At 40.6% G+C, this 144179-nt stretch overlaps 4 protein-coding genes across 23 annotated transcripts in view; 1 reads left to right on the top strand and 3 right to left on the bottom strand.

Annotated features, from left to right (window-relative positions):
• Positions 1-6295, bottom strand: part of camk2d1 (calcium/calmodulin-dependent protein kinase (CaM kinase) II delta 1) — a 92966-nt gene extending 86671 nt beyond the window's left edge. For 10 of the 15 annotated variants that reach the window (XM_051673861.1, XM_051674556.1, XM_051673948.1 and 7 more), the window contains exons 1-2: positions 6010-6293; positions 5366-5460 (exon numbers count right to left, since the gene is read on the bottom strand). In XM_051673861.1, the coding sequence (XP_051529821.1) occupies positions 5366-5460; positions 6010-6071 (157 nt within the window). In that variant the 5' untranslated portion in view covers positions 6072-6293. Of the gene's footprint in view, positions 1-5365; positions 5461-6009 lie in introns of all 15 variants that reach the window. The other 5 variants (XM_051674469.1, XM_051673729.1, XM_051674389.1 and 2 more) reach the window with 3 other exon arrangements.
• An 8882-nt stretch (positions 6296-15177) lies between these two features.
• Positions 15178-41831, bottom strand: arsj (arylsulfatase family, member J). Its single transcript, XM_051700773.1, has 2 exons — positions 41288-41831; positions 15178-18267 (listed from the first exon to the last, which is right to left on the bottom strand). The coding sequence occupies exons 1-2, from the start codon at positions 41608-41610 to the stop codon at positions 16890-16892; spliced, it is 1701 nt and encodes a 566-aa protein (XP_051556733.1). The 5' UTR covers positions 41611-41831; the 3' UTR covers positions 15178-16889.
• Positions 41832-67599: 25768 nt separating this feature from the next.
• mad2l1 (MAD2 mitotic arrest deficient-like 1 (yeast)) lies at positions 67600-74358 on the top strand. The gene is made up of 5 exons (XM_051705409.1): positions 67600-67758; positions 69190-69336; positions 71885-72005; positions 72155-72258; positions 74044-74358. Exons 1-5 carry the CDS (start codon positions 67695-67697, stop codon positions 74214-74216), a joined length of 609 nt encoding a protein of 202 aa, XP_051561369.1. The 5' UTR covers positions 67600-67694; the 3' UTR covers positions 74217-74358.
• A 1309-nt stretch (positions 74359-75667) lies between these two features.
• Positions 75668-134911, bottom strand: pde5ab (phosphodiesterase 5A, cGMP-specific, b). 6 transcript variants are annotated; one of them, XM_051705397.1, is made up of 22 exons: positions 134767-134911; positions 130824-130913; positions 123482-124130; positions 117183-117272; positions 117008-117079; positions 116836-116925; positions 116496-116633; positions 112904-112971; positions 110439-110547; positions 109697-109781; positions 108182-108357; positions 104961-105020; positions 103557-103703; positions 94738-94863; positions 87371-87465; positions 87179-87266; positions 81289-81389; positions 79745-79822; positions 79592-79655; positions 79006-79080; positions 78793-78876; positions 75668-78674 (listed from the first exon to the last, which is right to left on the bottom strand). In XM_051705397.1, exons 3-22 carry the CDS (start codon positions 124124-124126, stop codon positions 78552-78554), a joined length of 2514 nt encoding a protein of 837 aa, XP_051561357.1. In that variant the 5' UTR covers positions 124127-124130; positions 130824-130913; positions 134767-134911; the 3' UTR covers positions 75668-78551. The 6 variants fall into 6 exon arrangements, 5 of the variants coding, with proteins under 5 accessions (XP_051561357.1, XP_051561352.1, XP_051561321.1 ...); XM_051705392.1 differs by lacking the exon at positions 130824-130913 and having other exon boundaries at positions 134767-134909; XM_051705361.1 differs by lacking the exons at positions 130824-130913; positions 134767-134911 and adding an exon at positions 126823-127006.
• Between the last annotated feature and the right edge of the window lie 9268 nt (positions 134912-144179).

Genomic DNA, 144179 nt, shown 5'->3' with positions numbered 1-144179 from the left:
ACAGTAGATTCAAAAGAACCGGCTCAAATGAGTCATTTGTTCGAGAATCAGACTACACTGGTCACGCTGTATGATTTGCGCTGTAGATTCAAAATAACTGGCTCAAAAGAGTCATACATTCAGGAAAAAGAACCATCTCAAAAGAGTCATTCGTTCGAGAATCAGACTGTAGTGTTCACGCTGTATAATTTATGCAGTAGATTCAAAAGAACCGGCTAAAAAGAGTCATACGTTCAGGAAAAAGGACTGGCTCAAAAGAGTCATATGTTCAGGAAAAAGAACCGGCTCAAAAGAGTCATTCATTCAGGAATCAGACTACACTGGTCACACTGTATGTGTTTTGCACAGTAGATTCAAAAGAACCAGCTCAAAAGAGTCATTCGTTCAGGAATCAGACTACACTGGTCATGCTGTAAGTGTTTTGCACTGTAGATTCAAAAGAACTGTCTCAAATGAATCATTCGTTCGAGAATCAGACTACACTGGTCACGTTGTATGTTTTGCACAGTAGATTCAAAAGAACCGGCTCAAAAGAGTTATTCGTTCAGGAATCAGACTACACTGGTCATGCTGTAAGTGTTTAACACTGTAGATTCAAAAGAACCAGCTCAAAAGAGTCATTCATTCGAGAATCAGACTACACTGGTCACGCTGTATGTTTTGCACAGTAGATTCAAAAGAACCGGCTCAAAAGAGTCATACATTCAGAAAAAAGAACCAGCTCAAAAGAGTAATTTGTTCAGGAATCAGACTACACTGGTCACGCTGAAACTCATAGAATCAATAATTGCTCAAGCTACTAAATGTGTTTGCCATTAATTTCATCAGCTTTTTACTCTAATCCCTGTTAACAGTTCACTTACAGTAAATAAAAAAGCACTAGATATTTATTCATTTATCAGTACCATTGTAAATTGATCCAAAATATTACAACCGCAACAAAAGTACCTAAAGTTTCTGCTTCCTGTTTGACTATAACTCTGTTTTTCTCATTTTGTTTTTACCAATCACTTTTAGTTTCCTTGCTCTATCTTTTAGTCACCGTGGCTACAGACACATCCATTAAGTATGTCAAAGCCTTAGAAGGATTAATGAAATCAAAGCAGCTCACTGCTGTTTCTTCTAGCACTCAGTCACTCTGGGCATCTAGCTGTGCTGAGAAAATAAAAGAATGTGGACAAATTGATTTCAAATCAGCTCAGCCGTACACTCCCAATAAATCCATGTGATGAGAGATTTCTGACTGGAGATCCTTTAATATTCAGAGCACAAACACAGTGTGCAGAAGAGGGAATCCCTATTCGGAAGTGACCTTCAATGGATGATAGAAATAAGATGGGCTTTTCTTGCTCGTTGTTCCCCTCTCTGACACACATTCAAATATGTAATAGTAGGGATGAGCAAAACTAGATATTTTCATATGCATTTTTCATCTCTGATTTGCTGTTTCTGACATTATCGGTTAGCTTTAGGTTTAAGGTTTAGGGTAGGGAGGTAGGTAGGTTTCGTTGATTTAAAACTCGATAAAGTATTCATCTTAAAAACCTCATCTGTATGGAAGAACATTTATCTCACTTTAGCGCCACACAGTGGCTATTTCACCTCGGAACTGCTGCGATGCGTATAAGGAACCGCGTAATGTCATTTTGCAAAAATGTCACCACAGTCACATAATTTTCATGAGCTTAGGCTCCAAGTTGACCCAAAAGGGAATAGAGTGAAAAACTACCCAGTTCTCTCCGCATTCACACTGTCCCTGACCCTGAAAGTGGATTCAGATCTCTTTCTGGTCCACCTAGATTGTGACCAGATCTCAGGCTACCAAAACAGCAGGGTAATACCACCGTACATTTTGGTGCATTTTTGTTAAGTTTATAATATGTTTCTAATTGCCTAACAATACCGCAATGCTTTCTCCTACAAGTCAACTTAAGCTTTCTCTCCACCCCTCACAGAAACCAGGAGGTGAGGGGTCTCTCTCGTACACAAAAGACCCATCTCTTCCACTCGCCCTTAGTCTATTATTACAGACTCAGTATGAGTCAATACAGGGCAACCAGAGCATCCCACGCTCGCACTCAGCAAACAGCTGCCTGTGAAAGCTCAGCCAGACGTGAAACACAAGGCTCCCACAACACCCAATTCCTTTTATGCTATTGACAGACTGATCCATGAAGGACCAAAAAGGTGAGCAATGGGTGATGTCACCAACCTCTAAAGGTGGATTTTAAGATTTCGATCTATTTCAATTCTGACCTTTTCACACAAAGTCACTTTCTAGACATGGTGAAGTTCTGGGGCTTTCTTCAAATGCCATCTTGTCTGTAAGCAAGCTAGAACTATAGCAAGTCAAATCCTTTTCATTCTGCCTAACATCTCCTTTTGTGTTCCACGGAAAGAAAGAACATGATACTGGTTTGGAACTAAATGAGGATGAGTAAATGATGACAAATAGTGCTTCTGCTGGCATTACGAGTGGTCCTTCTTACTTCGACTTTTACATGAACTCTTTTTGCCTTAATCAAAAGCTTGACTCATCCGTGACGCACGGCTGCACTTACATGTGCAAACTTCTTTCTGAGCTAAATGTTAGTGATGGATGCCCATGCAAAGCTCACTGGCAAGATGCAAGGGTTTTGTGGGTGACTGCCAGGTGTTGTCATGCAGCTGCTAATGTATTCCAAGTGCACTCTGATGGGATTTCTAGCAGCATGATCACCTGGGAAGTTGGCGTGTTGTTTCTGTTAGTTCCAGTACCCCAGGATCGGCCACATTATGCCGACTCACCAACAAGCAGAATCTCCTATCAGACATTTTTGCATTGGCTCCAGCATGTTTACCATGTTGACCGGAAGCGTATTGTGTCAGCAGCATGGGAGACCTGGGTTCAGATCCCACGCTGAAACCAGGAAGTAATCACGTTAACATAATCAGTGATGAGTGCGATTCGGATGTTGCATTTTCCCCTCTAATTTTACATTTTTACTCCACTGATGGTTAGGTTTAGGTTTGGGGTTTGGGGTTTGGGTTGGGGGTACAGTTTATAAAATATGCATTCCTCTTCAGCCATACAGCTGAAAACAGCTTGCTTCACAACTCACTTTTGGCACCCCCAGCGACACTTACCGCTTTGGCCACTGGAAGGCAGTGTTTCACATTTTGGTAAGTACAGACCGATGTCAGCTAAAGAAAAGTCAATACACTGTTTCTGATTTCACTGTGAGATCAGCCAGTTGCTAAGGTGTTCTGGGTGGCTGCTAGGGTGATGCTAAAATGTTCTGGGAGGTTAATTACAGGCCCAAGTCAAAACAAAGGCCCAGGTCTGGTCTCTAGATAAGGCTCGGGTCCCTCCTTCAATGTAAATCTATGTGATTTTTCACCTGTTTTATAATCCAACGTGTGAAAATCATACGTCACATTGCTTAGAAGAGTAATAGCACATCGCTTCTCAACAAGTCACATGATTTGAAGTATCACTCATGTCTGTAGCACAAACATTGTGAGATGAGTTGTGCAAAAAGTTTAAAGAAATAGCTCACCCCAAAATTTAAATTCTCTCATCATTTACTCATTACATCATTTAGCCATCACAGATGTATATGACTTTCTTTCTTCTGCTGAACACTAACAAAGATTTTTAGAAGAATAGCTCAGCTCTGTTGGTCCTTACAATGCAAGTGAATGGTGACCAGAACTCAGAAGGTCCAAAAAGGACATAAAGGCAGCATAAAAGTAATCCATACGGCTCCAGTTGTTAAAATTGTCTTCAGAAGCGATATGATAGGTGTGGGTGATAAACAGATCAATATTTAAGTCATTTTTTACTAAAAATCTCCACCTTTGACCAGCCCCAACCAGTTGGTGACAGAATGTGAAAGTCACTTCCACACCAGAATGTTGAAGTGAAAGTGAAAGTGTAGCTTTACAGTCAAAAACAACTTAAATATTGGTCTGTTTCTCACCCACACCTATCATAACACTTCTGAAGATATGGATTTAACCACTGGAGTCTCATGTATTACTTTTACTACGACTGTCTGTCCTTTTTGGACTTTCTGAGTTCTGGCCACCTTTCACTTGCATTGTGAGGACCAACAGAGGTGAAATATTCTTCCAAAAACCTTCATTTGAGCTCAGCAGAAGAAAGAAAGTCATAAACATCTGGGTTGGCATGAGGGTAGGGCTGCCCCTAATAGTCGACCAAACGTTTCTCGATGAGAAGAGTCTTGGTCGACCAAGATTTAATTGGTAGGTTGGTCGCTGAAAAGAAAAAACTTCACAGGAAGTGGCGAAGTCACGCAGTCAGTGGCGGACAGACATGATCATTTACACGGCTGGTCCATGTGGTAGTTAATTATGTCGGGCAGGAAATCCAAAGTGTGGGATCATTTCGAGAGGGTAATTCTCAGGGGTAGGCGTAAGAATGAGCATTAGAAAATAGTTCTGCTTGCCTTAGAAGGTGAAATGCAAACTCTGCAGGCAAACTCAAATAATTTTCTGATGCCCCCCAAAAATACATATATTTAAGTAATTAAATTAATATCATAAACGTGCGACAACTAGTTGACTAATGGCTTAAACTATCGACTACTAGTCGACTAGGAAAATCTTTGTTCGGTGGCAGCCCTATATGAGGGTGAGTAAATGATGAGAGAATTTTCATTTTCAGGGTGAACTATCCCTTTAATTCTCAGGGGTAGGCGTAAGAATGAGCATTAGAAAATAGTTCTGCTTGCCTTAGCAAATAATACTAATAAAACCACCATAAATGTTTATATGATACCAGAGACAGAAGTTTATATAGTGGTATCAGTATTGACATTACATAGTACAGTTGTAATAGGGAAAGTAAGTTGTGGTTTTGCGGATGTAACCTAAAACAGTGCGACGAATGGTCGGACTGTGGTTACTATACAGCAAAAACGTGAATGCATACTGGGAACATGTGCATCGACAAACAAACGCTCTGATGCATTGAGAGCACAATAGCATAGTTGAACCATCCATCTTCTATAGCCGCTTATCCTACGTAGGGTCACGGGTAGTGCTGGAGCCTATCCCAGCTGTCTTGGGCTGATGGCAGGGAAACACCCTAGATAGGTGGCCAGTCCACACACACACACACACACATAAACATTCACACTCTCACTCCAGTTCACTTAACCTGCATGTTTTTGGACTGGAGCCACCCAGTGACACCCACACGAACACGGGAAGAACATGCAAACCACACAGAAATGCCCTGGGTGAGCCGGGACTTGAACCGGGGACCTTTTTGATGTGAGGCAATATTGCTACCCACTAACACAGTTATGTTGAAATAAGTTCTTTTCAGCATATTATATATTCAACATAGTGAACTCACCCCTGGCAGACAACTTCTTTGTGTTGATGATTTTGGCAGCATATTCCTGACCAGTAGAGTTTTTCATACATCTTTTCACCACAGAAAAAGCTCCTCTGGAAGTCAAAAGAGAAACCAGTTTTGTTTGATTTGGATTTTTTAGGATATTTTTTCATTATTATTTCACATTTACATTACATTTGTATCTATGTTGGTGAGGATGCAAAATCTGAAATAAGCTCTTCTGGAAATACCCTTGCCTAGTTTAAAGGAAGCTGTTTAAACTTATCTAGAACAAATAAAGAGCTTTGTCATAAACAGAATAGAATTCTAACTAAAACTGGGGAAGGGGAAATGTCGTTAACCACCTATGTCAAAATTCTAGAATGATTTGAAAATAAATAAATAAATTACCATAAGGGTTTGAACTGGGGGAATTCCACTGTTTGCAATTCCCTTCAAAACGCGCGAAAAGAATAATATCAGTACTTGCATATTTACTCGAAACTCGACGTCACTGCACATCAAAGAACACCAAAATAAGACGCGCTTCCATACATCAGGTAGGAACGAACAGGTATAGGCATCCATGCAATTAAATCGACTTGATCCAGACAACGTGTTTAACATTTTTGTTTTAAGGTTTGTTCATAACTGATACTTACTTTCCCAGTTCTTCGTACAGCTGATATTCGTCGGTAAACCTGGTGCAGGTTGTTGAAGCCATGCCGAGAGAGACGGGAAGAACAATCTGAGCGCAAAAGTGAAATCTGCGGTCGTCCTTCCCTGTATATCCCCAGTGCAGACTCAAAGTAAACGATTCAATTGGGAAAAGAAAAGAAAGCGTCCAAGTCTTTCGCTTCAGATTCTCTCGCAGGTGTCAGATAGTGACAGGCACTGCTTTGACACAACCTATTTTAAGTTGAAGAGCCGCACCTCTGCTGATCAGCGACGTCCGATTCGCGAGTGAATCGTTCGTTTTTAGAATGATTCGACTGAACCGATTCGCAAAGCGCTGGAGAATCCATCTGCTGTTAGAAAGCGCTATATACAGGTGCATCTCAATAAATTAGAATGTCGTGGAAAAGTTCATTTATTTCAGTAATTCAACTCAAATTGTGAAACTCGTGTATTAAATAAATTCAATGCACACAGACTGAAGTAGTTTAAGTCTTTGGTTCTTTTAATTGTGATGATTTTGCCTCACATTTAACAAAAACCCACCAATTCACTCTCTCAAAAAATTAGAATATGGTGACATGCCAATCAGCTAATCAACTCAAAACACCTGCAAAGGTTTCCTGAGCCTTCAAAATGGTCTCTCAGTTTGGTTCACTAGGCTACACAATCATGGGGAAGACTGCTGATCTGACAGTTGTCCAGAAGACAATCATTGACACCCTTCACAAGGAGGGTAAGCCACAAACATCCATTGCCAAAGAAGCTGGCTGTTCACAGAGTGCTGTATCCAAGCATGTTAACACCAAGTTGAGTGGAAGGAAAAAGTGTGGAAGAAAAAGATGCACAACCAACCGAGAGAACCACAGCCTTATGAGGATTGTCAAGCAAAATCGATTCAAGAATTTGGGTGAACTTCACAAGGAATGGACTGAGGCTGGGGTCAAGGCATCAAGAGCCACCACACACAGACGTGTCAAGGAATTTGGCTACAGTTGTCGTATTCCTCTTGTTAAGCCACTCCTGAACCACAGACAACGTCAGAGGTGTCTTACCTGGACTAAGGAGAAGAAGAACTGGACTGTTGCCCAGTGGTCCAAAGTCCTCTTTTCAGATGAGAGCAAGTTTTGTATTTCGTTTGGAAACCAAGGTCCTAGAGTCTGGAGGAAGGGTGGAGAAGCTCATAGCCTAAGTTGCTTGAAGTCCAGTGTTAAGTTTCCACAGTCTGTGATGATTTGGGGTGCAATGTCATCTGCTGGTGTTGGTCCATTGTGTTTTTTGAAAACCAAAGTCACTGCACCCGTTTACCAAGAAATTTTGGAGCACTTCATGCTTCCTTCTGCTGACCAGCTTTTTAAAGATGCTGATTTCATTTTCCAGCAGGATTTGGCACCTGCCCACACTGCCAAAAGCACCAAAAGTTGGTTAAATGACCATGGTGTTGGTGTGCTTGACTGGCCAGCAAACTCACCAGACCTGAACCCCATAGAGAATCTATGGGGTATTGTCAAGAGGAAAATGAGAAACAAGAGACCAAAAAATGCAGGTGAGCTGAAGGCCACTGTCAAAGAAACCTGGGCTTCCATACCACCTCAGCAGTGCCACAAACTGATCACCTATAATAATAATTAATTTTCTTTATTCATCACACATTATATATTTGCACATATACAGTGAAATTCTTCTTTTTCACATATCCCAGCTAGGCTGGGGTCAGAGTGCAGGGTCAGCCATGATATGGCACCCCTGGAGCAGATAGGGTCAAGGGCCTTGCTCAAGGGCCCAACAGTGGCATCTTAGCAGTGCTGGGGCTTGAACCCCTGACCTTCTGATCAGTAACCCAGAGCCTTAACCGCTGAGCTACCACTGCCCCGTGCCATGCTGAATTGAGGCAGTAATTAAAGCAAAAGGAGCCCCTACCAAGTATTGAGTACATATACAGTAAATGAACATACTTTCCAGAAGGCCAACAATTCACTAAAAATGTTTTTTTTATTAGTCTTATGATGTATTCTAATTTTTTGAGATAGTGAATTGGTGGGTTTTTGTTAAATGTGAGCCAAAATCATCACAATTAAAAGAACCAGAGACTTAAACTACTTCAGTCTGTGTGCACTGAATTTATTTAATACACGAGTTTCACAATTTGAGTTGAATTACTGAAATAAATGAACTTTTCCACGACATTCTAATTTATTGAGATGCACCTGTATATTTTTTTTATTTTTTATTTTTTTATTTATTTTTTTTTTGTCTTAATTTCCAGTAAAAATATCTAAACATTCTTAAAAAGTGATTTACTTACTTGACAAGCAAACTGGCTTAAGATTTTAAGTCTTGTTTTGAGAGAAATCTAATCAAATTGAGTGAACTTTAGACTTAAAACAAGAAAACAAATCTGCCAATGGGGTAAGCAAAATAAACTTGTTTTCCCTTTGAATTAAGTTTATTTTGCTTACCCCATTGGCAGATTTTTTTTTTCTTGTTTTAAGTCTAAAGTTCACAAATTTTGACAGATTTATCTTAAAACAAGACTTAATATCTTATCCCATTTTGCTTGACAAGTAAATAAATCACGTTTCGAGAATGTTGAAATAATTTTTACAGGAAAACAAGACAAAAATACTTAATTTTTTGCAGTGTAGACGTATTGCAGACGAGCAAAAAACCTAAAAATACGTCTTCTAGATGTAAATCAAATCACTTCTGGTTATGTAGGCTAATGAACTACTGTATTAACACTCGGGACGCTGTAAGTGACGAATCGGTTCTTTCGACCAGTTCATTGAAACGAACCGATTCTCTAAAATGAATCGATTTCCCAAACAGTACTTCGGACCAGCTCCGCGACGGGAGAAAGGTGCCTCATGTTGTTCCTGGCAGTGTGCTCAGCCTTACAGGCTCCATATAGTTAGGATTAGGGTGGGGGCGGGGTTAAGGTGTGTGCTGCCTGCCAGGAACCAACAGAGGCACCTTTGTACAATGGGCGGATCGCTCGTATCTCGCTTCCTACTTTTCCGACGGCCGTTGAATGAAGTGTTACAACTCTCCCTGGCGGCAAAAACACGCTCGGTTGCTTAAAAACCTCTCATGTATTTATTATTGAGGAAATCAGTGAGGAGAGACTTGTTGATGGACTGTTACTCCTCCAGTCGTTCAGTAGGCTATTTCTCAAGTTGAGGCGCTGTCACCTTGAATGAACTGAATGTAACCAATTATCCTCTTAAACCACTAATCGTCTGCAAATCCGCTGCAGTATTCCCCTCACATATACTGCAGTCTTAAAAAAAATTCACGTTAGATCATAATTTGTTTTTTCTAGTAAGACCTTTGATATTAGGGCAAAAATCGTATTCTTGATAATAATTTTTGTATTGTTTTCCTGTAAAAATATCTAAAAATCCTTAAAACAAGATCAGTTTGATTTATCTTGTTTTAGAAACAACACTGCATAAGATATTTAGGTTTTTCAGAGAATGTATTTTTAACTTACTGTACTGACAGAGTTTTTATAGTCAAAACAAGTGAAAAAATCTACCAGTACTGAAGAAGTAATCCAAAGTATTTAGAATATGTTACTGACCTTGAGTAATCTAACGGAATACGTTACAAATTACATTTTACAGCATGTATTCTGTAATCTGTAGTGGAGTACATTTCAAAAGTAACCCTCCCAACCCTGCATATATATATATATATATATATATATATATATATATATATATCCACCGTTATTGCCCACATTGTGTGGCACGTTGTCACATTATATGGGGTAAGTTGTCACAATGAAACCTGCTTTTATTGACACTGATCTTAAAAGAATCAGTACTTAAAAAAAAACATCTTTCACAACAACATATCTGTATTTTCAATTTATTGTAGACTAATGTATTTTCAGTGATATATTGGACTGTATAACAATTATGAATCAAACAATTTTTAAAACTGCCAAAATGCAAAAAGTAACGTCCAAAAAATATCAAACCATTCTTTTAGCCAACATGACCTGAAATGAATGAACTGAATAAAATACTAACATATAAAACAGACACACACACAAAAAAAAACTTTCACTATCGTCAGTTTTACTTAATCCTCCTATGTTCAGATTACTCAAATAAAAAAAATGCATGTAAACCAAGTGAACTTAAATTTACTGAGTTGTTTCAACGAGGGACAACATTAATATGTTTTGTTTGGTTAACTGAGCAGAGGATTTCTAGTTCTCACCATATGGGACTCAATAAGGAAAGTAAATGATAAAATAAAGTGTTATTTTATGTGTCGCTGTGCAAGATGAATATAAAAGGGGAGACTCTTTAGTGCTTAATGTTTTTGTTACGCTGAGATTTAGAAGAGTTTCTGTAATGTTGGTGTTTTGGGGGTTACCATTATGGTGAAGAGTGGAGCTTGAGCTTAGGTTGAGGACCGATACACATTATAAATCTTACTTATTGCTTGTGCAATAGCAAATCATTTCATAGTGACCACATTGCACTTAATAGTGCTTCCCACCAGCCTGTGTTTTTCATGTTAACATTCACTGTCACTAGCTAGCATGTAACTGAAAGAGATTCATGTGAGTTCCTTTAAACATGTCTAGTTTTATTGGGTGTCCTTGATTAAATTAGGTTCCCTGTACTTTAAGTATTTAAATTGAGATGACATGGTAATTTTAATTTAAGAAAACTAATTTCTAACATGGGGAACCACTGTTGTTGTTGTTTTTGAGTGTGACAATTTGCCCCAACCTGACATTTATAAAATGTAGTCTTGTCCTGAGAACACGGTTAGATCTACCTTTATTATAGTTAATCCTTCAAAGCATCATATTTACAGCTGATTTACTAAGATACAGACCTTGTGACAACTAGCCCCAGTGTTGTTGTTGATATTAATAAATACATGGCATTTCAAACAAATGCTAAGATTTTTCAATAAGCTGATATATATATATATATATATATATATAAAGGGAGTGAGCAATAAACTTTCTCCTCTCTACAGTGTGTGAAATTAAGCTTGTTTTCATTAAGCCCATCTTTGTTGCTCTTTCTCTTCAGAAGCACATATGGACTTATACATTAAGCATCTGAGATTTTTACATCTGTTTCAGTGAGAAAGAGAAGCTGTGTCAGTCCTACCACAATATTAATACAACAATCTATTCTTCCTTGGTAATCCCACACTCATTTTTGCTGTCCAGGTATTCGTCTTTTTGTTCACATTTGGTCTTGAATCATATTTTTTCTTTTTTCTTCAATCACCTTTTCCTGTCCTCCCCTCCAAGAGCTAGTGTCTCTTGTTCTCTCTGTTCCCACACTTGCTCATCTCCCTCTGTGACATAATGCGGTTTTGTTTATGCACCCATCTTACCTACAGTATTAGCAAGCTGCCAACTTTTGACAGATCTACTGAAAACCTTGTCATTTTGTTTTTAGATATCTTAAAAGTGCATTTTGTGTAAATTGTGTGTAGGTTAAGTGTACATTTAACATGACCAGTTGAATACTACTCACTATCTCAGTAATTCCCTCATTATCAGACACTTTTGATTGCAGACTTAATAAATTGTGGGTGATAAATATGCCTGCGAACAGGGAATTTCTACAATGACATCAGAAACAAAAAACGTTTGCCATTCGGTAATGTGGCATCCACACAGATTATTGGTATGAAGCCCAAGAAAACTGCCTGCAAGACATACAAAAACTCACTTGATGTTAAAAATCTCTATAATCTTTTTCTGCATCTTTGAAAAATATACCCACAGGCGTCATTGCACTTTATGATACCAGCAGGAGACAATCCCAAGTCGTCTTTCTTTGCATTGTGGGCAGATTGTGCAGAATTGCTTTCCATGGTGTCCAATTTTGTGACTTCTCTCTGCCATTGCCACCTCTGAGTCCTGTTTCAAGACAGATTATAATACAATTACATATTTTAGCAGTTTTTGCTAAAATACAGCTTTGAAATATATTTAGCACTGTTCACATGTGTTTTCAAAGTAACGTGAAACAAATAACCACTAACAGCTATTAAAGGTGCACTCATACATTTTTTTTCTCATTAAAAAGTTTTACTCCTGAAGAAATGAATTATAATTTTGAAACATATGTATAAAATTATGACCACTCACATGACATGAGGACTCTAGTCATATTAGTACACTTATAAAAGATTTTTTTATTCTACATGGAGAGGGTCCCCCTCATGGGGGCTGCCATGTTGGGATCACATGGTCTGTTGAATGCTGCTCGCTTAATCTCAGTAACCGTCTTTTTATTGGAGACTTTCATGTTTGAATTAAATTAATCATGGCTGACTGTGAATAGTTAATTTCTACAATGGCATCTGTAACTATTGATTTTGAATGGTGCTGCATCTACACCACTAAGTGTCACTGTAAGTCCAAGATGACACAAACAAAAAAGTTACTGAGTGCACCTTTAAAATTTTAAACAGTAAGTGCCAGAATTTCAACTTTGGGACCCAGATTCAAAACTCCCAGTTATTATTATAACATGATTTTGAAGTCATGTAATTGTTCTTTTTTCCATCAGATATCAGCAATCTGCCCCAATACATGACACATTCTCATCTTTTCTTCATGTCTGAACATATAGAAGCGAAGGTTTTTACTGAAGTGAACATAAATCTGCTTATTTGCATATGCAATTGTGTATTGAGAAGTTTACAGGTAAATAAGATCTAAATAGCATAAAATTACAATAACTCAAGTTAAGAAGTGTATAATTTTATGTTATTACTTAAAGGAAGAAGAAATGTTATTATTTTTTTTATTATTTTTTTTTTTAAGAAGTTACACCCGTACAGTTTCCAGTCAAAAATAACTGCGAACAGCCAAGGTGTCGACCTTAATTAAACAGCCTAGGAGGGTTAAAGGATAGTTCACGCACAAATGAACATTTTGTCCTCATTTATTAAACCCCATCTTGTTCCAACCCTGTAGACTTTCTTTCTTCTGTTAAACACAAAAGGAGATAGAAGGCAAAATGTCCAAGCTTTTCTAAGGAATGCGGAGGGTGATTTATTCTGCCAAACTGCAAAAAAAAAAAAAAAAAAAAAATTAACATAAAAGTGATCCTTACGATTTGTGTGCTATATTTCAAGTCTTCTAAAGCAACTGCTTTATATGAGGGGCTCGCTGCCGGCTGCCTGGAGCGGTGGAGCCGCTGCCAGGGGTGGAGGGGCTCGCTACCGACCGCCAGAATGCGGAGGGGCATTCCATGCACCAGGGGTTGGAGGACTCACTCCGGTCCGCCCAGGGAGGAGCGGCTGTCATAGGGTGGAGGAGTGGTCGAGGACCAGACGACGGCGTCTCTCCCTCCTCTCTCTCTCTCACTGTCGCTCTGCCTTGCCCTTTCCCTCTCCTCTTTTCCCTCCCCTTGTCTCCCTCCCAGGTCTCGAAAGGCGGGGAAAGCCAGGCGCGGCCGGAAAAGGGGCATGTCATGCCAGGGGTTCCCCGGACTGAGGCAAAGGAGGGAGGAGTGTGATGAGGAGGAGGGCGGGGCCGGGCCATGAGTCTGCACGGCTGGCCCCAATTGGGCTAATCAGCCGAGGAGAGGGATAAGGCCGAGCCGGATGCGGCAGTTCGGAAGAGAGGGAGCCACACGCAGCTGCCATGTGTGTGTTTGTTTTGGTTTTTTACCTTGTTACAGACTACTCTTATGGTGCTTTTGTGTCCTTTTTGGAGCTTGGCAGTACACGCTCTGACATTATGCCTCACCTCTCATTCTGTGTAAATAATGACCAAAAGTTCACTATTCCTTTAAGAGGAGACTAACAATTTAGCTGGCAACGTCTGGTGGTGAAAGTGTTTCAGCAGGATGGGATTTCAGAGTGGCACAAAATGACACTAGCAAAAAAAGAGATTGTGTTGTTTAGAACAGGTAGGAATATAAGTGGGATAAACCAAAAAAGAGATAGCATTGAAAATGCACTATAAACCTATTAATCAACATGACTGTTTGCAATATTAAAAGCCTGCTGTTGGAGTTCCGAAGCTACTGACTGTAGCTTACCTACTGCTGTGCAGCATGAAACAAGACATACTGTAAGAGAGAAAAGGCAGTAAGTAGCACAAGAGGGAAAATATGAACTGGGGTATTAGCTGGTTGCCAAAAGGAGTTCTAGTCACACTTGGCTGAAACTGGCCATTGCTAGAAACAGGAGCTGATCCAAATGTGCTAGCCAACAAACTACATCAAAAGGCTCATTATAAAGAGGCATTTCATACACACAAAAATAAACACATACATGCTCTTTACATCCAAGCGTAGAAGTTTATAAATGTCAATATTAATGGATGAGAACTAAGCACGGTTGCAAGAGGCAAAATGAAGAGAGTGTAGCAGTTTGACTCTTAAGTCATCCAATGATGACAAATGTGAAACTACCAACAGCATACTTAAAAAAAAGATGCAATAACTCAGCCTCAAGGAATGCACAGCACTGCCAAGAGATCCAGCCCTGCCGACAAGCTTAATACCTCTGGTTGACATACTTGCTTGTAGGGTGTCGTTCTGCTAGTTATTTGGTACTTAACGTACTTACAGTAAGAGGCACTCTTATACGTTCCAGCTTTGTATGAGTGTTCTGAAGACAGCTGTGCTGTATTAGTCAAAGATCATTGGACAGTTTTGCAATAAATGGTCTAGAATACATCAGACCAGCTGTGTCATTTTTGTTGTGCCCTAGGGTAGCTTAGAACAATAAAACTATGGAGGAATGGTTCATATGCATCTGGCTTGTTCAATGCGTGACATAACTGCACAGCTGAAAGTTAAGTCAATAAACAAAGCCAGAAAAAGATGAACTGCCATAAAGTACTGCATTTTTAGCTAAGAAATTGACCACAAAACAATGAACTACCATATTAGCAAGGAATAATTGCATATTAGCATTAGGGGTTGCAATTCAACCAAGGAGGTCTTTAATACCTTGAGAGAGCTATCCATGACTATTCTCGATCATCTCAATCTTTGTTGTTTGGATGCCATTCCGAATCCCAAATTCTGACACCCTCGAAGAAATAAGGAAACTTTGCATATCATCATTGCTTTTGAAAAGCAGCTGTTGATTTTAAACAATGATTTTAATGCAATTCAAATGGTTGTTTGTGCTGTTAAATGTAAAAAAAACAAAAATAAAAAAAACATGAAATAATACTTTATGGATGCAGAGTATTGGCACAGCTACTGTATGTTTACAGCATTATACCTTAAAAATCGTTAAAAGGGTACTTCCATAAATATATCTGTAATAATCAATTCTTTGTTGAATTACTTGAGCCTATACCCAAACCATTTTTTTCCTTTAAAATTTCTAAACAAATAAGAGACTAAGTCACTGCCGAGAACAATAAATTTGGCATCACAAAGTAAGAGTGAGATGAACTTTGGCTCAGATGTCAGAAATGCTTCATAGAATTTTCCTTCTTAATGGAAACAAGACTATTAAATTCAAACTATTGCAAAAGAGGACAGAAATTACTCCCAACTGGTATTTTAGTGTGTATACTTGGATATGAGTGAATATACTGCCATGTAATTATTAGTAGTTGGTAACAATATTTAACTTAAAGCAAAATGAAGTGAAAAAAGGGAGTTTGTATGAGAAGTGTATTGATCTTACAGTACATTCAAGTTTAACTGGTGCCAGACCAGGCAAAACAAAAACAGACGAAACACTGACATAACATTTTAAATGAGTAAGATCGCAAAAATTATAAAAAACTATCCTTCATTATAAAATGCTTCTTATTGTGTTGTTCCTATTTTCTGAGGTTCTAAATTGCTTTTTATTATAATAGAAATTTTCTTTCATTTAAAATGTTTGCTAAAAAATAAAGCACCATCAAAACTTAAGCCACTAGTTGAGCCAGAAGTTGGCATGTTGAATCGCTCAAACAAACAGAGAAATATTTTGAAAGCGGTACAGGGTCACAGTGTTTTCATTTTCAAATGGCTTACTTACAGTTGTCACAGCACATTAAACTGGGATGATACTTGAACATTGATAAAAAGTACCGTACACAATTCACCTTTAAATTGCTTTTTTGAAATTGGAGGTAAATCTATACATTCTTCTTGGTCTCATAGAAACATGTTACCATTCCTAAATTGTTTCAATATTACTTTCACGTGGCTCATTGTACGTATCGCGCAGTTCCCTGGTGAAATGAACACTAGAGGCACTTTAACAACAATGACTTTCATTTCCTTTCACACAGATAATGAGTAAAACAGCAGATTAACGGTCCATCAACACTTACTGTACTTTTCGCCCTATTCCTCAAACAATGCTATCTTATGACATCAAAACACTTTTACTATAGTGCATGACTTGTAAGGTGATACATTTTAATGTTTGCATTAAATAACCAACTACATTAAAAGCTTGTCCGAGTGTGATCAAATTATGAGGTAGCTCAACTGACAGAGCATTGCACTAGCAATGCAAAGGACCAAGGTATGAGTCCTGGAGAGCACGTGAGCCAAAAGTGAAACAGAAGCACCACAAAATGATGTGGTTGCTTCAACAATTTTGTTTAATCTCACATTTGCTTTTTATGACACTATCGTTATGGTTTAACCTTAAAACCTCATCTGTTTAGGAGAAAATGTAACTCGCTTTTGGCGCCAAACAGTTGATATTTCACCCCGGAACTGCCGCTATATTTTTCAAGGAGCCACGCAATATAATTTTGCAAATATGCAACCACAGTTCTGTTATTTTTCATGAGTTCAGGTTCGATACATCAGTGAAAAAGACTCAATAGTTCACGAAAGTTTAAGTCTGCATCCATCCCTGAGTTCACGAAAGTCAAAATGGAAGTCACACCTTAGGCCTTTCTTTTAAATTTCCCTCTCCGTTTTGCTTTCTTCCAACTCTTCATCTTGTTTAAATCATATGAGAGAAGATTATCATCCTCATCCTCATCATCATCCATGTGCCAGGGTCCCCAGACCCCCCCATTGTACTGAGGATTGGAGCGATAGTCTTTGGGAGGGTAGCGGCATGGCACAGCTGTCTTGTTGTACTGCAGAAGCCTGAACAGCATCTTCTTCACCACATGTGGGTAGCGTCGGGACAGGTCTACTCGCTCATACGGATCGGCTGTAATGTTGAAGAGCCATATAGACTTGCCTCGATCCCAGCTCACTCGCTCCTTGTGCCAACGGTTGGCCAACAAAAGTGTGGAAAAAGTCTGGGGTGGAATCCAGTCGCTGTATCCTGGCACCCCCGTCAAGAGTTTCCAATCACCCACCCGGAGAGCTGCCTGGATGGCCGTGTTCCAGATTCCATATCCTGCCTTCCAGGATCCATTCTTGGCTTTGGTGTAGATGGGGTCAATGTTGTGTAGAATATCCAGTCGAGGCGAGGGACGCCCCTCACTGATGGCTTCCCAGACATCGTAACCATCCAGACTCTGGTTTTCATCCAGCGTACCTTCACCAAGTGTGACCAGTGTTGGGTACCAGTCCGTGATATGGATAAGAGCTCGGCTTCTGGTGCCTTTCTTGACCAGTAATGGGCTATGCACAAACCCAACGGCTCTTATTCCTCCTTCCCAGTAAGTCCCTTTACTCCCTCTCAATGGCCAATTGCTGCCTCCTGCCATTGGCTGACCTCCATTGTCTGAGGAATAAACCAGAACCGTGTTGTCATAATAGCCATAGTGCTTGAGAGCAAGAGTTACATTGCGTACCGCCTCGTCCAAACAACTGACCATGGCAGCATACTTGCGGCGATGCAAATTTGAGATGGACTTATAGCGCTCGAGGTAGCGGGAAGGAACCTGCAGGGGTGAGTGCACAGCCTGGTAGGCCAAGTAAAGGAAGATGGGACGTTTAGGACTGTGAGACGCCAGAATTTTTAAAGCCTTCTGAGTGTACATGAGGGTGGAATAGATCCCATGGTCCTGCTCCCAAGCAGCTTCTTCACCTTCATGAAGGTCATATCCACACATTCCTGGACTGTCACACTTGTAATGGGTGTAGTAGTCACCACTACCCAACAAAGAGCCAAAGAAGGTGTCAAAGCCCCGTTGCGTGGGCATACAGCCACGTTTATAGAAACCAAGGTGCCACTTCCCCACCATATGAGTGGAGTATCCAGCATTCTTCAGCTTCTGAGGAAGAGTAATGTTCTCCAGAGGGAGGCAGTTGGGTTGGGTGGGTCGGATGATGGAGTGCTGGAGGCCAGTGTGGATCTGATATCTAGGACATAAACATACACAAAATTAGTACCAACAAATAATATGGACATATGCTTAAAACAGACCTTTGTTCCTCACTTCAGACCAACCTACTCTATTGGTTAACTCTAAAACTATCCTCCAAATCCAACAAAGGGATGGTACAACAGTTCCCCTTAAAAATCATGACAAAAGTCTTGTGTTTGAGTGGGAAACTTATTCTAATCACGTTTCTAATCACTCATAAAACTAAAATGGATCTGGCCTGGTAAAAACTAAATTGATCTAATGGACGTATGTTGCACCTTTGAAGAAAACGCTCATCTTTGATTTCACAAGTCCATTGACTGAATATCACAGGTTGTGGTGGATGTGACTACACAGTGTTGAGTTGAAAAAATCTGACCACAACGAGTCTAAGAGATTGAGGAAATTACCATAAACCCTTATGGAAGCAAATTACCAAATGGGGAGTGTTGAGGCATAGCGGTTAAATATCTTAGTTTCCACCTCAAATGTTGTAGGTTTGAATCAATCCATGAGTTACCACCATTGTGCCCATGAGTAAGGTACTTCACTCCAGGTTTTTCCATGGGAATTAACCCTGAAATTATTAATCACTATTACTTGAACTAATACTTGGGGTTAGGGAATTGAAATTGTCTGGCTTATGCGACTTACTATATCTAAAAATATATAAAATGAAATTACTATGTAAAGAGATGGTTACAGGGATTGTGTTGAAAAATGATGCAATAAAAATGAATAATGACTGAGCCTGACATTTCAATGAAAAAGCATAAGTCATACAGGTTTGGAACAAAATAAGGGTGTGAATAATGACATAATTTTCATTTTTTGGGGTGAATTATCCCTTTATGTGATGACTTGTAAAGTAATTTAATACAATGATGTAAGTTTAATGCAATGACTGGATACATGCCTTAATATGGGTGGGAAAAATTGAAGAAAAGCTGCAAATCTGTCTCTATAAGAGATGGAATTTGGCTCAATGTTTCTGCCATGAGGACAAAAGCCTTAAAATAGAAGCAAGAAATCAAAGCTGTTTTTTTCAGTACATCAAGCTGACACCTGCGCCAGACTCAACATTACATCTAGTTTTTCTATGCGCTCATTTGAAGAGGAATGAGAAACATGAACAAGTGTCAATGTCACTGACTTCATAGCACCCAAAAAACCAGGCGCACCTCACTGCACAAAATGTCCTTAATCAGTATTTTTGTCTTGTTTTCATAGAAATCTAACAAAATGTAGATCCTCTTGAGACCCGAGCGTGATTGTTGTGTGCATTTTTCATTTCCCTTTTTGATTTGTAACTAGTAGCCCCTAATAAACATGCACACACAAAAAAACTTTTTAGACCAAATAGTTTTCCTTAAAATCGATGTCCTCATATGGGGACAGCTGGACTACATTTGTGAAATTTTAAATAATACCAAGCTAAAGAAAGTCAGATTTTTTAAATCAAATTATTAGATTATTATGTTAGATTAACAAACAAATTAGATTATTATGTTTCCAGGAGTGTTTGTTATTCATGTTTTTGAGATGTTTCATACATTACAGCTGTATGATTAGGAGTGAATCCACTTGGTTGCATAGGAAAGCTATAGGATGCTCCCTTGCTCTCTATTTAATGAATGAATTAACCTCGAGTGTCTCAATGTGATAATGCACAGTAAATATATGATTTCTAAGGGAAAAATAGCACTATAGTCTACTGTAGAGGACATTGTGTTTAACAGCGTGCCGTTTCACGAAAAATCGCTAAATTTGTTAAAATGGCATATTGGATGAAAGTAGAGATGTCCTCATTGCGAAAACATGACCATGGCAACGTTGCGGTCGCGGCTTGCTTTCGTAAGCGGCTCCCCGCACCGGTCCTTCTACCTACGGGTTTGAGGCCGCGTCGGTTAGCACTGGGGACATCAATGGGACCACCTCCGCCGGGTATCCCCCACAGACCTCCCATTCCCCAGCACGCTCGCTTTCCCCAGTCGGGCGCTCGGACGAGACCGCCGGCTCATCTCAGAGCGAGTTCGACCTCTTGTTCGGAGCCCGGGAAGATGATGAGTTATCGAGCGCAACATCGGAGAGCGGGCTCGTCCAGTCGGACACAAAGGCTTCGGCTGGGCTTCCTCCTTCGGGAATGGTCACCCAGTCTCAGGCCAACGCGGAAATGACGGATATGCTTTTCCGGGTGGCCGCGAGCGTTGGGTTAGAGTGGAACCCTCCACTCTCCCCTGAACCCTCACAGGTCGACGATTGGTTCCTGGGCTCGGGGCGCCACCCACGACCACGCCCCGCCCCGGTTACTTTCTTTCCGGAAGTGCATGAGGAGCTGACAAGATCGTGGGAGGTACCTTTTACTGCCTGGTCCCGGTCTTTCAGCTCCCCCGCTCTCAGAACCCTCGATGGTGGAGCGGCCAGGGGGTATTCGGTGATCCCCTAGGTGGATAAGGCAATCGCGGTGCACTTGTGTCCGCAGAGAGCTGCCACCTGGCGCGGGCACCCGAAGCTCCCGTCCAGGGCCTGTAGGTTTATGTCGTCCTTGACGACTAGGGCCAACGGTGCTGCTGTACAAGCCGCCTCAGCCCTGCATGCCATGGCTCTCCTGCAATTACACCAAGCCAAGGCGCTAAAAGAGCTGCACAATAGTTCTGACCCAGGATTGATACAGGAACTGCACTCAGCGACCGATCTCACTCCCCGGGCAAAGAAGCTCATGGCGCGGTCTATCGGGCAGGCGATGTCCACCCTGGTGGTCCAGGAGTGCCATCTTTGGCTCAACTTGGTTGAGATGACAGAGGCGGATAAAGCAAGGTTCCTTGACGCTCCCATCTCCCAGGTTGGCCTGTTCGGCGACACCATTGAGGACTTTGCCCAGCAGTTCTCGGCGGTGAAGAAGCAGACGGAGGCCATACAACACATCCTGCCCCGGCACGGCTCAAAACCCCGCACCCCGTCTGCTCATTGCCAAGGGCATCCTCCTGCAGCAACAACACCGGCTCCGCCGCAGCCCAACCCCATGGTCCGGCCCCGGCATGGAGCCCAACGCAGGAAGCAGACACCATCCGTATTACGGCGGCCGCCGAGAACCCGAGGAAGGCTTCGAAGCGCCACTGAGAAGGGCGACCCAGGGTCGAGGAGACCTGCTTCTCTGGAGCTGGTGAACAGACCACTCCATCCCCCGGTGCAGGGCCGGGAGGAGAATCTTTTGTTTCATTTTTTGCCACATGCCCAAGAGGCTGCAGTACCCAAAAGTTCGACAAAAGAGTGGTTTTCTTATTTCCTGGGTCACATGTCCGGTGAGCACGGCCATCGTCATGACCACTGTCCACTGTCCCATTTTTGCAGTTATTGAGCTGTGGCACAAACACGCCCACACAGGATTGGTTCCGGTGGACTACGGGGACTAGACTCCTCCTCCCCCCTCCTCAGCCAATCTTATGGTGGGCAGCAGGAGCCAGGTAAGTGCTTCGATGTCCCTGGACTCAGCACGGCCACGGGGCTTGAGTCCCCTCGACGTGGCACCTCGAGCTCCGCCCTGCCGCGAGGCCCCACCTGCCAGTACGTCCGACGTGATCATTCCCTAGGTCCCCCTCGCCCTGAGTTTGGGCGCGTGGCTCGCGCTTTCCAACCTGTCGCGATGGCTGACCCGGACTGTCCGACTCGGCTATGCGATTCAGTTCACCAGGCGCCTGCCCTTGGTGAAGGGCGAGAAAACTGCTACCTTGCGTGTGGAGATCGCGACCCATCTGCGCAAGGGCGCGATAGAGACTGTCCCTCCAGCCGAAATGAAGAAAGGGTTCTATACAGCCCTTACTTCATCGTACCGAAGAAAGGCGGTGGGTTGCGACCAATCCTGGACCTGCGAGTACTGAACTGGGCTTTGCACAGACTCCCGTTCAAGTTGCTGATGCAAAAACGCATTCTAGCGAGCATCCGGCATCAAGATTGGTTCATGGCGGTAGACCTGAAGGACGCGTACTTCCACGTCTTGGTCTTACCTCGACACAGATCCTTCCTGCGGTTTGCCTTCGAAGGCCAGGCGTACCAGTACAATGTCCTCCCCTTCGGCCTGTCCTTGTCCCCTCGCGTCTTCACGAAGGTCGCAGAGGCAGCCCTTGCCCTGCTAAGGGAAGTGGGCGTCCGCATCCTCAACTATCTCGATGACTGGCTAATCCTATCTCACTCTCGAGAGTTGCTGTGCGCACACAGGGACCTCATGCTCCAGCACCTCAGCCGACTGGAGCTTCGGGTCAACTGGGAAAAGAGCAAGCTCTCCCCGGTTCAGAGCATCTCTTTTCTCAGTTTGGAGTTGGACTCGATGACAGCGCGCCTCACAAACGAGCGTGCACTGTCGGTGCTGAACTGTCTGAAGGCGTTCAGATGGAGAACAGCAGTTCCACTGAAACTTTTTCAGAGGCTCCTCGGGCATATGGCATCCTCAGCGGCGGCCACAACACTTGGGTTGATGCATATGACACCGCTTCAGCACTGGCTTCAGACTCGAGTCCCGAGATGGACATGGTGCCACGGGACACATCGTGTGGCCATCACACCGATCTGTTGCCGCCTCTTCAGTCCTTGGACCGACCTTGCATTTATATGGGCAGGGGTTCCCCTAGAGCAGGTCTCCAGGCACGTCGTGGTTACAACAGACGCCTCCAAGATGGGCTGGGCGCCGTATGCAATGGGCACACAGCCACCAGCTCCTGGACTGGCCCGCGGCTGCATTGGCACATCAACTGCCTAGAGTTGTTGGCAGTACTGCTCGCCCTGCGGAGGTTCCGGCCATTGATCCAGGGCAAGCACGTGTTGGTCCGGACGGACAACACAGCAACAGTAGCGTACATCAACCATCAAGGCGGTCTACACTCCCGTTGCATGTCACAACTCGCCCGCCGTCTCCTCCTCTGGAGTCAGCAGCGCCTCAAGTCGCTACGAGCCACTCACATCCCGGGTGACCTCAACACCGCAGCGGACATGCTGTCATGACAGGTTACACTCAGGGGAGAGTGGAGACTCCACCCCCAGGTGGTTCAGCTGATTTGGAGTCGATTCGGTCGAGCACAGGTAGACCTGTTTGCTTCTCGGGAATCCTCCCACTGCCCGATTTGGTATGCCCTGACCGAGGCACCCCTAGACGCGCTGGCACACAGCTGGCCCCCTGGACTACGCAAATACATGTTTCCCCCAGTGAGCCTACTTGCACACCCTGTACAAGGTCAGCGAGGACGAGGAGCAGATCGTCCTAGTAACACCCTACTGGCCCATCCAGACGTGGTTCTCGGATCTCACACTCCTCGCGACAGCCCCCCCCCGGGGAATTCCCCTGAGGAAGGACCTTCTTTCCTACCATCTGGTACCCGTGACCAGACCTCTGGAATCTCCACGTCTGGCCCTTGGACGGGACATGGAAGACCTAAGTGGCCTACCACCCGTGGTGGTAGACACGATCATTCAGGCTAGGGCTCCCTCAACGAGGCGCCTGTATGCCTTGAAGTGGCATCTGTTCGCTAAGTGGTGTTCTTCCCAACACGAAGACCCCCAGAGATGCGCAGTCGGATCAGTGCTTTCCTTTCTGCAGGAGAGGCTGGAGGGGTGGCTGTCTCCCTCCACCTTGAAGGTGTATGTAGCCGCTATTTCAGCTCATCACGATGCAGTAGATGGTAAGTACTTAGGGAAGCACGACTTGATCATCAGGTTCCTGAGAGGTGCTAGGAGGTTGAATCCCTCCAGACCGTGCCTCGTTCTCTCGTGGGACCTCTCTGTAGTACTTCGGGTTCTACGGGGAGTTCCCTTTGAGCCCTTGGAGTCAGCTGAGCTTAAGGCACTCTCTTTAAAGACTGCCCTCCTGACTGTGCTCACTTCCATCAAGAGGGTAGGGGACCTGCAGGCGTTCTCTGTCAGCGAATCCTGCCTGGAGTTTGGTACGGGTTACTCTCATGTGATCTTGAGACCCCAACCGGGCTATGTGCCCAAGGTTCCCACGACCCCTTTTAGGGATCAGGTGGTGAACCTGCAAGCGCTGCCCCAGGAGGAGGCAGACCCAGCATTGGTGTTGCTGTGTCCAGTGCGAGCTTTACGCATCTATTTGGATCGCACGCAGGGCTTTAGAAGCTCCGAGCAGCTCCTTGTCTACTTTGGTGGACAGCGGAAAGGAAGCGCTGTCTCCAAACAGAGGATCGCCCACTGGGTCATTGACGACATCACGATGGCATATCAGGCTCAGGATGTGCCACCCCCTGCGGGATTACGAACCCACTCTACCAGGAGTGTGGCGGCCTCCTGGGCCCTGGCCAGTGGCGCCTCCTTGGCAGACATCTGCAGAGCAGTGGGCTGGGCAGCACAAAACACCTTTGTGAGGTTCTACAATCTCCGGGTTGAGCCGGTTTCGTCCCGTGTATTGGCAGGCACGAGCAGGTAAGTTCCGGGACAGCTGGCCGGGTGTACCACTTGCGCATAGCGCCTTTCCCTTCCCTTGAGGTGAAGACGTGCGCTCTTGACTCCCAGTCATGTTCACAGAGTGTGTTCCCTGGATGACATTCCTCCTTAGCCCTCTGGCAGTTGAGTTTGTGGAAAAACTCACTGCCGGCCCAGTACGTGCGCTAATGAGGCCCTGTATTGAGGTAGGTGCTCCACATGTGCTGGTTCCCCGAAGGCGACCCCATGTGATATCTTCCGCAAAATCGTTTCCCTGTCGGTAACTGCGCCTTCCTTGGGCAGAGGCTCCTCTGCCCCCGGTCGCCATGCTTTGTAGAAACTCCTCCCCTTTCGGGTAGGACCTACCATGGGACCTCTCCACATGACATACTTCTGACAAGACTCGGTAAGACCATGTGATATATTCACTCAAAATACCCCCCTCTTTTTGGGTAGGGTGTGGTCTCCGTGGTGTCTTCCCCTTGGGAGGGACACCCCCTGATGTAGACACTTATGGCTCCCAGTCGGTTATCAAATTCCACTCTTTTTGGGGAGAAAAAAGAGGAAAAGAGGCCTCGGCTGGGCTTGCCTGTCCCTATTGTTGGGCAGTCGACTTGTTCCTGAAAGAACGTTCGACGCTCATAAGAGCGTTGGGGGAGGTTACGTGACGGCCTGGTGCGCTGGCTATGAGGCACACAATGGTCTGCCCGTCACGCACCGCCAGTTCACGTAACACAGTTCAGATAGTTGTGGCGTTTTGTATAGGGACCCCTAGTGTCACTACATCGACACAATTTCGAGTGAGTGACAGATAGGGAACGTCATGGTTACTTTTGTAACCTCCGTTCCCTGATGGAGGGAACGAGACATTATGTCCCTCTTGCCACAACACTGAACTACCCGCTGAAATGGCCGGGACCTGGTCTCGGCTCCTCAGCACAAAACCCGAATGAGTGGTTGCATACCAGCTCCTTTTATACCCGTATGTCCAGGGTAGTGGCATGCAAATTCCACTCGCCAATTCCCATTGGCCTTTTTACAAAAAAGCAGAGGTGTTTGGGGCTCCCAAGAGTGACCCCTAGTGTCACTACATCGACACAACTTCTCGTTCCCTCCATCAGGGAATGGAGGTTACGAAAGTAACCATGACGTTTTGTCACATGACTCAGTGCATCAAAAGTTTAACACTTTACTGACAGCCCAGAGTGTCCTGAACTGATTTCAGTCAGTTTAAATGAAATTGAATTATGCACAGCGTATAGCGAAGAAAAAACACACAGTCCACGCAGAAGGACGTGGTGTTGCACAAGGTTAAAACAAGAAAAATAAAATTAAGCCTGTTTTCTGTTTTAATCTAGTTTATTTCTGCTTACCTATGTCAAATAGTTTTTTTTCAGCATAAACCTCATAAAAGAAATGTAATTTCTCTAAAAAATAAGACAGTCACTTATGTTATGTAATTTTGCTTCTCAAGTAAATTTATCGTGTCTTAAAGATGTTTGGATTCTTTTTACTGGAAAACAAGGCAAAAATACTGATGGCAGCACCGTTTAACAAGCGCTCCTTCACTAGCCAGAGAGAGGAATAAAACCTGTGTTTGTTCTTTCAGAAATAGTTTTGCAGCTGCGTGCAGCTTGAGAAGTAACACTGGGCAAATCATCACACGTCTACAGAGTTCTGCTGTTCATGACATACATACAGGTCAACACTGCTGTATGAACACACATACAGTACTTGCAAACAGAAACTCAGACACAAACATACAAAAACTGCACAGACATGTACACACACACACAAAACATATCACACTAACACAAACTTGCTGTTTCTTCACTCACTGAAGTGGGAAAACCTAGTGGGCTGACTAACTAAGACAACATTTTACAGCATTAAAGGCTGTTCCAAACAGTAGGCAGCTCCTAAGATCCCTTCTCTTGGCCAAATTCTGAGGCACATTACATGTACAGTGGTGTGAAAAAGTGTTTGCCCCCTTCCTGATTTCTTATTTTTTTGCATGTTTGTCACACTTAAATGTTTCAGATCATCAAACAAGTTTAAATATTAGTCAAAGATAACACAAGTAAACACAAAATGCAGTTTTTAAATGAAGGTTGTTATTATTAAGGGAAAACAAAATCCAAACCTACATGGCCCTGTGTGAAAAAGTGTTTGCCCCACCTGTTAAAACATAACTTAACTGTGGTTTATCACACCTGAGTTCAATTTCTCTAGCCACACCCAGGCCTGATTACTGCCACACCTGTTCTCAATCAAGAAATCACTTAAATAGGACCTGCCTGACAAAGTGAAGTAGACCAAAAGATCTTCAAAAGCTAGACATCATGCCGAGATCCAAAGAAATTCAGGAACAAATGAGAAAGAAAGTAATTGAGATCTATCAGTCTGGAAAAGGTTATAAAGCCATTTCTAAAGCTTTGGGACTCCAGAGAACCACAGTGAGAGCCATTATCCACAAATGGCGAAAACATGGAACAGTGGTGAACCTTCCCAGGAGTGGCCGGCTGACCAAAATTACCCCAAGAGCGCAGCGACGACTCATCCAAGAGGTCACAAAAGACCCCACAACAACATCCAAAGAACTGCAGGCCTCACTTGCCTCAGTTAAGGTCAGTGTTCATGACTCCACCATAAGAAAGTGACTGGGCAAAAATGGCCTGCATGGCAGAGTTCCAAGACGAAAACCACTGCTGAGCAAAAAGAACATTAAGGCTCGTCTCATTTTTGCCAGAAAACATCTTGATGATCCCCAAGACTTTTGGGAAAATACTCTGTGGACTGACGAGACAAAAGTTGAACTTTTTGGAAGGTGTGTATCCCATTACATCTGGCGTAAAAGTAACACTGCATTTCAGAAAAAGAACATCATACCAACAGTAAAATATGGTGGTGGTAGTGTGATGGTCTGGGGCTGTTTTGCTGCTTCAGGACCTGGAAGACTTGCTGTGATAAATGGAACCATGAATTCTGCTGTCTACCAAAAAATCCTGAAGGAGAATGTTCGTGACCTCAAGCTGAAGCGAACTTGGGTTCTGCAGCAGGACAATGATCCAAAACACACCAACAAGTCCACCTCTGAATGGCTGAAGAAAAACAAAATGAAGACTTTGGAGTGGCCTAGTCAAAGTCCTGACCTGAATCCTATTGAGATGCTGTGGCATGACCTTAAAAAGGCAGTTCATGCTTGAAAACCCTCCAATGTGGCTGAATTACAACAATTCTGCAAAGATGAGTGGGCCAAAATTCCTCCACAGCGCTGTAAATGTTGATTGATTAACATCACTTACATCTAAAAATACAACTTTGTTTTGGGGCACTTTTTTTTGGACATTTCACCCAGAAACTGGAGCTCACGCATGCCCATACGTTTACCAACACTTTCAGTTTTGGCCACTAGGGGGCAGTGGTTCAAATTTCGGTAAGCACAGACAGATTTCAGCGGCATATCTTTCAACCAGCTGTTGCCGAATTGGGGTGGAAAGTCCAAATTTATACACTGTGATACACAGTTCTATAGTAAATGTTGACTTCAATTCATATCCTATAGGAATTTGCTTTTAGAAGATACTTTAAATTACATAACAATTCTACATCTGCTGAAATGTGCTGATATTACCAAGAGCAACATGAACAGCTGGAAGAGCCTCTGCTGTGGTGGTCCCTTGCAAAAAAAAAAAAAAAAACCCCACAGCAATATATAATAGAGTTAAACTGATCCTCCCACAACATAATCGGAGACTGTGAAACAAAGACAATCATTATGGGGATTTACCTCCATTCATTTTGCTGAGCTATATGCATGTGAAATAATAGTAATATGGAGGTCGCTTCCATGATATTACTAAAAAACTTTTGCAGTTTAAAGTTTGAGAGAGTTTGTTAAATGCTCTATTCGGCGTATATGACAACTGGTGTTTCAGTTTCGTGGTGGCTCCATCCATGTTTTTCATCCATTATTTCTCACTCACGTGAGGATTGCAGGGACCCCCAAACTAAGGTACTGTGATTATTATCTGTTTCTGAGGAGTAAAGTTGTAGTATGTGGCCTAAACTTGGCCGAGTTGTATCATGGTATGTGTCTCAAGCCTCCTGATTTCTATCTATCTCAAATGCATCTTCAAGAGCATTTACACTTGGTCTTTTCATGATCAGATAGCTATCCAATCAGTATAAACGCATGACGTGACCAAGTGTAAATATCCCTGAAGCGACTTTAACAACACATGGTGCAGACTGGTACTATAGAATTTCCACAATGTTCAGCTTTCTGTCAGGCAGACTCTGGAGAGATCAGTTCATCAATGTCAACAGTGAGAGTCATGTATGTTACTGATGTAAGAGAGCTGAGTAGATACTATATGGACTCTAAAGTTATGGTTGAAAGAACAACCTTTGATCCCCCTATCTCTATCCTGTATCCAAAGTTTTCTCTGACATTAGCAACTCCATAAAGCCCATTTCAAGTGTAGCTATGAATCAAGGGTTGCACAGGTCGACCAATAGTGGATTTTGCAGAGACCGATGAAATGTGGTGGAAGAGGCAGATAACAGATTAATGTTCGATAGTTTTAAAAATTGATTTATAGAATGTAAAAAAATTAATAAATCTTAATCTTTTGTTAATGTGACGGGAAAAGACATAGAGGCTATAAAAGTAAAAAATGAATAAAATCCAAGACGCAGTTTAATGTTAAACTAAAATTCCAAGAATATGATATGGAGCATAACGTGGTACTTTTTACTATAAACAAGCCCAAAACACACAAGGGACTCTTATTTTATATTCACCAAACGAGGTTAATTGAGGAATTATTATTCAAAAGATATGAAGTTGGAGACATGATATATGTGCTGATGGGGGCTATATATATATATATATATATATATGTATATTTTTTTTTTTTTCACCCAATTTGGAATGCCCAATCCCCAGTGCGCTTTTTAAGTCCTCGTGGTCGCGTAGTGATTCGCCTCAATCCGGGTGGCGGAGGATGAATCCCAGTTGCCTCCGCGTCTGAGACCAGCAACCCGCGCATCTTATCACGTGGCTTGTTGAGTGCGTTGCCACGGAGACATAGCGTGTGTGGAGGCTTCATGCCATCCACCATTATAGCGACCACGAGGAGGTTACCCCATGTGACTCTACCCTCCCTAGCAACCGGGCCAATTTGGTTGCTTAGGAGACCTGGCTGGAGTCACTCAGCATGCAAACTGGTGAACTAGCGAACTCCAGGGGTGGTAGCCAGCGTCTTTTACCACTGAGCTACCCAGGCCCCGATAGGGGCTATATTTTAATATAGTCACATGTTTCTTTGTATGCCCTTGCTTCAATTTACAACACTTGATTATCTAATCAAAATAACAAAATATGCATTAAAGTGAGGGTAAAATATGAATGAATATTGTATTTATTTCACATGGAAAGGCCGCTGTTATATTGCAGTGCCATGCTGTCCTAACAGTAGAATCCTCCAACACCGTCCACAGTGAAACATGAAGGAATAAAAAAAACTATCGGAAACTATCGGCACTGATTAATAGTAAAACCGATATACTGTATTGGTGTACCTCTAATGTAAACACCCTTACCGGCATTCTTGTGGGCTTATCCAATGTTTGAAAGTGTTACGCGCATGACTGTTTACATTTTCACATCTACAGCAGAGAATAATCTGATGATTTCACGTCTCATGTAAACACGATTTTCTGCGATGGCAGATTTTTTGAATAAGCTGATTTTTGGTAGTTATCAGAGGTTTGGTGTGCATGTAAATGAACACATTGTTGACATGGCTTGTAGTACATAACTGAGAATAACATTCTGAAATGTCAAGTGTGATTCTATGGAAAATGTGACAGTATAAGTTCTGAAAAAAGCAACAGTTGGCACCAATTAATCGATAAAACCGATATATTGGTCTACCTCTAATGTAAACACCCTTACCGGCGTTCTTGTGTGCTTATCCAGTGTGTAAAAGTGTTATGCGCGTTACTGTTTATATTTTGATGTCAAAAGCAAAGAATAATCTGATGATTTCACATCTCATGTAAACACGATTTTCTTGCGATTGCAGATTTTTTGAATAAGATAATTTTTGGTAGTTATCAGGATTGTTGTGCATGTAAATGCACACATTGTTGACAAGGTTTGTAGTACAAAACTGAGAATAACATTCTAAAAATAAATGTCAAGTGTGATTCCATGGAAAATGTAATAGTATAAACAACTCTTATTTCGAAGCAATACAATAACTTGATCTTATTTATCACTTGAATGTTTTCCCAGTCAATTGTTATATTTAATTAAGGTATTTACATATGTCTTCATTAAGCAGGACAGCTCTGTTCCAAAACATAGCGAGCTGCCTTCTTAGGCAGCATTATAAGGCATCATAGGTGCGCTACCAATACAAATGCTACTCCTACATTATGCTGCCTTCAATGATTATTTCTGTCCAAATTCTTAGGCAGCGTTGAATGCCTTATATTGATAAAATAGAATGCATTATAATATTGCTTTCTCTGACCACAAGAGTCTTTTGAATTTGCCTTTTTGTGTGCTACTTTTAATGTAGCCTATAACACACAGAATTAAACACTATGAAAACACTACTTAACACAATCCAAACGTCCCACATGACATATGTTTTTTGGCCACCAAAGCCACCAGCTCTGCTGGAAGCCATGCTGACCCATGATCTGCAGTAACTCCAACATCCCACATCTGTTTTAAATAAGTGGGACACACTCCTCTCTACAGCTAATAAGTTTCAAAGCATGCTGCATTAAAACTTGTTTCCTTTCTTCAACAGCTCTCTTTCTCTTCTTTTTGGTTAAATCCTCATTCTAACAGACGCAAGGCCCTTTATTTTGACACCAACAACAGCTTTGTCCCATGATTTAGGATTCTGTTAATTTAATTCCTTAATCCTGCTGATTAAGGTTAATGTCATCCATCCTGCTCCAGGCTAAATTTTGTGACACCAATTCTGTAGCCCATAGACAAAAAGGGATAGTTTTTTTCCCTTTTTCACCCAATTTGGAATGCCCAATTCCCAGTGTGCTTTTAAGTCCTCGTGGTCACATAGTGATTTGCCTCAATCCGGGTGGTGGAGGATGAATCCCAGTTGCCTCCGTGTCTGAGACCATCAACCTGCGCATCTTATCACATGGCTTGTTGAGCACGTTGCCACGGAGACATAGCGTGTGTGGAGGCTTCACGCCATTCACCGCGGCATCCGCACTCAACTCACCACACGCCCCACCGAGAACGGATCACATTATAGCGACCACGAGGAGGTTACCCCATGTGACTCTACCCTCCCTAGCAACCGGGCCAATTTGGTTGCTTAGGAGACCTGGCTGGAGTCACTCAGAACGCCCTGGGATTTGAACTAGCGAACTCCAGGGGTGGTAGCCAGCGTCTTTTACCACTGAGCTACCCAGGCCCGACAAAAAGGGATAATTAACCCAAAACTGAAAATTCTGTCATCAATCGTGATGTTCCAAGCCCGTATTACTTTCTTTCTTCTGTGGAACACAAAAGCTTATCGTTTATGGAATCTACACCACAAACCCAAGGAACCGTAGGGCACATTCCTATTTCCGTGTAACCTTGTGTTGACAGCAGGCTGGTTGATGAAGAGCTTTGATAGCAAATTTAATTAGTCTTAACCTGACTTTCTGTGCTTGGCAGATTTTTGGCTAGGCTGGACTGTCCCATAGAGATTTGGCCTACATAAAGGAAGGGGTACTTTGAAGATTATGAGAAGTTCAGTACTTTTATAAGCTGGTTGTGAATACCTTAAGAGGCAAAACAGAAGCAAGAGGCAGTGAGCTTGGTGATGATGTGGGCAGATGTGATGCTTTTGGTCCTCTCCAAATGTTTATCACTGGAGCATCAGATTTAGGTTCCCTCTAGACAAGCATGAAACTGTTTTCTTGTCAACAAAAAAAGTGGCAAATAGTTAAGTTTTCATCCAGGTTACAAATTTGATTTATGCGCAAAGAGAACAGAATCATCACTTTTGGGGAAACTGCCACAAAATAGAAATGAGAATGGAAGTTGAAGACACTGAGGCTCTTTTATTAAATGTAATGAATTACTTGGAACATGCAGACACAATGCTCTGACCAGGGGCATAGCAACCATTATAACTGTGGAGGGACATGTTCACCTCAGAATAATTAAATTTGAGATTTAGAAAGTGTTCCCCCAGTTTTCCGATTGTTCTTATGCCCCTGGCTCTGACAAACTTCATGTTTGCTACCGTTCATTGGCAGATGCCTTATAACTGGGTCACACAATTCTAGAAGGTAATTGTAGGCAATCCTTTTGATGACAGGTTTGGCATTTCAGAATAACCACAGCAACATTTCAGACGCTATGCAATGATATTCTCTTAGCAAATCATGTATTCAAATGGCTCGATGAGGCAAAGTCACAAGAACGTTTTGATGTGCATCTATATTCCTATATAAATTCTATCGGAATATATTCAGTAAATGTGTTTCCATTTTAATTTCATTGTCATCTAATTGAATACAAAACGTATCCAATGTATATTTATGCGCATTTTGCAGATTTTTTTTGCATCGTGGTGTTTCCATCCAGCATTTTTTATGCAATATCCCAAAATGTCTATCCCTCTCAATCACATTATTACTGACTGAATGATATAGACTGCTGTTTCTTCTTTAAAAGTTGTCTTAGCAGCTGGAAAAATACAGCTCATCCTCTTTTTCTGTAGTGATCTCTTTGGGCTGAAGCAATTCACAGGCTGAAAAAGATGATCATTTAGGATATTGTCAAGGCTTACTTCAAGCATTTCCATGTGCAGCACTGTCTTCAAGCAGAAATATTTTGCCTTCTAATTAATTGAGGTACATTTAAAAAAATATATTAAACAAATATTAAAACTAGTTTGACTGATGTATGTTTTTCAAGAGCAATACTGATATTTTGTTTGCAGAGTTGCTGATGCCTGATACAATGCTTATTGATACATAATACATTTCAATAATGGCAACTGAGACATCCAAAATAACAAACATTTAAAATGAACAAAATAAACTTTTTTAATGCTGTATATTGGTCAGCCTGGTCTCATTAATATTTTGTGACCGTGGAAACAAGTTGGTTCATTACACATTTCACTGCAGTTTCCCAGTAAAATGTCCAGCGAGGGGCGCCAAAAGCGAGTGAAATGGTGTTGTAATTAGATGGCATTTTAGAGTAAATATTAGATGGAGGTTTTAATGAGTAAAACATACCTCCCTAACTTAAAAGTTTAACCTAAACCTAACAAATAGTGTTCTAAATGCAAATGAGAGGTCAAGAAAACAGACATCCTTACCCTTGATCAACACCCAAATCTAACTGATAGTGTTGAAAAAGCAAATGTGACATGAAAAGCACATTTTCTGAGGTAACCACATCATTTTGTGTTGCTTCTATGATACTTTTGTTTCATCTGTCAGCTTGTGCGTTTGGCTGGACTTGAACTGTGGTTTTACAAGTCCAAAGCCCAAAACTCTGTTAGGTGAGCTACCACGAAATCTAATCATGTTGGAATAAGTGTGTCTGTAATTCGAGCATTAGTATGTGTCGTTTTTTAAATTATGCCTTAGAGTAAAAGTGTTTAAGATTTCATAACACAGCACTGTGAGTAATAGTGTTTATAAAGTCATAATCAGCCAATGTAGTTATGATTTGTGTGGAAGTGAATAAAATGTACAGTTGTTGTCACACCTCTGGTGTTCATTTCAATAGGAAACTGCGGCGAAACATTGAACACGGCACGTAAAAGTCAGTTTGCAAAAATGTAGTTCCCTATCTGTCACTCACTCGACATTGTGTCGATGTAGTGACACTAGGGGTCACTCTTGGGAGCCCGAGACACCTCTGGTCTTTGATAAAAGGCCAATGAAAATTGGCGAGTGGTATTTGCATGCCACTCCCCTGGACATACGGGTATAAAAGGAGCTGGTATGCAACCACTCATTCAGATTTTCTCTTCGGAGCCAAACGGTCTTGCTCATTGAGCTGAATTCTACTGTTCATTCACCTCTGCTGGATCTGACGGCGCATTTCAGCGGCTTCTCCCTCCTCTGCACTGGTGCACTGCAGAGAACGCCCCTGGGCACTTCGGCAGAAAACAAAGAGAGTATATTTTCTGAAAGAACTTTTTCCTCTAAAAGAGTATATTTCTCTAAAAGAGCGGCACACACGGAACGTCTTTTTAAAGACGTGTCTTTTTAAAGATGCCTTTCCGATTGTGTGTTATTCCTGGTTGCGGTCGTTATCTCTCAACTTCGGATGGTCATGATCGCTGTCTTTCGTGTCTGGGTGCGACCCACACGGAGGCAGCATTTGTGGAGAACATGACAATGGTAACATTGGGGTCGTGGCTCGCTTTTGTAAGAAAGCAAGCCAGCCCAGTGGCTCCCCGCCTCGGTCCTTCTACCTACGGGTATGAGGCCAGTGCGGCTAGCACTGGGGGCGATTTGGGGACCCCAATGGGATCGCCTCCGCCGGATATCCCCCCGTGGACCTCCCATTCCCCAACACGCTTGTCTGCCCCAGTCGGGCTTCTGGATGAGTTCGCCGGCTCGTCTCACGGTGAGTCTGGCTTCTTGTTCGGAGCCCGCAAAGATGATGAGCTCTCGAGCGCAGCAATCGGAGAGCAGGCTTGTCCAGTTGGACGCAGAAGCCTCAGCTGGGCTCCCCCCCTCCTACGGAAGGGCCCGATAGAACCTGTCCCTCCAGCCGAGATGAAGAAGGGGTTTTGCAGCCCCTACTTCATTGTACCGAAAAAAGGTGGTGGGTTGTGGCCAATCTTGGACCTGCGATTACTGAACCGGGCCTTACACAGACTCCCGTCCAAGATGCTGACGCAAAAATGCATTCTGGCGAGCATCCGAAATCAAGATTGGTTCGCGTTCGCAGACCCTTCCTGCAGTTTGCATTCGAGGGGCAGGCGTATCAGTACAAAGTCCTCCCTTTCGGCCTGTCCCTGTCTCCTCATGTCTTCACGAAGGTCGCAGAGGCTGCCCTTGCCCTGTTAAGGGAGGTGGGTATTCGCATTCTCGACTATCTTGACGACTGGCTAATCTTAGCTCACTCTCGAGACATGTTGTGCGCTCACAGGGACTTGGTGCTTTCACACCTCAGCTGACTAGGGCTTCGGGTCAACTGGGAAAAGAACAAGTTCCTCCCGGTTCAGAGCATCTCTTTTCTCGGTTTGGAGCTGGACTCAGTCTCTTTGACGGGGCGCCATATGAACGAGCGTGCCCAGTCGGTGCTGGCCTGTTTGAAGGCGTTCAAACAGAAAACAGCGGTTCCACTGAAACATTTTCAGAGGCTCCTGGGGCATTTGGCATCCTCGGCGGTGGCCACCCTGCTCGGGTTGATGCATATGAGACCACTTCAGCACTGGCTCCAGACTCGAGTCCCAAGATGGGCATGGCACCACAGGACACATCGTGTGGTCATCACGCCAGTCTGTCACCGTCTTTTCAGCCCTTGGACCGACCTCTCATTTCTACGGGCAGGTGTTCCTCTAGAACTGGTCTCCAGGCGTGTCATGGTCATGACAGATGCCTCCAAAATGGGCTGGGGCGCTGTTTGCAATGGGCACGCAGCCGCCGGCCTGTGAACGGGCACGCAACTTCATTGGCACATCAACTGCCTCAAGTTGTTGGCAATTCTGCTCGCCCTGCGGAGGTTTCGGCCGTTGATCCAGGGCAAGCACGTGTTAGTTAGGACTGACAACACGGCAATGGTACCATATGCCAACCACCAAGGCGGTCTGCGCTCTAGTTGTATGTCACAACTCGCCCGCCGTCTCCTCCTCTGGAGTCAGCAGCACCTCAAGTCGCTGCGAGCCACTCACATCCCAGGCAACCTCAACACTACAGCGGACGCGCTGTCACAGCAGGTTACCCTCAGGGGAGAGTGGAGACTCCACCCTCAGGTGGTCCAGCTGATTTGGAGTCGATTCGGACAGGCACAGGTGGACCTGTTCGCCTCCCAAGAATCCTCCCACTGCCCGCTCTGGTACGCCCTCACCGAAGCTCCCCTCGGCATAGATGCGCTGGCACACAGCTGGCCCCCTGGCCTACGCAAATATGCGTTTCCCCCGGTGCGCACTTTACACATCTATTTGGTAGGATTTAGGATCTCTGAGCAGCTCTTTGTCTGCTTTGGTGCACAGCGGAAAGGAAGCGCTGTCTCCAAGCAGAGGATCACCCACTGGCTCATTGATGCAATAACTATGGCATATCACACCCAGGACATGCCGCCCCCGGTAGGGCTACGAGCCCATTCTACCAGGGGTGTAGAGGCTTCCTGGGCCCTGGCCATGGGTGCCTCTCTAACAGACATTTGCAGAGCAACAGGCTGGGCAACACCCAACACCTTTGCAAGGTTCTACAACCTCCGGGTGGAACCGGTTTCGTCCCAGGTAGTGGCACGCAATACAAGCGGATAAACCCGGGATAGCTGGCCGGGTGTATCGCTTACACATAGCGCCATCCACCTCCTTTTGAGCTGAAGACGTGCGCCATTAATTCCCAGTAGTGCTCACAAGCTTTGTTCCCTGGTTGACTTCCTCCGAGCTGTGGCAGTCGAGTTTTCGGAGAGACTCGCTGCCGGCCCAGTACACGTGCTAACTAAGAGTCCTGTTCTGGGGTAGGTGCTCCGCATGTGGCGGTTCCCTGTAAGGCTAACCCCATGCGATGTATATCTTCCACTAATTCGTTTCCCTGTTGGCAAACTGCGTCTTCCTTGGGCAGAGCCTCTCTGCCCCAGTCTCCATGTTCGTAGTAACTCCTCCCCCATTGGGCAGGATCTACCTTGAAGACTCTCCACATGGTTGGAAAGACCATGTGACGTATTCTTCCACTTAAATATCCCCCCCTCTCTTTGGGCGAGGTGTGGTCTCCGCAGTGTCTTCCCCTTGGGAGGGACACCCCCCAACTAGACCTGGCGGCCCAGTCGGATAATCCCCCTTCTTTTTTAGGGAGTGGAAAAAAGAGAAGGGGAAAAGAGGCTATGACTGGGTTAGCCTGTCTCTATCTTTTGGGTAGTTGACTTGTCCCCAAAGGGCCGTTCGACACTCATAACTATGTTGGGGGAGGTTACATGTCGACCTGGTGTGCTGGCTATGAGGCACACAGTGGTCTGCCCACCACACACCGCCAGTTCACGTAACACAGTTCAGCCAGTTGTGGCATTTCATATAGGGACCCCTAGTGTCACTACATCGACACAACGTCGAGTGAGTGACAGACAGGGAACGTCATGGTTACTTGTGTAACCTCCGTTCCCTGATGGAGGGAACGAGACGTGTCCCTCCCGCCACAACGCTGAACTACCCGCTGAAATGGCCGGACCTTATATCGGCTCCTCAGCATAAAACCCGAATGAGTGGTTGCATACCAGCTCCTTTTATACCCGTATGTCCGGGGGAAGTGGCATGCAAATAACACTCACCAATTTTCATTGGCCTTTTATCAAAGACCAGAGGTGTCTCGGGCTCCCAAGAGTGACCCCTAGTGTCACTACATCGACACAACATCTCGTTCCCTCCATCAGGGAACGGAGGTTACACAAGTAACCATGACATTATACTAAGGTTCATTCTATGAGACTAGGTTGATACTGACCAAAAATTCACTAAAGAAAAAACTTGATTATCCATTGGCAAAGTCGTCAGCGGATGTTTTAACTTAATCAGTCGGGCAGGCAAAGTTATTGTTGTTTAACATACAAAAAAAAAAAACACCTTGATGTTAATTGATGAAGTAATTTAAAATAAATAGTGCAAAGAAAGTTAGTGTAACTCCAAAAATATAATAAGTGTCTAAATGTAAAAAAAAAAGTGTCATAAGACATCACCTAATTTAATTGGAAGCTTTAAATGCTCAATGTATGCAAAATATGTATCACAGTGGACACTGTCCAGAGGAAACAAGACCAAAAAAACAAACCCCAAAATCCATAAGCAGTGTACTCAAGACCTTGAAATTTTACATCCAGAAAAGGTCATTATAGAACTAGGATTATTAAGAGGTAAAGCTATGAATCAATTCATCCACTTGGATTATAGTTGAAGGATCTCTGCAAGCTTTGAAATATATGATGCAATATAACAGTCCTGTCACCATGTGTCAGTGCTTTAAACATTTCTAGGCAAACCACACCACACAGTATGAAGTGATCTAACATTGTATATTAGCCAAAATCCCCACTGTGCTCAGCATTGTGCAGCACATTCATCGTAAATGATTCATTCATCAATTCCAAAGTGCACTGCCAAAAGGGATTCCTAGCAACCTTCCTGTTTCCCGAGGCGTGGACCAGATGTTTCACAACTATGGGAACGTTGGTGTTGGGCTGGGCCTTCAACACTTAACAACTATACAATATACAATCTAGGGATATGCCTGAAGCCGAATACCTTGTTCGGAAAGGCATGAATAATGACTTCAAAACGAATAACGGATTCATCCGAATAATATAAAAAAATATTTGTATGACTGATTATCCAAAAAGCACAAGGATAAAGAAACATTTTAAATAAAGATATCCAAAATTACAACAAATTTATGAATCTGTGCAGCCAATATTTCTAAAGTGTAAACCTTATGAATGGAAATGCGCATGGTGTGATTTCAGATCGGATGGATGCAGTCTCGGCTACGTTTGCGGTCTCTGTAAATTGTGCGCGTCTGGAGCTGGTCAAGTGTAACATTAAGATACAACATCATATACGCTTTCCACTTCTTGAAATGTCTATGTTAATGTATCACACGATTCACAAGTGATTCTCATGTATTTATTTATAGCCTAAACCTGAGCGTGATGTTAAATTCCCGACCTGAAGTGATGATTTCACGTCGGAGCTCGTCTATCTGTCTCTTAAAGTTGAACACATTTATATCCACATCAGTGATTAAGGTAATTATCTGGTTAAAATGCTCAATAGATTATTCATCTTTTGGGAATATTCCTCCTCATGTAAAACAAAAAAACTGAAACATGCTCAATCTTTTTTTCTTCTTCTTCTTTAAACTGCTAAATTTGAAAATGTTAAGTGTTCTTGAACTCTGGTAAGGCGCTATATAAATGTAACATTATTATTATTATTATTATTATTATTATTATTTAACTAAATAAAGGTGTCCTATCGTAAAATAGACTTCACCTGTTTCTAGGCTATATTGATTTTATTTTAATTTCTTTTAAAGTTTGAATTTGTGTTTATTATTCACTGAAAAATATGTGCTTGACATTTCACATTTTGCTTGACACCTCCTGCCTCCAGAATAATGTTGTTATACATGCACAGATGAACGAAAATACTGTTTCATGCAGATATTAATATCAGAAATACCAGGAGAAACCACAGTTAACAACATATTCCACAGTTAATGTACCCTACAAATTCAGCTTCACCTGGTAAGGAAAAAATAAAAAAATAAAAAAAAAATAAATATATATAATAATAATAATTGTATAATAATAATAATAATAATAATGATTATTGTTATTATTATTATTAGGCTATTTTTATGAAAAGGCATATACAAGGCATATTTCATTAATAGAAACTATAAATTTAAGAGCAACACTTAAAAATGGGCGTTTCATTCAGTTTTGACGCACTTCGGGTTAAGCCACGCCCACACCCGGTTCTGTCCGAATAAAGAGACAGATACAGATATTTTTGTCATATGAACAGATACAGATACAAATACAGATAATGGCTTCGATGCACACCCCTAATACAAACTATACAAAATGCAATCTGTTACTGGCTGCAAGAATGTTTGGACACACTGGACTTAATATATTTCTCATAAAGGTGCCTACATAGAAATGTATTTTTTATTATTATTATATATATTTTTATTATTATTATTATTTTATGCATGAATTTGTTGCATTATACTACCACCCCTGGGTAGTGAAAAAAAAAGCAGCCAACAACAGTCGAACATACATGGAAACTGTCAATGGACACTACATACATCCCACACAGCATGGAAATACTGTTTAAAAGCATCCCAGGAAGCATCAATCTAAAAAGGGTGGCTACTTTGAAAATGCAAAAATATAGTTTTGATTGGTTTAACATCTTTTAGTCACTAGACCTACATAATTCCCATATTTGTGTTATTTCATAGTTTTACTGAAGTGTGATTTTACTATTGTTCTACAACAGAGACAATACAGAATGTGGGCGTGTCCACATCAGTGGCCCCAAAAGTATTTTGTGCACTTCAAACACACTTAAAACGTATGCATGCCACTGCATTAAATAAACAATATGCTATAATATAAAAGCAAGCAGATTTCATTTTAAAGACTTACACCAATTATAATAGCACAAAAAAAAAAAAAGCTCAGAAAAGTGAAGTTAGAAGAAGGTCTAGCATCATTTGTTTACACTTTTCATAGTTTGTATCTAATGCAATTACATTAATGACTTTTAAGTGTGACTCGAATGTCCAAATCATTTTAGGAACATTTATCTTATAATGCAGCCTATGTATGCTATATATCCCACCTGCCCGTCATCAGTTGGCTCCTTGAGGGACTACACAGAGGTTGCACGTAGTAATTCTCCAGTTTGACTCCTGTTGCGGCGAGTCTGTCCAGAGTTGGGGTCTTTATTTCGGACCCATGATAGCCCACGTCTCGAAATCCTTGGTCATCGACCATAATAAAAACAATGTGAGGCTGAGATGTCTTTTCCACCTTGTTCGCACGATTCGCATGAAAACTGGTCTTCCATGTTCCGTATGTTGAGTTGACAACGCCGCAAAAAGTGGTCAAGAGTGTGAAAAGAAAAGTGCTTTCCATTCGTGCGTGCATTGCAATTAAAAACATTCGTTCTGCATTGTAAAGCGACAGCTAAAATGAATCTCAGTGCAGCAGATGCTACAGTTTTTAGTGTTTTCACAGCGCGAGAGAACACCGCTGTATGTCATGGCTCATGAGGGAATATCGCTCGAGGCGCTTGGAAATTATGTTCGAAAGGAATCCGAGTTTACATCACAAATAAAGTCACATTATGGCAACTTTAAGATTATACATGCTTTACATCTCTGTATTTCGTCTCCCCTCAGAATAACCGCCCCATCTTTCACTCTATATATACTCTTCAGTGCCTTCTAGTGACTTCATTCGCGAATGAGTCGTTCTTTCGAGCCGATTCATTTGAATGATTCAGCGGATCCGATTCGCGAAGTGTTTGCAAGTCACTGTAAGGAAAATTGGAAGTAAAAAAAAAAAAAAAATATATATATATATATATATATATATATATATATATATATATATATATATATATATATATATATATATATATGACTGTACCCACATCTTTTGATCACTAATCTGAATATAATGAGGGGCACGTTACCCTCGAAATATATATATATTAAAATAATAATAATAAAGATTTATGCATTTCAATTTTATAACAAAACTCCACCAAACTGAATTGAGTAATATTTCATCAAATAAGATAAAAAAAACGAAATATTTTACTTTTTATATATAAATAAATAAATAAATAATATATATATATATATATATATATATATATATATATATATATATATATATATATATATATATATATATATATATGTAAAATTAAGGTTGGTTGCATAATCAAAGCGACATTTGACAACAATAATACAACAAAAATACACTAATCTATGTAATTAGTAGTGGATAAAACAGTTATAAACAGCAAAAACTGATCAAATATATCTAAAACTGCACACGCGAATAAGCCGATTATTTTGAATTGTTCGGCTGAACCGATTCGCGGAGCGTTTGCAAGTCACTGTAAGGAACCTTGGAAGTAAAAAAAAAAAAAAAAAAAAAAAATATATATATATATATATATATATATATATATATATATATATATATATATATATATATATATATATATATATATATCTACTTTCCAAAAATACTGGCCTATTTAAAGTTTTAATAATTTAATTTAGTTAAACATTATACGATTCAGTTGAATGGAATTTTGTAAAGAAATTGAAATGCCAAAATAAATAAATAAATAAAAAGCTAAAATATTGTTTTGAGTGGTTACCACCCTGTTAAAAAATAAATAAATAATAAAATTAAGGTCAGTTGCATAAACAAGGCAACACTAATTGCCACCAATACAACAAAAATACTCTAATGTATGCAACTTAGTTGATAAAACAGTGCTAAACAGTGCAAGCTAATAAAATAATCTACTTTATCTACAAAACAGTACACGCTAAATTCCTCACGTTGATTTCTTGGAACACTTTTGAGCACTGAGGAGAATTTCTGGTAAAAAAGGACTTAAATATTGATCTGTTTCTCACCTACACCTATCATATTGCTTCTGAAGACATGGATTAAACCATTGGAGTCTTATGGATTACTTTTATGATGCCTTTCTGTGCATTTTGGAGCTTCAAAATTTTGTTAACCCTTCACTTGCATTGTATGGACCTTTAGGCCTCAAACGTTCTTCTGAAAATCTTAATTTGTGTTCAGCAGGAGAAGGAAAGTCATACACATCTGGGATGGCATGAAGGTGAGTAAATGATGAGATCATTTTCATTTTTGGGTAACTATCCCTTTAAATGAATTGGCTATATTTAAGAGTGTTGCTTCCCCACTCTCTGGCTGACCGTAAATACAGTAAATAAGTTCAGAAAGAGTCCAGCTCATATCAGCTTAGTTTAGGCAGGTTTTGTTTGTTTTTCCCAGCAAAGTGTGCTTGCATGAATTAATAAACATCTCTCTGTGACATTTCTGTGTATTTTCTTTGGACAAGGACGGTCATATCACTAGTATTCGCTGATACTGTATACATAAACTGTATTCCATTCACATTAGTTGCCTCTGAATAATTTTGGAACCTGATCTGGTGTGAATGTTTGGCCATTTAATGGTTAATTTCTTGTCTTCCTGTATCAAACTTTTACTAAAACAGGGTGCAGTTCATAAAATATGCATTCCTCCTCACTGTATTACAGCATGTACAGCTGTAAGCAACTGACTTCACAACTCGCATTTGGCACCCTCTGTGGACATTTCACCCAGAAAATGGAGCTCACATGTGCCCATATGCCCAACAACACTTACCACTTTGGCCACTGGTGGCAGTGTTTCACATTTCGGTATACACAGACCGATTTTACCTAAAGAAAAGTCAAAGTACTGTTTCCGATTTGAATGTGAGATCAATCTGGCCAAAATGCAGGCCCTCCCATGACGGCCCCCTGCTGGTCATCGGCCAATATGCGCCACATACATCTTATTGGCACCCGCTAATGCCAGTGTAGAAGTAGAGTGGCCGAGCTTCAAATGCAATAAGATTTTGAAAACATGGACATTTTAAATGTTAACATTTGAAAAGTTCAGGTGATTTCATTTTCCCCTTGATATTTAAGTTTTATGGAGGTCATTTCCTGCAGTTTGCGGTTCCAGCCAGTTTGAACTCAGGGCCTGCATCTTGGCATACCCGCTGTGTCATGTATTGCATTGGCTTTGTAGTTCCATTGTATTGCCAAAGAATTGACTATCTTTTCCTTTTGTCAAGAACATTTAGATGTAACAGCGTGTAATTAGCCCTTGCTTTTAATTTCAATACATAAACAGTGAAAATGTTTATAACAATCCTCTGTCTCTCACTTCTGCATGATTATCAAAGATAATGCATCCTCGGGAAGGAATCTATTTCATCCTGGCTTCACACCGAAAGAATATGAGAAATCTGAATGGGCTTATTATCCTAAACCAAATGACTTTGTGGTAAAATAAGACACCTCATGCAGCATTCTTTCTTCTCTGCATTACATTCAGTTGTTTACCTGGCAAAATGTCAGCACATTGCTAAAAACCACAGATGCTGTTCCATAAAGCAGTTTTCCAAAAGACACTGGTCCAGGACTAGTTAAACCAAACCTTATGCTACGAGAGAAGCAGCATAACTGTTTTTGGATCAGTAGGAAAGGAGAAAGTTCTGCAAATATCCTCCATAATTAGCCCATTTTGTGAAGTGACTCAGTTCTTGAACATTTCCTGGAATAATAACACTACCTGTGGACCAAATCAAAGAGTCAGAAGGGAGGCAACACAAATTAGAGGCCATATGCACCCTGTAAGAGGTTAGAGCAAACATTAGGAGCTCATAAAATGTTTATGGATTTTTACAAGAATTTGTTATGGTTAATAGCAAATATTGAGTTAGTTAGTTTTTTTTTTTTTTTTTTTTTTTTTTAGAAATCAAGCTTTTCTGTGTTTTATAACTTAAATAAAACTTTCTGGATTCTTTACTTGAACATAATACTGTTTGATAGGGTGTACAGGTTTTCTGCCATACAAAATCATAATAGCGTCAGATAAAGAAGTATTCAAGAACATCTGGTTGCTGAAATGTTTACATTTTGGAGACAAAAGAACTGCTTATAAGCATATGGTCCACATTAGAAGGATTTTTATAAATACAAAAACATAAAAGGTAACTCTTTTACACTTATGGTAATCTTATTAAAGTATTATATTGTAGGGGACTGTCACAGCCACATCTGATTCAGACGTGCTGCGTGTCAAACAAGTCTGCAGTGGCTAAAACTTAAAAAAGGTTTTGTTATCATATTTTACTGAAGTAAAGCATGCGGCTCCTTGATGGAATCTTCATGGTAGTCTTTTGATGATTGTGAGGTTAGACGTGTGCCGTTAAGGCCAGTTAAGCAATCTAGATTACAGTCTGCCTGAGTGTGTCTGGGCATGTGTATTTAGGTGAGAGAAAGGAAATGTGCTGGAATCAAGACATTTTTATTTGTATAGCGCTTTTCACTACACACATTGTTTCAAATCAAATCACTTTTATTGTCACACAGCCATATACACAAGTGCAATAGTGTGTGAAATTCTTGGGTGCAGTTCCGAGCAACATAGCAGTCGTGACAGTGATGAGACATATACCAATTTACAATAACATCAGATTAACACAACACAATTTAAAGTCTAATATACACATAATTACACACAATACAATATTCAAATAATAACATACAATGTACAGTATACAATACACACAATATAGAATACACATTATACAATACAAAAAAACAGTAGGTTGTATTGTATTGTATTGACATTCAGGCTGTCGGTTGATAGTAAGTTGTTAAGAGAGAATATAATATAATAATAATATAATTTATGACAGTCCAGTGTGAGATATAAGAGTAATAAAGTGCAGTGCTGATGTATTTTGATCGTGGGAGATCAAGAGTTCAAAAGTCTAATTGCTTGGGGGAAGACGCTATCATGGAGTCGGCTGGTGCGGGTCTGCCTGCCTGATGGTAGCAGTGAGAACAGCCCATGACTCGGGTGGCTGGAGTCTCTGATGATCCTCCGAGCTTTTTTCACACACCGCCTGGTATATATGTCCTGGAGGGAGGGAAGCTCACCTCTGATGATGTGTCTGGCAGTTCGCACCACCATTTGCAGTGCTTTGCGGTTGTGGGCTGTGCTATTGCCGTACCAGGCATAGATGCAGCCAGTCAGGATGCTCTCTACAGTGCAGATGTAGAACCATGTGAGGATGTGGCGGTTCATTCCAAACTTCCTAAGCCGTCTCAGGAAGAAGAGGCGCTGATGGTTCAAAGCAGCTTTACAGAAAATCATGCTTTAACAGACAATGAAACTGTAATATCTATAAAGTCTTAGAGTCATCATTGTGTAATTTGATTCAATATGATTGTAAATTGTGTATAAAATTAAATAATTAAATAATAATTGTATTTAGACCCCCAGAGAGCAAGACGAACGCGACTGTGTCAAGGAACACAAAACTCCATAAGATGTTGGTTAATGGAGAAAAATAACCTTGGGAGAAACCAGGCTCACTGTGGGGGCCAGATCCCCTCTGGCTAACATCATGAATATAATGCCAATATTAATTATTTATGTGCAGTGCAAGTCATGGTTTAAAATGAGTAAACTAAGTAAGTACTAAGGGTCAGTGTTTAAACAGAGATTTTATTTGAACTGTAAGATTAATGACTAATGTCTTTGAAGTCCATCCTGGATTAACTGCAGAAGTTCACATTGATGCATTGTCCTTGTTAGTTGGCTGATGAAGGCTTTTTTTGGCAATTAATTGATAGTCTATGTATTTTATTTCAAGAGTGTAGTCCATCAATAAACAAAGGTGATGCAGGCAGAGATCAATGAGGTGCATCGCAGTTCAACCGGCAGGTCATTTCGGTGGGGTCTATCCTAAGTCCAAGGTTCAGGCAATGGCATATGAAGTATCCCATGTCTTGTGGTTGGAGTTGGCATCAGTTAATCCTCTGAAGTCCATCGTAAAAGACCGAAGTGATGTCTGGCTAGTAACAGCTGTAGTTTGTCATCATCACTCAACAACACAGTGGAGTCCGACACCAAACAGGAACAGAGCTGGATCTGGCCAGCTCTGGTATGAGACAGAGAAACAAATAGAATAATATTAGCATAGATGCCATTCAATTTATTGCAGAGTTATAGATTATGAGAAATATTTCTGAGAAATCTTTCTGGTTCCAGCAGACCTAACTAAATCAGCCTAATTGTGAATTGATGGATAAATTAGGTTTATGCCTGGCTAAATAGATGAGTCTTTAGTCTAGACTTAAACTGAGTGAGTGTGTCTGCATCCCAGACAGTGTTAGGGAGACTATTCCATAGTTTAGGAGTCAAATAGGAAAAGGATGTACCTCCTTTTTTGGATTTTGATATTCTAGGAACTATTGACAGGCCAGAATTTTGCGATCATAATGAACGTGATGGAATATAGCGTTGTAGAAGGTACTGTGGAGCTAGACCATTCAAAGCTTTGTATGTAGTTAACATAATTTTACAATTAATACAAAATTTAAAAGATAAAATTGGGCTAATATGATAATATTTCTTGGTTCTAGTCAACACTCTGGCAGTTGCATTTTGAACCAATTGAAGTTTATTTATTGATCTTGCAGTACATCCTCCCAGTAATGCATTACAATTATCTAGTCTTGAGGTCATGAACGCATGAATTAGTTTTTCGGCATCAGCAACAGAGAGCATGTGTTGTACCTTAGCAATATTTCTCAGGTGGAAGAATTTTTTTCTACAAACACTGGAAATGTTATGTTCAAATGACACACTGGTATCAAATATAACACCTAAGTTCTTCGCTGTAAAAGACGACATAACAGTACATCCATCGAGAGTCAAATTATATTTTTGTTGCTTATCTTTAGAGGTTTTTGGTCCAATAATTAGTACCAATCTTTGATTTCACTGATACACTCTGCTAATTTGGAGAATTGTAAACTTTTGTCGGGTTTAGAAGAAATATAAACTTGGGTATTGTCGGCATAACAGTGGAAACTTATTCACCGATTCCTGATAATATCTCCCAGGGGAAGCATATATAAGGAGAAAAGAAGAGGCCCTAAAGATTAGACAATAGACTCAGTACTTTAATGTAGTCAACACACTTACAGTGCATCTGGAAAGTATTCACAGCGCTTCACTTTTTTCACATTTTGTTATGTTACAGCCTTACTCCAAAATTGATTAAATTCATTATTTTCCTCAAAATTCTACAAACAATACCCCATAATGACAACATGAAAGAAGTTTGTTTGAAATCTTTGCAAATTTATTAAAAATAAAAAAATGAAAAAAATCACATGTACATAAGTATTCACAGCCTTTGCCATGACTCTCAAAATTGAGCTCAGGTGCATCCTGTTTCCACTGATCTTTCTTGAGATGTTTCTACAACTTGTTTGGAGCACACCTGTGGTAAATTCAGTTGATTGGACATGATTTGGAAAGGCGCACACCTGTCTATATAAGGTCCCACAGTTAACAGTGCATGTCAGAGCACAAACCAAGCCATGAAGTCCAAGGAATTGTCTGTAGACCTCCGAGACAGGATTGTATCGAGGCACAGATCTAGGGAAGGGTACAGAAAAATTTCTGCAGCATTGAAGGTCCCAATGAGCACAGTGGCCTCCATCATCCATAAATGGAAGAAGTTTGGAACCACCAGGACTCTTCCTAGAGCTGGCCGCCTGGCCAAACTGAGCGATCGGGGGAGAAGGACCTTAGTCTGGGAGGTGACCAAGAACCCGATGGTCACTCTGACAGAGCTCCAGCATTCCTCTGTGGAGAGAGGAGAACCTTCCAGAAGAACAACCATTTCTGCAGCACTCCACCAATCAGGCCTGTATGGTAGAGTGGCCAGACGGAAGCCACTCCTCAGTAAAAGGCACATGACAGCCCGCCTGGAGTTTGCCAAAAGGCACCTGAAGGACTCTCAGACCATGAGAAACAAAGATTGAACTCTTTGGCCTGAATGGCAAGCGTCATGTCTGGAGGAAACCAGGCACCGCTCATCACCTGGCCAATACCATCCCTACAGTGAAGCATGGTGGTGGCAGCATCATGCTGTGGGGATGTTTTTCAGTGGCAGGAACTGAGAGACTAGTCAGGATAGAGGGAAAGATGAATGCAGCAATGTACAGAGACATCCTTGATGAAAACCTGCTCCAGAGCGCTCTGGACCTCAGACTGGGGAAAAGGTTCATCTTCCAACAGGACAACAACCCTAAGCACACAGCCAAGATAACAAAGGAGTGACTCTGGGACAACTCTGTGAATGTCCTTGAGTGGCCCAACCAGAGCCCAGACTTGAACCTGATTGAACATCTCTGGAGAGATATGAAAATGGCTGTGCACCGACACTCCCCATCCAACCTGATGGAGCTTGAGAGGTCCTGCAAAGAAGAATGGGAGAAATGGCCCAAAAATAGGTGTGCCAAGCTTGTAGCATCATACTCAAATACTTGAGGCTGTAACTGGCGCCAAAGGTGCTTCAAAGTATTGAGCAAAGGCTGTGAATACTTATGTACATGTGATTTTTAATAAATTTGCAAAGATTTCAAACAAACTTCTTTCAATAGTTATAGATTCCTCAATAGTTCTTTGCAGCACCTTAGGATCCCCATACAGAAATCAGTTATATGCAATACATGTTAAAAAACATACACTGTATATAATATGCATGCATGCTCAGGTATGTTTTTTTTTTTCTCATATAATAAAATCACATACTTAGAAAAGTAAATATAAACACATACGTACTATGAATTCCAACATATCAAACAAATGTATACAAATATTAGATAGTGGAAATATTTTTTTTTTTTTTTAGTGGACTGGAGTAATTGCTTCTGAAAATGGGTAAAAACTAAACAACTACATCTTAAAATAAATCAACAACAACAAAAAAAAAAAAAAAAAAAAAAATTAACAGATATAAAAAAGATTTAAAAAAAAAAACAGAATGAAATAAAAATAAATAACTGGTTTCTGGGTTCCATTACAAATGTTTTGGTAGTATTTTGGATCTAATTAATGCATCTTTGGTGAACAAAAGCATCAATTTCTTTCAAAAACTTAAAATAATAGTTATTCCAAACATATGAATGATACAGTAGTATACAGTACATACGTACATTCACCAAGTACTTTATTGGGAACACTATGGTCCTAATAAAGTGCCTGACGTGATCTTCTACTGTTGTAGCCCATCTGCCTCAAGGTTTGACATGTTGTGCATTCTGAGATGCTATTCTGCTCACCACAATTGTACAGAGAGGTTATCTGAGTTATCGTAGACTTTCTGTCAGCTCGAGCCAGTCTGGCCATTCTCTGCCGACCTCTCTCATCAACAAGGTGTTTCCGTCCACAGAACTGCCGCTCACTGGATGTTTTTGTTTTGGGCACCATTCTGAGTAAATTCTAGAGACTGTTGTGCGTGAAAATTCCGGGAGATCAGCAGTTACAAAAATACTCAAACCAGCCCAGTGTGATTTTTAGATAAGATTATTAGACCTCTAATCTGTCTCACAAGCTCTAAACTGACAGAGCAACAGGTTGGAGCAGGACAGTAAAGTTAGCAGACTGATCTTATCTTAACAAACAAAAGAACAGCATGTTTCAAATCCAAATCCAAATCATATCAAATCCCTTTATTGTCACACAGCCATATACACAAGTGCAGTGGTGTGTGAAATTCCTGGGTGCAGTTCCAAGCAACATAGCAGTCGTGACAGTGATGAGACATATACCAATTATAATAAACATCAGATTTACACAACGCAATTTAAAATCTAATATACACATAATTACACACAACAGTATACAAATAATAACATACACTGTACATTATACAATACACACAATATAGATACACATTATTCAATAAAACAAAATTACATACAGTATATATAGAATGTACAGTAGGTTGTATTGTACTGTATTGACATTCAGGCTGTCGGTTGATAGTAAGTTGTTAAGAGAGAATATAATATAATAATAATATAATTTATGATTTATTTCAGGCAGAATTTCTGAAAGCAATCCCGTTGTTCAATCACTATAAAATCAGAGTTCACTGAAATTAGAGTTTCAATCTAACAGGGTGTGTGAGCAATGACAAGTGGAAAGAATATAAGGGAAAGGCGTATACAAATAGTAGAAGGGTAAAAAATATGAACATTTTAAAACATGATTTGTTCTGACATACATTTAAATGCAACTGAAATGAATTAATTTTATTTGTACACATTTTTCACAACACATTTTGTTCAGAAACGACTAGAAAAGGGACCTTAATGACCCTTAAAGAGATAGTTCACCCAAAAATGAAAATTCTCTCATCATTTACTCACCCTCATGCCATCCCAGATGTGTATGACTTTCTTTCTTCTGCTGAACACAAACGAAGATTTTTAGAAGAATACTTCAGCTCTGTTGGTCCATACAATGCAAGTGAATGTGTGCCAACATTTTGAAGCTCCAAGATCCACATAAGGGGAGCATAAAAGTAATCCATAAGACTCCAGTAGTTAAATCCATATATTCAGAAGCAATATAAAAGGTGTGGGTGAGAAACAGATCAATATTTAAGTAATTTTTTACTGTAAATTCTCCATTTCACTTTCACATTCTTCTTCTTGTGGTTTTGGTGATTCACATTCTTCATGCATATCGCCCCCTACTGGGCAGGAAGGAGAATTTATGATAAACACTAACAAAATGTATCTGTTTCTCACCCACACCTATCATATCATGTCTGAACACATGGATTAAACCACTGGAGTAATATGGATTACTTTTATGCTCCCTTTATGTAGATTTTAGAGCTTCAACATTTTGGCACCCATTCACTTGCATTGTATGGACCTACAGAGCTGAAATATTCTTCTAAAAATATTAATTTGTGTTCCGCAGAAGAATGAAAGTCATACACATCTAGTATGCCAGGAGGAGCAAATCATGAGAGAATTTTCATTTTTGGGTGAACTATTTCTTTTAACTGCATTAGATGTGCTCTGCATTTGAACTCAGAGTGTTTGTGTACAGTACATTTCTGACAGTCATTGAACCTTGAAACACTAAGATTCCAGAAAGTTGTGAGACATGTGATGGGCCTGTGTTTTAATCCCTTTACGAAAACATCCTCTCTCTCTCTCGGTCTCTTTAAAAATCTTTACAGACCCTTTAAACTCTATTTTCAAGGATGTTTCTTAAAAATAGATTTTTTTTTTTCATTTCTTTATAAAATGTGAGTGGTGCTCGCCCATGCAAAACTGGCCACCATAATGCCAGGATGTTCAGGATGCTTACCATGGCATTGCTTTGTGGTTACTTAGGTGTTCTGAATAGTTTTAGTGCATAACTATGTGATTGCAAGGGTGTTCTTGGTGGTTACTTGGTGGTTGCTTTCTGACCCAGGTCAAAAGTGCCCACCCCCACGTCAATATGATATTCTGGTCTTTAGATATAGCTTGGGCCCCTCCTTCAGTTTAAGTCTGTAGGAATTTTTCAGCAGTTCTGTCATCAGCCAGGTAAAAATGGTAAGTCTGTTGAGTTAGATAAGTAATAATCATTCATGTTCGTAGAACAAATGAAGTAAGATTAATTATGTACCGAAATTTACATAGAGTTAGAGGTTTGTTAAAATCCCTAATCCTATGTATTAGCAAATGTAATAGTGATGCATGCTTTAGCAAACACCAGCAATTTTTTGCATAGCAAAAAATGTAACACCAGGCATTAGTCTGTTAGTTTTAAGTGCTGTTCTGTCATTACATTTATTGTCTGTTTTATGTTATCAAATATACAATTCATTACACAGATATGCGTATGCTATATTTTATTATTTTGATTACTAGCAAATATATAATTAATAATATTAGTCCTCATTGTTTTCAGTCAAATTTACCCAAATTTACCCTTATACTTCTTGTAATAAACAATTTTTCATATACTTTTGTGTGTTGAGTTGTGTTGTGAATTCAACACTTTTAATTACGGTCTCAAAAAAATAAATAAAATTACATTAAAAAAAAATAGCGGAGAAATTTTGCAACCATATAAACACCCATTATTGCAACAATGCAATGTTTTTCCAAAATTCACCCCAAAATAAAATATGCATAAAAATAATAATTTTATATCTGGCTTCCTAAAAACCATAAAAACCTAAATATCATCAATATCAATGTTTGAGTCACTGATCAATAATATAATATAATATAATTTTCTGTGTGGAATTTGCATGTTCTCCCCATGTACGTATGGGTTTCCGCCAGGTGTTCTCCGGTTTTCCACAGCCCAGAGATGTGCAGGTCAAGTTTATTGGAGAATTTAAATTGCCCATAGGTGTGAGTGAGAGTGCGAATGTGTTTGTCTGTGTGTGTTAGCCCTGTGATTGACTGGCCATCTGTCCATGGTGTTTCCCTGCCTTCAGCCTGAGACTGCTGCAGGCTCCAGCACCACCTGCGACCCTGCATAGGATAAGTGGCCATGGAAAATGGATGGATGGATAATATAAAAATTTCTCTCTAAATACTTTGTCAAGGCTCATCCTGATCCCAAAAATCTGTTTTATGCATCACAGGTCACCAAAAATGACTTAAACTACCCACCACATCATTCCACAACTTTAACTGTCAGGTGCTCAGTGACCAGAAAACCCTAACATTTGGATTGCCTGAGTACCATAACTCCCCTTGCATCCCATGTGGACATAAGCATCTCAGTGGACACATGCTGCTCCAGTTTCTGAGCGTCTCCAGATCCAGCGAGTGCCCCGAGGGAGGAATCTATTTTCTCCACCCCAGCCAGCACCCTCTCCACCCTCCCCCTGCAGCCACACAGAGACCCTGTTGTATCTTCACAAAATGCTACTGGCTCAGCCCTTCAGACTGCAAAACAGTTGCAAAACAAACAGAAATAGAGGCCTAGAAGATGTTTTAAAATTGTGGTATGCAGGACTGGAGGTTGCATCAGTATTATTGGCTAGAACATTCGCATTGTGCTGGTATCGTCACTGCAAAAATCAATGTTTCTGATTTTGTTCTCCATTAAAAATACCTAACATGCTTAAAATAAGATACTTTTATTTACTTGAGTTGCAAAATTACATAAGATGTTAAATTAAGTTTCTGGGTTAAACACAAGTTAAGCTCAATCAACATCATAACATTGTTTACCACAGAAAATAATAATGAATCATCATGCATTCATTAAAAAAAGAAGAAGCAAAAATAGTGGTTATAGTGAGGCACTTATAACGGAAGTGAATAGGGCCAGTCCATAAATGTTCAAATACACACTGTTTCAGAAGTATAGCCACACGACATAAACAATATACATGTTAACATGATTTTAGTGTGATAAATCATTGTTGGATAAGTTACTCAAAAACAGTAATCCACTACAAATTACTAATTACTTCTCTAAAATTTTATGTGATTACATGTACTTAAAAGTAGACTAATGTCTTTACTTGAAAGTGAGTAACTGTATACTGACTACAAGAATTTGAAATGTAATTTTTTACACTACTTTTTGACTTTAAAATTAATCACTAGTTACTAATTACAGTTACTGATTACTTTGTAATCGAATTACACCCAACACTGGATAAAATCACTTACAGGCTTTACCGACGGTGAGTTGTCATGGCAACACAGTTGTAATATTGGATATTTGGAACTTTACACAGATTAGGGTTGAAGCGATCTTGTTAAAACATTTCATATTTACATCTTGTGGCTATACTTTTGAAACAGTGAGTATTTTACCATTTATGGACTGGCCCCATTCACTTCCATTGCAAGTGCCTTTCTGTAACTGCGATTTTTTTTTTTTTTTTTTTTTACTAAACAAGGTATGTCAAACTTATTATTTTTTTTATTATTGTGTGGTAATCAAAATGCTACAAATGCTTTCACCTGAGCTTAACTTGAATTGAACCTGGAAATGCATTTAATTAAGCTTAAACCTTTTCTGAAAACAAGTCTCAAGTAATTAAGTAATTTTTCTAAGTAAAAATATCTTGTTTTAAGCATGTTTATTTATTTTTGACTGGAAGGCATGACAAAAAATACTGAGTAATAAAATTATTTTTTTAAAGTGTTCACACCTACTTGTAACCAAAATCTGTGGTAATGCAAACAAATAACTTTCAATAGGTTCCTCACCACAGCTGAAGAAATATTGCTTTCCGCTCTGGCACATGGCATATGTCAAAGACAGCCCCCATTCTCCAATGAACTACCCTTGCTTTTACAAGATGCAAAGTGTGCACAAAGAAAGCCCACTATTAGAGCCCCAGTAACACACTATATATAGAAGCAGACTTGCTGAACTGTGACTAGTGCCTTTGGTGTGTTTAGAGTTTTGGTGTAATCACTGGGCCTTCAGATTTGATGAATTTGCATTATTTAGTTACACACCAGCTCTCTTTCAGCATGCTTTTAAAATATATTTTAACTTTAATTTGCCTCTCTTTGGATGTGTCACGGATGCAGAGAATGATGAGGCTCAGGACCCAAATGCAGAGTGAAAATTAAAGGAATTTATTTATAGAATGCATAGCAACGCCAATCAAAGCAATGCCATGCATTCTCACACTAAATGAAACCTGAGCGTACATTGCAAGGCAAACGCCATGCAATGCACGCAACAGGCGACAAAACAAGACAGGACACCTATGCGAGAGTTCGGCCACACACACCCGACACCTTAGACCGAAGTGACCGAATCTCAGCACAACATGAAGACAGCTCGCAACCCGGGCGCGCAACGCGAGGCACACCCGTATTTGCGAGAGACAGACAAACTATTGACGCGAGTGCACACTGCCAAGTTGACATAAGCACGATGCACCCACATCAATAACAGACAGACATGGAGCATGAGTGTCCGGATCCTGACACCAACCAAAACTGAACCAGACAGGAAGTCAGGACCCGGACACCATACTCCAGACATGAAACAAGACAGACTGAAGAGCACACAGCAGGGAATACAACCGAAACTGTGCGCCCACACAAAGACAGACAACTAAACACAAGACAGACATGGGACGATAATGCCATGGTCCATACAGACAAACACCCAGACTGACAGAGTGATAGGACCGTGACAGGATGACAGCTCATAGGCTGTTGGTTGGATGTTATGTAACTCATGTACAGACACAAGACTGCAATTTAGATGGGGGTATCATCACTTACTGAGGGACTCTGTTTCTCTTGGATAAGATAATTATTTGATAAGCCCAATAAGAGTGATATTTCTGAACAGTGTGAAATAAGAGAAGAGTGGGAAAATGTCTCAGTTACATATGTTACTTCGGTTCCCTGAGATGAAGGGAACAAGACAATGCGTCGCTAAGCTGACGTTAATGGGGGAGTGTCCTACCTCACAACCTAGTTGAAACCTTTCTACAATAACGGCAGGACTGGCTATGGTGTTTAAGTCCCATCACGCCGCACTGCACGACATAACCTTCCCAGAGAGGAAACATGATGCCGCAGTCCTGTGGGACGGCGACCAACATGAGTATGCCGCAAGTGAATGACCCTCATGGTGAGCCAGGAGGGATACACTCAGAATATATATATATATGAAGTATGGTCATATAGTATGAATTAACCCCTTCACGAACTCAGTTGGGAAGGAAGTTTATTTGTAATGAAAGTGCCTGTGACTTTTGGGAAATACAAAGGTCTGAATGCAGGTTGTTGTGTAAAACGACAGGAAGACCATACTTAAAAAGAGGGGCATAAGTATATGTTTGGCCAATGAAATAGCAAGCACTCTAGACAGAGAGGACTTGCAATGAGAGAGACATTACGTCTTGGTTGTAAAACCATGCGAATGTGTTTTGAGAATACCATCCTGGTGCAAAACATATATCTTTTAAGGACACACCATTTGTCCATTCCCATGAAGAGGCCATGCCTCTAGTTGAGTGTGCTTTAACACCAATTGGGCAATTCACACTCTGCGACTCGTAAGCCAGGGCGATCGTATCAATGATCCAGTGTGAAAGTCTTTGCTTGGAGACAGACATTACTTTTGTGCGTCCTCCATAGCACACAAAGAGCTGGTCAGACAGTCTGAATTGGCGGGTGCGCTTAACATATGTGTGTAGTGCTCAAACAGGGCATAACAAATGCAAGGACTGTTCCGCATTAGAATTAAATGGAGGAGGGAAAAAGGTTTATGGGTGAACCACCTGCGCTCTGAAGGGCATAGTTAGAACCTTAGGCACATAGCCTTTCCTGGGTTTGACGGTGGCTTTTGAAAGAACCAGACCAAACTCCAGACATTAATTGTCAACTGGCAGTGCTTGCAAATCATCCATCCATTTTACTGAGGCCAAAGCCAGCAGTAATGCGGTCTTAAGAGAAGTTGCCACATAGACTTTGAGCGTTGATGGAGTGAGCCCTGCGTCCAATCGCTCTTAAAGAAATATATGAATTTCAGATATAGGGCAGTTCACTGGGTCTTTTCCATGTGAAAAACACCAATTAGTGAACACATTCCATTTCAGTGCGTAAAGGCGTCTCGTGGACGGTGCTCTAGCCTTTAAAATGGTGTTCATAACTGACTGAGCCAATTCTGGCTCGTCCGCTGTGCTCCGTTCAGAGGCCACATGTGTAGGCTTCACAGCTCTGGCTGGGGATGCCAAATTGTGCCTTGTGTTTGAGAGAGCAGGTCTCTCCTCAGCGGTGTTTCCCATGGAGGCCTGTCCAATAATTCTACCATCTCTAGAAACCAGGACTGATTGGGCAGTTTTGCTGCAATTAACAGGACTGTTTCCATGTCCACTTGGCTTTGCTGATGATATAATGAAGGAGGCGCACCTGGGGAAATGCATACTTGCGTTTTTGCTGGCAATTTGTAGGCCAGCGCATCCTGGCGACTTATATACGCCACCACTGTTGTGCTGACTGAACGAATCAGAATGTGGTGATTCACGATGTCTGAATGAAGAGCTCTCAAATCTAGAAAGACAGTAAGTAGCTCTAGGTATTGACGTGCCACGCCCGTTTCACACCTGTCCAGGTGCCGAAAGTTGGGCGTCCATCACACACCTGTGTTGTATGCATCTGTGGTCAGCAGTTTTGTTCTGAAAACTTGACCCAGCATAACACCTTGTTGGTGGAAGGCCGGCGCTGTCTATTGTGCTAGAGCAGCCATACAGTGGTGAGTCACTGCGATATACATGCACCCGAGGCTCCAGGCACAATGTGAAACATTGCTTGAGCCAGTACTGGAGAGGTCTCATGTGTAACTGACCTAACGGAATGACGGCGGATGCTGCCGCCATAAAACCTAGCATTCTCTGAAATGACTTAAGTGATAATGTTTTCCGTTTGAACTGAGACAGACACCGAAGAATGGTCTGTGCGCTCATTCGTGAGGTGCGCACACATTCTGGACGAACTCCTAAAAAGGAGGTTTACTGGCTAGGGAAAAGTGTGCTTTTTGCCCAGTTGACATTAGACCAGATTTTTCAGATGGCAGTGAGTCTCAGTAGTGCCTCCGATTGGCTAGTAAGAACCAATCGCTGAGGTAATTCAAAACACACACACCATTCATTTTCAGTGGAGCGAGCGCTGCATTGATACATTTCGTGAATGTTCGGGGAGCCAGAGACAGACTGTAAGGAAGGACTTTAAATTGATAAGCAGTTCCCTCGAACGCGAATCTCAAAAACCACCTGTAACGTGGTGCAATTGGTACATGAAGTATGCGTCCTTCAGATCTATTGACGCAAACCAATCCTGAGGATGGATGTGCAATAAGATCTGTTTCTGAGTTATTGTTTTGAATGGGCACGTTGCACGTGCACGATTCAAGCGTCTCAGAACTAGAATGGGTCGAAGCCCACCATCCTTCTCCAGAACGAGGAAATAACGGCTATAAATCCCACTGTGTGTGTCGCAGCCTGGGACAGTCTCTTTCTCGTTTTTTGGCAAGGAGACTGTAAATCTCTGCTTGCAACACCGGCACATCCTGTGGTCGGACCACAGATTGCAAAGCGCCGGTAAAGCGAGGTGGCTGGTGTACAAACTGGATTGCATGACCGTGCTCGATCTTTTTCAACACCTAGTCTGACACACTCTTGAGGGCTTGTCACACATTCGTGCAGTGGGACAGCAGGCTTATTCATTTATCTGAAACAACCTCTATCGTGTTCTTTACAAGGATTGTGTATTCGGCTCGTAACACCAGCTCGTCTTTGTATGGAACCATGGAAGAACACCGTTGAAACGGGGCGGCCGACGTGCAAATTGGATGTTTGATTGTTTTTAGCACCCAGTCGGAAATGCCCATAAGGGCTCACCATGCGTCCACCTAATGGGACAGAGGGTAATTTGGTTTGTTCATTGTATGATATAATGTGCTGCTCATCATTGGGAAGTGGTTGTGCATAATGTGTGGGCTTTGAGGTGGAAAAAAGCTCTTTATTGAAAAAGTCATGTGCATGTGCAACAAGCACTGTACTGTGTTTTGCATTCTTTATTGCATGTGATTGAACGTGAGACACAGAAAGAACATTTCGAACAACAATATTCCTTTCCTGACAAACAGCAGTGAGGAAGAGGGGAACAGTATTGTGTCTCCAATCGAGCCTTCTTCGGGATGGGTCTGGAAGGAACAGCGAGCTCTGCATTCCGCTTCATAGGGCTGTGCCCATCAGGAGTGCTTTTGCTGTGCGGGGGTGGGGTGGGGGGTTTCCCCTCGGCGCTGTGCTCGCACTGAGGCAGCTGCCTTCATTTGGGCCATGGCTTGTGCAGCTGTACCAGTGGCTCAGCGGTGACTTTCGGCGGCACTGAGGCAGCAGGCGTAGAGTTTTTAGCCGGGCGCTGGCCCAAGACAGAGTGGTAGCGAGCCGGTTGTGATGAAGTATTGCTCGGTTTTGGCATAAAATGTCTCATAGCCTGTGAGTGTTGCTGAGTCATGACATAGCACTCAGCAAATCTATCCACAGAGCTGCCAAAAATGGGGCAGATCTGTGGAACAGGTACAAAACTCTGAGGAATGGTGTTTGCGCGCCCGTTTTTATACCGGTCAGCTTCGCACCTAAAAGGGCGGGGCTTAAACACCATAGCCAATCCTGCCATTATTGTAGAAATGTTTCAACAAGGTCATGAAGAAGGACACTCTCCCATTAGTGTCAGCTTAGTGGTGCAATGTTAAGTGTATTGAATAATAAGGGAACTAACATTTCCTAATGATTTTTCACAGACATTATTATGTATTATGAAGTATTATTATGATTATGAAGTGGGCAACAACATCTCATTACAAGATTTAATGCAACAGTATATAATATAACTGTAAGTTACTTTACCAGATACAGCACTGTGAAAATAAACAAGACAATACATGTAACTTCACTGTGAAATGTTGTAAAAGTTATGATCTTCAAATAAAAATGTATAAATATCCTTATAGAACATTTTAATACAGCAAAAATGTATGCGTATATTTAACAGTACATGTATTTTTTGCAAATACAAATTATTAGTCACCTTATATAATTTATGGTAAAAAAAAAAAAGCAGTAAAAGGACGTTCCCTGAAGTCCCTGTATGGCTGATAACATTTGATTATATTTTACTTTAATACTTATCATTCTTGTTTATTGCATTATTTTAGTTTAATGTGTTAACCTGATGGTATTTTGTCTTTGTATGGTTGTGTGAACTGTGCCTTCACATTTTAGTAAAAATATGTTTTACTTGAGTCATATATGGTCTTCTTTCACCAAGTACAAAGCATGTTTAAGTTATTCATATTATATCCTTTAATTATCTGTACAGTTATGCTGTCCTGCAATGCTTGTTGTCACCATATACTGTAAATTTTTTACAAGAAATTTCTAGTAACCACACGTCTGCCATTTTTACTATAAATTAAACAGGATTTAAATTTATTTTCAGTATGTCTTAATGATAAAAATTATATTCTAAATGTAAATGTACACCATCACACAGCAACAAAAAGTCTTTATTGAATTGTGGATAGTGCATTTGTTGAATATCCCTGCAGTTATGTTGTGGAGTCAATTACAGGCCAATAGAAACATTATATCTGTATATGATAAAGAGGCACAGATATATAGCCAAGAAAGATGTACTTAACAACACACTTCACACCTCCTCATCTGAACAGTGTATATGTGCTTGTATAGCGTTGAATCTTTGCAATGTATTAACTAGATTTCACATTGCAGTGTAAAATCCCCTTGCTTGGACCAAAATAAGTTCCTGCAATATAAAAACATGGAGAAGTATAAGAGCATTAGAGGAACATGTACTCCTACTAATTTTATTTCTTGCTTAAAAATTAAAAAAAAAAAATATGGATAAACCAATAGAAGCATAAACTGGCAATGCTTCTGGCTCCTTTTCAGAAGCGAGTCTAAGGATATATGCTTTATGAAAGAAAGTATAGCAGTTAAGAACACAGAGGCAGCCAGCGTATGCTTTATGACTTATCATGTATGAAAATACAGCTGCACATCTGTGGAGGAGATTATGGAGTGAGGAAGCAGCCAGATGACAAAGGATCGGAGTCGTATTTCAGCATTGCACAGCAGTATGGATAAACATCCGGTGCCAAGTAAAATCCAGCTTATTTGAGCAGAATGCAATGTGACGATCGCAAAGACAAGGCTCGGATACGGATGGCCTGATGGCCCAGGGACAGTGTGAGAGAGTTTTGAGGCAGTTAACAGAACTCTTACTTGCCCATTCGGCCATTGCTGTGTTGTCAAGTGTTTTTCAAGCCTTGCAAACTTGTGTGATGTTTTGAACATTGTTTAAATACAGCATCTCACCAAGGGAAAGTTATTCAACCATTGCCCCTGTTTTTAGATAAACAAAACAAGTTTTCGCTTGAACGCCCCATCTCACGAGTGGGGGCAAATAGCAATGTCAAATGTAAATCAAGTCACTGAAACAACAGTGTCACCTTGAGTAAGAAATATAATGTATATTATGTGTGTGTACATGCAGATAAAGTACTGATAATTCACCATTGTTGATAATTCATAGTTGCACAGAAAGTCAACGTGATCTAGTATTTATTTGTATGAATATAGTACTGGATTCTCTTGTAAGACACAAAGAAACAGATATCTTGTGATAGTAAACTTAAATAGATATGAAATCATTATAAAAAATATATCATTTATGGAAGAGCAAAAAAAAAAAAAAAAAAAACACTCTTACATACCTCAGGTCTCTAGAGACCCTATACACTTATATATATTGCCATTTTTTTTTGTTTTGTGTGTGTGTGTGTGTTACACTACTAATAAGAGATAGGCCTAGATTGAGGAATACTAAAGAGATTTGGGCACAACTCCAAAAAAATGGATGAGGTACAGGGGGTGGAATGAGGTCCCGGGTCACTAAAGACCAGAGGAATGCGTTAACTAACTAGTTCTTATGGCAGCAAACAACTGCACAAATTGAGCCTTAAATGCATTTTTACTCCCCCCTCAAAAAAAAAAAAAACAAATTAAATGGTTGTTGTTCTTCACCTGGATAGTTCGTTTGAGTAGTTTTACATTGCATCTTTCGATCAAAAACAGAAAACAGGTATTTGGAATCATCATGGCACCGCTCGGTGGTTGCTCAGGAAAACTGTGGATACTTCTGCATCCTTTCGAAGCTTGAAGATGTAGTCACAATAAACTGCTCTTGTATGACATCACTGAGAACAAAAAATGTTGTCAATTTCTTCACATTCAAATATCAGGATGCTTTTTGTCTTATCGTGACCATTTGTACACATAAAAGTAAAATAGTTTATATAAACTCAGCAAAAAAGGAAACGTCCCTTTTTCAGGACACTGTATTTTAAAGATAATTTTGTAAAAATCCAAATAACTTTACAGATCTTTATTGTAAAGGGTTTAAACAATGTTTTCCATGCTTGTTCAATGAACCATAAACAATTAATGAACATGCACCTGTGGAACGGTCGTTAAGACACTAACAACTTACAGACGGTAGGCAATTAAGGTCACAGTTATAAAAACTTAGGACACTAAAGAGACCTTTCTACTGACTCTGAAAAACACCAAAAGAAAGATGCCCAGGGTCCCTGCTCATCTGTGTGAACGTGCCTTAGGCATGCTGCATGGAGGCATGAGGACTGCAGATGTGGCCAGGGCAATAAATTGCAATGTCCGTACTGTGAGACGCCTAAGACAGCGCTACAGGGAGACAGGAAGGACAGCTAATCGTCCTCACAGTGGCAGATCTGTACAGGATCGGTACATCCGAATATCACGCCTGCGGGACAGGTACAGGATGGCAACAACAACTGCCCGAGTTACACCAGGAATGCACAATCCCTCCATCAGTGCTCAGACTGTCCGCAATAGGCTGAGAGAGGCTGGACTGAGGGCTTGTAGGCCTGTTGTAAGGCAGGTCCTTACCAGACATCACCGGCAACAACGTCGCCTATGGGCACAAACCCACCTTCGCTGGACCAGACAGGACAGGCAAAAATTGCTCTTCACTGACGAGTCGCGGTTTTGTCTCACCAGGGGTGATGGTTGGACTCGCGTTTATTGTCGAAGGAATGAGCGTTACACCGAGGCCTGTACTCTGGAGCGGGATCGATTTGGAGGTGGAGGGTCCATCATGGTCTGGGGCGGTGTGTCACAGCATCATCGGACTGAGTCATTGCAGGCAATCTCAACGCTGTGCATTACAGGGAAGACATCCTCCTCCCTCATGTGGTACCCTTCCTGCAGGCTCATCCTGACATGACCCTCCAGCATGACAATGCCACCAGCCATACTGCTCGTTCTGTGCGTGATTTCCTGCAAGATAGGAATGTCAGTGTTCTGCCATGGCCAGCGAAGAGCCCGGATCTCAATCCCATTGAGCACATCTGGGACCTGTTGGATCGGAGGGTGAAGGCTAGGGCCATTCCCCCTAGAAATATCCGGGAACTTGCAAGTGCCTTGGTGGAAGAATGGGGTAACATCTCACAGCAAGAACCGGCAAATCTGGTGCAGTCCATGAGGAGGAGATGCACTGCAGTACTTAATGCAGCTGGTGGCCACACCAGATACTGACTGTTACTTTTGATTTTGACCCCCCTTTGTTCAGGGACACATTATTCCATTTCTGTTAGTCACATGTCTGTGAAACTCATTCAGTTAATGTCTTAGTTGTTGAATCTCTTTATGTTCATACAAATATTTACACCTGTTAAGTTTGCTGAAAATAAAAGCAGCTGAAAGTGAGAGAATGTTTCTTTTTTTGCTGAGTTTGTTCATTCTAAAATTTGTATCGGACATACAAATGGAAATTGCCTCCTGCAATCACTACGAAATCATTTAACAACACATCATGATCAATAATCACAAATGACTGACTGAGTGATTGGACCATTGTGACAAGAGAAAAATAACAAGTATCATGTGATAATGTCATCTATGAGCTACTCCAGCAGCGGTCTGTTCAATAATTTACACCCGAATAATTATACTGAGAAACTTTAAAATCGCTGAACTGAAAACATACAGTGAACTCTCTCTCCCTCATGTGTAGCCCCTGAGGGAGACATGCAAAGCAAAGCTGGTTAAAATTAAACTAATACACTAGGTTTAAATGGCAAACGGACCCATAATTTATGACATGTATCCATGTATGACTACAGCGAGCACTTCAGTATGAAAACCGGCAAATCCCGGGCATTTTAGGCGAATTAAAAATCTCGGTTTGACTTTTTTAAGGACTCTCTGAGGCAAACGGACATGTTGTCACCCCAAAACAAGCAAATATTACAGCTTTTCATACTTGCATTACAACATGGACAGTTTTGCCACTTCCTTTGGTGATCGTTGTGCTGAACTGGCTGAACACCGAGGCAGGGGAATGCTCTGACATCGCGATCCGCGTATACACTGGCGGCCAAAAGTTTGGAATAATGTACAGATTTTGCTGTTTCGGAAGGAAATTGGTACTTTAATTCACCAAAGTGGCATTGAACTGATCACAAAGTATAGTCAAGACATTACTGATGTAAAAAACAGCACCATCACTATTTGAAAAAAGTCATTTTTGATCAAATCTAGACAGGCCCCATTTCCATTAGCTCAATCACTCCAACACCTTATCCTTGAGTAATCATGCTAAATTGCTAATTTGGTACTAGAAAATCACTTGCCATTATATCAAACACAGTGCTGAAAGCTATTTGGTTCGTTAAATGAAGCTTAACATTGTCTTTGTGTTTGTTTTTGAGCTGCCACAGTATGCAATAGACTGGCATGTCTTAAGGTCAATATTAGGTCAAAAATGGCAAAAAAAGAAACAGCTTTCTCTAGAAACTCATCAGTCAATCATTGTTTTGAGGGATGAAGGCTATACAATGCTTGAAATTGCCAAAAAAAACTGAAGATTTCATACAAAGATGTACACTACAGTCTTCAAAGACAAAGGACAACTGGCTCTAACAAGGACAGAAAGAGATGTGGAAGGTCAGATGTACAACTAAACAAGAAGATAAGTACATCAGAGTCTCTAGTTTGAGAAATAGACGTCTCACATGTCCTCAGCTGACAGCTTCATTGAATTCTACCCGCTCAACACCAGTTTCATGTACAACAGTAAAGAGAAGACTCAGGGGTGCAGGCCTTATGGGAAGAAATGCAAAGAAAAAGCCACTTTTGAAACAGAAAACAAAAATAAATGGTTAGAGTGGGCAAAGAAACTCAGACATTGGACAACAGATAATTGGAAAAGAGTGTTATGGATCTTAACCCCATTGAGCTTTTGTGGGATCAGCTAGACTGTAAGGTGCGTGAGAAGTGGCCGACAAGACGAGCCACATCTATGGCAAGTGCTACAGGAAGTGTGGGGTGAAATGTCACCTGAGTATCTGGACAAACTGACAGCTAGAATGCCAAGGATCTGCAAAGCTGTCATTGCTGCACGTGGATTATTTTTTGATGAGAACTCTTTGAAGTAGTTTAAGAAGTTTTAAATTGTAATAGTAATTTTTCACATTATTAATGTCCTGACTATACATTGTGATCAGTTGTGATGCCACTTTGGTGAATACAATTACCAATTTCTTTCCATAAGAGCAAAATCTGTACATAAAAAATTTGGGCATACTAAGATGGCCGCTTGAACACTTCCAGTGGCTTCACCTCCTGCTGGCAGTTTAAGGTTGCATCAGCAATCAAGTTATATATATATATATATATATATCAGTGCATTCCACCCTCTTTCTGTAATGTTATGTAGGTGTCTGGGTAAAGAAGACACAATAAATTGGTGGTGAAATACAAATAATAATTTATTTATTTTTAAAGGTGCTATATGTAATACTTTTACTGTACTAAATCATAAAATTACCATAATATGTCATTAGAGAATTAGGAAACATGCTAAGTTGAAATACTGGCTTCTCCGATAACAATGCTACAGCCAGTATATTCTACTTTGAAGTTTTCATTCTGGGCCGGAATTTCTGTTTGTGTTTTGGCCTGTGTGATCCCGCCCACTGCCCACTCACCAATAGTATTTCAACACCGCCGGGTTGCCAGATTTTAGCAAGTTTGCAGGCAAACAATACTGCCTGCTGCAGCCATGGAAGCCTGCCAACGAACTGGATCAGAGATAACAGATTCCACCCGATCTAAAAAGCCTCGCCATCCGTCTAAAAACCACCATGACCAGAGGCGTAGTAAAACAAGGATAAATACTGGATATGCCAATGGAAGATGGAGACAGCTTAAAGCCCAGAAATCCTTTAAAACGGATGCTGAGGTGGCTAATTTGCGTGTCAACATTCTGGCAACCCGCTTGAGCTTCGAGTCTGGGGAGGGGCAGACAACTCTCCAATATTTTGAATTTGGACTGCAGTACCCATTTCAAACGCTCGTTGTCAATCTGACATATAGCACCTTTAAGTACAAACACCCAAAATCTGAATTTGGAACCTATGCCAGAGATATTTTATCCTCAAATACCTCCGCGTTTAAACATGAAGAGAGAGCGTAACTGTCAACTAGCGATTTACGCCAGTACGTCACCGTTTACGGATACCAGACAAATGAATGGGGAGAGCCGTAAACCGACCCATCCCTGTCGCAAAATCGTCCACGTCTTCCTCATTAAACAGCAATTTTATCGTGGCAAACTCCACACACAGTTCACTCCAAAAGGATTGTTAAGTGTAACACATAGTAAGTATTAGCAGACAGGTGGTCAATATATTCAGTGATGAGCGGTTTCCTCACAAAAGCAGTTTATTCAGCACACTGAAGAATCTCCTTTCAAAAAGAACTGCCTCTGGTGTCCTCACCAGTGTCGCGCCAAACGTTATAAATTTGTAGAAGGGCTCTTCCCATGCAGTTCAGTTCCGGTCTAGTCATAATGACGTGTGCGCTTACGTCAGACGCAGCGTCTGGATTCAAACTGATTGGCGGTAGAGAGAAGCAAGAAGAAGCGAAACGTTGTTCAAGCATAAACTACCTAAATTAAGCCTAATTCAAGATGTCCAAGACATTGAAGGGAATCACACTGAAGGGGAGCGCGGAACTTGTTGCTGAATTTTTCTGTAAGTAATAAAATGCGCCCTGGAGTCGTTTGATTCGTTTCATGGCGTCGTTAGTGGCTGTTGTGAATACGAAATGTCTATTGGATGTTAGACAACGCAGCACGTGTCGTGTGTTTTTTCTCTCTTTATTTCTGTGTTGAAAAATTATATGTATTCATGAGGCGTTTAACTGATGCACATTCAGTGCTAAGATTCGAAGCGGATTCATTTATTTTATCTATTTAAAGAAATAGTTCACACAAAAATAAAAAATGCTCTCATCATTTACTCACCCTCATGCCATCCCAGATGTGCATGACTTTCTTTCTTCTGCTGAACACAGATAAAGACTTTTAGAAGAATATTTCAGCTCTGGAGGTCTATACAATGCAAATGAATAGTGGCCAGAACTTTGAAGCTCCAAAAAGCACATAAAGGCAGCATAAAAGACTTCAGTGGTTAAATCCATGTCTTCAGAAGATACATGATAGGTGTGGGTGAGAAACAGATCAATATTTAACCCTTGTGTGTCAATTTAAAAAAAGTTACTCAGAGGTCCTTAGAGGATAAAAATGCCCGCTTCAAAAAAACTGCCATAATAATATTATATATTAATATTATTTTCCACTTTCACTGACTTAGACTTTTTAACCACCATCAGCCCTGATCATAACTACCAAATATTCATTCATTTTCAGGATTTTAACCCTTTAAATGCCAGTTTGTTCACATAATGCTGCTGCTGTTTTTTGCACACACACATTTCTCAATACACGCATACAAAACACACTCTGACATCCATACTAACACACACACACAATTTTAGCTGCATCATTTATTCAATTGGCCTGCAGTGCTCTATAATACAGCATATAGAAAATGGGTAAAAAGAATGTATTTGCTCCATAGGCTTAACATGGGAAAAATGGCGCCATCTGGTGGAAAATATTAAAAATTTACATTTTGAAGCCAGGGCTCCGGAATGAAAGCATAATATCATAGAATTCATGATTTTATGCTTTAATGGCTCTGGAATCAAATATTGCCATTTTAATGGGTTTCAATGGGGACATTTTTGTCCTTAAGATCCTGAGTGTAAATATTTTGTGTACACAGTGTATTACAGATGTATTATAGGAACTGAGGTTGAAATATCAAAATTCCCCAAACAATACGCACCTTTGGCAAAATTTATGCCATTGGCATTAACACAGCCAAAATGATCGAAAAAGCAAAAATGAAAACGACAAAAATGTCCTGATGGTCGCACAAGGGTTAAGTCCTCTTGTACTATAAATCCACACTATCGCTTTCATATCTTCTCTTGCTTTTTGCTATTTACATTTTTCTTGCATATCTCCACTTACTGGACAGGGAGGAGAATTTATACTAAATAAAAAAACTATTCCTTCAATAATCAAATGTATTCATATGTTTGTTGTCTTCTGGTAGCATTTGGTATCAACAGTATCTTGTACCAGCGAGGAATCTACCCAGCAGAGACCTTCACCAGAGTCACGCAGTATGACATGAGCCTTCAGCTGACCACAGACACCAAGCTGAAGAACTACCTCACCAATGTCGTCTCACAACTCAAAGGTTCATTACAAAGACGCCCTTACAGATTGTAACTGGGTAAGGGATGGGCAAGGAGGAGGCGGGTACCGGCTAAACAGTCGACATAAAGTTTAATGATAAAACTCAATATAAAACAAACATAAACAAACGCAGACACGCATGCAACGCGGCCGCGTGCGTCTTCCTCGAACTGGCGCCTCCGGCTCGTCTTTATCCCCCTCCTGGCGATCGGGCTATCCAGGGTCGGCCGTGTGTCCTCACGGCCCAGCCCCGCCCTCCTCCTCGTCACACAGATGCATTACTATTTTTTGGCAGGGGTGTAAAAAGTACTCAAATTTTACTTGAGTGAAAGTATGGATACTGAGTGAAAATTTTACTCATTTAAAAGTCCACGTATCTAGCCTGAAACATACTTGAGCGAAAGTAAAATTTGAGTACTTTTTACATCCCTGCCAAAAAGTATTAAGAAAGTAACGGCAAGAATGAAAACAGATTTGATGGCATGTGGGAGACAAAGGAGACATTTCATCTTATATGAATCCTTACTAACTCCACTAAAGGAAAAAAAATTCACTAAGCTAAAGCCTAGGGCTGGGTATTATAATATCCCGATTCGGTTCCAATTCACAAGCTCTCGATTTGATTTGATTCGATATAGATTCATATGGGTATATTTCAGTTATAATGTCCTTTTTGCTCACATATGAAATAAATTCTCTCCCAGCTAATGCTGTTAATTATACTTCTAACTAGGTACATTATGAAATTAAATATTTGTATAATTTTTCAAAATTTGTCACATTTTACTTTTTTAAACTTAACAAATCAAATAAATATGATACTGTATTGCATATATTATATTTTGTTACATGTTTATTGTTTAATTGCATAATTTGTACTAAGCATATGCTAAAAACCGGTACCGTCTCTTTAAGGAAACCCGGCATTTCTGTAAAGAGTGTCTGTAAATGAGCAAAAGTTAACATGAGACACAAACGACTTTATCTGTGCTATGTGTGATTTAGAATTAAATGTTTTTTGTTTTGTTGGTTTTGATCAACAACTGACTACAAAGAACAGAGTATTAAAAGAGACATTATTTATTGACAAATGGGTCGCGTGTATCTCTTCTGTGGACACGCATTACACAGAACAACTTCTACACTCAACACGCAGTGAAAGGATCTCGCTGCTGAATACACCACCACTGTACTACACCATTAATTCACTGATGAGTGAAATCTAAACATTTACCAGCGTTTTAAATCTATAAAGCCAAATTATACATTTTTAGTCATATAGTGTGAAATTTGGTTGCAAATGCGAGTGATTTCCTCTCATTGTAGTGGAGGGTTGCACCGAGTAAAAGATAAATCCATGGCTTTTGAGAATCGATATCGAATCGATACAGAAATGCAATTTTTTTGCCCAGCCCTAGTAGGGCTACGGGTGCTCTTGCTCTGGTGATTGAGCTTGGACCGTGGTCGCAGCTCACCACACGCCCCATTGAGAGCGAGAACCACTAATCACGACCACGAAGAGGTTACCCCATGTGACTACCCTCCCTAGCAACCGGGCCAATTTGGTTGCTTAAGAGACCTGGCTGGAGTCACTCAGATTCGAACTCGCGACTCCAGGGGTGATAGTCAGCGTCACTACTCACTGAGCTACCCAGGCCCCACAGGACATGACAATTGTTAAAGGAGTAGGCCAGCCCAAAAAGATTAGTTCTCTCATTATTTACTCACCCTCATTGTTATCACAGATTTGTATGACTTTCTTTCTACTGCAAAACACAAAAGAAAACATTTTGAAGGATGTATGTGGTGCTTTTGTCAGTTCAATGTAAGCCAAAACTTTTAAGCTCCAAATAGCACAAAGGTAGTATAAAAGTAATCCATACAACTCGAGTGGTTTAATCCATGTCTTCTGAAGCAATGCGACCGCTTTGGGTAAGAAACAGACCCAAATATAACTCCTTTTTCACTATAAATCTTGACATCTTTGCTGTCCTTGATGTGTTCATGAGAGAAGTTCCTTCACACACTTTCTTACGCTTCACGCACGTTCAGAACGCTGCACACAAACCAGGCACAGTGTTGCCAGGTTCGAGGTTTTCCCGACCAGTTGGGCTATTTTGAAAATGCAAACATGGGGTTAAAATGATAGTCGTGAGAAGAAATATGGGATCCTTTTGAAAATGGACAGTGGTCGCCTAAAGGTTGATGGTAAACTCTAGAAAATAGAAATGCAACGTCTTCTTGATGTATAATGAGACAGGGATCGAGGACCTGTCAACCGCGCACAACATCAAATAATCACCGTGCTGAAGCCTGCACTGTGTTCCAAAGACTTATAGTGAAGAAGGACTAAAATTTTGATATGTTTCTCACCCAAAGCGAACGTATCCATAAAGAAGACTTGGATTAAACCATTTTTGCTGCTTTTTGGAGATTGAACGTTTTGGACCCCATTGAAAAACACCCAATATATCCTTCAAAATATCATATAGGTGTATGTGTAGTTTTACTTAGCAGTTGGTCACGTTGGATGTTTTTTTTTTCTGCAGAATGGTTATTTGAATGCACTGTGCAGAAGCTGGTTGTGGTCATCACATGCCTGGAGACGAATGAGGTGCTCGAGCGATGGCAGTTTGACATAGATTGCGACAAGACGGCAAAGGAGAGCAGGCATGTGGTTGAAATAGATGGATTACATTTTCTTCAAATTTATCCACATCCACTTATAAAAGGACAAGATGATAATTTCTTTTAATTTGAATCTACTTTCTTGACCAATATTAATATAAGGGTGTTAAAATTGTTCATGCTTATTCCAGTGCCCCCAGGGAGAAGTCCATAAAAGCCATTCAAGAGGAAATCCGTTCCGTTATCAGGCAGATCACAGCCACAGTCACCTTCTTGCCTTTGTTAGAGACTGCATGTAAGTACATCTGTGATTGTTCAAGTATCGTTTCCGTACACGGCCATAGCTGCAAGATAACTGATAATTGGACTATTCAAAACCGTACCATACATTGTGATTTTATTGCCAATTAACCTGTCTCTCTGTGTTCGGGGTTGATTTGTATGAAATGGTTGATTTGGAAAGCATACCAAAAACAGGATTTCTGACAAACACTTATTAAAGCAAAACCAGGGCTGTCGATCACATAAAAAGAGTAATCAAATTATTTGCATGATGTGCCAATTAATTAATCACATATCAATATTAACTGAGAAAGGCCTCTAAACAAAAATAATTTAGTTTATAATGCTTAAAATAAGATACATTTAATTCGGATTCAAATAAATTGCATCATTTACACTTAGTACAAAAAGTGGCTTCAAAGTTAAAATAGGGTTTTTACAAAATATTGTAAAGTCAAAGTAATATCAAGCTTGAATTGCTCCGATGGTAGGAACGTTCCTTATTACGTCATTTACTTAAGGGTCATGGGCTTGATTTGTTGCATTAATGTTTTCCATACCTGGAAATATCAAGGAATTTTAAAGTTGTCACTGGCCTGGAACGGTCATTTTTGTAGTGATATTTCTAGAATGAGTGAAGTTTTGCTGTGCTCAGGAATATTTCATAAGCCAGATATTGATATACAGAACGTGTCCACAAGCTATGATTGTAAAGTGATTCAAATTGTGAGCAAATTGTTCTTTTGAAGACCGTCCTTTTTGGTGAATCAGTCAAACAGTTTCACAAATCGGTCTGAATAATTCATTATCTAATTAGTCTGAATCTAAGGGTGGTTTCACATATAGTACGTTTTAAGTGAACCAAACCAGCCGCAAATGACCTCAGTGCTTTTGGTTTTCACAATGTAAGTGGACTTAAAAAGAGGACCCGGTTTCTTTTTTGGTCCTCTTCACATTAATGTGGTCTCAGACCCCTTGTTGTTCACATCACAGCTCCTTAAGATCTCAGACCCCATTGCAGCTAGGGCTGTCACGATTATAAAATTTGGCTGGCAATAATTTTTCATAATTGCGATTATTATGATAAGCAATTGTCATACAAATTGTCATACTTCTTAAGGTGTACGTATGCTTAATACAGATAGGCCTACACCTTAAGTAGTCATTTATTGATATTTAACTTGAAATCATATAATAAAATGGGGCTATATGATTACTTTTGAGGCTTTAAAAAATATAGTATTTTATGTGTTATATCATTTACGAAACAGACAACACCGCCAACAATATTACATTATGCAATATTAATAATGTATTTCTGTCCTAAATTCTTCACTCTCTCACGTTATGTTAAGGCTCTCCAATAAAACCTACAAGCCCTTATTTCGCACGAAGGGAAACATTTGTAATTCTTTATGCATTTGAAAATATTACATTTACATTTACGCATTTGGCAGACACTTTTATCCAAAGCGACTTACAGTGCCCTGACATGAACACAGTCCTCGGCGTGTTTTAGATGTGTACACTACATGAACAATATGGCATGCAGTTGCTCCACAAAACATAAGTATTTTTAAAATAAATTCTGTTAATCAAAATGAATAATTGCAATTCCAATACTGAGGGAAATTCATTGGTCAAAAAGTGTGGAAACTCTAATATTTAGTTCTCAATATGATAAACCAATTTATGGAGTAACCTGAACAACGTACTATGTCGTTGATTAATTCTTTGATACATGATGTGTACAGTATTTTAAATGATTTGACTTTATCTTTTGTTCCTAACGACACAGGCGCCTTCGACCTTCTGATCTACACAGACAAAGACCTGGAGGTGCCTGAGCAGTGGGAGGAGTCTGGTCCTCAACTCATCGACCAATCAGAAGAGGTCCGCTTGCGGTCCTTCACTACTTCCATTCACAAGGTGAACAGTATGGTGGCCTACAAGAAGACAAACTCCATGTAATTGCTCACTTTTTTCTGTGGCTGTGTTTTCTGTTTCTGTTTCTATCTTTTGTATATATCTATATAAAGCTAATTTCTTATGTTGAAATTTTAAATGTATTTCCAAACCAGAAAATAAATGCCTTGTTTCCAAAGATTGTATTCATTCATTATACCTTATTTTATATTTTGTGGAAGTTGTACTGTAGGTGGTGATAAATCTAAGGGAAGGTTTCAACATCTTTTAAAGAAATAGTTCACTAAAAAATTTCATTATTTACTCTCCATGTTGTTACAAACCCATGCTGTTATTTATTTAATTTTTTTTCAGTGGAACACAAAAGGAGCATTTACAAAGTTTTACACATCTTTTTTTTCGCACATCATTCAAATAGTTGTAATGTTTTGGAAAAACAGTTGTGTAACATCCTGTATTCAGAATTAACTTACTCAAACTTTCAGCGTAGCATACTCAAACTTATTTGCTTTGTAAAGCAGTGTCACTTTAATTAAAATCCTCAGAGTTGGGGAACATTGTCAGAGCAGAAGGAAGCAAGTTTTCTTCCAGGATAAACTTGTACGTGGCTTGATTCATGCGTTCTTCACAAAGACGAATCTGCCCGATTCCAGCCTTGCTGAAGGATCGGTGATGATCTGGGGGTGCTTCAGCAAGCCACGTACAAGTTTATCCTGGAAGAAAACTTTATTCCTTCTGCTCTGACAATGTTCCCCAACTCTGAGGATTGGTTTTTCCAGCAGGACAATGCTCCATGCAACACAGCCAGGTCAATCAAGGTGTGGATGGAGGACCACCAGATCAAAACATGACAGGTCATGGCCAGCCCAATCTCCAGACCTGAACCCCATTGAAAACCTCTGGAATGTGATCAAGAGGAAGATGGATGGCCACAAGTCATCAAACAAAGCTGAGCTGCTTGAATTTTTGTGCCAGGAGTGACATAAAGTCACCCAACAGAAATGTGAAAGACTGATAGAGAGCATGCCAAGACGCATGAAAGCTGTGATTGAAAATCAGGGTTATTCCACCAAATATTGATTTCTGAACTCTTCTGGAGTTAAAACATTAGTATTGTGATGTTTAGAAATGAATATGAACTTTTTACTCAAACACATACCTGTAAATAGTAAATCCAGAGAAACTGATCATTTTGCAGTGGTCTCAGTTTTTTCCAGAGCTGTATGTGTGTTAACTTGATTTAAGTTGATAAACTCACTTACTAACCTTTTCTGTGTAAAGTTATATTCAATATTACAACTTCGTTGTGACGTAACTGCATAAACTCTAAAATTACCATAAAAAACACAATTTAAAGGTGCACTCAGTTTTTTTTTTTTTCTTAAGCAATGAATTGCAATTTTGAAACATGTATGTAATCAGGACGACTTGAGATGAAGACTCTAGTCACATCTGTAACTTTATAAAAGCTGTTTTATTCTACATGGAGAGGGTCCCCGCACGACCACAGGTGGGACTGGCCACAGCGGACCGAGTTCTCTGTGGGGAGGAACAACGTCAAGTGGGAGCCACTGGTGGACCCCCGGAAGGTGCTGACGCCACCACTGCACATCAAATTGGGCCTTATGAAACAATTTGTCAGAGCTCTAGATAAGGAGTCGGCAGCCTTCAAGTACCTTCAAGACTTCTTCCCTAAGCTGTCTGAGGAAAAGGTCAAAGCCGGTGTCTTCGTCGGACCACAGATAAAGAAGGATTTTGGATTCATATGTTGTTTTTTTCTGACTTCATGAGAACAGAAAGACACAAATTCGCCCGTTTTCTCACTGGAAATAGGTACATTTCAAAATATCACTGTCCTGGTCACAAATGCAAAGTTTGTGGGGAATAATGGCCATTTTTTATACTTTTAAGGCATAAGCAATTAGGAAATAACACTTACTACCCACGAACAAAAATTGTGTTACATGGTGTTATAAATAGCAAGTAGAAACATATCATGGTGCACGGCTGTGATGTAAACTAAAATCTTTGATAATAATAATACAAAAAAAAAAAAAAGTAATAAGCCCTTTGAAATATCCTGCCTGAAATTGTCAAGTTTCAATAGGAAATACGTAAACAAAGGAAAGTAAGGTTTGCCAAGCCATGTTATGGGTACTTCAAGTGAAGTACTTACAAGGGAAAATACATTAAAATGCATGAGGTGCCACCTAAATAATACATTGTAGAAGGATGATAATCGACAGAATAACTGAGTTAAATCAAAACTAGACCCAACAACAAAGTCAGGTAAGAGAATGTAACAAGTTTCTTTCTGAACACAGTTCCAGCATTTTGAACTTGAACAGTAACATTTCTACAAATATCTAGTTTCACTTCCATCTAAAGTAAATTTGCTTTGTGGGTGCGTGCATGTGATTTATTATAATAGATTGACAAATATGTTAATTAACTTCACAGGCAAGGTCATCCTCAGCTTTATACAATATTTCTTGTGAAGAATTAAAAACAACAACAACATGAAACAGACTCAGTTTAAAGGTTTGCTACAAAGTGACATGGAAATGGTCAAACGGTGAAAAATCATTTCCAATGACGATTTAATCAACATGTTCCTTTTATGTCGGCTTCAGCAGTGCAATGAAGCACAATAAAAATGTATTATGTGCCTTTATTTCAGTAATTCATTGAGTGAGCTACACAAAATAAGAATAAAAAACAGGCTACATAAGAATATAGCACAGTGTCAATGCCCTTTTATAGAGCCTATGTAGGATAATTAAAAGGATGTTCATGAGTTAAACTCTATCAGCAGCATTTATGGCATTTTGTTGGTTATCACAGAGTTTCATCTCATCCCTCAGTTTGTAAAAAATAATTAAATAAATGTGTGTACAGTAATGCGCTACAATGAAAGTCTATGGGGCAAGGCATTAAACTGGAATAACCATTAAAATATCCGCTGCTTAGAAAAGATAGCCACAAGATGCAAACATTATACAAGTTAATATTAGTGCCGGGTATCCGTACAGATTTCCCGATTCCCAAAATGATCATCATTATACAGGGAATCGTGGTACATTACGATATAGCAATTTAAAAAAAACAGGGCCCAAACTATGCAGTTCAATTGCTATTTATTTACCAGATATAATAATCACAACCAAAACTAAAGTAAAATAGAGGAAAAAAGTAAAAGACTGATCTTGGGACTCGCGATTAATCGGAAAATCTATATTTCTAACCAGCCCTAGTTAATATAAGAGTAGTGTGATAAAATCACACACTAACCTTGTCTATGTAAAGTTATTTCTGATCAACTCCTGTCATGAAAATGTAAAGCCGGTAACTTCTGCAAAGATACCAGTAAGATTTACACAGAGAAAAATACACCCACTTATCTCAGTGACTTACAGTCAGAAATTCTTCCACCTAGAAAAGTAGTCTCTCAGCTAAAAGGATGATTTAGACAACTTTACAGCACAAATAACACTTTTATTTTTTTGTATGGAAGAATTAAAGGGATATTCCGGGTTCAGTACAAGTTAAGCTCAATTGACAGCATGTGTGGCATAATGTTGATTACCACAAAAATGAATTTCGACTCGTCCCTCCTTTTCTGTAAAACAAGTTACAGTGAGGCACTTACAATGGAAGTGAATGGGGGCCAATCTGTAAACGTTAAAATACTCACTGTTTCAAAAGTATAGCCACAAGACGTATACCATGTGCATGTAAACAAGATTTTATGTGATAAAATCACTTAATAACCTGTGTAAAGTTATATCCAATTTTACAACTTCGTTGCCATGACGACATAACACCGTAAACCCTAAAACGACCATAAAAATGATGATTTAAACAACAGCTCAAATAATACATGAGTTTTAACATAAGTATTAATGTAAGTGCATTTATAAAATTGTAAGCTTCACATTTCTGCCTTTAAACCCTCCTGAATGTCTTGCCTCATAGACTTACATTGTAAGCACAGTTTTTAAAGACTGAATTATTTTCTGTGGTTATCAACAGTATGCAATATGCTGAACTTGTTTTGCCCATTTCTTGCGTCAACATGGTTAAGTCACAGTTTCAAAACCTCAATCACCTTCTTTAGTACCCACTGGTTTACCTGGACAGGTAAAGATCCATCCATACTTCTCTTCAATAGCACAGTACACTCGATTCAAGAAGTTACTTTCATCTGCTACATCTTTAATCCAACCTTCCAAAACCCTGCTCCTGGATGCTGCTTTTTTATTTTTGAAATTGTGAGTGGTTAATGTTTTTGTGATTGTAATTGAATCTACTTCAGTCTCTGGAAAAGGGGCTGGGAATGAACGTGGATGGTCCGAGAAAGCATGCGTGTCAAAAGAGCCATCACGGTCCTCCAATGAGTGAAGCTCGTTCCTCTCCTTGTTCAGCCAGTATTTTCCAATTCTGTCTGTTCTTCCTACAGCCGTCCAGCAGAGGGGAGCAGCTCTCTGAGATACCAGTCAATGCCTGATCACACATACACAAAAACAGGGAGAGACTGATAGACACAATCACTGTCTCCTCTCTACTTTCCTTTTAAATAAGGAGTAAAAGGCTACAAATGAAAATAAAAAGAATGATTTACCTCGTATAACTGTGTACAAATGGCATCAATGAAAGACACTTGCATGGTGGGAATTTTATCCTGCTTCTCTCTGTTCATCAAATCCTTCAAGAGAATACAGCCACGTGTTTACTGTCACTTTATCATCCTCCATAGTGACCATATACTGTAACTAGGGGTTTTGACTTGTATAAAACACATGATCCCTTTTCATAATGGAAGTGAAGAACTTACAATAGGTTCAATGTTTAGTTCTCTCCGCTCCTTGTCACCTTGTTCAAAAAACTCTGTGGCAACCAGCTCTGCTATCTGTTGAAACATAAAATACATTTAAATTGTTTCACTGATACAAAGTATTAGGATATAGCCATTTTCTAGATCATCTCTAGGAAACAGAGTATCACAGAGACCAAGTGGATTTTGAGAAACTTCTAAAACATAATTATTTGTTACTTGTATAATTAAGTGTCACTATTATTAAGAATTAAGCCAGTTTAAGTGTGAAGTAGTTTTGAAACATTGACAATGTGAGGGATAACATTCATGAAAGTGTCAAAATGCCTACAAATCACTGTTCACTACATTAGCTGCTCTAAACCTACATTATACATCAAGCAGTTTGATGACATAGGTGCTTTACCATTTTGAATGCACAAAGTCCATATTAAATTCACTTAACAGTTCTCTGAAGATCATACATAAATGAGCTTTGAAAGGGATTTTTAATTGTGAACAGCATAGCCATATTGCATGCCCAAAGCTGCTTTGGAACAATATGTATTTTAAAAATTAAACTGAATCGACTATAATTAAGACTTACCCTCTTCTGTACTGGCCAGGGTTTTGTAATAGCAGAGATATCACATGCGGTCATCAGCATTGACCTACAGAACAATATAACATCACAATAAAGAAATAAATGCAATTCACCCAAACATAAACACATCTGGCAATAAACGCTCACGCCACTCACCTCATGAGATCTCTGTGATAGTCGTCTTCCCACACAAACTGACTGTTCTTAGCTAGCTCGAAGAATTCTGTTCTTTTTCTGCATAGACAGATAGATAGACAGATAGATAGAATGACAGACAGACAGATAGACAGACAGGCAGAGAAACAGATAGAACGACAGACAGACAGATAGACAGACAGACAGACACAGACAGATAGACAGAACGACAGACAGAACGACAGACAGACAGACACAGACAGATAGACAGAACAACAGATAGAACGACAGACAGACAGACACAGACAGATAGATAGAATGACAGACAGACAGAACGACAGACAGATAGAACGACAGACAGACAGACACAGACAAATAGACAGAACGACAGACAGATAGAACGACAGACAGACAGACACAGACAGATAGAATGACAGAACGACAGACAGAACGATAGAACGTCAGGCAGGCAGGCAGATTGAACGATAGATAGAACGATAGATAGATAGACAGATACATAGATAGATAGATAGATAGATAGATAGACAGACAGACAGATAGAACGACAGACAGACAGACAGAACGACAGATAGAACGACAGAATGACAGACAGACAGACAGATAGAACGACAGAATGGCAGACAAACAGACAGACAGATAGACAGAACGACAGACAGACAGACAGATACATAGAACGACAGATAGAAAGATAGAAAGATAGAATGATAGACAGACAGACAGATAGATAGATAGATAGAACGACAGACAGACAGACAGACAGACAGATAGATAGATAGAATGACAGACAGAATGACAGACAGATAGAACGCACGATAGAACGAACGATGGATAGAACAATAGAACAAACAATAGAACGGACTACAGAACAATAGATAGAACGACAGATAGAACGACAGATAGAACGATAGAACGTCAGGTAGGCAGGCAGATAGAACGATAGATAGAACGATAGATAGACAGATAGATAGAACGACAGATAGACAGAACGACAGATAGAACGACAGACAGACAGACAGACAGATAGATAGAACGACAGATAGAAAGATAGAATGACAGACAGACAGACAGATAGATAGAATGATAGACAGACAGACAGATACAAAGATAGAATAACAGACAGACAGACAGATAGAATGATAGACAGACAGACAGACAGATAGGCAGAACAACAGATAGAACGACATACAGAACAATAGATAGATAGATAGATAGATAGAACAAAAGACAGACAGACAGATAGAATGACAGAATGGCAGACAAACAGACAGACAGACAGACAGACAGAATGACAGACAGACAGATAGAAAGATAGAATGACAGACAGACAGATAGAATGATAGACAGACAGACAGATAGAATGACAGACAGACAGATAGAAAGATAGAATGACAGACAGATAGATAGGCAGATAGATAGATAGATAGATAGATAGATAGATAGATAGATAGATAGAACGACAGATAGAACGACAGACAGATAGATGGATAGATAGGTTTCTAAATCTCTGAATATGCGCTGTATACAGTATCACACCTGGTACCTACTTCATGTAGAGGGCCAAGTCAGTGGCCAAAATTGCCTTCTCAATCATTTTCAGTGTGGCCTTATACTCGTCCAGAGAAAGACTGGAGAGAATCTGATTACCCTAGCAGACAGAGATAAAACATAAACGGAAGAGCCATAAATGACAAACTAGAAGAAAACAACATTTGGTGTGTATTAAAGAAATGTTCCGGGTTCAATTCAAAAGAGGCCTAATCAACAGCATAGTGTGATTTTTTCACACTAAAATCATGTTAACGTATAATGTTTACATCTTGTGGCTCTACTTTTGAAACAATGTGTATTTTACATTTATTTTAACTGGCCCCATTAATTCCCATTGTCAGAGCCTTTCTGTAACCGTGAATTCTTCTTATTTTATTTTTTTTATAAATCAGGGACTAGTTGAAAATAGTTGAAAAAATCTGAGTTATGAGTGGGTTTTAATGTGTTGTTATGTGGTTGTTAGGCTGTTCTGGGTGGTTTCTTACAGGCCAAAGTCAAAAGAGCCCATTCTAGATATGGCTCGGCACCTATGAGAATTTTTCTCCCATTTGGTTGTCCACGGGGCAATAATCTGAAGCCGCACAATTTGCATACTAAAGTTTAATGCTGTTTGTTAAAATCTCTAACCCAAAGAATGAGCAACAATAATGAAAACAATGAATGAGAATAATGAATTTAAAACTATCACAATTGAATCATGCTTTATTCCAGTGTGGATTCAACATTTCTTGACAATTACTATAGTGGAGGAAAGGTCAGGCAAATATTGAGATAATGTCACCATGTTGCCATGACAACATCAAGCCCCTAGACAACGAGTAAAGCATGGGCCGATGCATTCTGACTGAATTTGCTGTATGTGAATGAGAGTAATTATTCCCCATATACATACAAGCCCTGAGAAGCTCATTGGTTACTAAGCTACAAAAGTCATTACATGCAAACATGTATTAGACAATTAAGATAGGTTGCCTTTAAAAGCAGCTGTGGTTTTACAACACACGAGTGAATTACTCTTATCAGATGGCAGTAGAGTCGGTGGTCACCACACAGAAACTCCAAACAGCATTTAGTGTCGGTGGAAAGTGTTACAACAAGCTGTATTTGCAAAAAACAAACAACTCATGAAGTCTACAAGTGTGCATTAAAGTATGCATACAGTATGTGTTTTCTTTTACACAGAGGGACAAAGTTTTGGGTCATTTTATGAGGACTTTAGCTGAAAATGTTATTTAAATTACACATGTGCGTAAGGAATATGTGCAATTAAGATTCATCCACAACTACACTTGAGAATACATTGCGCATACTGCGTAAATCGTGTATTATGAACCCTTATTTACGCTATGTTTGGAACATGATGGCGCCGCGGATGGCTGCCTCGGTGTGGAGCTCCTCAGTTCTTTTGTTGTTTTTGTTTGTTTGTCCTGTGTTTAGTAATCGAGATGAACTGCTGAACATTCGACAGCATGTACCAGACAATCTTTTCCCGGTTTTCGAATATTCAGACGTTTTGCTAGACATTTTAGTTGGAGGCGCAGCTCTGCTGTTCAAGAGACGCAGGAGAGGGAGATGAGCCGGTGCACTGGTCAAACGCCATCGGTACGGATTTCGAACAGCTCTGCCGAGTATTCACTTAGCGAATCTCCGCTCTCTTCCTAACAAAATGGACGAACTACATCTCCTCACCCGCACAAACAAGGACTTTTCAACCTCTGCTGCCTTGTGCTTCATAGAAACCTGGCTGAGTGAAGCCATTCCAGACATCGCGTTACATCTGCCGGGCTTCCAGCTGTTCAGAGCGGATCGCATCATGGAGTTAGCAGGGAAAACGAGAGGCGGTGGAACATGCTTTTACATCAATGAAAGTTGGTGTACAGATGTAACAACGTTAAAGAGGATGTGCTAATTTGGAAGCGCTCTTTATTAACTGTAAGCCTTTCTACTCGCCGCGGGAGTTTTCCTCGTTTATTCTGGTGAGTGTGTATATCGCACCAAACGCGTGTTTGAACACAGCGCTGCAACAGCTGGCTGATCAAATCACAGACATGGAACAACAATACTCGGACTCAGTTATTATTATTATTGGGGATTTTAACAAAGCAAATCTCACACGTGAACTGCCCAAATACAAACAGTACATCACATTCCCCACCAGAGACAGGAACATACTGGATCATTGTTACACATCAATAAAGGATGCATATCGCTCTGTCCCTAGAGCAGCTTTGGGACTCTCTGATCACTGTCTGGTTCATCTTCTTCCAACCTACAGGCAGAAATTAAAATCAACCAAGCCAGTAGTAAGGACTGTAAAGAGATGGACCAATGAAGCAGAGCGGGAACTACAAGCCTGCTTCGATGGAGATCATTGTGGAACACCCCAACACTGACCCAGCACTGTGGCAGCAGTGGAGTCATTCAGGTTCCTGGGCACTACCATCTCACAGGACCTGAAGTGGGAGACCCACATTGACTCCATTGTGAAAAAGGTCCAGCAGAGGTTGTACTTCCTTCACCAGCTGAGGAAATTCAACCTGCCACAGGTGCTGCTGATACAGTTTTACTCAGCAGTCATTGAGTCGGTTCTCTGCACTTCAATAACTGTCTGGTTTGGTTCAGCTATGAAATCAGACATCAGAAGACTACAAAGGACAGTTCGGACTGCTGAGAGGATTATTGGTTGCCCCCTGCCCCCCCCTTCAAGAACTATACACTTCCAGAGTGAGGAAAAAGGCTGGAAAAATCACTCTGGACCCCACTCACCCTGCCCACTACCTTTTTGAACTGTTGCCTTCTGGCCGACGCTTCAGAGCTCTGAGCACCAGAACCATCAGGCACAGGAACAGTTTTTTCCCTCAGGCTATCCATCTCATGAACAGTTAAATTGCTCCATTGAGCAATAACTATGTGCAATACACAGTTTAGTCTTTTTTATATTTATCCAACACATCCAATGTCTTCTGCCATTTCATTCCTCTGAAAAAAACAAACAAAAAACATTTGCACTGTACTTAACAGATTTGTATTTGCACTGTACATAACAGATTGTATTAAATTTGCACTACCCATGTGTATGTGTATGTATGTATGTGTGTGTCTGTACGTATGCGTATAATTAGTTTTTATTTTTTATTTTTTATTATTATCTATGTCTTGCTGCCATTTTTTTTTATTGTTTTTGTATTGTTGTACACTGGAAGCTCCTGTCACCAAGACCAGTTCCTTGTATGTGTAAGCATACTTGGCAATAAAGCTCATTCTGATTCTAATATGCTCCTCCTACTATTTCTGCACTATGTATAAAATGCAATTGCAGTATGCAAATTTTCTGTATGCATGGAATACGTGGAAGACCTACTACATATTCAAAAATGAGCAGTATACAAGAGAGCACACTGCATGGAATCGGTACATAATTCATACCATTTCATGTACCGTGTTTTTGTAAATAGTAGTATATTATGTACACTGTGTAGTATGCAGTAATGTGGTATTCCACTCTGTAAAATATTTTTTTGTAAACCAAATCTACCTATCTATCTATCTATCTATCTATCTATCTTTCCGTCCGTCCGTCCATCTTTCTGTTTGTCTGTCAGTCTGACTGTCTATCTGCCTGCCTGTCTGTCTGTCTTTCTATTTGTCTCTCTGTGTCTCTTTCTGTCTATCTATCTATCTATCTATCTATCTATCTATCTATCTATCTATCTATCTATCTATCAATCTATATTTCTGTCAGGCTGTCTGTCTGTCTATCTATCTATCTATCTATCTATCTATCTATCTATCTGCCTGTCAGTCAATCTGTCTATTCTGTCTGTCTGTCTATTTATCTGTCTGTCTTTCAGTCTGTCAGTCAATCTATCTAGTCTGTCTGTCTGTCTATCTGTCTATCTATCTATCTGTCCATCTGTCTGTCTGTCAGTCAATCTATCTATTCTGTCTGGCTGTATGTCCGTCCGTCCATCTTTCTGTCTGTCAGTCTGTCTGCCTGTCTGTCTATCTAACTATATTTCTGTCTGTCTGTCTGTCTGTCTGTCTATCTATCTATCTACACTATATTGCCAAAAGTATTCGCTCACCCATCCAAATAATTGAATTCAGGTGTTCCAATCACTTCCATTGCCACAGGTGTATAAAATGAAGCACCTAGGCATGCAGACTGCTTCTACAAACATTTGTGAAAGAATGGGCCGCTCTCAGGAGCTCAGTGAATTCCAGCGTGGTGCTGTGATAGGATGCCACCTGTGCAACAAGTCCAGTCGTGAAATTTCCTCGCTACTAAATATTCCACAGTCAACTGTCAGTGGTATTATAACAAAGTGGAAGCGATTGGGAATGACAGCAACTCAGCCACGAAGTGCTAGGCCACGTAAAATGACAGAGCGGGGTCAGCGGATGCTGAGGCACATAGTGCGCAGAGGTCGCCAACTTTCTGCAGAGTCAATCGCTACAGACCTCCAAAGTTCATGTGGCCTTCAGATTAGCTCAAGAACAGTGCATAGAGAGCTTCATGGAATGGGTTTCCATGGCCGAGCAGCTGCATCCAAGCCATACATCACCAAGTGCAATGCAAAGCGTCGGATGCAGTGGTGTAAAGCACGCCGCCACTGGACTCTAGAGCAGTGGAGACGCGTTCTCTGGAGTGAAGAATCACGCTTCTCCATCTGGCAATCTGATGGACGAGTCTGGGTTTGGCGGTTGCCAGGAGAACGGTACTTGTCTGACTGCATTGTGCCAACTGTGAAGTTTGGTGGAGGGGGATTATGGTGTGGGGTTGTTTTTCAGGAGCTGGGCTTGGCCCCTTAGTTCCAGTGAAAGGAACACTGAATGCTTCAGCATACCAAGAGATTTTGGACAATTCCATGCTCCCAACTTTGTGGGAACAGTTTGGGGATGGCCGCTTCCTGTTCCAACATAACTACACACCAGTGCACAAAGCAAGGTCCATAAAGACATGGATGAGCGAGTTTGGTGTGGAAGAACTTGACTGGCCTGCACAGAGTCCTGACCTCAACCCGATAGAGCACCTTTGGGATGAATTAGAGCGAAGACTGCGAGCCAGGCCTTCTCGTCCAACATCAGTGTCTGACCTCACAAATGCGCTTCTGGAAGAATAGTCAAAAATTCCCATAAACACACTCCTAAACCTTGTGGAAAGCCTTCCCAGAAGAGTTGAAGCTGTTATAGCTGCAAAGGGTGGGCCGACGTCATATTAAACCCTATGGATTAAGAATGGGATGTCACTTAAGTTCATATGCGTCTAAAGGCAGGTGAGCGAATACTTTTGGCAATATAGTGTATCTATCTATCTATCTATCTATCTATCTATCCTGTCTGTCTTTGTCTCTTTCTGTCTGTCTGTCTATATTTCTGTCTGTCTATCTACATTTCTGTCTGTCTACCTGTCTGTCTGTCTGTCTATCTATCTATCTCTCTATCTATATGTCTGTCAGTCAGTCAGTCAGTCAGTCAGTCAGTCAGTCTATCTATCTATCTATCTATCTATCTGTCTGTCTGTCTGTCAGTCAATCTATCTATTCTGTCTGTCTGTCTGTCTGTCTATCTATCTGTCTGTCTGTCTGTCTGTCAGTCAATCTATCTATTCTGTCTATCTGTCTATCTATCTATCTATCTATCTATATGTCTGTCCGTCAATCTATCTATTCTGTCTATCTATCTATCTATCTATCTATCTGTCTGTCTGTCTGTCTGTCTGTCTGTCTGTCTGTCAGTCAATCTATCTATTCTGTCTGTCTGTCTGTCTGTCTGTCTATCTATCTATCTATCTATCTCTCTATCTATCTGTCTGTCTGTCTGTCTGTCTGTATATCTGTATATATCTTTCTGTCTATCTGTCTGTCGGTCTGTCTACCTACTCACTGGGCTGTTGAGTATCATGAGACACTGGTCAAAGTGATGATGCTCCATTGTGGAATGGCAGTACAGCTGAGCCAAAGGATGATCACTCCTGTGAACACAGTGATGAAAATGAGTTTCATTCTCATGTTTACATGAATCAATCACAAATAATACAATCACAAACATATACACCATTGTAAAACAAGCACTAACCTTTTGATGTAAGAGTTGTTAACACCTCTGTGGTCCAAATCATGACTCAGTGTTGCAATCATCAATGCTAAAACCTCCAGGTCACTCAGATTATTCTGTTTTATGACAAACAGTTTCATTACAATCTCACAAAAGCATGCTCTTGGTGGGTTACTCTTGCAAATCTTCTTATAACTGTAAATGACAGCTGTTTCAAAGTCAACAATGAAAAACTTTAAAATAAGGCAAGATATTGGCTCTGTTCCAAAACCTCATAAGATTAAGTTTAAATTTGTATTGGCTACATAGGCAGCTATCTTCTAAGGGGACATTCACACCAAATGAGTTTTTGTATCTGTTCACACTGTTTTTCAATTGTTTTCCTATGTAAACATGCTCTAGATGGATTTCTTTGACCGTTGCGCCACATCTTGCTCTTTTTATCAGTGTCTTGCGCAGGAGAGTTTTTAAGATGCCATGTCAAGTTAAAGGAACTTCAACTTTTAAAAACACGTCTCAAGACACCTGTATTTTGTTTCATCCATTGTGTCCAGCTTTTTTTTTAGTGCAAGAATGAGCTGGGTTTGAATGGCCCCTGAGGCAGCACATTATCCATCATGGAATCTCTTAAGTGTCTAATTTGAAATGCTCTACACTGGCAGCAACTTAATGAATCATACAAATAGGATGAAATGCTGCCTTAGAATTTAGCTAAAAGAAGGAATTTTAGAAGGTAGCATAATCGTTTCCTTTCACAGGGCAGCATAATCCTATTTTAGAACAGCCTTTGCTTCGGAAGCATGCCTATGAAGCCTTTAAATGCTGCCTATGAAGGCTCACTAGGTTTCAGAACAGGGACATTATGTTCTACTAGCTGTTACACTGAAAAGTAAAATATAGTTCCCTATCTGTCACTCACTCGACATTGTGTCGATGTAGTGACACTAGGGGTCACTCTTGGGAGACCCAAACACCTCTGCTTTTTTGAAAAAAAGCCAATGAGAATTGGCGAGTGGAATTTGCATGCCACTCCCCCGGACATACGGGTATAAAAGGAGCTGGTATGCAACCACTCATTCAGAGCCGAGCGGTTTTATTCATTGAGCAGAAATCATTTGCCGAGTTCATTCACCTCTCTCTGCTGGATTTTACGGCACATTTCAGCGGCTTCTCCCCCCTGCATCTGTGGTTTGCAGAGAACGCCCCTGGGCGCTTCAGCAGAAACAACTAAAAGAGTATATTCTAAAAAAAAAGAGTACATTTTCTTTCTAAAAGAGCAGCACACACGGAACGTCTATTTAAAGATGCCTTTCCGTTTGTGTGTTATTCCTGGTTACAGTCGATATCTCTCCACTTTTGATGGTCTTTCGTGTCTGGGCACTGCCTACACGGAGACATCGTTCGTGGATGGGTCTTGTCCTCACTGCGAGAACATGACCGTGGCAACGCTGCGGTCGTGGCTTGCATTCGTAAGAAAGCAAGCCACCCCAGTGGCTCCCCGCCTCGTTCCTTCTACCTACGGGTATGAGGCCGTGCCGGTTAGCACTGGGGGCGATTTGGGGACCTGAATGGGACCACCTCCGCCGGGTATCCCCCCACGGACCACCCATTCCCCAGCACGCTCGCTTGCTCCGGTCGGGCGCTTGGATGAGATCGCCGGCTCATCTCAGGGTGAGTTCGACATCTCGTTCGGAGCCCGGGAAGAAGACGAGTTATCGAGCACAGCATCGGAGAGCGGGCTCGTCCAGTCGGACGCAGAGGCTTTGACTGGGCTTCCTCCTTTGGGAGTGGACGCCCAGTCCCAGGCCGACACGGAAATGACGGACATGCTTCCTCAGGCGGCTGTGAGTGTCGGGCTAGAGTGGAACCCTCCGCTCTCTCCTGAACCATCGCGGCTCGACTTGGTTCCTGGGCATGGGGCGCCGCCCACGGCTGTGCACTGCTCCCGTTTCTTTCTTCCCAGAAGTGCAAGAGGAGCTGACAAGATCATGGGAGGCACCTTTTACTGCCTGGTCCTGGTCTTTCAGCTCCCCCGCTCTCGCTACCCTCGATGGCGGAGCGGCCAGGGGGTATTCGGTGATTCCCCAGGTGGATAAGGCACTTGCGGTGCACCTGTGTCCACAGAGCGCCGCCACCTGGCGTGGGTGCCCAAAACTCCCATCCAGGGCCTGTAGGTTTACGTCGTCCCTGACGGCTAGAGCCTATGGTGCTGCTGGACAAGCCGCCTCCGCCCTGCATGCCATGGCTCTCCTGCAAGTACACCAAGCCAAGGCATTAAAAGAACTGCACGAGGGTAGTTCTGACCCAGGATTGATGCAGGAACTGCACTCGGTGACCGACCTCGCTCTTCGGGCAGGCGATGTCCACCCTGGTGGTCCAGGATCACAACTTGGTTGAGATGCGCGAGAATGACAAGGCACGGTTCCTTGATGCCCCCATCTCCCAGGTTGGCCTATTTGGCAACACCGTCGAGGACTTTGCCCAGCAGTTCTCGGCAGTGAAGCAGCAGATGGAGGCCATACAGCACATCCTGCCCCGGCGTGGCTCAAGGCCCCGCACCCCGTCTGCTCGTCGCCAAGGTCATCCTCCTGCAACTACAACACCGGCTCCGCCACAGACGCCACCTGTCTCATGGCCGGCCGCCAAGAACCCGTAGAAGGCTTCGAAGTGCCCCTGAGACGGGCGACACAGGAGCAAGGAGACCCACTTCTCCGGAGCTGGTGAGCAGACCACTCCATCCTCCGGAGGAGGGCTGGGAGTTGAATCTTTTGTTTTGTTTTCATTTAATTTCGGTCCCCCCGACCCTGTGTGCCCAGCTGTGGCACAAACACGCCCACACGGGATTGGGTCTGGTGGACTACGGGGACTAGACTCCTCCTCCCCCTCCTTGGCCAATCTTATGGTGGGTGGCAGGACCCAGGTAAGTGCTTCGATGTCCCTGGATTCAGCATGGCCACGGGGCTTGAATCCCCTCGACGTGGCACCTCGAGATCCGCCCCGCTGCGAGGCCCAACCCACCGGTACGTCTGACGTGATCATTCCCTTGGTCCCCCTCGCCCGGAGTTTGGAAGTGTGGCTCACGCTTTCCAACCCGTCGCGGTGGCTGACCCGGACCGTCTGACTCGGCTACGCGATTCAGTTCGCCAGGCACCTGCCCAGGTTCAGCGGCGTCCGCTTCACCTCGGTGAAAGGCAAGAATGCTGCTACCTTGCATGCGGAGATCGCTACCCTTCTGCGCAAGGGCGCGATAGAGCCTGTCCCTCCAGCTGAGATGAAGAGAGGGTTCTACAGCCCTCACTTCATCGTACCAAAGAAAGGCGGTGGGTTGCGACCAATCCTAGACCTATGAGTACTGAACTGGGTTTTGGACAGACTCCCGTTCAAGATGCTGATGCAAAAACGCATTCTAGCGAGCGTCGGGCATCCAGATTGGTTCGTGGCGGTAGACCTGAAGGACGCGTACTTTCACGTCTTGGTCTTACCTCAACACAGACCCTTCCTGCGGTTTGCCTTCGAAGGCAGGCGTACCAGTACAAGGTCCTCCCCTTCGGCCTGTCCCTGTCCCCTCGTGTCTTCACGAAGTCACAGAGGCTGCCCTTGCCCCGCTACGTGAAGTGAGCCTCTGCATCCTCAACTATCTCGATGATTGGCTAATCCTAGCTCACTCTCGAGAGTTGCTGTGCACACACAGGGACCTCGTGCTCCGGCACCTCAGCTGACTGGGGCTTAGGGTCAACTGGGAAAAGAGCAAGCTCTCCCCGGTTCAGAGCATCTCTTTTCTTGGTCTGGAGTTGGACTCAGTCTCGATGACAGCGTGCCTCATGAACGAGCACGCACAGTCGGTGCTGCACTGTCTGAAGGCGATGGAGAACAGTGGTTCCACTGAAACTTTTTCAGAGGCTCCTGGGGCACATGGCATCCTCAGTGGCGGCCACACCGCTCGGGTTGATGCATATGAGACCGCTTCAGCACTGGCTTCAGACTCGAGTCCCGAGATGGGCATGGCGCCGCGGGACACATCGCGTGGCCATCATGCCGATCTGTCACCGCCTCTTCAGCCCGTGGACCGATGTTGCATTTCTACAGGCAGGGGTTCCCCTAGAGCAGAAATCCAGGCATGTCAGGGTTACAACAGACACCTTCAAGATTGGCTGGGGCACCATATGCAACGGGCACACAGCCAACGGCTCCTGGACTGGCCCACGGCTGTGTTGGCACATCCACTGCCTCGAGTTGTTGGCAGTACTGCTCGCCCTGTGGAGGTTTCTGCCGTTGATCCAGGGCAAGCACGTGTTGGTCCAGATGGACAACACAGCATCGGTGGCATACATCAACCACCAAGGTGGTCTATGCTCCCATTGCATGTCACAACTCGCCCTCCGTCTCCTCCTCTGGAGTCAGCAGCGCCTCAAGTCGCTACGAGCCACTCACATCCCGGGCGACCTCAACACTGCAGCGGACGCGTTGTCCTGTCAGGTTACCCTCAGGGGAGAGTGGAGACTCCACCCTCAGGTGGTCCAGCTGATTTGGAGTTGATTCGGTCGAGCACAGGTAGACCTGTTTGCTTCCCGGGAATCCTCCTACTGCCCACTCTGGAATGCCCTGAATGAGGCACCCCTCAGTATAGATGCACTGGCACACAGCTTGCCCCCTGGACTACGCAAGTATGCATTTCCCCTAGTGAGCCTACTTGCACAGACCCTGTGCAAGGTCAGGGAGGATGAGGTCAGGTCACATGTCATCCTAGTAGCAACCCACCCAGATGTGGTTCTCGGATCTCACGCTCCTCACGACAGATGGTAAGTATTTGGGGAAGCATGACTTGATCATCAAGTTGAATCCCTCCAGACCGTGCCTCGTCCCCTCATGGGACTTCTCCGTAGTCCTTTGGGGTCTACAGGGAGCTCCCTTTGAGCCCTTGGAGTCAGCCGAGTTTAAGGCACTCTCTTTGAAGACTGCCCTCCTGACTGCGCTCACTTCCATCAAAAGGGTAGGGGACCTGCAGGCGTTCTCTGTCAGCGAATCGTGCCTGGAGTTCGGTCCAGGTTACTCTCACATGATCCTGAGACCCCGACCCGGCTATGTGCCCAAGGTTCCCACGACTCCTTTTAGGGATCAGGTGGTGAACCTGCAAGCGCTGCCCCAGGAGGAGGCAGACCCAGCTTTGACGTTGCTGTGTCCGGTGAAAGCTTTACGCATCTATCGTACACAGAGCCTTAGAAGCTCCGAGCAGCTCTTTGTTTGCTTTGGTGGACTGCGGAAAGGAAGCACTGTCTCCAAACAGAGGATCGCCCACTAGGTCATCAACGCTCTCACGATGGCATATCAGGCTCAGGACGTGCCACCCCCTGCGGGGTTACGAGCCCACTCCACCAGGAGTGTGGTGGCCTCCTGGGCCCTGGCCAGTGGCGCCTCTTTGGCAGGCATCTGCAGAGCAGCGGGCTGGGCAACACCCAACACCTTTGCGAGGTTCTACAATCTCTGGGTTGAGCCGGTCTCGTCCCGTGTATTGGCAGGCACAAACAGGTAAGTTCCGGGACAACTGGCCAGGTGTACCGCTTGTGCATAGCGCCTTTCCCCTCCCTTGAGGTGAAGACGTGCGCTCTTGACTCCCAGTCGTGTTCACAGACTGTGATCCCTGGATGACTTTCCTCCTTAGCCCTCTGGCAGCTGAGTTTGTGGAGAAACTCGCTGACCGGCCCAGTACGTGCGCTAATGAGCCCCTGTACTGAGGTAGGTGCTCCACATGTGCTGGTTCCCCGAAGGCGACCCCATGTGATATCTTCCGCAAAATTGTTTCCCTGATGGTAAACTGCGTCTTCCTTGGGCAGGGGCCACTCTGCCCCGGTCTCTATGCTTTGTAGAAACTCCTCCCCCTTTGGGTAGGACCTCTCCACATGACATACTTCCGACAAGACTCGGTAAGACCATGTGACGTATTCCACTCAAAATACCCCCCTTTTTGGGTGGGGTGTGGTCTCCGTGGTGTCTTCCCCTTGGGAGGACTCAGACACTTATGGCTCCCAGTCAGTTAACAAATTCCAGTCTTTTTGGGGAGAAAAGAGAGGGAAAAGAGGCCTAGGCTGGGCTAGCCTGTCCCTATAGTTGGGCAATTGACTTGTTCCTGATGGACCGTTCGACACCATTCGACGCTCATAAGAGCGTTGGGGGAGGTTATGTGACGGCCTGGTGTGCTGGCCACAAGGCACATAGCAGTCTGCCCGTCACACACCGCCAGTTCACGCAACACAGTTCAGCATTTTTTTATAGGGACCCCTAGTGTCACTACATCGACACAACGTCGAGTGAGTGACAGATAGGGAACATCCTGGTTACTTTCGTAACCTCCGTTCCCTGATGGAAGAAACGAGACGTTGTGTCCCTCTTGCCACAACGCTGAACTACCTGCTGAAATGGCCGGGACCTGGTCTCGGCTCCTCAGCACAAAACCTGAATGAGTGGTTGCATACCAGCTCCTTTTATACCTGTATGTCCGGGGGAGTGGCGTGCAAATTCCACTCGCCAATTCTCATTGGATGCAGAGGTGTTTGGGGCTCCCAAGAGTGACCCCTAGTGTCACTACATCGACACAACATCTCATTCCCTCCATCAGGGAACAGAGGTTACGAAAGTAACCAAGACATTATGGCATCCAAAAACAAAAAGCTATAAAGATATATGCATCCTTAATATCAAAATTACAAGCATACTAAACCCACACCATATTTTGACAAGGTTTTTACACAGTTCTCAATTCATAATTAGAAATTAATAGTAAATGAGAAAATCACAACAACTTTTTGTTGAAAATTGCAGATAAAAAAGCAGATTCAACATAGAAAATACTGTCAATGAAAGACTTTACTGTTCAAAGAAAACATGTATTTTCCTTCCATCTGAAAAAGTATATTAATGCAAATGATTAACTACAACAGTAAACAACAGAAGACATTTATAGTGGAATGCATAATAAAACCATTCGGCTTGCTCCATTTCTGCGTATAAACTGCGTTCCCCATATAAAAGGAAAGAGTCAGAAGCTCTCAGCCTCTTTCAAAAGCACTTACTACAAATTTATGGTAAAATAAACAATATTGTATTCATTAATACCTTTTTTAGTCCTCTATATGAGGCTGATTTAATCATTACAACTATTTGTACTTGTACTAGCAGTATTCTTTTCAGGATTGCAACTGCAAACCTGAATAAAGCTCAATGAACTTGCATCCTAGTTACTGTTTAAATACAAGGCAAAAACTCAATGTGTTAATAGGTGTCGACGTGGTTACTGATTTGTGCCATACTCAAGCTGAATCTGTAAGCCAGGCGCCAATTCGCTGACGTGACCCTGGCCTGTGCTGTGTTTGTAATCGACTGGAATCACTGACCTGTAGCCGACCAGACTTCAGCACAGCAAACATGCACTGGGACGTGTTGAAGGCGTGTCGCCAGTTGTGGTACGTCACATTCTTTCTGTAGTTCTTTTTCACACTTAAAATCCACTGACACAAACTCTGAAACAGGAAACAGGGTAACTAGTAACTTTCATAGATATACAGATCAAAAGACTGGAAGAAATGTGGTGGTAGAACTCAATTCTTTCTATCTATTTGAATTTAAATTCAAAGAGTAAGACTTGATTTTTTCTATTGCCAACTGAATGTTTTGCGAAAAGTTGGATTACATACTATTGATCTCATATAAGTATACTTCATTAAACATATTTAAAGGACTATTAATTTCCTTAGGAGTAAAACCGTTTTTAATTAATGCCTTTTTATTGTTATTACTTTTGCAGGAAGACCTGCTGGAAGACACACGGAAAACCAATAAAAAGGCCCATCTATCTGTCTTGCAGGAAGATGTCTTGGCCAGCAATGAAGGCCATAAAAGGAGCTTAAAGCAGCCTGTGAAACACACAGTGATGCTGGAGTTTTACTATTATAGGCTGGTGTTTTACTGGAGCTGATCTGGCAATTATGGTTCAAACTGCTGAAGAAAGAGGACATCTCTTCATTTATACTTGATGATAATGGTATCTCCAATCCCCAAACATACCTTTTATGCACAATGTATAAAAGATATTAGTAACTAGAAAGGAAAAAGTCCATCAAGACAACTTGTCTGAAAGTTTAAAAAAGTTTAAAAAGTTTGATTTGAAGGCAATTAACACATTATGTAGTTTGAATACTTTACGATCTAAACAGTGCTAATGTTTGGATTCAATGGATGATAGGTAGTTGCTACGGTGTTTTGGGTAGTTGCTAGGTAGTTGTTAGTTGTCCTAGGTGGTTGCTACAGCATTTCAAGACAGTTGCTAGGTTGTTCTGGGTGGTGGCTAGGGTTTAGATAGGGTGTTGCTAGGTGGATTTAGGGAGCCCTAACTGGTCGCTAGAGCGTTACAAGGTAGTTGCTTTGAACTGGGTGGATGCTAGGGCATTGCTAGGTGGTTCCTATGGTGTTCTGAGTGGTTGCAAGGGCATTGCTAAATGGTTGCTAGGTGGTTGTTATGGTGTCCTAGGTGGTTGCTAGAGCAATGCTAGGTGGTTGATAGGTGTTTCTGGGTGGTTGCTAGGGCATTACTAGGGGGTTACTTGGTTATTCTGGGTTGCTGCTAGTGTGTTGAAAGGTGGTCTCTAGGTCTTGGTTTCTAGAGTGTCCTAGGTGGTGGCTAGACATTGTTAAGCAGTTGCTAGGTTGTTCTGGGTGGTGGCTAGGGTTTTGATAGGGTGTTGCTAGGTGGATTATTGGGAGTCCAAGGTGGTCGCTAGAGCGCTACAAGGTAGTTGCTTTGTTCTGGGTGGTTGCTAGGGGTCACTCTTGGGAGCCGAGACACCTCTGGTTTTTGATAAAAGGCCAATGAAAATTGGCGAGTATTGCAAATACCATGCCACTCCCCCGGACATACGGGTATAAAAGGAGCTGGTATGCAACCACTCATTCAGATTTTTTCTTCAGAGCTGAACGGTCATGCTCATTGAGCTGAATCCTACTGTTCATTCACCTCTGCTGGATCTGACGGCACATTTCAGTGGCTTCCCCTCCTCTGCACTGGTGCACTGCAGAGAACGCCCCTGGGCGCTTCGGCAGAAAAACAAGAGAGTATATTTTCTGAAAGAGTTTTTCCTCCTCTAAAAGAGTATATATTTCTCTAAAAGTGCGGCACACACGGCACGTCTTTTTAAAGAAGCGTCTTTTTAAAGATGTCTTTCCGATTTTGTGTTATTCCTGGTTGCGGTCGTTATCTCTCAACTTCGGATGGTCACGATCACTGTCTTTCGTGTCTGGGCGTGACCCACATGGAGGCAGCGTTTGTGGATGGTTCATGTTCTCACTGCGAGAACATGACCATGGCAACGTTATGGAAAGTCTTACGAAAGCAAGCCACCCCAGCAGCTCCCCGCCTCGGTCCTTCTACCTACAGGTATGAGGCCAGCACGGCTAGCACTGGGGGCGATTTGGGGACCCCAATGGGATTGTCTCCGCCAGGTATCCCCCCACGGACCTCCCATTCCCCAGCACGCTCGTCTGCCCCAATCGGGCTTCCGGATGAGTTCGCCGGCTCATCTCACGGCGTGTCTGGCTTCTTGTTCAGAGCCCGCAAAGATGATGAGCTCTCGAGTGCAGCATCGGAGAGCGGGCTTGTCCAGTCGGATGCAGAAGCCTCAGCTGGGCTTCCCCCTTCAGGGGCGATTGCCCAGTCACAGGCCGATGCCGAAATGAGGGACATGCTTTCCCGGGCAGCCGCAAGCGTCGGGTTAGAGTGGAACCCTCCGCTCTCCCCTGAACCCTCGGGGCTTGATGATTGGTTCCTTGACGAAGGAACCCACTCACTTGGAGCTGGTAAAAAGTCCACTCCATCCCCCGGTGGAAGGCCGGGCGGAAAATCTTTTGTTGCCTTTTTGTCTGATTTCGCTGCATGCCCAAGTGGCTGCGGTACCCAACAGTTCAGCAAAAGAGCGGCTTCCTTCCTCCCTGGGTCACATACCTGGTGTGTACGGTTGTCACCACGACTATCGTCCACAGGTTTTCTCTTGCAGGATTGGCGCTCCAGTGGTGGCCTTTCTGCCCCAGAGCGCCCAGCTGTGGCACACAGCCGCCCCCGATGTGGCAGTCTCCATGGGTTACGAGGACAGGCCTCTTCCTCCCCCGTCCCAGGCTGTTCCGGGGGTGGTCACAAGGAGCCAGGTAAGTGCTTTGATGTCCCTAGACCTAGCACGGCCACGACGTGGTGTGGCACCTCGAGCTCCGCCCTGCCGCGAGGCCCCACCTGCCGGTATGTCTGATGACATTGTCCCCTTGGTTCCCCTTGCGCGAAACTTGGACACGCGGCTCGCGCATTCCAATCCGTCACAATGGCTGATCCGGACCGTCCGACTCGGCTATGTGATTCAGTTCGCCAGGCGCCCACCCAGGTTCAGCGGTATTCACTTCACCTTGGTCAAGAGCGAAAACGCTGCCACCTTGCGCACAGAGATCGCTACCCTCCTACGGAAGGGCACGATAGAACCTGTCCCTCCAGCCGAGGGTTTTACAGCCCCTACTTCATCGTACTGAAAAAAGGCAGTGGGTTGCGGCCAATCTTGGACCTGCGAGTACTGAACCGGGCTTTACACAGACTCCCATTCTGGCAGGAGCCAGGTAAGTGCTTCGATGTCCCTGGATTCAGCATGGCCACGGGGCTTGAATCCCCTCGACGTGGCACCTCGAGATCCACCCCGCTGCGAGGCCCAACCCACCGGTATGTCTGACGTGATCATTCCCTTGGTCCCCCTCGCCCCAGAGTTTGGAAGTGTGGCTCACGCTTTCCAACCCGTCGCGGTGGCTGACCCGGACCGTCTGACTCGGCTACGCGATTCAGTTCGCCAGGCGCCCGCCCAGGTTCAGCGGCGTCCGCTTCACCTCGGTGAAAGGCAAGAACGCTGCTACCTTGCATGCGGAGATCGCTACCCTTCTGCGCAAGGGCGCGATAGAGCCTGTCCCTCCAGCTGAGATGAAGAGAGGGTTCTACAGCCCTTACTTCATTGTACCGAAGAAAGGCGGTGGGTTGCGACCAATCCTAGACCTACGAGTACTGAACCGGGTTTTGCACAGACTCCCGTTCAAGATGCTGACGCAAAAACGCATTCTAGAGAGCGTCCGGCATCAAGATTTGTTCATGGCGGTAGACCTGAAGGATGCGTACTTCCACGTCTCGATCCTTCCTCGACACAGACCCTTCCTGCGGTTTGTATTCGAGGGTCAGGCGTATCAGTACAAAGTCCTCCCTTTCGGCCTGTCCCTGTCTCCTTGCTTCTTTACGAAGGTCGCAGAGGCTGCCCTTGCCCCGTTAAGGGAGGTGGGCATTCGCATTCTCAACTATCTCGATGACTGGCTAATCCTAGCTCACTCTCGAGACATGTTGTGCGCACACAGGGACCTGGTGCTCTCACACCTCAGCCGACTGGGCTTCAGGTCAACTGGGAAAAGAGCAAGCTCCTCCCAGTTCAGAGCATTTCTTTTCTCGGTTTGGAGTTGGACAGTCGGTGCTGGCCTGTTTGAAGGCATTCAAACAGAAAACAGCGGTTCCACTGAAACTTTTTCAGAGGCTCCTGGGGCATATGTCATCCTCGGCGGTGGCCATCCCGCTCGGGTTGATGCATATGAGGCCTCTTCAGCACTGGCTCCAGACTCGAGTCCCGAGATGGTCATGGCGCCACGGGACACATTGCGTGGTCATCACGCTGGTCTGTCACCGTCTTTTCAGCCCTTGGACCGACCTCTCGTTTCTACAGGCAGGTGTTCCTCTAGAACTGGTCTCCAGGCGCGTCATGGTCACAACAGATGCCTCCAAAACGGGCTGGGACGCTGTTTGCAATGGGCATGCAGCCGCCGGCCTCTGGACGGGTCCGTGACACATCAACTGCCTCGAGTTGTTGGCAATTCTGCTTGCTCTGCGGAGGTTCCGGCCGTTGATCCAGGGCAAGCATGTGTTAGTTCGGACAGACAACACGGCAACGGTAGCATATGTCAACCGCCAAGGTGGTCTGCGCTCTCGTTGTATGTCACAACTCACCCGCCGTCACCTCCTCTGGAGTCAGCAGCACTTCAGGTCACTGCGAGCCACTCACATCCTTGGCAACCTCAACACTACAGCGGACATGATGTCACGGCAGGTTACCCTCAGGGGAGAGTGGAGACTCCACCCTCAGGTGGTCCAGCTGATCTGGAGTCGATTCGGACGGGCACAGGTGGACCTGTTCGCCTCCCAAGAATCCTCCCACTGCCTGCTCTGGTACACACTCACCGAGGCTCCCCTCGGCATAGATGCGCTGGCACACAGCTGGCCCCCTGGCCTACGCAAATATGCGTTTCCCCCAGTGAGCCTGCTTGCACAGACCCTGTGCAAAGTCAGGGAGGACGAGGAGCAGGTCATCCTGGTAGCACCCTACTGGCCCACCCAGACTTGGTTCTCGGACCTCACGCTCGTTGCGACAGCTCCCCCCTGGCAAATTCCCCTGAGGAAGAACCTTCTTTCTCAGGTACGGGGCACCCTCTGGCACCCGAGACCAGACCTCTGGAATCTCCATGTCTGGCCCCTTGATGGGACACGGAAGACTGTGGTGGTAGACACGATCACTCAGGCTAGGGCCCCCTCTACGAGGCGCCTGTATACCTTTAAGTGGCGTCTGTTCGCTAAGTGGTGTTTTTCCATCTATTTGGATCGCACGCAGAGCTTTAGAATCTCTGAGCAGCTCTTTGTCTGCTTTGGTGCACAGCAGAAAGGAAGCACTGTCTCCAAGCAGAGGATCACCCACTGGCTCATTGATGCCATAACTATGGCATATCTCGCCCAGGACATGCCGCCCCCAGTAGGACTACGAGCCCATTCTACCAGGGGTGTAGCAGCTTCCTGGGCCCTGGCCAGAGGTGCCTCTCTAACAGACATTTGCAGAGCAGCGGGCTGGGCAACACCCAACACCTTTGCAAGGTTCTACAACCTCCGGGTGGAACCGGTTTCGTCCCAGGTAGTGGCACGCAACACAAGCTGATAAGCCCGGGATAGCCGGCCGGGTGTATCACTTGCACATAGCGCCTTCCACCTCCTTTTGAGCTGAAGACTTGCGCCATTAATTCCCAGTAGTGTTCACAAGTTTGTTCCCTGGTTGACTTCCTCCGAGCCCTGTGGCAGTCGAGATTTTGGAGAGATTCGCTGCCGGCCCAGTACACGTGCTAACTAAGAGTCCTGTTCTGGGGTAGGTGCTCCGCATGTGGTGGTTCCCTGTAAGGCTAACCCCATGCGATATATATATCTTCCGCTAATTCGTTTCCCTGTCGGCAAACTGCGTCTTCCTTGGGCAGAGCCCCTCTGCCCCAGTCTCCATGTTTGTAGTAACTCCTCCCCCATTGGCCAGGATCTACCTTGAAGACTCTCCACATGGTTGGAAAGACCATGGGACGTATCCTTCCACTTAAATATCCCCCCCCCCCCTTTGGGTGAGGTGTGATCTCCACTGTGTCTTCCCCTTGGGAGGGACACCCCCCAACTAGACCTGGCGGCCCAGTCGGATAATCCCCCTTTTTTTTTAGGGAGTGGAAAAAAGAGAAGGGGAAAAGAGGCCACGACTGGGTTAAGCCTGTCTCTATCTCTTGGGTAGTTGACTTGTCCCCAAAAGGGGCCGTTCGACACTCATAACTATGTTGGGGGAGGTTATGTGTTGACCTGGTGTGCTGGCTATGAGGCACACAGTAGTCTGCCCACCACACACCGCCAGTTCACGTAACACAGTTCAGCCAATTGTGGCGTTTCGTATAGGGACCCCTAGTGTCACTACATCGACACAACGTCGAGTGAGTGACAGATAGGGAATGTCATGGTTACTTGTGTAACCTCCATTCCCTGATGAAGGGAACGAGACGTTGTGTCCCTCCTGCCACAACGCTGAACTACCCGCTGAAATGGCCGGACCTTATATCGGCTCCTTAGCATAAAACCTGAATGAGTGGTTGCATACCAGCTCCTTTAATACCCGTATGTCTGGGGGAGTGGCATGCAAATACCACTCGCCAATTTTCATTGGCCTTTTATCAAGGACCAGAGGTGTCTCAGGCTCCCAAGAGTGACCCCTAGTGTCACTACATCGACACAACGTCTCATTCCCTCCATCAGGGAACAGAGGTTACACAAGTAACTATGACAATTTACAACACAATTTAAAATCTATTATACACATAATTACATATAACACAATATACAAATAATAACATACAATGTACAGTATACAATACACACAATATAGAATACACATTATACAATAAAAAAGTATATATAGTATATATAAAATATACAGTAGGTTGTATTGTACTGTATTGACATTCAGGCTGTCGGTTGATAGTAAGTTGCCAGTGTGTTGTTAAGAGAGAATATAATATAATAATAATATAATTTATGACAGTCCGGTGTGAGATATAAGAGTAAGAGTAATAAAGTGCAGTGCTGATGTATTTTGATCATGGGAGATCAAGAGTTTGATTGCTTGGGGGAAGAAGCTATCATGAAGTCAGCTGGTGCGGGTCCTGATGCTGCAATACCGCCTGCCTGATGGTAGCAGTGAGAACAGCCCATGGCCCGGGTGGCTGGAGTCTCTGATGATCCTCCGAGCTTTTTTCACACACCGCCTGGTATATATGTCCTGGAGGGAGGGAAGCTCACCTCCGATGATGTGTCTGGCAGTTCGCACCACCCTTTGCAGTGCTTTGCAGTTGTGGGCGGTGCTATTGCCGTACCAGGCAGAGATGCAGCCAGTCAGGATGCTCTCTACAGTGCAGGTGTAGAACCGTGTGAGGATGTGGCAGTTCATTCAAAACTTCCTCAGCTGTCTCAGGAAGAAGAGGCGCTGATGAACCTTCTTCACAATGGCTTCAGTGTGGATGGACCATGTGAATTCCTCAGTGATGTGGACACCCAGGAACTTGAAGCTGCTGACTCTCTCCACTGGTGCTCCATTGATGGCGATGGGACTGTGTTCTCTATCTCTTCTCCTGAAGTCCACCACAAGCTCCTTTGTCTTACTGACATTGAGGGAGAGGTTGTGCTCCTGACACCAGTGTGTCAGAGTGTGCACCTCCTCTCTGTAGGCTGTTTCATCATTATCAGTGATCAGATACCACCGTCGTATCATCAGCAAACTTAATGATGGCATTGGAGCTGTGTGTTGCCACACAGTCATGTGTGTACAGGGAATACAGGAGTGGGCTGAGAACACAGCCCTGCGGGGCTCCAGAGTTGAGGGTCAGTGATGAGGAGATGTTGCTTCCCATTCTAACCACCTGGCGTCTGCTTGACAGGAAGTCCAGGATCCAGCTGCAGAGCGAGCTGTTTAAGCCCAGAGCCCGGAGTTTCTTATCAAGCTTGGAGGGCACTATGGTGTTGAATGCTGAGCTGTAGTCTACAAACAACATTCTCACATAAGTGTTCTTTTATTGTAGATGCAATGGCATCATCAGTGGAGCGGTTGTTGCGGTAAGCAAACTGCAATGGGTCAAGTGATGGAGGCAGCACAGAGCAGATGTAATCTCTGATTAGTCTCTCAAAGCATTTGCTGATGATGGGGGTCAGAGCAACAGGACGCCAGTCATTTATGCAAGTGATTTTGGATTGCTTTGGAACAGGCACAATGGTGGACGTTTTAAAGCATGTGGGGACTACAGACAAAGAGAGAGAAAGGTTGAATATGTCCGTAAAAATAGGATAGGGTGTTTTTTAAGTTGTTTCTAGGATGTCCTAAGTTGTTGCTAGAGAACTGCTAAGTGGTTGCTAGGTTGTTCTGGGTGGTTACTAGGGCATGGCCAGGTGGTGTCTAGGTGGTTGCTAGGGTGTTCTGGGTGGTTGGTAGCTGGTTATTAAGGTGTCCTAGGCAGTTGCTAGGTTGTTGCAAGGTGGTTGTTACTGTGTCCTAGAAAGTTGCTAAATCATTGCTAGGTTGTTCTGGGTGGTTGCTAAGGTGCCCTAAGCGTTTGCTAGATCATTAATAGGCTCTTGCTAGGATGTTCTGGGTGGTTGCTAGGAGGTTGTTGCAAGATGGTTGTTCTAGTTATTTTTTTAGAACATTGCTAGGTAGTTGTCAGGTTGTTTTGGCTATATTTTCACATCTGAGATACTTTTGAGTACCTTTATTATTCTGAATTTCAAATGGATTTGCTTACAATGGGGCCACAGAACAGTTACCTTGTACTTCATCTGAAAGTTCTGCACCAGTTTGAGGTCCACAAACATACGGATGGTTGCCTGGGTCGTCTCTGTGTCCGTGAGGTCAAAATCACTGAAGCTGAAGTCCAGCAGTCTGTAAGACTGAGCCGAAGGGATGGTAGCTGCCTGCAGAGGAGAACATTAAACCAAAACATTTCATTTAACAAGCAAGCAATCACTCCCATACAGAGCTGAGTTCAACCGTAAACATACGCACACTCACACTCAACCACAGTTATTTATTCACTCAACAAACATTCAAACTGCAAGGCAAGATATCACTGTCTGTCAGGCATTAATAATCAATGAGCTGTGATCAGCACAGTCAGCTGTACACTGGATGAGCATTAGCTGTGCTGCACTTTGTGTGCTTGTGGCTGAAAACGCTGCATTGCATAATGCAGAGCTCATAAATACAGTCTGATCACTCTGTTTCTCTATTCTCTATATCCTGTTGTTTGTCTTTCCTATTTGTAAAATGTTTCAAGAAGGCAAAGGAGACAAAGAATCATGCACTATAAGACCAGGAACCTACAGTATATTAAGAACATAAATAGGTTCAATTTTAATTTCATATTGACTTCACACATTATTATTAGCATATTTTTAAATAATTATATCAACATTTAACATCCTATTCCATCATACTCAAAAAATAAGTACATCCTCATGTGCTGTAAATCTTTTGCTTACCTTATGAATTATGCAAACAGTGATAAATCTACATGTTGACCTTTTCTTCATGAGAATAATTGGTGTAATTAAGGAACAAATTGGTCTCATTTGAAGTTGAAATTTTGGCGCTAAGATATGCTGTATCCAAGCAACCTGTGCTTGACGGAAAATCCCTTCTCACACAGCTGTGCGTGTCTGAAGCTATGAAATATATCAAAACAATGTGTAGAATAACACAATTATTGAAGCAGTTATCCACGAGAGCTTGTGCAAGATGTTGCCAAGGATACAGGGTGATCTTAGGCAAAGCAATAAGACAAAAGACACAAAACCTCAATTAAAAATTACATTTATTATTAATAAAAATCACAAAAAGCAGGTTTCCTGCATATAATAATAATGTTTTTAGCCTAACAACATGTCCTAACCAGACACAATGTGATAAAACGTACAAGCAATAGAGTTTTTCAGTCATTGACAGGAAATTTTGACGCTTGCTTTACATTTCTATCGTGACACTAGGGCGTACTAGTATATTTTTGGGTGAACTACCCCTATATCAATGGTTACCTCGGGGCAGAAGATAACGTCAGATGGTTTACACTGACATCTATCAGAGCCTGTTATGTATCAGAAAGCCAACTGTCTTTTATGTTTCTTTTATGACATAAAGGATGATAACTGATAAATTAAGAAACTGTAATTTACCACAGTTACCTGGAGCGCCTGCGTCTCTTCCTCTGCCGCAGAGGCGTGATATGAGAGGACCTGCAGAAAATATACATATAGGCTTATGACTCATAGGCTTATGAGGGCATTGTTTTGACCATATAAAACACACAGAGGGGAATTCACTAAGAATAAATAGCACCAAGTTAAAGCGCTGTTTAGAAATAATGCAGATCAGGCAACGGCACAAACAAGCCCAAAACAATCTGTGCTGAAAGCAATGTGCACGGGGCAGTTCTGATCTTGCAGGTCGGTTCTGAGCGCTTCATAGTGGAGGACGCAGTAGGCTACAGCATCACTTCTGTAATCACCCAAATCATCTCTTTAACATGTTGAAAGTGCGCTTGACTACGAATATATGCCAGATTATAACAATCTTCTCCATTATTTGATAATTATTGGATGAATTACATCTGCAATGATCAATAGAAAATGTACACAAGCATCTCTTTTAAATACAATTTAGTTTACCACCTGCTTTCCTGAGGCAGTAATAGCGAGATGTTAATTGCACCGGGCAAATAGTGCAGATTTTTTCAGAATAAAGCGCAATCTATAATGAGCCTAATTTCCGTAGAAAGTATGCGTGTTTGCATGGAAAGGAATGAGAATGACTTAATTTACCGTAAAAACTCATGACACGTCTGCTTAAACCAGTTTGCGAGTAGTTAGTAAATAAGAAGCAGGTTTCTAGCCTGAAATTCCATGCACAAAAGTGACTGTTTAGTGAATTCGCCCCAAAGTGTACGAGTCTACGTATGCAAAATAGTTCAATTGAATAAATTCATTGATAATCCCACAAATAAACAAATATGGCTGCTACTTATAAATACAATATAATAACAAATACAAAAACGTTTTTGCCCACATTCTATCTCATTTGTTACTTTTGTTGCCCTGAGCTCTGGTTAATTTACAACCCTGCACACTACTGTTTAAAATGATTATCGCTGCAATCTATTTGATAAAAAATCATGTAGGTAGTATTCCACATATAATGCAGCAAAAAGCATTGCAGTTATTCCATTCCGAGCACATTCAACGTGTTGTACGGTTAAAGAAGGAGGGCAAGAACAGAGGAGAATGCTTGATGTGGAGTGCAGCCATCGAGTCAGCTGCAGAAGACAACATGTCACCACTACTTCTGATGGTGACAGCTCCAGAATGAAGGGATGACAAACAGAGAGGGGAGGAGTATGTCGCCCATGAGCGAGAGAGAGACTGTGTGGAGCTTCAGATTAAAGGGCTAATATCATGAAAAATTGAATTTGCTTTGATCATTTTATGTCAAGTACAATGTAAACATTTCAGAAAAGAAAACTTCTTCACAGTCCAAAAAAAATTTATAATTTTTTTTATTGAAACTGAGCTGCAAAAACAACTTGTTCTGCAACATTCTGATGTAAGATACATGAATAAATTAACATAGGACCACACACATTTACAATCAATGATGTTTAATCGGTCTCCAGCAACTTGGCCTGCTTGGACATGGTAAAGTAATAGTAGGGAAGTAGAAAAGATAAATACTTTTATTTGCAAAAACCAAAAAGCCTAAGCCTTATACTACGCGCATCGTCGTTTATTTGAGAAAAATCAATAAATAAAAATAACAACACTTCCAAACCACACCAACAAGAAGTTTTTGTGCTCTTCGATTAGCAGAGTTCTACTAGGGCAAGAATTTCAGGGATATGCGCAAACAGAAGAAATACCACCAAACGAACACCTTAGTGGAACAAAAACGTCATTGCATTTCACCATAATCTTTTGGCAAAAAAGGCAAAGTACGGCTATTGATAAAAATTTTTAATCGAATTAATTACATGGCATACCGATTAATTATTCAAATTAATCGCAATTAATCGCATACATCATTATTTGCTAAGACAGGCCCTGAAATAAAGATAATTAATATAAATAATGCCTAATAATTCAAATATTTATAAATGTAATATGTAGAGCCTAATAAATATATATAATACGGATCGAAATTTAGTTTGAAATAAACTGCATTATCATGGCAGATGAATAAAGCATTGATTAGACAATACAAAAAGTGGCTTAAGAACACAATATATTGTTTGTTTTTTCTCATATCATTGAACAAGTCTACTGTTGACAGCAATCTGTTTTGCATTGATTTTGTCAATGTGTCCAGTTCTCACAAGACGCATTCTTGCGTTGCGTCTGCGCTATTTTTAATTGTCGCTCTATGTACATGTGCGTGCCTAAGACGGAGACGTTTGGAGCGTCTCACTGGTATTTAGAGTAATTTTTAGCACGCTATGTCAAGTTAAATTTAGTGGAAACTTTGAACATTGCATCTCAATATACCTGTATGCTGTGAGCGGTTCTCATTCTGTGGCTGCGCTGCTTGTGAGGTTTGTTGAGGCGCATTGCGACCTCTTGACATGGCTCATAAAAACAGATGTACTTCAAGCTTGATTTGCTCGTATGGTAGGAAAATCCATACTTTTATTACAGAATATATGAACGCATCGGGGGCATGATTAATTGCGTAATTTTTTTTTTATGCGTTATTTTTACATAATTTATTGCACTAAATTAACGCGTTAAATCGACAGCCCTAAAAATAAACCTATTCGCCCAGTAAGTGAAAAAAGGCCCAAAGAAGTAGATACATCTAGATGCTATTATTCCAACTGGTAACGATAAGAGTAAGATGTTAGGTTAGTTTGGTAAACGCTGTGCTGTTCCTGGCTGTGTGTAGCACCTGCAACTCTGCATTTCCTTCTGAGGAATCCCAATGCTAGAGTTTATATCAATGTCACTGATCATTTCAGTCTTATCTGGACAGTCTGAGTGGCACATTTCAGCACAGATTGTTTTGTAAATCTGTCAAAATTTCTTTGCAAAGCAGCTGTTATTGAAAGATAGGGCGGCACAAACTAAATTGGACCCAACAAGCCACAAACTGTAAATAAGTTATTTATTTCAAACACAAAGAAATTAGCCAATCATAACAAAAGGTGTTTTTGTTTTGTATATCTTAAAGGTACAGTAGCAAGAAAAAAAAAACAGCTTCTTAAATTTTTAGGGACAGAGGGTGGAAAATGGTCATGAAAATCTTTATATTTTTGGCACAAGAAACCTTATCAAGCTGACTGTAATTATATTGTATGACCCCTTTAATGAGGGAGCAAACTGACTTTGCACAAAGGTGAAATCACGCTCACCTCAAGTGTGACCTCTTGCTTAGCCATTGCTCGTTCCACTGTCTCGTACATCTGCGTGTTCTGGATGCCCAGCCCACAAAAGATTGCAAAGGCCTCCAGGAACTGTTCGTCATTCCGATTAAAGGGTTTCACTTCCCCTGAAGCTTCATCCATCTTATTGACCAGCTGGCAGACTCCTGCATTCACAGGCAAATAACATACTTAAAAGGATAGTTCACCCAAAAAAAAAATTAAAAAAATTCTGTCATCATTTACTCACCCTCAAGTTGTTTCAAATCCATTTGACTTACTGTTATCACAAAAGGAGATGTTAGGTTGAATGTTACTCTCAGTTACCACTCACTTTCACTGCATAATTTCATTGCATTTCATTTTCATTTTCAAGGTTTGGAACAACATGAGGGTGAGTAATTGATGACAGCATTTTTATTTATGGTTGAGTTCATTGAGTGGTTTATCAGCTATCCTTAGGCGCACAGTTAACCTTCATTGTTGTGTAGAGGCAGATAAAGGATACAAGATTCCAGAAAAACAGACAGGCAGTCTGATACGTTGTATCATTTACTGCATGAGTGGACAATTTAGCATAGAATAGAATATATAAACCCTTCAAACCCCCAAATAAAATGAAAAGGGCAGCCTTAATTATTCTAATCAATTCAGACTTTTATAATAGGGCTTGTATTGATGTGTCCAGCTGTCTGATTCTCTCATGTCTGAAGAGATTGTATTCGACCAGCACCACAATGGAGGGCATTGTTTAGCATATACTGCATATAAATAGTGTAGACTGATGGGCAAAGGAAGCCAATAGAAAGCAAAAGTAAAAATTCCATTCATTGTCTACATTGTCAATGATAATGTATAAACCTTTCCAAATGTTTAAGCGATGATAATGTATATGCCTCTATAGAAGCCACAAGTCATGTTTAATTGCCGAATTCCCAGTGAAAAACTACATTACCCATAATCCTGAAGAGAGATCCACCAATCAATGAAGTCGCTGATACTTTTGAAAGGTAAATTGCGCCGAAAGCAATTTACTGCTGTCTACCACAGAGTATTAAGGATGATGTAACCGGACTTTACATCACTATAAATTAAAAGTTTTATGTTTCTGATTTGCAATGCTTTGATGCTTTGTAATTCTACTTATTCTTATTAAAAAGGTTCAAATGTACAGGTACACTAAGAAATTAAATTCATGTAAATTCAGTTCTTTTACTATGCTGATAATATAATTAGTAAAAAAATATTTATATTATTAATAATAAAGTATTAAAGGTTATGCTCTTTAGGGGGTGGGGAGCCTATCTCACCTATGGAACCAGAATCACTGCCCGATTTAATGGTTCCCCCACTTCCAAAATTCCAATTTAACCCCTGGTAATAACACACCTCTCCTCAAAAAAGATTTTAGGAATAATGTAAATTGATAGCTGATTTTGTATCATATCCAGCTCTAGATGTTGTTTTGAATAGTATGTGTAAAATAGAACAGGAAAATAAACATACCTATCACTTTGTCCTTTTTCCCATTTCTAATTGGCATACACAGTAGACTTTTAATTTGACAGTTTGCGGAGTGTAGATTTTCACTCTGTAAAACAGAGATAAGATGAGCAAAAATGACAACAAAGATTTCCAAAAAACAATTAAAACTAGATAGGTAAAGTTTGTCAAGACAAACGTTAATGTTGGCTTGAAACAACGTTGTCTGAAGGTTATGGCACAGATTGGAAGGAATGGAAAGAAGGAAAGTAAGAAACTTAAAGTAGTTTAAAGGCCTTGTGAGTGTTTGTTTGCATTTGAATTTTTTTTATAGCTCGAGTTTGAATAGTATTGGCCCGTTTGAACTTTCCGTCAGAGTAAGTCCATGGGATTTTTTCGAGGTTCAATCATCTGCTTTGTGAAATACTTAATTCCGATCATTTAGAAAAGTCATAGCAAAGCAACCCGATACAGAACAGTCTGAAAATCTGTGCCGAGTGTGGTGGATGTAGCTTGAAAGCTCCTGAAAAAGTTGCAATTGGAAATTTTGGTCTTGATTTAGAGATTTTGTAAAAACTCTATCATCTTTTTTTATTTTCTCAAGCCAACATAATGAGTTTAAATTTAAGAAGGCTTGGAAAAGGGGGCAGTTCATAGATGAAACATGGGGGTGGTGGTGAGTGTCTGAATGAAAAAGAGTTCTGTGAAACCCTCAGAAAATCTGAATCCCAGAGTGGGATGACCCGATGTTCCCATGCGTACTCACTGTCCATGGAAATCGCTGGTCCTTGGTGACATCTGAGATGTTCAGTGGCTCCATAGTGTTCTTTACAAACTGAGCGTACATGTAGTTAATCTTGTTGACATCACATTCCCTGTAGAAGCAAAAATCTTTCAGTAGACCTGCTTATAACGTCACTAAATATCATTATAATGGATCTCCTCTCATGTATGACATGGCTATGTTTCTGCGCAATAAACAACCTAGAATAAGTTTTTGTAAATAGAAACCATTTTATATAGAACAGTGGTTCTCAGCTGGTTTTTACTGGTCTTCAGGATGCAGATTTTGCTTTAGCATGGTGGTCTTAAACATGGAGGCACTCTGTTTGACTGACAGGTGGCCAATGTGTGTTCGCATTACATGCGCATGTGCTTCAAGAGCACTAGCGATAATGCGCCTAAATGGTCAAATACACTTCAACATTTTTATGGGTTTTAATGTAAATACAGTCAGTAATGTCTAAAGTGAAAGTTCACATTGGGACAAAATGTCGGACTTGAAGTATAGATGTAACAGAACTGCCGCTGAAAGACTGCCATTAATCAAACAACAATAAAAAGAAAAAAATAAACCACTCACTGCTTTTTGCTGGATACATTTAGAAGCTTTAAATATGTTTTATGTTACATATCATTTTATTCTAAATGTTTACTTGAATACTTGACAGGCTACTGTTACATTAGTTTTTTTTTTAAAGCTGTTAAAAAAGCACAGTTTTCTTAATTTGATTTTATTTTCTTCTGTTGTTTTTAATTTGTTTCTATTTATTGCTTTTATATTTTTATTCATTTGTTTCTTTGTTCTTATCTAACTGTTGACTTGTCTTAAATAATTACTTGAGAACTTGAAACAATGCTTATATAATTAAAAAATTTGTTGTTAGAGAATATTTCGCTACCGATTATGTGTATATTGTGTATGGTAGATCTTGCTATAATAACATTATAAAGATCTCATTCCAAAGTGTAAGCACCCCTGGTTTATCGTAAGTAAACAGTCTTTAAATCTGATAAATTAAATGTATCAATATTACCATTAACTGCATAGTCCCAAAAATATGCAACGTTATTGACACAACAATTTTTTCTAACTATTACATTAAAAAGAAAATATTTTAAGATTTACGCATTTCAATTTCGTAACAAAATTCCATCAATTTAATTGAGTAATCTTTAAAAAAATAAAACTAAAACAACTAAATATTTTTCGTTTCAACCATTAAAAATGACAAAATACAATTTGATGGAATTTTGTAATGAAATTGAAATGCATAAATCTTAAAAATATTTCAAATTATTTCTTCGAGTTTATCCTGTAATATCCATTTGAAATGTGTTGTCCTATTTGGCAAATTACTACAACACATGGTTAAGTAGCCACATACATCTACAACTATTTGGTGTGTAAATGAAATGTGCAGAGGAATGCAAATACTTGATATTTAAAAGTTAAATCTCCTACATGTTCATACTTGCATACAAACTTGACCCCTCTTTTATAGTTACAAAAAATTCTTTGAAATAACTCAGTTCACTCTAGTTGACCAAAAGTGAAACTCTATGCTGTCAGCCAAAGGAAACATTCATGATGAAAATACAGAAGTTGTTCCAAACCCGTATCACTTTTCTTGCTTTCATGGAACACAAAAGGAGAAATATTAAAGAATGTATCTGTCAATCTTTTCCAAACTGTTAATAGTGACCACGTCTGTCAAGCTCCAAAAAGGACAGATCCTCCATAAAAGTACCTCCAAATGACTTGTGTGCAATATACTGTGTCTTCTAAAGCAAGGGCGCAGCCAGGAAATTATTTTTGGGTGGGCCTCAATAAAAATGGATGGACCAAGTGTCGCCCAAATTTATTTTTTAACACATTTTCCTTAACAACAGAGAAGCGGCACATTCAAACAGTTCTTTCACAGTTTCAGAAATCAGAATTCATGCATTTATAAATATATACAGTATTTGAGGTCAAAGAATAATCTCTAATATTCTGGGTGGGCCTGGGTCTAATCTGGCCCACCCTTGGCTACGCCACTGTTCTAATGCCATGTGAAAGCTTTATGTAAGAAACAGAATGAAATTTATGTCGCTTTCATATAGCTTCAGAAGACTTTGAATATAGCGCACAAGTCATATGGACTACTTTTATGATACTTTTATCGCGCTTTTGCATCCTTTTTGAGACCTGAAATATTCAGTTCTCAAACTGAATTCATCGTAATTGCAAGAAAAATAGCGATCGGTACATTCTCATTTTGTGCTCCATGGAACAAAGAAAGTCATAAAGGGTTTGGAATGACATAAGGGTGAGTAAATGATGACAGAATTTTCATTTGAAAAGGCCTGCTTTACATTACATGCTCAGTTCATCTTATATACAGTATTTATATATAATGTTCTACATCTTTATATTACAGTCCCTTTAAATACTGTAAATAAGCTCACCTATTTGGGAAGTCCACAGATCCATCAAGCTCCTCGTATTCCATGTTAAACACACTGGAGAATGTGTTCTATAACACAAGAACAGCAATTACCAGTTCTACACAAAACTTCACAGAGGTACACTTTAAAAAGGTTTAACAGAGAGGTACAGCAGTATTTCTGTGGCTTTTTAATGCGATTAGTGTCTGACTGCCTGTGTAAACTTAACACTGAATCTCCTGCAGTCACATGGTTTAATGTGCTCATGTTTGTGCATTTCTGGAAGGGTTAGAAATTCCCGCTCACGACAATTAAACAGTTTTGGAGCACAAGCACAGTTCAGCGTGAAGACTATTTATAAAGCCATCAAATTAAAGTTCAGAATGATTCTCCACAATAAACAGAAGGGGAAATATAATATATTGTGAGTTAATTTCCACATTCCAGACCACTTAGCTGCCACCTTATACGGATTTGTCTGCAAACATGTCTTCCTCTTTCAACAGTTGCCTTTCTGAAATTTTAAGACACTGTGAATGAAAACTTCCAAATGAAAGTTTTGTTAGCTATGAAGCCATTTACGTATATGCTTGTGTTCTCCTGAAGCTTGATCAAATTAATTTTAGCATTTAAAATGCACAGATCTTGATTAAACCTGCACTACACAGATTTTGTCCAATCTAACACTCTTGAAAATGTCCCTATTGGCTTTTTTTTAATTTATTTTTTTTACTTTCCGTTTAAATAGGTAATACAAGAAAACTGTGCTTGTCAAACAATTTTATGGGGTCTCAAGTCACAGTCACAAGAAATGTAAGCGCAGCGTAGTTCTAGCGGGAAGACTAGCAGCTGTACATCATCGCACCATTAGCTAGGTAACTCCTAGCCAATCACATGTAAGCCAATGCTTTATAAGTCTGCTCACAATCTATCACATTGCGTTTCAGTGTGCTAACACGGCAACCTCCACCACCCCACCACCACCAGTTGAGTCCCGTCTCGCATGGGGGTAGGCTCCTCGCCCCTGCCTCCTATCTCCGGCAGGATATGACGGTTCCGAATACAACTTCTTCGGACCGCCAGACGGGGCTTACGCCAAAGAGAGACATTACATTCCTGTTTCGTATTCATCAAATAAATGTCATCTTAAATTTAATTCAAGTCTGCGAGTCTTCCTGATAGAACAATCAAATTCACAAGAACAATGCCATCACAACATAATATAATGAAACAACAAATCAGTCCAAACAGGCGTTTGTGTCGTTTTCATCCGGACAGAAAGCAGAACATTAATGAACCAAACAGATAAATGACACTGTGTTCTAATTGAACCTTCACAGAGAAGCTATTTTGGGTTGTTTGCAAAGCTGACTCTTTGGAGCATTGCGGGCAGAGAATGCAGCAAGAACGCTTTCCAAAAAACACACATGCACACGTAGTCTGACTGAGGGGGAAGCGCTTCTGGTCAAGAACTTGCACTGATTACTGAAGGGTCAGGATTAATCAGAACACAAAATGAGTTGCTTTTATCCAGGTTTTGTACTGTGGCTCACCTACTCAAACTGTCCCTTCTGTGAACAGGCAGGCTTTTCATGTAATGCATTCCCTTTGATATCAACAGGAGTGCATATTGCTGTAAAACGTAATGTCGGGCTTGTGGCCTTCCTGTCGGGCTCCTATTTTTCTTCGCTACATTTTTCCATAATTAATATCTTTCAAAATACTTCTTTGTTTTTATTCTTTCCATTTTTTAAATGTATAAAATTTTCCTTAAAAAAAATTAATTAAAAAAGTACACTACGTTGGATTTGTTGCTTAATATTCTTTTTTTTGTAGAAATGAACAAAATACCTTTATTTAGCCAGTACATGGTTGCGAACTAAGAAAAGATGGTCTGGCTACTTTAACACATGTTATGGTACTTACTTTCTCAGATGTCCATTTTCAGATAGGCTACAGTATACGTCTTGCAAGACTTTCTTCTTACTATCAGTGGCCTCATTTATATGCACTTTCTTACACCGATTATGCTTCATAAGCCGTCAACATGTAAAGTCATGTAAATGCCTTAAATGGCATTTCTTTATCAAGGTAAGTTCATAAACGGTTTTAGCAAAAAACAATCGTCAAATATAGATTTTTGCCCATTGTGCCAGTTTCGCATTGCATTTACTGAAATCACCTTTACTGCTGTTCTTACCTGCTTATCCAATGTGCAAAGTGTTGTGTGCATGCCTATTTACATTCTGACATCAAAAGCAGAGAATGCCTCAATGATTTCAAGTTTCAAGCAAATGTAACGGGAGCCAGCTGGTAGGTAGCTGTGCAGTGTGTAAATCTCACTCTCCTGACCTCAAGAGGTGCACTAGCGTCTGACGCTAAGGGGTGTAGCCTTTAGCCTCCTTGTTAGCGCACCCACCTCCCATGCTGGAGGTGCCGGTTCAAGTCCCGTTCGGAGCGGGGTGACCAGGGCCGGTTACAATGGTGCCATGACCCAGATGGGAGTGAGGTTTAGGGGGGTGAGTGTAATGGTAGCCAGCTGATAGATAGCTGTACAGTGTGTAAACCTCACTCTCCTGACCTGTAGCCAGCTGATAGATAGCTGTACAGTGTGTAACCCTCACTCTCCTGACCTTTAGCCTCCTTGTTAGCGCACCCGCCTCCCATGCTGGAGACGCCGGTTTGAGTCCCGTTCGGAGCGGGGCAACCAGGGCCGGTTACAATGGTGCCATGACCCAGATGGGAGTGAGGTTTAGGGGGTGAGTGTAATGGTAGCCAGCTGATAGATAGCTGTACAGTGTGTAAACCTCACTCTCCTGACCTTTAGCCTCCTTGTTAGCGCACCCGCCTCCCACGCCAGAGACGCCAGTTCGAGTCCCATTCGGAGTGGGGCAACCAGGGCCGGTTACACAAACGCGGTTTTCTTGTGTTGTCAGATTTTTTAAATAAGCTGATTTTTGGTAGTTATCAGCATAGTGGTGTGCATATAAATGCACTCAGTGACTCTTGTTGTCAGAAGCACATTAATGCACAGGCTCATCTATTCAGTGTTCATCTAACCACATTCTGCCCCTCAGCAAGTTGCTCCATTAAGATTACCTTCAAGACCTATGTACCTTTTTGCATTATTTTTGGGGTTATTTTAATTGGGAGCATCTGCTTTAAGTAATCTTGTGTAACCATTTTTCATATTCTGCTAATGCTTCATGAAAAAACAACATACAGTATCTGTACTGCATCTGTATATACTTGTGTATTCCATTCAATAACGACTGTCGATCAAGAATAATTCTGAACAAATAATTGTTTTGTGTACCTTAATTTTTTAAATAAATACAGTACCTTTTAATAAAATATCTCCATTATAATAAAAATCTCCATTAGATTTACGTAGAGAATGTTCAGTATTCAAATTCTAATGAGATGTCATCACTGTAACAGTTAATTCTCTTGTAGAACGTGTAATCACGATGTAGCACCTCAAAAACAAGAAATACAGATTTCAGAAAGGGCATGCTGATGCTTGTTTGTAGGCCCAGCCTGCATTTTCAAAGCATCCTATAAGCATTCTAGAAAACCATGAATATTTTTTAATATAATATTTTGGTCTTACAGCTGTTTCTCTGTCCGAAATGAAGATGGTGCATCCCTGGGCTTGCATGAAAGATAAGATGGTGGCTACCGTTTTCCTCAGGAGAACCTCCAGAGACTGTTGCTCCTCAAAAATCAGGCTGGCTAGATCCAACAACACCTGAAACAAAATCATCAGGATTTACAGCCAAGATACTGCCTATGTTTGCAATGTATACTAGCTTACTACTTAATACGATGAAAGCTGCGCAGTGCATGCGGTATACTGCCTACTACCGGTATCTTTAAAAAGAGTACGTGAAAAAGTGGCCATTTTTCAAGAATGCTTCAAGCAGTAGTTAAACACATTGTTGCCGGCATACCTGGTTTCGCCTATTTTCTAGTTGTGATGTCTCATAGAGCTGTGCGTTGTGTAGCACTATGCCAGAGAAAGCCAGATATGATGAAAAGTCCTGATGAGATGAAAAATAAAGCCATTATTATAGTACATGGCAGAAACTATACAATACAAATGAGTGAAAGTATATTTCCCACCTTCTCATCCTGTTCTGTGAAGGTTGTATTCTCTCCACACCTCTTATTGATTGCTTGTGCTACACCGACAACCTTAAGGCATTACATCAGGCAAAAATAAATTATACATGCATCCTGGTTTCATGGTTTAATATCAAACATTCCATAACAGTTTTTCTTGTTTAATTATTCTCACTTCATCTCTGTGGTTTTTGATGGGCAAACACAAGATGCTCTGCGTCTTATATCCTGTAATCTGGTCCACCTCTGCATTAAAGCGTGGATCCTGAGGAAGAAAGAGTGAAAAAAAGTGACAAAATCAACATCAAATCATACTCCGTATGCTCATTTATCTACATTTGCGACTATACAATAGTCATTTGATTGACGCTGATGTGGCAGCACCCTGCTATTTACAAAAATGTGCTGGACCTTTGCAATTTGATTGCAATTTTAATTCTATTCAGGGATCCAATACCTTTTCGTCAACACATTTCCATTACTGTTCCAGTCATTCATGGTTACTGATTATAGATTACTGAAAATTTTTTTTATTAAGACTGCACGCACAAAGATCTGATGAAATGTTTCAGAGCTGATTATAAAAAATAAAATAAAATTGTATTAGACATTTCCATTCATTTTTAAGACTGCATTCATTTCTGTGACTTTTCCTAAAAATCACAATTTTAAAAAATGTCTTATATTTCCAAGATCCTGATGGATAAAATCAAGTCAAGCCCAACATATTTTTCCAAATATTCTTTTTCACTCAGAAACATATCACATTATTTAATTAAAATAGGCTAAGAATGTCTTATTATGTTGACTGAGTCAGTCAATACTAATGTTCTGAACATACTGTAAATTACTTCTAATGTAAAACCTGCATGATGCTTCACATGTTGATGTTTATGACAACTGGAATATTCCTTAAATCTTTACTTGAAATAATGTCTAACAGAACCATTCAATTCTTGGATTTCATAGACAAAGATGGTTAAATGTGTTTTTATAGTTGTAGGGGAAGTGACCCTGTTAGGCCCATGCACCATATAAGCCCAGTTACTGTTTAATTTTGAAATATACAGTACTGTGCAACATTCTTAGGCACATAAGATGCTTCACAAAAACATTTGTCTTAAGATGGTTATTTATATCTGCTACTTTAGTGTGTCAATAGGAAAAAATACATTTTAGACTCCCAAACATTACTTTTGCAAATAGAATAGAATAGAAAAGAAGAACAGGGAGCCCTGCAACAGATGGCATTGCCCCCACAGAGCCCCCCACTGAATATTGTGTCAGTCTGAGATTACATAAAGAAACAGAAGCAATTGAGACAGCATAAATAGATAGAAGAACTGTGGTGAATTCTCCAAGAAGCTTGGAACATCCTATCTGCCAACAACCAAGAAAACTTTGTACAGGTGTACCTAGGAGAATTGGGGCTATTTTAAAGGCAAAGGTGGTCACACCAAATATTGATTTAGTTTTTTTATATTTGCTGGACTTTGTATGACATTAAGTGATAAATGAAAACTATTTATCTCATTATTTTTGAAGACATCCTCACTATGCAACATTGTTCCCAAGTGCCTAAAACTTTTGCACAGTACTGTAAAATTGACAGAAAGCAAGAGAAAAATTTGTTGTTGCAGAGGATATGCACATATTTGTAGGTATCATTTTCAATTAAATGAAAATATTTAAGAAGCATCTTCTTTAGCTCAAACAAGATTTTGTGCTCTGTCTGTAATTATAAACCAGACATATACCTTTCTTTTCATGTGGGCTTATAAGGAACAGTGTCTTTGAAAAGCCTGTTTGCTCATGGCTTAAAAGAAAATAATTAATTGTTTGTTTAACTCTTGTGCGACATTCGGGACATTTTTGTCTTTTTCATTTTTGTTTTTTCAATCATTTTGGCCATGTCAATGCCAACGGCATAAATTTTGCCAAAGGTGTGTATTTTGGGGGGAATTTTGATATTTCAACCTCAGTCCCTATAATACATCTATAATACACTGTGTACACAAAATAGTTACACTCAGGATCTTAAGGACAAAAATGTCCCCATTGAAACCCATTAAAATGGCAATATTTGATCCCAGTGCCATTAAAGCATAAAATCATGAATTATATGATATTATGCTTTCATTCCGGAGCCCTGGCTTCAAAATGTACATTTTTAATATTTCCACCAGATGGCGCCATAATTCTCATGTTTAGCCTATGGAGCAAATACATTCTTTTAACCTATTTTCTGTTTACTGTATTAAAGAGCACTGCAGGCAAATTGAATAAATGATGCAGCTAAAATTGTGTGGGTGTGTTAGTATGGATGTCAGAGTGTGTTTTGTATGTGTGTATTGAGAAATTTGTGTGTGAGTAAAAAACAACAGTGGCATTATGTAAACAAATAGGCATTTAAAGGGTTAAAATCCTGAAAATGAATGAATATTTGGTAGTTATGATCAGGGCTGATATTGGTTAAAAAATCTAAGTCAGTGAAAGTGGAAAATAATATTAATATATGATATTTTTATGGCAGTTTTTTGACGTAGACATTTTTGTCCTCTAAGGTCCTGAGTGTGAGTTTTTTTAATTTATTTTTTTAATTTATTTTTTCTGACACTGCACAAAAAATAATAATGCATCAAAATCAATGTTGTTGCTAATCATTGACATATCCCAGACTGTGATAACTTTATTTAAATGCAAATGTGACAAACATAACATGAGAGATTAATCTTTGATTTAATACTCACTTTATTGGAAAGCTGTTAACATTTCTAGAAGAAAACATGTCAAATTTAGATTTGGTTGGGCTTAACTGGGTCACTTTCCCTAAAGCTAACCAAGGTCTTCGCTTTCATCTTTCGTTCTTTCTTTTTCAATTTTCTTCTTTCATTTTTCCTCTCCCTGTAGGCTTACTGGGGAAAATGCAATTAATATAAATTACGAAGAGCTAAAAATAGCTCCTATCGTTTTACAAACTGTTGGTTAGCAACTGAATTGCATAATATTTAATCAAATCAAAGACACACACTTTACAGACTATCTAAATTTCCTTTCTAACACTTTATTATAGCCTCGGAGAATATTACGAAGCAGTGGGTTTTATTTCAGACCCTCAAACAGAAGTGTTTCCCTACACCTGACAAAGAAACTTGGTATATTTACAAACCAATAGGTATCAGATAAAAAAACCCGCATTCATGTGTAAAATGTGACTCATTAGTAGTCTGAAGTCTAATTACTGAGGAAAGCTAATGAATCTGAACTCACATCCGTCCAATCAAAGTGGCATTACAAGATCAATGACATCAATGAATGGTAAATGGTCTGCACTTATATAGCGCCTTTTTTAACCTTAGCGGTTCAACAAAGCGCTTTACACTGTGACACATTCACCCATTCACATACACACTCACACACCAATGACAGCAGAGTTGCCATGCAAGGTGCTAGCCTGCCATTGGGAGCAACTTGGGGTTCAGTGTCTTGCCCAAGGACACTTTGGCATGTGGAGTCATGTGGGCCAGGAATCGAACCACTAACCCTGCGATTAGTGGACAACCCACTCTACCACCTGAACCACAGCCGCCCAAATTGTTGTCTTCATTTACTCACTATCATGTTGTTCCAAACCTATATCTTTCTTCCGTGGAACACAAAAGTCGATATAAGGCCTGTTAGTCTCAGTCACCATTTACTTTCATTGCATTTTATGTACTGTACATACAATGCAAATGCATGGTGACAGAAGCTGCCTGACATTTTCTGTGTTCAACGGAAAAAAGAAAGTCAAATGAATTTGGAACAACATGATGGTGAATAAATGATGGCTGTGTTTCATTTGTTGGTCAACTTTACATTTAATATGGGACCTGTGCAATAAAATCACTTACAGACCGTGTCTGCTTAAAGTCATGTGCAATCTTTAATGTCATGAACTCGTAATGCCAATAAACCCAGTAACTTTCACATGATATGCACACGGAAACTAGAAAGGGATTAATCAACACATTCTCACGGTGAAATCCTAAGGACTCATACGATTTCTTTACATTTGGCTAATTCGTATGTTATGTACGACTTCTCTCGTATGAATTCATACGACTTTAACCACAGCCAATCACGTCATGTGAGATCGTTTCCATCTAGCATGCTACTGTTTCTTACCACTGTCACACACAACAGCTTCCTATCATGTTTACACACTTTACTGATCGGTTAGGTTTAGATGAGGGGTTTGGGTAAGGTCATAATATTAATAAGTATGTCCTCAAAGCCTCGCACACGGAACTCACGCTTACTTCCGCATTAAACATCTGGGCATTTGCACGTGACCAAATCATATGAATTCATAGGAACCACATTGTATGGCATTATACGATTTAGCCGACTCGTAAAATATGTACGACTTTTCATGACATCGGGATAGATTGTTTACTTCACTGTAAACCCTATTATTGTCATTACTGAAAATAATTAAGTTGTCTTAATTAAGCATTCCTTAAAATGTCTAGTTTTGGGCTCATAACACAAATATCTATGTTCATTGAACTTAATTGTCTTAAAAATCTATAGACTTAAGATTTTAGGTGTTAATAAATAAAAATACTGAGTACAAAATTGAGGCTAAGGGGAATACCTAACCTTTGCGCTTTCATTATTTAATTATGTTTCCTTACTTATGAAGGCTTATAGTTGTTAATTTAATAAAAAAAAACAATTTTCTCTCCTTTTCTCCCCAGTTTGGAATGCCCAATTCCCAATGCACTCTAAGTCCTCGTGGTGACATAGTGACTCACCTCAATCCAGGTGGCGGAGGACAAATCTCAGTTGCTTCCGTGTCTGAGACAGTCAATCTACACATCTTATCACGTGGCTTGTTGTGCGCGTTACCACGGAGATGTAGAGCGTGTGGAGGCCCACGCTATTCTCCGCGGCATCCATGCACAACTCACCACGCGCCCCACTAAGAGCGAGAACCACATTATAGTGACCACGAGGGGGTTACCCCATGTGACTCTACCCTCCCTACCAATGGGGCCAATTTGGTTGCTTAGGAGACCTGGCTGAAGACACTCAGCATGCCCTGGATTTGAACTCGCGACTCCAGGAGTGGTAGTCAGCGTCAATACTCACTGAGCTACCCAGGCCCATTAATAGTTGTTATTAAGAATTCATAGAGGTTTTAGCTCTTTTGTAGTAGTGTTCGTGTTGTTTTGTTGCAGATACAGCAGTTGTTTGGAGTGATGACACCATTAGGGTGATCTTTGTCCCCTTTGGTCAAGTTGGACCCTGTTCACTAAATTTCAGTTGTCCTTGTACATGTGCAACTGAAGTACAGGTATATATGCATTTGAGAGTAAATACATTTTATTTAATGATTGACCTAGAATTTGTTATCTTCTTTTTTGAGCTGTGATATTGATCTAAATTTGAGTAAATTCAATAAAATTATTAAATAGAAACAACATTTAACCAGCAAATCTGAGTTAAGTGAACTTGCAACTAGTTGCCTTAACTTAAGCAATTAAAGGTCAAACACATCTGTCATACACATCTGGGATGGGGTGAGTAAATGATGAGAGAATTTTCATTTTTGGGTGAACTATCCCTTTAAGTTAATTCTATATAAACACCAAGTTAAGTGAACTTAATTACACAAGTTATGGAGATGCCATTACTCAATTCAACTGAGAGAACGAGATTAGACTCAATCAGTTGAGTAGAGTCAGCTTATTAGGGTTTTCAGTGTTATTTGCAAACAGCACTCACAGGAATTATGTTGGTTACGCGAAACCAAAAGTTCAACCACCTAGAAAAGTATGCCGACCTCAAAAAGGACAATTTAGATCATACACAGGTTTTTACTGAAGAATTCAACTGCAAAAAAATAAGCTTCACATTTCATCTTGTATACCTCTCAGAACGGTCTGGTTTACTTCCATTCCATTCCAAGTGCATAACTGTAACTGAAACTTTTGCTTTTTATAAAACTCAAAGTCGAAGTCAGTCGAAATGATTTGCTATGGAAATTGACACCATGCCATAACGCTGTTGATAGATCTAGAACTTGTTATGAACCCAAAACAAAGCACAAATACCTCAAAATACAAGTTAAATGTTCTTTTATAGTGTATTGTATTTTCAGATGACTCGCCGTATAAAGTTGCGATATAACTTGAACAGCCAGCTTGTTTTAATAATTTTTTTGTTTTGTTTATATAGCAACGACCATGTTTGACAAAATTTTAATGTAATTATTTATTATTAATATAAATGTTCTTTTTTATATTGTAATGTGTTTAAATCTCAACATTTCAACATCAATGTGACATGAGTTTTCCAAGGGGATTAATTAGTAGTTTTCCAAATGGATTAATTATCAATAAAATTTGTTTTTCTCATGCATAGTCTACCGACTATACAACATTGAATGAAATGGCAAACAGCAAGTGATTTAACACAAAGCCTCACCTCATAAGCATTCTTGATGTTCAGAGGCTGTCCGGTGGCGGCCACATATCCCACAATGCCTTTGTTCCATTCAAGACGAATGGCACGGTTGGAGGCCTCCTCAAGAGAGGATCCCTCTGCAACATCAAACAGCTGACTAACAAGGAACTTCCTGTTCGAGCTGTCCTCACAAACCAGGAAGAACGAGTAGCGATCTGCCGCTATCAACTCGTGAGTATGCAAGAAGATCTTGTGGCAGAGGGCAGTAAGGTCCAAATGACTCGAAACATCACGTACGAGCTCCAACAGACGAGCACAACGGTCCCCGTTTTCCCGATTTCCACCAGTTTTCATACAACCTCTACCCTCATCTGTCCCATTGCCTGCACCTGGCCGCTGGGAGGTAGGAAGCGGCATCCGTACCCTTTCTGTATCACTTAGGAAGGTGAGCGCACCCTCCGCGTCCTTCACGACAATCGGCCGAAGAGGCCTATCAAACTCAGATGCAGAGATCTTTCGTGTAGGGGTGGATGGTGCTGGACTGGATGATGGTGCATTAGTTGCATTCAGAGTATGGAGGGCTGTTAAAGGTTCTGCTGGGCCTTTCAATCCTTCTCTAGATGGCTGGATAGAGTGGACACGCTCAGAAAACCAGGCATTGACCATTTCCCTAAGGAATGTAACCACAATACCAGAAATTAGTCCAGGAGGCTCTTGACCTACACGTTTCATTGCCATTTGCATTTTTTAATTTCATTTTCCATTTTCATTTATTTATTTGCCAAGTATAAAATATGCAAGGAATTTGTGTTGCCGCAGATTAAGACATTATTTAATCAATAAAATGAAATTACTTAATTCATCACAAACATAAAGAAAGTGTTTAAATTGTCTTTGGTTTTGCAGAATACTTCTATTTACTTATTAAAGGGCCAAGCATGAGGCCTTATTCTTTTGGTGGAAGTTTATGGCAGATGGCCCACGGAATCGTGAAATTTGACATTTGGAGGTCTCCTAGTCAAACCCTCTAATGTTTTTCTGTTTGTAACTTTTGAACCCAAAATTACATTGTTCACTATGATTTTGGAGCAAAACTACAGGTTAAAAAAATAACCTTAGAAAGGTGGCAGCTTCATTATTTTATTCTTACACAGAGATAGGTAGGTTTATTACTAAATTCAGTTGACATCAGCATCCCTTGTTGCATTCTATGCAAAAGGTGTGAGTCCAAAAAACATTTTTCCAAAGTTGGAGAGCCTAATCCCAGAATTAGATATACCTACATACATATTAAAATATATATATATCTTAATATCCTTTTAGATTCAGGATCAGAACAAACTTTCCTTTTTTTTTAATCTTCACTTGTAAGTCCCTATATGGTAAAATCCCAGAGATATGTGGGCCAGTGTAGCTCAGCGAGTATTGATGCTGAATACCACACCTGGAGTCGCAAGTTCAAATCCAGGGTGTGCTGAGTGACTCCAGCCAGGTCTCCTAAGCAAACAAATTGGCCCGGTTGCTAGGGAGGGTAGAGTCACATGGGGTAACCTCCTTGTGGTCGCGATTAGGGGTTCTCGCTCTCAATGGGGCACGTGGTAAGTTGTGAGTAGATCGCGGAGAATAGCATGAGACTCCACATGCTGGGAGGCAACTGAGACTTGTCCTCCGTCACCCACCATGGGGACTGACTAAGTAGTGGGAATTGGGCATTCCAAATTGGGAGAAAAGGGGATAAATAAAAAAGGGGGAAAACAATCCCAGAGATATGGGGCTCTCAATGTGGCTACATCTGATAAATTGTTTAATTTTACCCATTATCAATGGTAAAAAAATAAATACTTAATAAAACAAATCACAAATGAAGACTGTTTTAATTAAATTAAAGGCCTGAAGTACAAATAATGTTGAAACTAGACATGTACCTTTATTTATTTACATAAAAACATTCATGTCAAAATCTCGATTTTCTAGTCAAAAAATGTGCTGCCTGTTATTAAGAAAAAAAGCACATGTGACTCTTCAGTTTGTGCAATACCTATAATTTTATATGCAATTTTATAACCTTATGGATTTCAGAAATCTACATCTGTAAAGCCGTGGAATGCATCATTAGGGGTCCAAACACTAAAGGTACTGAAACTCTGATTTTCTCACTATAATGTTTCTGTCCTAAATGTGTCTGGACATCAACAGACTGTGAATCGTAGAGAACTCAATCTTGGTGAGATGGCCCCCCCACCCCCCAAAAAAAATAAAATAATTCACTAAATTTGTCTAAATTTATGTTCAGACCAAGCCTTGCATAACTGATCAGATGGATTTTTTATTTCTGCCACGGTTATCGAATTATGCCCAAACAATCTGGACAAAGTCGACAAAAAACAGAAGTCAGCCAATGCTTGACTCTTTAGCGAGAAACTTATGTATGCAGAATGAAGAGAATTTTCACACTTCATCTCAGTCGTTTTTTCAGTTTGATCATAATGCACTGGTACACATCGGGTCCATGTCTACAGGTTAAACTGCTACAAAGGTTTTAGGCTAAATTCTCTGTACTCCCATTAAAGGTTGAATAGACCCATGAGTTTAGCAGCTCTATAAGAACCACTGTCATAAAATGTGCGGTATTATTTCCAGATAGAGGCTAACTCTATCGTGGCTTTCTTTGAACTAACACAGACAATGCAAGCATACAATAGCAAAGTCTAGGAGAAATGTTTTCAATGAAATGTTTAGTGTCACAAAAGGATGTTTAAACCTCATCATCTATGGACTCGACCATCCAGCATTTTTCTCAGGAGAAACATCTGAGAAGAAAGAGTCTTTGCAAAAGTCTATATTTGCTCAAGATTTAATCTCATTGCTGTCAAGGAGAAACAATTGAGACATTAAAGAGATATCATTTATGATTTTCTTTCTGTTCTATAATCATAACGACCATAGTTGTAGGCTATTTGATTGTTTTGTTTGTTGATCTGAATAAAACAGTAAGGCTTGTCAATGAAATCATGTGGAAATCTTCATGGCTGTTAATATCAATGACAAACATCTGTCAACTAAACATCATGCAAATACTGAAATTAACTCATTAATTCGCCTCATTCAAAGAGTTCAAGCTCCAGATAATATTTGCATTTGAGTCTGATCTGAGTGCACATAAAAATGTAGTAAATATTGACTTTTTTACTTTGCGCCAGGCAAAAATGGTCTAAACAGTTGTTACGAATCTCGCGCACTGATCATTACGATGTATCGTGGCGCAACGATGTTGCAGTTATCGCCGTCTATTTTATATAGTCATTTTTGGATTAAATGACCTTACATTGATCAAACGAACTAATAGTAGTCTTTGAACTTACCGAGAAGCCTTTCGGACAAAGTATGAATGTGCGAACTCAAGATTGTCGTCAAGCCAAGCCTCCATAATATTTTCGCTTTCAGGAGGATATACCTCCATACCGCCTTATAAAGATCAGCTGGTGAGCATCATCCGCCTGCTCACTTCTGAGGGAGTTCAGTCACACATTTACCACGACCGCGACGAGCCACTGACGTCTACAGCTCCGCACACTGCCTGCAATGTTTTAAGATTCTCTCTCTCTCTCTCTCTCTCTCTCTCTCTCTCTGTGTGTGTGTGTGTGTGTGTGTGTGTGTGTGTGTGTGTGTGTGTGTGTTTTATTATTGACTCTCTCTCTCTCTCTCTCTCTCTCTCTGTCTGTTCTATTATTTACTCTCTCTCTCTCTCTCTCTCTCTCTCTCTCTCTCTCTCTCAATTTCAATTTAAAGTACTTTATTAGCATGATTGTGTTTACATACAATATTGCCAAAGCATTAATACACAAAACAGATAATGACAAGACAAATAATTATAATAAAACAGTAATAAATAACAATAAAAACAGAATTAAAATAAGGTGCCAGGTAATTAATAAAATAAAATAAAAACTATAATGACAATATACACTATACAATATAAAATAAAATATGCATTTAACAAGACATTATGAACATAAGAAAAAAAAAATACTGTGGCTGAAGTACATTAAGGCAGTGATTGGTTTCTGGGGTGTGCACTTCAAAAATGAATTTAGCTGCAACTGATGCATGATTGTCCTCCCCTAGTAACACCTGCATTTGACCTGTTTCTGCTGAACTGGAAAACTGTGGCATGAGGTTTGAGAGTTTGTCAAAGAAATACTTTGTACCTCTGTAAACTTCTCACAGTGAAGGAGAAAGTGTGTCTCTGTCTCGACCTCACCAGTGTCACAGTGAGCGCAGACTCGTTCTTCCTTTGGAAGCTATGTTTGTCTGTGCCTGCCTTTTTCTATGGCCAGACTGTGATCACTGTCTGTATTTCTCTTACAGTGTGGAGATACTGTATTCTGCCAGATTATACTTTCTGTTTAGGGCTTGATAACATTCCAATTTGCTTTGGTTTTTACTTTCATTTTCCCAATGGTCCCCCCTCTCTCTCACTCTCTCTCTCTCTCTCTCTCTCTCTCTCTCTCTCTCTGTCTCTCTCTGTCTCTCTAGTATTTGCAAGTGGCAATGGTGGCAAATCTTGCCCCATCACTATTGTTACTCCTTTATCTCTATATCTATTATTTGTTTATCACTATACCTCCCCCGGGCCCAAGAGTGCAGTGAAAGCCACCCTCACCGCCTATATTTACATATTTTTAAATAATAAAAAAGCTTCTTAAAAATGTATTTTCTTGTGCTTTCTCTTAACACTCAAAACAGTTATATTAAGATTTATGTATTTCAATTTCATGACAAAATTCCATTCAGTTGAATTGAATAATCTTCAATCAAATCAAATAAAACTGAATATTTTAAGTTTTATTTATTTAATTTATTTTTTTTAATTAGGCCTACACAATTCAAATTTGATGGAACTTGGAGATTGTAATGCGTAAATCATGCATGTCAATGAATGTGAATCGTTTTGAATTAAAATGTAATAAAATAATTTTTTACTGTTTCACACTTTGGTATCAGAAAAAAGGCACATTTTCAGTGGGCCTTTGCCCCTTTCTTCCCACTTATACTATAAACCGTTGCACAAATTTACCATGGTAAACATTGTTTCCACCAGAATATAATAGCTACAGATATAGTAAACTAAAGAAATTAAAATATTAGACATTTTCTGAAAACATCTAACATCATTTAAAGGAGATTCTATATAAATGTATTATAATGATGATGATTTTACTGATGTAGGCCAATAATTGCAGTACTAGTGACTGGTATTTCAGTAGAAACAGTTATTAAAATGGTACATTTTTCTAAGGGATTCAGATCAGCCATAAAAATTAAAACTTTTTCTAGTGACCTCAGAGGTATAATTTATGTACTCTTCATTGCCATCACATTCACATCAATTTCATTATCAAGTAAATCAATATTCCAAAGACACCATATGGGTAGTTGGCATGACATGACATGCCAAGTTGTGACAGCAGTGTCATGCAGTGTGACATATAAAGCAATTATATATTTTTTAATTATTTTCAATTATTTTACATGCAGTTTTTATAACCTTATATTAACTGAGATACAGCATGGAATAATATCTGCAAAAAGGTGATTAAAATGGTGAAAAAGTTTCATTTGTGTTAAATTACGTTCATTGAATTAAAGCAATTAATATATATGATATAGCATGAAGCTCATTTTTTAGTCTACCCGACAAAATATTTCTACAGTGCAGTTAGAGCATCTAAAATACACACTTTAAAAAAAAAAAAAGATCCAGTCCATGTTGTTTTTTTTTGTTTTTGTTTTTTTTTTGTTTTTTTTTCAACTACGCATCACTATTATTTTTCATAATTAAAATAACAAGATTCAGAAAACTTACCAGACAGTTGGCACTTTGAACTACTTTTTTTCTAAGCTGTGCCTAATACTGAATATACCCCCCATCACATTGGTGTTACCTTACCAGCAGATGGTACCTCTTTCTCTCCTGGGAAAGGGAGATATCACTGAAGGCATATGTGCTATCTAGGGTACAAATGTGATTCCAGTGAATACATGGTGGTCTGAGTAAGCCTGATTAATGACAGACTCTGGGGAGGTTATATGTCAGTTATAGAGAATGGTATTGGATTCATCAATGGCCGACACCCATGTGCCAATCTCAAAGAATAGTTCATCCAAAAATGAAAATGTTGCTATCATTTACTCACTTTAATTTTAGGGCCCTATTTTAAGAGTGCTATGTTTTAAGCGCAGCGCTATGAGATACGCCATATGCACAAAGCCAGTGGGCATGGCCATGAAGTTTTGACATTTTTGTGCAAGTATGCGCTAAGTCTAGGTGCAAATGGGTTGGTGAAACCGCATGTGCAAAGACAAGTGCAATTTAATTCTTACATTCTTCTCCAGTTATTGCAACTTCTGCTTCCTATTATACAGAACATTTAATTTCTTATCAAGCAATGTTGATATAAATGAGGACAGCCTCTTTATAAGAATTTGGTAGTGTAAATGGGCTGTATGCAATGCATCCCCTGCTCTTTTTGTCGCCTGCTCTGCTCCGGATTGCGATGTACTGTATGTGTTGTAAGTCCTCTATCGGCCTATCTGGGACTATTGGGTCTCGTCCTGATCGCTCGTGTCTCACCTGTTTGAAATATGCTTTGCTTCTCTCCCATTGTTCATTGTTTTGTAATGTATATTTGTTATATGTTTCTCTGTTTAATGTTTTATGTTTAATTTATGTACAGTGTCCTCAAGCTTTGAAAAGGTGCTATACAATATAAACTTATTAGTATTATTACTATAAATCATATTGAACTACTGACACACAAATCATGGCTAGAATTAAAAGTGATCGATAGCTCATTAATATAATGTAATCTGCTGATGGAATCCCCAAACTGAAAATGCAGGAACTGATTTTAGACTTTGCGCCGAGTTTCGTGGTTCTCAAACATCTTAGCGCAAAGACCTATTTCTCAGGAAAATAGCTAATTGCACTTTGCGCCGCTTCATTAACATACAATACACCCACAGTTTGCGTGCATACACCATTGCGCAAACACTACCAACCATGCCCACTTGCAGTTTGCGCTGGCACAAAAATTGTGCTTAGAATTAGCGCTCTCACAAAAATTGAATAATAGGTGCGCTTAGCGCTGCACCTAGCGCCATCATGAAAAGAGAACCCTTAAGTTTAATGCTCTATCAAGTCGACAAAATCCACAAAACCTATCTTTTTATCCTAAACCTTACACCTAAACCTAACCGATAGTGTCATAAAAACAAATGTGAGTTGAAAAACACAATTGCTGAAACAACCACGTCATTTTGTGGTGCTTCAATAACACTTTTAGCTCACGTGTCAACTCACCATCCTGCTGCAGCCCAGACTCACATGCTCTTCAGGTTTCGTACCCCCTTTGTGTTCTATTCAGTTGAGCTACTGCGTAACTTGATTGTTCTAAAAAAAAAATTGTTTTTAAATGTAGTTGCTTATTTATTGCAAACATTAAAACAAATTGCCTAGTTAAAGTGTTCTGATGTTATGAGATTGCATTGTGTGAGGAAAAGGGCGAAAAGTAAGTGTTTATGAACTGATTATTTGCCATTTTATTCATAATTTGTGTAGAGGAAATAAAAGTCACTGTTGATTTATTGCCTCTAGTGTTCAGTTCACCAGGACCACCAACGAGCCACGTAACAATAATTTACCAAAGATGTAAGTACAGTAACGTGATTCTATAAGACCAAACTGGAGAGTCGTTGTTGTATGAACTATTTTTATGAAATTTCAATGGTGTTTTTTTTATCCTTTTTGGAGCTTGACAGATATGGTTATTCAGTGAACTCGTAAATAAGAAGAAGATATAAAACAGATTTTTATTTTATCTTGGGGTGAACTATTTTGGACATTTCCACCATCTTTTCAAAGAATTTTGGAGTCATGTCAGGAAAAGTTTCCACTTCTACAGCAACACATGCAACTATCACAACCTTTGAGCAGCATTAGTCATGGTGTCACCATCGATATGTGCAAATGATCATACCAAGTCAGCTAGATGTGATGAAACACTGTCCAGATGTGGTCACTCAAGTCACACTAAGCTAAACTGCTCGGTTCGCCTTTCAGTCATATGTCAAACAACACTCTATTCCACTACATAATTCCCTGCACTACATTAAACAGCTCAGATGCTATTGTAAACCCTAAAGTCACAGAGGTACAGACATCCCCATGCAATTCCAACGTGGGAAAAATTCTGAGTGCGATTTTTGAAGTCTTATGCAGCGCAGTTTTGACTGGGATAACAGGAATTGAGGTTGGGGTCAAAGTTGGGTTTGAAACACAATTTGCCCAAGATTATTATATAATTTTATACTAAATTATAGTTACTGTGTCATAATCGGCCTAGTCTTGTAGAACCAGACATTTGGCAACTGGCATTAAGTCTAGTTCACTTTGCATCTTATTTGCAGCTTAGACAGAAAAAGACAGTCTGACAATTATGTAATTCCGATCAAACACAGTTAGTTATGTTTTATAGGGACCATGACATGAGAAATCATATAAGAGGTCATTGTACAATAAAAACTGTAATACTGTAAGTTTCAGAACTCAAAACTTCCTCCTCACTGCAAAAAGAGCCTTTGTTGAAACCAAGCTGCCAAAACGACTCGTTCTCGACTTCCTCCACATTGTGATGTCACACTGTGTTAGGCATTTGCATCTGACTGTCTACACAACAACATATCAACGCCTACTTTAACTTATCACTTCCGCAGCCCCGCCCTGCAGCAGTGAGCAGTGAGATGGCAGGTCAATCTAAAGCAGAGAGCCAATCATAACAGTGGGCATTTACTGTCAAGTCTTAAAGGAGAAGCAGCAACAAAGCCAAGCGTTTCTGACAGAGGGTCAGAATGAGGGTAGAGAATGATAAACTTTTACAAATATAAATAAAAACTTTACTAAAATTACTAGTCAACCTCATGGAACATATTAAAATAATAAAAAAGGCATGTCATGACCCGTTTAACTCAACATGATCACACGGGAAGTCGGCATGCTGTTTCCGAAAGTTCCGGTACCCTAGGATCAGCAACAGTATACGGACTCACTGACATACCCTATCTCCCATCGGACATACATTTGGAATGGCTCAACAACAATTACTTTCCCTCATGATATGACTGTTAGCACATTGTGTCAGTTGCATGGAAGACCACAGTTCAACCCCCATTCAAACTAGGAAGTAATCACATTTGTATAAACAATCACAAGCGTTATAAGGAGGTTGTATTTTTATCTCTAACATTGCATTTTGTCTCTACTAATTGTTATGATTAGATTTAGATTTGGGTTGGGGGTTAGATTCAATAAAATAAACATTTCTCTTCACTGTTTTACACCCTGTTCTGCTGAAAAAAATCTTTTTACAACCGGCTTCTGGCGACCTCTCCTGGATATAAATGGATGTCACACTTGTTTATATGTTCTGAAACACTTACTACTTTAGCCTCTGGAGGTAGTGTTTTTAAATTAGGTCAACATATACCGATTTCGTCTAATGAAAAATCGGCACACACTTGCCGAATTTTATGTGAGATCAGGCTGTTTAACTTGCCTATTATGGGATGTTTTTTTCTGAAATACATGATATCACAATAAAAGACTGACATGGGAAAACACGATCTTTCAAAATCTGGTTTGGCAGTCTAAAAGAACAATTGTGCAGAAAACACAGAAAGACATAACGAAAAATTATTATGGACGTTGTGATCAGAATTTCTATCCATCCAAAAGTAATAAGTACTGATTATTTCACATACAGAAAACAAAGTGAAATAAACAACCTGGTGAGAAGTTGTAATAATATTGCGAGATGGCGAAACAGTACTTTGACTCCCACAGAGCAAAATAAATGAACCAATGATGTTATTACGGTTTTTCTAATGTTTAAGCCCTAATGCAAACCGAAAACTAACCATTAAGTCTAACCCCTTACCCCGACCTTAAACTTAAACAAGTTTTTAGTAGAAAAATAACTTGTGTACAGATGCAAAAAAAAAAAAAAAACATCGGGTTTGGAGCGACATGCGGGAAGCGTATTAGAGGTTTCTGACATATGTCAGTTAATTGACTTGCATGAATAAATATGGACTGAGGAACGAAATTTGTTGGATTGGAGGCTAGCTAAAATTTGTAGCCTGTATTGTATCAATTTGAAATTTGGTTTGTTGACTGGTTAGTCTCTATGAGAATAAAAGTCATATCTTTTCATATGAGCCAAACAGTACAGTTTCTTACGATTTCGCTATCTCGCAATTGTTACGAGTTGTCATACGACTATTTTGGAATATACAATTCTGCTTGTAAATATCTAGTTTGCATGCTACTAAGTGTATCAAGCAAAACTCTGCACATCTTTCAAAGATCACAAACCCCAAATCCAGTGATTAGTTTGTCCTCAAAGGCCTGAAGACAATAATTTATTAGGCATGCTTTTTCAGTCTCGTAATTAATTTGAACCACACAATAAGGACTTTAAGACATCACAGCATAATTTTCAGTTATAGCATGATTTTCTGTAAAGCTGCTTTGGAACGATGTGTGTTGTGAAAAGCGCTATACAAATAAATATAACTTGATTTGATTTGCCTCAAAAGCACTCATTATATCAACCTGGTATGTTTTAAACACATTTTAGTCGATCTCCCAAAAGTTTAGCCCTGTTAAGCAATCTGATTGGAGCTTGCAATACACGTACTTTTCCAGTTTAGTATGTAAATTTGCATCACACCGTCAGTCAAGTGACTGTTGGCAGTCTGCGAGCGTGCCATCTGAGGCTATAATCAGTACGAGATGTCTGCTGCCTTTCAATGACACCATGAGGTCAGTTAGGGAAATTATTTAACCTCTGCTCCTTAAAGGTTACACATACACACACGTCATTCTCCAAAATCAGACTGACAGGTTGAGGAAGCCCTCTTGTCCATTGACAAGTCCATTGTCCAGGAGATGTTTTACAATATGGAACCCTTCAGTGAACATGCAGGACTTTGAAGGAGTGTATTATTTTCTATGGCACTGGAAGATATTCTCAAATGCCACATCCATAAATAGTTAAACATTTTCTGTCTTCAAAATGACCAATCATTAAGGTGTAATTAAATCCTTTGGATTCAATATGCATGATCAAAGATCCACAAACCATCACAATGTACAGTATGTTAAGTTATGCATGCACTGTTCAAATTTCAAATGCCATGACATGCACAATGTATGTTCTGTATGTATGTTCTGCAGACACAGTTACCTCCAGCATGCACTGAACGTTCCGTATTATCTCCGCTAGGAACATGAAAGGGTCACAAGTAGGACATTTTGGAGAACATTTGCTGCAGCAGAAAAATTTCCTAAGTGAGTGATTCTCAGCCCCAGGGTGTTTAATATTCAGTTCATTTTGGAGGTAGTGAAGGGGGAATGAGGGCTTAACAAATACTTTTGCTCTCTCTCTCTCTCTCTCTCTCTCAATCTCTCTCTGTCCTTCTGACCATGCTTGAGAAAACGCAGATCTATCCCTGCTAAACATCAAAAGAGGGTCCAGCATGACTTTAGAATAAACACAAATGAAAGTGTGTCAGGAGGGAGGGTTTACTCTTAAATTCATGTTGTTTTCGGAGATTAATTTAGAATAGCATGTTAGTAGAGTCTGAGCTGAATTGAATGTCGCTCTGTCTGTTGCAAAAAGCATCTTCAATAACGTTGTAAAAAGCAGTTGAGCAAATCTCTTATGCTTAAGAGATCTTAAATTGATTGGAATACATTTGCATCACCAGTTAACATTCAGAAAAGCATTATGGAAATTACCACAGCATAAATGAACTCTTGGATTAATGATATAGCAGCAAATGTCTGTATTTGCTGGCACATCATCCAGGGTTTGAAAAAGCAAATCTCGCTGCCACAGTGCAAGAGTATTGTGGGTGTTAGTCTGGGCATTTCTATTGATTTTTTTAAGGTGTTCTGAGTGGTTGCTTCAGAGCTGTGTGATTTATTGTATCATTTATGTCTGCTAGCACAAACAGTGCAAGAAAGTTTAGTACTTAAAGTTATGGGTTTGTTCATATCCCTATACGTATGAGCAATTATAATAGTGATGCTTTCTTTGACAAGCACCGCTACTAAGTGACATAAATAGTCATATATAGTCACTATAGACATGCGCATAAGGAAGCATAAAACAGTTTTACAAAAGTAAATGCAAGATTGCTAAATTGTCCTCACTCCTTTTTTTGTTCTATTTATTTATGTACAAGATTTATAGATTTAAAAAAAAAAAATTTGTTTATTTTTTTTTTGTTGTTGTTGCTTTTTTGTGCTTTTATTACATATTGTCTGTGCATTGTAAAAAAAAAAAAAAAAAAAAAATATATATATATATATATATATATATATATATATATATATATATATATATTTATTTATTTATTTAAATAAAAAATAAGATTCATGTATTTCAATTTCAGAACAAAATTCCATAAAATGTAAGAAAATAAATAAAACAAAAATTATAAATGAATAAATAACTTTAAAAAAAAATGTAATTTAAGTATTATTATTATTTTAAATAACACAATTCAATTAGATGAAAATAGAAATGTGTAAATCTTAAAAATAGGATACAACTTTTGTTGAATGTTACCACATCAAATACTTAAGAGTTAAATCAAATTTGAATTAAAATACTTGAAAATTAAAAAGTTATATTTTAAGATGACAAAGTCATGTAAATATTCATGCATATTACACAAAATGAGTCATGTTAGTTGACCCTCATTGATACTGCATATATACTGTGTGTGTGTGTGTGTGTGTGTGTGTGTGTATACAGGTACATACACTACGATTCAAAAGTTTTGAAACACTTGACTGAAATGTTTCTCATGATCTTAAAAATCGTTTGATCGGAAGGTGTATGCTTAAATATTTGAAATTAGTTTTGTAGACAAAAATATAATTGTGCCAACATATTAATTTATTTCATTATAAAACTAAAATTTAATTAAAAAAAAAAAGTTTTTGAAATTAATGACTTGGACCAAATATAAAAGAAAAGCAGCCAATAAGTGCTCAACATAAATGGGAACTCCTTCAATACTGTTTAAAAAGCATCCCAGGGTGATACCTCAAGAAGTTGGTTGAGAAAATGTCAAGAGTACATGTCTGCAAATTCTAGGCAAAGGGTGACTACTTTGAAGATGCTCAAATATAACACAGTTTTGATTTATTTGGGATTTTGTTTAGTCACAACATAATTCCCATAGTTCCATTTATGTTATTCCATAGTTTTGATGACTTTACTATTATTCTAAAATGTGAAAAAAAAAATTATAATAAAGAATGAGTGTTTCAAAACTTTTGACCGGTAGTATATATATATATATATATATATATATATATATATATATATATATATATATATGTATATATGTATAAACTTATAGAGGTTTAAAACGTCATGATGTTGAGTAAATTATGACAGACATTTTGGGATAACATTTATGGTCAATTTACATTTGCCTAACCTTGCTTTTATCTTCATTCAGATCAATTTTTTCTTACAGAAAGTAGTCTTCAGGTGTTCTCTAGTAGAAACTTCCAGCTCTTTAAGGAGGTTTGCATTTGTGCTCTAGACTAATGATGTGCAGGTACTCCTCTGTAAACTGTTAATTCAGAGGAAATTGTTGATAGAAAGTACAGTGGTGCTTAGTTCAGCGTGTAAAAACACTCTTGATTTCCCTCAGGCAGTGTTCAAGCTTTTGTCACACTTTGTGTTCTTTCCACACACAAATCAAGGCTAAAACCCCATGAGTGTTGTTTCATGTAGTTCTTAATTTGAACTGTGATCACAGGCTTTATCTGTAAAAGCTGCCTACAATCAATGACAACACATAACATAACATGCAAAACAATATTGGAAGAGGCTGATTCTTAAGACTCTCTGTGCTCGTGTAAAAGAACTATATGCATTTGTTACTGATACAAGTGATGTCTAAAATAAATGTTTTAAAGCAATAGTTCACCCAAAAATGAAAATTCTCTCATCATTTACTCACCCTCAAGCCATCCCAGATGTATACGACTTTCTTTCTTCTGCAGAACACAGTTAAGATTTTTAGAAGAATATCTCAGCTCTGTTGGTCCATACAATGCAAGTCAACAGGGTCCAGAATTAGGAAGCTCCAAAATGCACATAAAGGCTGCATTATAGTAATCCATATGAGTCCGGTGGTTAAATCCGTGCCTTCAGAAGCAATATGCAAGGTGTGGGTGAGAAACAGATCAATATTTAAGTATTTTTATTAAGTATAAAGTGTTTAAATATTACCTTTTTCCTATAAATCTCCACTTTCAAACAGCCCTCCTAAGTGCTCTTTTCTCCTAGTGTTGTTGTTCTTCTTCTTCATTTTTATTTTTTGCAATTTGCATTCTTTGAGCATATCGACATCTACTGGGCAGGGAGGATAATTTATAGTAAAAAATGACTTAAATATTGATCTGTTTCTCACCCACATCTATCATATCGCTTCTGAAGACATGGATTTAACCACCAGAGTCATATGGATTACTTTTATGTTGCCTTTTATGCTTTTTGGAGCTTCAAAGTTTTGGACACTGTTGACTTGCATTGTATGGATCTACAGAGCTGAGATATTCTTCTAAAAATCTTCATTTGAGTTCTGCAAAAGAAAAAAGTCATACACATCTGGGATGGCGTGAGGGTAAGCAAATGATGAGAGAATTTTTTATTTTTGGGTGAACTATCCCTTTAATACATTGACTGAGATTTGACCTTTTGATTGAATTGGTTGTCAATTGCTGAATTATGCAGTGGATTAATCAGGTTTGTGGATTAATCAAGTTCGCCCATTTTGAGATTATCGGCATTGGACGATAACCATGCCTGCTTCGTTGATTCTCAAAAACGTCAAATGTGTTTTTTCCAAAGTTTATTGTGTTAAAAAATAGGGGGCACAAGGAAAATGTAGCCCCCCTTTGACCCGGACATGATTATATCATCTATCTGCCTGTCACACATTGAACTCATGAGACCTTTTATTTTGAAATTTCTATGAGACTCTTAGTTTGAAATGTATATCTTCTGTGGCGTTTGTCTTCCTCTTCATTGCCCTAATTGTATCCCAGGTGTTCCTCATCTTCTTGTTAGCCCAAGTGTATATATACCCTCTTGTTCTTTTGTTCCTGCGTTAGTTCTTGTTTGTATGATGTGTGCTATTAGCTAGCATACAGCTGTAGAGTTTGCGTTTACCTTCCTTTTTTTTTATGTTTACCTTCATCGTTGTATCCTCTTGTTTACAATTAAAGTTCTGTGTTTGGATCCTCACTCTCTCTTCCCTTCACAAACACTGACACTGCAACTGAAAAACTCATAGCAGTCAATCGTTAATCACAATTTGAATCCAAGTAATCAAATGGGATAACTCTAGTGGAAAACAAACAAAATGCTTTTAACAACTGAAAGTATATCATTTCTTCGGGTCAAACAATATATTACTTATGATATGTACTTTAAGTTATATTGATATAAAACATCTTATCACACTATTACTTTACCTTAAAATAATGAATAGCCAAGGAATGTTGAATATATTGCTTTAATGGAATATGTTGGGTTCAATACAAGTTAAGCTCAATCGACCACATTTGTGGCATAATGTTGATTATCACAAAAAATAATTTTGACTCGTCCCTCCTTTTCTTTAAAAAAATCTGGGTTGCAGTGAGGCACTTGGAAGTGGAAGTGAATGGGGCCAAACTGTAAACGTTAAAATACTCTCTGTATTTTACAATGAAGTATAGCCACAAGATGTAAACAATATGTGTTTTAACATGATTTTAGTGTGATTACACGGCTCTCTGGATTACTCGATTCTGATTGGTCAATGGTGCCATCTAGCGGTCTGATATTTCTCAGTAACAACCACACATCCAAGTATCAGACCGCTCATCCGGGTATTTGCGAGCCACCTTTCCTACTTATAGGATCACCTGCGATCACTACAAGTAGGCTAATAAAATAATTTAAACTCATATCAATGTTTCATGTGCATTTGTTTATTTATTTGGCAAGTAGTCTTGCAATAAGATACACAATGAGCAGTCAGACGTTAATTTTCACAGAATAAACACCAACAGAACACCGATGCAAACCGGAGCTGGATTTCAGCTGTTCAGCGATTTCTTTCTTGTCACATAATTTCAAAATTTCAATGCAAATCAATATTTTATGTCCATGTATTCATTTATTTGGTTAGTTGCCATGTAATAAGCGGGATAATGTATAGTCAACAAGTTGTTATTGCAAAATAAACCACTTCAAAGTGATACAAGAGTCCTCTGCTTCGCGTCGGGGTTCTGATCACCCTGTCTGGGTTTATTTTGCGATACCAACCGGCTGACTGGACATTATCCCTTACTTACTAAACTTTACTGTTTAAAGTTACCAAATAGATTTGGCTGTTCCTGTACAAGTCCAGAAATCTATAGGCATGAAAAATAGCCAAAAGATTGAAAGTGACAATCATAAAATGGTAGGCAGAGAAGAAAATGCTAGGAATAAGTTGTATCTATTTAAGATGTCAAAAAATCTAATCGATTGATTCGTTGCAGTGGCCAGGGCATATATGAGCCATATTGAGGGTGCAAATAGAATTGCTTTGCTAAGGCCGGGCATGGGTGATGGGTGATGATGGAAACCAGACAGGATGTGTGCTAAGAAAGTCTAAGTCTATTCACTGTGACTAGTGTATATCATTTTCATGCTTTATTGCTTCAATTGATACTAGAAGTAAATAAATCAATCAACCTTTCAACATGTGGAATGACCTGCTTAGTGTAAATTAAACCATTATCTTGAAATACAGATGGTGTAAAATGTTCAAGATATTTCAAGTGTTCACTGTAACAATTAATTTGAAAGGTTTTTAAAGCAGATAAATGTAAGATAAACTAACAGCCAGGCAATTGATCAAGCAGTTAATGAGCTTGGCCTGTAACTTGTAAGAGCACAGTGTCTCTCTACTAGAATATATTGTTCTCCTCAAAGGCCATAATGAAATCATAACCACAAATGTCAATAGCATGCAGATCTTAAAAGTAACAATGTCAAATAAACAATCCAGATTGGAGTGTAGATTGGTCTACATTTTGATATATTTATAAATTTAATGTTGTTATAGTTTAGGCTACTGCAATCTTCACTTTCAGTAACACAAGGGAAATTATGATTGAACAAATTGTTTGCTTTAATTGTGGGTTGTGTTGTTGATGTCATGTGTATTTTGTTGATTCTGTAACGATTTTGGCTGCTGACGCTGGCAATGATGATGACGAAGACGACGATGATGATGATAAGAACCCAAGTGCAATTTATTATAATAAACGTTATATCCAAAAAACCCTAATTACAAATGTGAAACATAAACATGAACTTGAATTTACTTAGAGCTAGACTTGACATAAACACGGTTGGACATAAACTGCACTTGGGTTCTTCACATCATCTCGTCTTCGTCTGCCTGTCATTGCCAGCATCGTTACAGAATACCTGACCGACACAATATGAACCCAGTGGTCCGACTCCCACACCTACGTCAGGGGAGTCGTGCACTAAAGGATTATGTGGAGGACATTTTCCGGGCAGGTTTGAGTGAGCCAGATTCCTCCCTGATGCCTGGTGGTCAGAGTACTTACGGCCTGGCTCAGTATATCGACCTTGTCCTGCAGATAATTGGTTCTACGTTCACTGTAGGGGAGGCGGATGCCGAGCGTCATGGTCGACGAGCCAGTGTCCCACGTCATGGTCTACGAGCCAGCGTCCCACGTCATGGCCGCCAAGCCGGAGTTTCACGTCATGGCCGCCAAGCCGGAGTTCCACGTCATGGCCGCCAAGCCTGAATTCCACGTCATGGCCGCTAAGCCTGAGTTCCACATCATGGCCGCCAAGCCAGAGTTCCACTTCATGGTTGCCAAGCCAGAGTTCCACTTCATGGTCGCTGAGCTAGCGCCATCTTTAGCCACGCTTCAGCCTGCTCCATGCCACGTCACAGCAACGCCTGAGCCTGCTCCATGCCACGTCACAGCCATGCCTGAGTCTGCTCCAGGCCATGTCATAAGCACATCTGAGCTATTGGACCTGGAGATGGTTCCCGCCCTTGTACCCACCCTTAGTTCTCCTGATCAGGCAAGGGGAACTTTCGACCCTCTGACCCCGTCTAGACCCTCCGAGCCTCCGGCACCGCCTTGGTCCTCCCTGCCTCCGGCTCCACCCTGGCCCTTCGAGTCTTCGGCTACTCTCCAGGTATCCAGTTCTCCATGGCTCCGCCCCTCGAGTCTCTCACGGCTCCACCTTCCATGGCTCTGCCCCTCAAGCCTCTCATGGCTCCACCCCCCATGGGCTCTGCCCTGATCCCATGCTCCATGCCCTGCCAAGCCATGCCTCAAGACCACCCCCCCAGCTCCCTTTTGAACTTTGAAAATGATGCTATGTTTTATGTGTTTTGTTCATGTGTTGGGGCGTCGGAAGCTGCCCCTTAGTGGGGGGGATATGGCATGTGTATTTTGTTGATTCATGTTTTTCATGTCTTTTTATTTTGAAAAGTTTAGTTCCTGTTTCATGTCATGTGGTTCCCTTGTCATGTGATTTCATGTTTCCCTCCATGTTCATGTGTCTTGTTTTCATTGGTTTATTGTTTGATTATCTTGTTATCAGTTCTGTCTGTTCATTGGTTCCCTCATCTTTGTTTTACCCCTTGTCCATGTATTTAAGCCCTCATGTTTACCATTGTCCTTTGTCAGGTATTGTGTTTGTGTAGCATAGTCAAGTCAAGTCAAGTCTAGTCAAGTCAAGTCAAGTCTATGTCAAGTCATTTATGTTTGTTATGGTTTGGATTCATGTTTTGGATATCACTTATGTAAATAAACTGCACTTGGGTTCATCTTTACTTCATCGTCATCGTCTTCATCATCGTCATTGCCAGCACCAACGTTACAGAACATTACAGTTGAATTATATTTTGTATTGTTGTTTTTACTCTTTTTTTTAAAACTTTTTTATATGGGGTCATTGATGAATGTGTTTTCTTAATCTTTTATCTATTAATTAGTCTGCCAAATTAACATTATATTATTTTATATTTATTTGTTAGTGGTGGTGGTGTAGTGGACTAAAGCACATAACTGGTAATCAGAAGGATGCTGGTTTGAGCCCCACAGCCACCACCATTTTGTCCTTGAGCAAGGCACTTAACTCCAGGTTGCTCCAGGGGGACTGACCCTGTAATAAGTGCACTGTAAGTCGCTTTGGATAAAAGCATCTGCCAAATATAAATGTTAACATGATATACAATTGTGTCAAAATGTCAAAAAAATCTGTCAGATTTATAGCATATTTATATTATACTATATAAAATTAAATTAAATTAAATAGCAAAAATCTGAAACAATGCAGATGCTTCTACTTTGCTCTTTTTTTAAGTTTTCATCACAATTATATTATCAGCATAATTTAAGTGAAAATAGTGACCTAAAAAAATTTAGTTACCTTAAAATTGTGCAGAATCTTACTTATTTCCTCTTTATTTAACATTGTACTTTTTTTTTTCTTAATTCAAAAATGAACTTTATTTCTAAATTTATATGGAACTTTAAATCCTAGATTTTCAGTGTGGTCTTAGACTCTTGTACCCCACTGTATTTTCATGAATTTTACAGCTTTGAAGAAATTGTGGCACTTCTACTGCATTTCTGGCCCAAGATGTGGAGGAATAAATATGTGTATTACATTAATTCTATGCAGTAGTATCTTTCAGATACATACATTGACAATATGCTGGTGAAATGAAATCTTTATTATTGACCATGCATTTTACAGTTACAGCTGGACTTCACAAAGAGAAAACTGCTCTTTTTTAATTTTTTATTTTATATTAATAGCACCTTACTCATACCAAATCTCTGAAACATTAATTTTCTGATACCTTCAGTATGTATATATAATCAGAACTGAAATTTAGACGAAGATGTCTGATAGCACACTCCAAATATCTGAATGTTCAGAATTCAATAATTTTCAGGCTTCTATCAACAAATCTGCTCTCAGCAAAGTGTTTGCTCATCCCTCTGTGGTGTTATTTTTAGAAAGAGGGCTTTGGAATAACTCCTGCCTAGAAATGGAAATTTAACATCAACACAGTGAGAACCTGGCTCTTTAGCTCTTCCCCTGTGGGAATTTGTGCCTTATACAAGTACTCAAAGTAGAAAACAATGGCAAATCTTAAACATCTACCCTTACCACTGAGGATCTCCAAATATTAAGAGAGGAAAACCCCTCTGAAGGATTTCAGATATGCATAACCCTCCCTTTTTTAAATTTTTTCCTGACAGTTTATTGATGGAATACACATGGTTCCCGATTTTGTGTGGCCATAATTGCAAGATTTGCCTTAAGGACTCAAAGCAAATAAAAGGTCTGATCCTGCTATAAATGACAGATTTGAGAGGACAAACACATTTACAGTGCATCCGGAAAGTATTCATAGTGCTTCACTTTTTCCACATTTTGTTATATTACAGCCTTATTCCAAAATGGATTAAATTCATTATTTTCCTCAAAATTCTACAAACAATACCCCATAATGACAACGT

Source organism: Myxocyprinus asiaticus, chromosome 1 (genome assembly GCF_019703515.2).
Source record: "Myxocyprinus asiaticus isolate MX2 ecotype Aquarium Trade chromosome 1, UBuf_Myxa_2, whole genome shotgun sequence".
Taxonomy (NCBI): Eukaryota; Metazoa; Chordata; class Actinopteri; order Cypriniformes; family Catostomidae; genus Myxocyprinus; species Myxocyprinus asiaticus.
This window is presented reverse-complemented; position numbering and strand designations above follow the sequence as displayed.

What these genes read in the sequence shown, in the direction of transcription:
- mad2l1 (XM_051705409.1), top strand. Translation starts at nt 67,695, where the DNA reads ATGTCCAAGACATTGAAGGGAATCACACTGAAGGGGAGCGCGGAACTT. An exon ending in ACTTGTTGCTGAATTTTTCT is followed by an intron (nt 67,759 to 69,189) that starts GTAAGTAATAAA and finishes GTCTTCTGGTAG; the next exon opens with CATTTGGTATCAACAGTATC. An exon ending in AAGACGGCAAAGGAGAGCAG is followed by an intron (nt 72,006 to 72,154) that starts GCATGTGGTTGA and finishes TGCTTATTCCAG; the next exon opens with TGCCCCCAGGGAGAAGTCCA.
- pde5ab (XM_051705361.1), bottom strand. Translation starts at nt 126,920, where the DNA reads ATGGAGGTATATCCTCCTGAAAGCGAAAATATTATGGAGGCTTGGCTT. An exon ending in ACATCAAGAATGCTTATGAG is followed by an intron (nt 117,273 to 123,481) that starts GTGAGGCTTTGT and finishes TTTCTTCCTCAG; the next exon opens with GATCCACGCTTTAATGCAGA. An exon ending in TTTGTACACAGTTATACGAG is followed by an intron (nt 78,675 to 78,792) that starts GTAAATCATTCT and finishes ATGTGTGATCAG; the next exon opens with GCATTGACTGGTATCTCAGA.
- arsj (XM_051700773.1), bottom strand. Translation starts at nt 41,610, where the DNA reads ATGTTTTTAATTGCAATGCACGCACGAATGGAAAGCACTTTTCTTTTC. An exon ending in AGCCAACTGATGACGGGCAG is followed by an intron (nt 18,268 to 41,287) that starts GTGGGATATATA and finishes TTTATGTCCTAG; the next exon opens with ATATCAGATCCACACTGGCC.